The sequence below is a fragment of the Phaseolus vulgaris genome, chromosome 9, assembly GCF_051622355.1.
Source record: "Phaseolus vulgaris cultivar YP4 chromosome 9, ASM5162235v1, whole genome shotgun sequence".
NCBI classification, from domain to species: domain Eukaryota; kingdom Viridiplantae; phylum Streptophyta; class Magnoliopsida; order Fabales; family Fabaceae; genus Phaseolus; species Phaseolus vulgaris.
The window spans coordinates 18,361,717-18,505,895 of record NC_143506.1 but is presented as its reverse complement, the minus strand read 5'-3'; the positions used below and the strand labels follow the sequence as shown (position 1 = coordinate 18,505,895).

At 29.1% G+C, this 144,179-nt stretch overlaps 9 protein-coding genes and 1 non-coding gene across 14 annotated transcripts in view; 6 read left to right on the top strand and 4 right to left on the bottom strand.

Moving 5' to 3' along the window:
• Positions 1 to 727, top strand: part of LOC137822266 (uncharacterized) — a 1,061-nt gene extending 334 nt beyond the window's left edge. The window contains exons 1-2 of the mRNA XM_068627154.1: positions 1 to 282; positions 699 to 727. The exon at positions 1 to 282 is cut by the window's left edge and continues 334 nt beyond it. Coding sequence (XP_068483255.1) covers positions 1 to 282; positions 699 to 727 — 311 coding nt within the window. The remainder of the gene's footprint in view (positions 283 to 698) is intronic.
• Positions 728 to 9,508: 8,781 nt separating this feature from the next.
• Positions 9,509 to 14,308, bottom strand: LOC137821576 (proline-rich receptor-like protein kinase PERK15). Its single transcript, XM_068626233.2, has 8 exons — positions 13,035 to 14,308; positions 12,260 to 12,691; positions 11,987 to 12,073; positions 11,778 to 11,848; positions 11,249 to 11,334; positions 10,757 to 10,901; positions 10,439 to 10,597; positions 9,509 to 9,866 (listed from the first exon to the last, which is right to left on the bottom strand). Exons 1-8 carry the CDS (start codon positions 13,786 to 13,788, stop codon positions 9,606 to 9,608), a joined length of 1,995 nt encoding a protein of 664 aa, XP_068482334.1. The 5' UTR covers positions 13,789 to 14,308; the 3' UTR covers positions 9,509 to 9,605.
• A 12,246-nt stretch (positions 14,309 to 26,554) lies between these two features.
• LOC137820714 (uncharacterized) lies at positions 26,555 to 32,414 on the top strand. The gene is made up of 13 exons (XM_068624929.1): positions 26,555 to 26,857; positions 26,957 to 27,030; positions 27,138 to 27,224; positions 27,342 to 27,473; positions 27,598 to 27,684; positions 28,318 to 28,371; positions 30,120 to 30,210; positions 30,291 to 30,361; positions 30,447 to 30,516; positions 30,964 to 31,016; positions 31,143 to 31,236; positions 31,490 to 31,587; positions 32,142 to 32,414. Exons 1-13 carry the CDS (start codon positions 26,578 to 26,580, stop codon positions 32,229 to 32,231), a joined length of 1,281 nt encoding a protein of 426 aa, XP_068481030.1. The 5' UTR covers positions 26,555 to 26,577; the 3' UTR covers positions 32,232 to 32,414.
• A 10,893-nt stretch (positions 32,415 to 43,307) lies between these two features.
• LOC137821536 (glutathione S-transferase F9) lies at positions 43,308 to 46,398 on the bottom strand. The gene is made up of 3 exons (XM_068626175.2): positions 46,204 to 46,398; positions 44,601 to 44,649; positions 43,308 to 43,874 (listed from the first exon to the last, which is right to left on the bottom strand). Exons 1-3 carry the CDS (start codon positions 46,345 to 46,347, stop codon positions 43,417 to 43,419), a joined length of 651 nt encoding a protein of 216 aa, XP_068482276.1. The 5' UTR covers positions 46,348 to 46,398; the 3' UTR covers positions 43,308 to 43,416.
• Positions 46,399 to 58,694: 12,296 nt separating this feature from the next.
• On the top strand, positions 58,695 to 65,594 carry LOC137820138 (uncharacterized). Of its 3 annotated transcripts, XM_068623988.2 has the most exons (14): positions 58,695 to 58,990; positions 59,083 to 59,180; positions 59,261 to 59,359; positions 59,469 to 59,498; positions 59,591 to 59,740; positions 59,830 to 59,916; positions 61,997 to 62,050; positions 63,362 to 63,455; positions 63,531 to 63,601; positions 63,693 to 63,762; positions 63,955 to 64,007; positions 64,135 to 64,228; positions 64,383 to 64,480; positions 65,304 to 65,594. In XM_068623988.2, the coding sequence occupies exons 1-14, from the start codon at positions 58,900 to 58,902 to the stop codon at positions 65,391 to 65,393; spliced, it is 1,179 nt and encodes a 392-aa protein (XP_068480089.1). In that variant the 5' UTR covers positions 58,695 to 58,899; the 3' UTR covers positions 65,394 to 65,594. The 3 variants fall into 3 exon arrangements, 1 of the variants encoding a protein (XP_068480089.1); XR_016515438.1 differs by lacking the exon at positions 63,362 to 63,455; XR_016515437.1 differs by lacking the exons at positions 63,362 to 63,455; positions 65,304 to 65,594 and having other exon boundaries at positions 64,383 to 64,709.
• A 2,684-nt stretch (positions 65,595 to 68,278) lies between these two features.
• On the bottom strand, positions 68,279 to 77,898 carry LOC137820137 (adaptin family protein). 2 transcript variants are annotated; one of them, XM_068623983.1, is made up of 12 exons: positions 77,707 to 77,898; positions 77,378 to 77,507; positions 76,109 to 76,625; positions 75,126 to 75,250; positions 73,548 to 73,746; positions 72,139 to 72,367; positions 71,829 to 71,995; positions 71,458 to 71,667; positions 70,640 to 70,750; positions 70,366 to 70,542; positions 69,336 to 69,800; positions 68,279 to 69,007 (listed from the first exon to the last, which is right to left on the bottom strand). In XM_068623983.1, the coding sequence occupies exons 1-12, from the start codon at positions 77,777 to 77,779 to the stop codon at positions 68,717 to 68,719; spliced, it is 2,694 nt and encodes an 897-aa protein (XP_068480084.1). In that variant the 5' UTR covers positions 77,780 to 77,898; the 3' UTR covers positions 68,279 to 68,716. The 2 variants fall into 2 exon arrangements, with proteins under 2 accessions (XP_068480084.1, XP_068480085.1); XM_068623984.1 differs by having other exon boundaries at positions 77,378 to 77,557; positions 77,707 to 77,832.
• Positions 77,899 to 79,076: 1,178 nt separating this feature from the next.
• LOC137821241 (P-loop containing nucleoside triphosphate hydrolases superfamily protein) lies at positions 79,077 to 82,909 on the top strand. The gene is made up of 5 exons (XM_068625740.1): positions 79,077 to 79,638; positions 80,452 to 80,521; positions 80,823 to 80,985; positions 81,780 to 82,027; positions 82,189 to 82,909. The coding sequence occupies exons 1-4, from the start codon at positions 79,194 to 79,196 to the stop codon at positions 81,996 to 81,998; spliced, it is 897 nt and encodes a 298-aa protein (XP_068481841.1). The 5' UTR covers positions 79,077 to 79,193; the 3' UTR covers positions 81,999 to 82,027; positions 82,189 to 82,909.
• A 3,135-nt stretch (positions 82,910 to 86,044) lies between these two features.
• LOC137820418 (Ribosomal protein S5 family protein) lies at positions 86,045 to 91,149 on the top strand. Of its 2 annotated transcripts, none has more exons than XM_068624501.1 (8): positions 86,045 to 86,213; positions 86,335 to 87,363; positions 88,648 to 88,698; positions 88,784 to 88,891; positions 90,105 to 90,200; positions 90,388 to 90,486; positions 90,560 to 90,619; positions 90,717 to 91,149. In XM_068624501.1, exons 2-8 carry the CDS (start codon positions 86,359 to 86,361, stop codon positions 90,780 to 90,782), a joined length of 1,485 nt encoding a protein of 494 aa, XP_068480602.1. In that variant the 5' UTR covers positions 86,045 to 86,213; positions 86,335 to 86,358; the 3' UTR covers positions 90,783 to 91,149. The 2 variants fall into 2 exon arrangements, with proteins under 2 accessions (XP_068480602.1, XP_068480603.1); XM_068624502.1 differs by having other exon boundaries at positions 86,083 to 86,213; positions 86,312 to 87,363.
• Positions 91,150 to 93,536: 2,387 nt separating this feature from the next.
• Positions 93,537 to 93,609, top strand: TRNAF-GAA (transfer RNA phenylalanine (anticodon GAA)). Its single transcript has one exon. It is a non-coding gene; the product is annotated as a tRNA-Phe (tRNA).
• Positions 93,610 to 106,657: 13,048 nt separating this feature from the next.
• LOC137821997 (indole-3-pyruvate monooxygenase YUCCA6) lies at positions 106,658 to 110,421 on the bottom strand. Its single transcript, XM_068626836.2, has 4 exons — positions 109,192 to 110,421; positions 108,115 to 108,363; positions 107,706 to 107,828; positions 106,658 to 107,597 (listed from the first exon to the last, which is right to left on the bottom strand). Exons 1-4 carry the CDS (start codon positions 109,882 to 109,884, stop codon positions 107,373 to 107,375), a joined length of 1,290 nt encoding a protein of 429 aa, XP_068482937.1. The 5' UTR covers positions 109,885 to 110,421; the 3' UTR covers positions 106,658 to 107,372.
• Between the last annotated feature and the right edge of the window lie 33,758 nt (positions 110,422 to 144,179).

Here is a 144,179-nt window from a genome sequence, read left to right as displayed (position 1 = left end):
TTGCTATACCTTCTCAATTAGCAAACCTGCATAATGTCTTTCATGTTTCACAACTAAGAAAGTATATCCCAAACCCTAGTCACGTGTTGGAAGTGGATAATGTGCAAATCAAGGATAACTTATCTTTTGAAGCAAAACCAGTTAGGATTGAAGATCATCAGAGTAAACAACTCAAAGGAAAGACTATCAATACGGTGAAGGTGGTGTGGGATGATAAATTTGGTGATTCAACTTGGGAATTAGAAGAAACCATTAGAGAAACCTATCCCTATCTCTTTTTTGGTAAGTCAATTTTCGGAGACGGAAATTTTTCTTGTTGGGGAGAATGTAAAGATCTAGAAAATTACCTTAGAGTAGAAGTGGTATATTTTAAATGACACCTGATATTTTATTATTAAAAATGAAAAGAACATATAAATAGAAAATCCAGTTATTCAGGTTTCATTTCAAAAGAACCATCATCTCTCTAGAAGTTCCTTTTTTCCTTTCCTATCCCTTCTCTCTAAGATTTTAACCTCTTCACTCATCAATTTGATGACCAAAGTCCGTCATTAGACTCCTGGTAGCGAGATCTACAAGAATGCTCGATCAGAATCTCTGATAGAGTAAGTTCAATTTTTCTCTTCTCTTTGAGTCAAATTTTGAACTTATAGATCTGTTTCAATCTAAGTTTACGCATGTGACCCTTTTTGCTTTAGGATTAGTCTTTGTTAGCTCAGAGTCATAGTGAGATAGTTAGATTTTTTATCAGGACTTTGTGGTGCAGGTTAATCTACTCTTAAAGTTTTTGGTAGGTTTGGAGCTTAGTGAGCATCTGCTCAAGTAAAGGTAATGGAAGCTAGCCTTAATTTCCAATAAAACACTAGGCTAGAAGATTTGGATGTGAGGGTGACTTGATCACCAGTCTCAAACTTTCTTGCAGAATTGTTTGTTTTAAGTATATTAGAAATTGATTGAGATTTGAATGTGAAATTTGATACATGGTAGATGTTATAAAATTATATTGCTGATTTGAATAAGTAAATGAATGTATTTAAATAGTTTGATGAATCACTTAAAGGATAATGTTGTTGAGTATTGGTTGTTTGAGGTTGATTTAGAGTAATTATTCAATTATAGTAGGGACTTTGTTATTTTGGTGCACTCTGGTGTATTTTAACTCACACTAAAATATTTTCGTTCAAGTCAAAAAGTCCTGAGTGCACTCTGGTGTATTTTAGCTCACACTAAAATCTTTAGCTCAAACCAATAATATATATATATATATATATATATATATATATATAATTTACTATTATTATTTTAGCACGATTTATTTTGGATTATTATTGTTAAATAAATTTTTGAGATATTTGGATTGTTTAGAAAAGTTTAAAATATGATGTTATTGAATGGTGCATTGATGTGTTACATGAGATGTGGAATGGTGTAATAGTGTGATCAAGACATAGTATTTTCAGGAAAGGAAATATTGTGTTGAGATCGGTGTTAGGTTGTATTGATTTGTGAGTATCTTGTGAATGAGACGATCATGACTCTACTGATATAATGTAATTACATAGATGAAGTTATTCAATAAGTGAGAGTCGAAGGAGATTCATTTGGCTGAGTCTGATGTTTGAAAGAACTTATCAGAGCAAATCAAATGGATTTACCCTGTCATATGAAATGATGAGATGACGAGATATTGAGATGTTTATGCGCATAATTGTGTGGATTTCATAGCGAGTAGTATGACATGTGCAGGTCTCTGAATGCTAATTTCAATACACGAGTCAGTAGAAATCTGACATGTGAAAGATGAATTATAATTTTTTTTAGACATTGGATGATTTGAGAAATTGTATGAGACTTAATGAAATATGTTCATTAATTTGAAATTGAAATTTTATAGAATTTTTTATATAGCTAGCTTACCCTGTTTTTTTTGTGTGTTTGTTTCCTTTAATCTATGATGATTGTATAATTACACGGGAGCAAATGAGGTAGCAGGTAATAGAGCTCATTAGTGAGCATCTAGAGGAGGAGATGTTTTTAATTTGAGTGCTTTGTTTTGTTTTAAAGTTTTTGTATATATATTAAAATTCCTACGAAGAAGGATATCTTTTTAAGATACAATTATGAGATAGTTGTACATATTTTTATATGCTAATTAGATATCACTTATTTTACTTTTATTATATATATATATATATATATATAAATATATAAATTTAGGAATGTTACACACTTCAAACATTTTTTTTAAATTTCTCACTTTTAATTCTTATATTTTTAAAATCACATTCTACCTGGTGTAAGTGACAAGTACAACATCATTTCTATTTGGACATCTTTGATTTTAGAGTAAGTGTTTTTTTTTTCTCTAAAAATCTCTTAATCCCTTTTTTTTTGTTAGTAATTAAGTTTAATATTAGTTAGGTTAGTTGTGAAAAGTAATCATATTAGACAATATAGTTTTTTACTAAAAGTTGGATTTGTTATTATATTATTTTGGTGCATTTTTCATCTTTCTTAACCATTATTTGGAGTACACGTAATTTTTAGGTGAGAAAAGTTATCCTTAATACATTATGACACTTTGAGTCCATCTAAAAATTGATATGAATGTTGATTTATGATGTGCTATGTGTAGGCTTAAATTGAAATTGAAAAAAACTTTATACGAGTTATGGATATTCAATTGATAAATGACTTATTATTTGTGCATGTTAAAATAGAAAATCTTTGTTGATGGTTTAAAATTGGGTAGATGAATTAGATTTAGTTGCAATTGACGTATATAAAGTTTATGTGTTTAAGAATTTATAATGATTTTGAAATGGATAATGACTTGCAATGGTCAAAATGAGTGCTGTTAGTTTTCTCGAGTAAAGTGTGTTTTTGATAAGTATAAAACCATGTTTTAAATTTGTTACAATAATTGTTTTTGCTAAAATAGATTTTCAATTGAGTTTGGTTAGTCCTGGAGTTAAGTAGATTTTTTTTCGCATATTGTAACATCTAATATTTTTCATACACCATGTATTAAAATTATATTATTTATAAATATTTTATTTTAAGATTTGAATTGAAGAATAATAATAAGTGTTAATTTTAAAATAGTAATAATAAAAATAATAAATAAGTGTTAATTTTAAAGAAAAATAATAATAATATTACTTTTAAATGATAATAACAATAATAAGTATTAATTTAAAAAAAGTAATAATAATAATAAGTATTATTTTTAAAAATAATAATGATAAAAATAATAAAAGTATTAACTTTAAAGGAAAAATAATAATATCAATAATAAGTATTAATTTTCAAATACTAGTAATAATAACAAGTATTAATTTTAAAATAAAAATAATAATAATAATAATAAAAGGTGTTAATTTAATAAATAAATAAAATAAATTTAATGAAAACAAAGTAAGATAAGACGCTTACCTTTTAGAAGAGGATAAGCTTTGTTGAGAAGATAAGACTGCATTGAATGCAGTAAAAGACGCTTATTTGAGTAACATTGATCTATTTTTATTTATTTTATGGTTTCATTTTATTAATTTATATTATTTATATTCCATTAGGTACTGATTTATTTTAATTAATTATATTTATATTAATCATGTTATCTTAATAACATGTATTTTTTGAATTGTAATTTTTATTATTTCTTTTATTCAATAAATTAATATGATAGAAAAAAATTAGAAAGAAAAAATTTATTGTACAAATATAATAAATTTAATAATAAATAAAATTTTGAAGACATTGTAAATGAAGGTTTGATCTTGAGAATTTAAATGAGTAAATATTATTCAAAATGAGATAATTTTTTTTAGGATAATCATAATAAAATTCATTTATTCCAACTTACCACTACAAAAATAATTTAATATTTTTTATAAAAAAATATATTATCGGGTAAAAAAAGATTTTACATTTTTTTTATTAAGATATTATTTTACATTATATTTATTCTTACTTTCCTATTTGAATTTTGATGCATGAAAATAAAATACATACATTTGAAAATATTAAATAAATAGATGAAGACTACAAATTATCCCAGCTTCATTCTCGTTGTCATTATCGTCGTTTTTTTAAGAACAAGTTGGAACATGAATATGATAGACAATTAAGTTACCTTTTGTGGGACGAAATTCTCCACCTTGACATTTGTAACATAGATGGATGCTTCGACCATACTAGAGGGACCATCATAATCACTTTTTACATCGTCTACTCTTTACATTAACCCTCTGATGAATATGTTTTCCCCACCACTATAAAAAAAAATAAAGTAGTACAAAAGGAAGAATTTATTGATAAATAAAACTCATTCTTTCTCTTTAAGGATCAAGAAATTAAACATGTAAAATAGAAAAAAAAATATAAAATGTAAAAATTGTAACACACAAATAGGACATAAATCTTTATATCATATATTTCTCTTACTATGATTTAATCTTTAGAAAAATAAATTACCTATATATATATATAGAGAGAGAGAGAGAGATAGATAGATAGATAGATATATACACACACTTATTAATATGTTAACAAAAGAGAGAGCCAAAAAATATAATGTTACACATATCTTATTTGAGCACTAAATTGTTGCTAGAGAGACATTTAAACGTGTGAGAAGACAATGACTACCCCTCTTTTATGAAGAATCCTCACTCAGGTGATTTCTAATCGCTCAAGCAACCTATTGTAGTTTGAGCAAAGAGGTACCCAAAAACACACTTGAGAAAAATCACTAGGTTTAAGTAAGGGTATTATTGCTTAAGTGTTAGCCAACTCTTGTTTAAGTGAAATATTTTTCTCAAGTGATACAAGCTTTCTCTCAAGTGATACAAGTTATCGCTCAAGCAACATCACATAACATGAGCGAGAAAATTCTAGTAACATTGACTTTAAAGTATCTATATGTAAGTCGCTTAAGTGTCTTGTTCTTGCTCAAATAATATTTTTAGAATTTAGTTTACTATTCAATTCAAATGTTTAATGTAAATAAAGAAATTCTAAGATTTATTTGTGATATTCTACTAATTAAAACTCTTATATGGATGATAATATTTTTTCAATTGAGCTCACAAACCCGAGATAAAAACGTGAACCCTTGTTTAAATATATGTAAAGTACAAACACATGTTTAACAGAGATATTTTAATTTTACTAAATATTTAAATTATGTGAATTAAGACCTCAAGTGGTGAGAAACTAATAAAGAGTTTATTATACATATAAAACCCATACATGTGTCTAGATGATGGATGTCTTTTTCCTCAACCTTTGAAACCTAGGATTATAGACCTAATGAGTTTAAAATATGTCATGTATTAATCTCTAGTAAAAGATACTTTATACGAGTTTTCATTTGAAAGATGCTAATAAATATTCATTATGAAATATTAATTATGTGTTGATATATGATGAATGATTGAAAGTTTGAATTATTTATATTACATGCATATGATGTGGTTTATGTTTTAAATTATGAATATTATTATCTTTATTTTTTATGATTTACTATTTTTTTATATCCATAAACTTTTCTAACTGTACCTGATACATAAGTAGATGTGATGATGATGTGTGTGTGGAAAAGTAGGTAATTTCATGTTATGGGAGGTGTGTTACATACTTGGATTATTTCCATGACTATGAGATGTCTAAGGGAAATTCTTTACTTTTAAAAAATGATTAAAAATATATTCCTAATCCTCTTTAATATTGGATATGAACGAAAAGTAAAAGCTTCTCCTCTTTTGAGGGCTATGACAACTTCTTTCATTTCTCCTTTCCACCATTCCTTCTCATCTTTTGTCGTCCCTCCTTTCATCATTTCTATCGTCTCTTCTTTCAAACCATTCTTCCCTCCTTTCAACATACCCTTTACCTCTCGGCTCTTGCTCTAGACTTTGTCTGATCCTTAACAAAGCGTTTGCCCAACTTGAATCAGTTTTTCAATTAGATCTTTCAAAGCTACGCACTCTTCTATATGATGACCATGATTCTTATGGTATTAAAATGTTTGCTTTGATCAAGTTGATCTGGTGTTCTTGCTTTCCTTGGTGGCAGAATTACTTTGGTTGCCATCGTCTCTTGTAATATTCGTGCTCTGGTGGCGCTTAGTGATGTATAATGCTGAAATATTAGACCATGAGGTTCCTTTCTTACTCTTCTATTTTGATATCCTCCTTCTATTTCATTTGTCTTCTTCTCAATTCCTACATCCACCCTCACTTGATTTCGAAACTCCTTCAACTCCTCCATCTTCATAAACTTCGTTGCACGCTGCCTTAACTCATCAAGATTTGTTGTCGGTTGTTTACAAAGGCTATTGGCTAATGGTCCCAACCTCAATGTTGTAATCATGTGATGTATAGTGACCTCCGGACTAAGATTTCGGATACTCAATGCTACTTTTCCAAAGTGCTCCATGAATATTTTTAATGATTTTCCCTTTTCATGTCTTATATTCACCAAGGCAATTGACGTCAGATGATGTGATCGGCTCGTAACAAATTGAGCTCTAAACTTCTCTACTAAAGTGTCAAAATAATCGATAGATAACGGTGGCAACTGAGTAAACCAACTCATAGTCGCTCCCTTCAAATTTTTGGGAATACTCGACACAGAATGGCGTCATTCCATTATACAAACTTATATGTGTTGTATGTACTGCAATGTGTTCATCAAGATTTTTACTTCCATCATACTTCTCCATGGTTGAATTCTTCCAATTTTTGAGTAGTGGGGTTTCTATAATGACTTCAGAGAATGGATGTATCCTAACAGACATTCCGACAAACGTACCAGAAGTCTCTGGTAATCTCTTCCTTGTAACTTCAAAGCTCTCCTCATTATGTACCCTATGGTGGATATGTGTTCTTGGCTGAATAGTTTCAAATGATGTGTTTAAAACCGTCTCTTCATTCAACTTCCTCTTCATGTACGCATGTTTATCCCTTAACATACTTAACTTTTCTTCATTGCTCTTCTTTAGTGTTTCAAACTCTATTTGTAGCTGGATGAACATAGCCATTGACATGACATTTTGATTATCTCCCTACTCCCCATACTGCTCTCCTCTTATACTCATCTTTGCTTACTTCCTCATCCAAATTCTCGGTCCCACGGTGGATGCCAAAATGTTCATGCAAGGGCTTAGAAACAATCTTCTTTCTTATGATGTTGTTGACGTGTCATTCTTTTATCTCGGTTTGGGCTTTCGGTTTGTTACTTTTCTATCTTGAGCTTGTGTTTAGGCTTGTGCTTGGGCTTAGATATGACTTGTAGACTCTCACTTCTCTAGGCTAGGTCAACTGGATCTCTCAGTCTTTGATCTCAGTATCCTCTCACAGATGGGTGTGTGTACTTGAAAGAAGCTTTGATGATAAAGTCATAATCAGTTTAATTAATGATCAGATAAAATTCACCCCCCTTACCTCTTGGGTTGATCACCTATTTATAACACTTTCTTATTGAACTTAACCTAGTTGGACTTTTAATCTTTGCACTTGATCTTCTTTAACACACCATTTATGTTTTGGGCTTTTTAAATGAGCCATGTCAGTATAACTATTTATTTATTCGTTTCTTATTTTTTTATTTGATTTCTATTTTTCAGCTAACCTTTCAATTTACCTTTGGGTCAACCTTTCCGTTAACTTCTCGACCTAGATTGTACAAAAATGAAATTAATTACGATACTTGTTTGAATAATAATTAATTAAATTACTAAAAAAGTAGTTTGTGTCATTATTAATTCAATTTTTAATTAAAAAGGTAGTTTATATCACAAAATTATATCCCACTTAGCTCATTACTATTAGAAAAGTATTTTTAACAGGATTTGTATCACAATTAATTTAATTTTCATTGAAAAGTGTAGCTTATATTGTAATCAATTAAATTTGAATTAAGAAATTTGGTTTTTAAAAAATAATTTGTGTAGATAGTCAATCACGGAAACATATTTGTATAGTATATTTTCAAAGTATTTTGTTTCAAATATACAATGAAATACATTCATATTACTTTTTAAAAATTAAAGAGTAGTCTTGACATCCACTAAATAAAAAACATTCACAATAAAAAAATAATAATATTTTAATTAGATTTATTTTATCTTTTAATTAAAAAATTTAATTTATATTATTATATTATTAAAATGAGTTGTAATTAAGATGAATGTATTTTTTTAAGAATATTAAAGGATTAATTTTCAAAATTAAAGTAGCAAAAACAAGTTTTCATCAAGTTTTGTTTTGTCAAAAATGCATTTTTGAAAAAGTTGGAGCTAAATAACAAGAGAAGATGAGAATGGCATTTTTTTAAAGTGAGTCTTCACACTTTTTCAAGCAAAAGAAATGCTAAACCTAATAAGTACATCTATCAAAAAAATACATTCGCTTGACAACTAATTTAATAATATAATAATCTATATATAAAATTAAAAATTAAAACAAATTTAATTAAAGTATTAATATTTTAAATTGTATAATAAATATATTTTATTTTATGAGTGTGAAAGTATCATCGTTTCTATTTTAAAAACGATATACACTAGTTTGATAAAGAATAGTGATGAATACTGATAGGTTCGCACCTTATTTTCCTGTATAGAACAATTTAACAATTTTCTTTATTAATATAATAATAATAACAGTAAACATGAATAAACATAAAATTTTATAGATTTTATTAATATTTATTATTATGTTAATAAAATAAAATGTTAAATGATGATATTTTGAAAAGAAGTTGATATATTTTTTCTTTGATAAACTAACATATTCTGTTTAGAAACTAATTAAAGAAAATAGGTTGTAGAAACGGATTGAAATTCACGAGGTTGGAAAACAGTTACTGATTCTTTTATTTTAATTTACTTCAATAATATATATAATAAAATTAGAATTAGAAATACTAATAACAATAAATAAATAATTTAAGAGTAATAAAATCAAAATTAATAACCAACATTTAAGACTAATAAAATCTGAATTAATAAACAACATTATTTTGATCTATCTAATATTTTGCCACATTTTTATTTTTAAGTTATTCAACTATAGAAGTTTTTAAAATAAGGATTATAATAAAGAGGTGAAATGAATTACATGGTTTCAACCTCTATATTAAATGTCCATAGATGCCTCTATCTAGCCATTACGATTTTATATATATATAGATTAATATAGAGGTTGAACAAAAAAAAGGCTCTAAGTTTAGGAATTCTCCAACTTATCAAAATGTATTGGTGCTGCTGTCATGTGGTGTTTTCTTTATCAGGACTGTCATATAGTGTTGACTCAGAAAAAAAGAACTTAAATTTCTTGCAAGTGCTTTTGTGTGCCTGTTAGTGTGTTTATGGACCACACTTAGAAGTGTCAATCAACATCATTCTGCGTAGACCATCTCTAATTACGTTTTGAAATCTTTAGTCCAGTGAGTTGAGGTACCTTTTTTTGAATAAAAAGTGGTTAAAAAATTTGAAAACCAATTAAGAATTTGAACGAGCTTTACCATCTTGAGTAGAACATAATTACCATAGTTCTGAATTCCAAGTTCACAATACAATTCACCATCTTAAACCTCTTTTATATTATGTCTCGAAATGATTGGTGAGCCTCACTACCTGAGCCTGATGAGTAAAGGCCACAAGCACTAGTTGTTTCAATGTACCCACTGGAGCTGTATTTCTGAGATGATAATGCCAAATCGAAACTTCTGAAGTCCTTCTGGTCTTGGTTGGCACCATAATCTAAATAATCTGACCAATTGTGTACTGTGGTATGTCCCGGTGTAACATCTCCAACAAGATCAGAAAGAGAAACCACTCCTTCTAAGACTCCAACAATCTGTTACAAATTGTGAACTTATTGGTCAGAGGCTCATATGTACTTATACTACAACAACATACCATGTTTATCACAGCTGGATAAAATTTTAACTAAGGAAATCTAGATACTAAGAATAAATTGTCTAGTTGTATGTCCTAAATGAAAGTTGAAATATCAATACTGTTTTTAATTATGTAACTGTGCCTATCTATTTAGGAAGGTTGAAGCAATCTAAAGGATTTGCCCAAGATTTTTATATATTGACAAAACATCAGTCACTTGAGTGTTTTTCATTGTTATTTTCCATCATAATTAGAGTTTATTTTGATTATATGTTAACCAGTAATACAAGCTTTTATTAGCCATTACTAAAGTAAAACTTTAAATGCCCCTAAAAACGTCCTAAGATTTTTTCTAAAAAGAATTTTTCTTTAGTTTATTTCCATATTTTTCTATAATCATCATACTTTCAGAATCACTGTCCTGATCTAGTGACGGATTGACGGAAAAAGTGCTAATTAGCTTAATTTTCCATCTTTCTGTCCTTATGAGATGCTGATGAAAATGAAACACAATGAACAGATGATTACTTGGCTCATACGAGGTCGAAGGGTGGATGACTGGCGCACACAAGCAGCTGCACATGTAATCATTCTAACCATCCCATCAGCATCGTAATTTTTCTGCAACCTTGGATCAACAAGGTCGAAGTTATCATCTTGTAGTGCTCGAGAAAGCAATGGCCTAGCCTGTAGAGCCAATACACAAACATATTCGCAAGGTCATTTTAATACTCTGAGGGTCAGGATCAAAAGAAATTTGTCCCTCAAATTTACTATTACTTTGAGTTGAAAAAACATCTAGTATCATCCTTAGATATGTTATTGGAAAGAAATCAGTCAACTCACCCAGTCAACCAAGCTCTCATTCCCTGATCCTGCTGCAGTGATTGGTGGACGTCCGGTTATAAGTTCTAAAAGCATGATGCCGTAGGAATATACGTCTGATTTATCTGTCAATTTACCACTTGATGCATACTCCGGAGCCAGATATCTGCAACGAAACTTTTGGCTTTGAAATTCTATACTTGGCTAAAGCTGATCTTGACATATGTTATAGACAGCTTTGACAACACATGATCGATGTACAAAAACATAAGAAGTGTGTTTTTTCAACCGTTTTTTTCTGTTACTTGGAAGGAGGGCGCTGCTTATTTACTGAAGAGCTAAAATGACCAATGTTTACTTTGTGATGCTTCCTTAATGGGAGAACAAAAATTCAATGTTTACTTAAAATGCGTTTTAAGGAATTAACATCACTTTCTATTTCAAGAAAACGACGAGGCTAATGTCAAGTAGTGCACATACAATACGTGCAGTAAGATGGAAAAGTGTCCTTACCCAAAGGTTCCCATCACTCGGGTGGTGAGGTGACTAATGCGACTATCGGTGTTTGGTAAGATTTTTGCCAGGCCAAAGTCAGAAACCTGATACAAACAGAAGCTCAGCATCAATATGTCTCGAGAGAAAGGTCTCAGATCATCAGTTATTAACATAGGAACACTTCATGTGCTGTATGATGCACTGGGAACAAAATCAGGAAGTGATTTGAAAAAAACAGAGTAAATATAGGAGACAGTTTTGTTTAAAAGAGTAATAAGCAATATGAATAAGAAACATAGGTGAATCAATAGAGGGGAGAAAGGCATCTTCAATTAACTTAGCATTCTGATTTTCTGAAGGACGCATTTGATATTAACTATATTAAAAAATGCTCCTATTATTATCATCATCAATATTTCCTTTTAAGACTTGCATTTCATGAGAAAAAGGACACAGAAGATTATAACAAAAGGAAAGAATAAAAGACTGTATAAAAATTAATAATAACATCATCATATAATAATCAAGGGAACAAGATTAGACTTACCTTGGGTTCAAACTTAAAATCAAGAAGAATATTAGATGCTTTAATATCACGGTGAATAATTGCTGGATTACCTGTAAGCATGATAATCACGATTAAAAACCAATTACCATTTCCTATCCTTATATAAGATTTATGTAAAATGAAGGAATGATATATGTTAACAGCAAAATCCTGAATCAGATTCTAACTCGAAAGTGAAGAATTCTCACAATCTTCATGAAGATATGCCAGCCCTTTTGCAGATCCGAGGGCAATTTTAATTCTCGTTGTCCATCCTAAGAAGATATTCCCCTCCCCTGCAATACAAATTTATGTCATCTTCAGAACCATGCAACTGTTGTAGATAACCATTGAAAAACATGTCCATCTAGACAGGGCAAGACAAGGATACTTAAAAAATAACTTTTTCACGAGAAACCACCAGAACCATCAACAACAGTGAAGAAAAAGTTTCGGTGGATTACCATAAATGACAGACTTACCATGCAAGTGAAATTCCAATGTGTTATTTGGAACAAATTCATAAACAAGCATTCTCTCTGCCCCAATAACACAGTAGCCAACCAATTCAACAAGATGCTTATGATGCACTCGGCTAATTGTCTCAACCTCAGCTTGAAATTCTCTCTCTCCTTGTTGGCTTCCTGATTTTAGCTGCTTAACCGCAATTTGCTTTCCACACGGGAGAACTCCTTTGTACACATAGCCAAAACCACCTTCTCCAAGAAGGTTGGACTCAGAGAAACAACTAGTGGCCACCAATATTTCATCATACGTGAAAGTATCATTCCCGGGACCAAAGGCTGCCCTTGGAGCATGGTTTGGAATTGCTTTAACAGACACTGAATTAAAAGAACCTGAAGTGGGATGTGGTGGCAGCGTTGGATTTGATAGCACTCGAATGACATGAGATCCTAATGATGAGATCATGCAGTGTACAAGCAGATTAATAATTATCCAACAAATCAAATGAAACATGAAATGCATTGAATTGAACTCTATTATCCATCAATAGAAGAGATCATGTAAACTATTAAACTACGCCTTTACATTTAGAGGAAAAATTAGCTACTCCTTTGTTATTATTGAAGTTTCATTTCACTAAATATGCAATCAAGATTTGCATTGAGTTAGTATGAGTTATTAAAATGAAATTTTGATTTGATTAAGTGGCAAAAAGTACATAACTGATGTTAACTTTTGTCCCGAGAGATTTATCCCAAATTTAAAAAACAAAAAGAGGTAAGATTTTCTAACCCTTGGATTCAACGGACGGTGGTGATTCCTTAGAGCGACGCGTGCATAGATTCTTCTGTTTGTTTTTCTTCCTAATCCTGCATAGAACTAATCCAATACTAAAAACAAACACCAAAAGGATTGCTCCAATTACAAGCCCAAAAATGAGCCCACTTGACACGTGGAATGTTGACGCCTTCCGAAAATCCACAGCCACCGGCAAATTTACTTCCGGCGCAGATAACGGCAACACGGGGCTCCACGGCGTTGCCAAGGTTGGTTCCGTCGTGAACGAAGGAGGTAAAGGCGGTGGAGGAACAGTCGACGTCGTCACCGCTTCCGGTGCCAGAGGCATATCTGGCAATGCAGGTTGAAAATTGGCGGTCGGAGACGGAGGCGATGGCGCAACTGCAAACGGCGGAAACGACGTCGTTGAAGGCGCTGTGGCATATGGAAACGGCGGTGGCTGGGCTGCGGCGGTCGGAACCGGAGGCGATTGTGAAACTCCGAACGGCGGAAATGGCGGTGTGAGAGATTCCGGTGACGGAGACGGCAACAACGGCACCGTCAGAGGAATAGGCGTAACTGAAGATGGCGGTGGCGGCAAACCTTGGAAGAATAAAGTTTCCGGCGACGGCGAGGACGGGGCTGGAGGCGTCAGAAACATCGATGGTGACGGCGGGGAATGGAATGGGGGCGGTACTGGTTGCGGAAACGGCGGAGGGATGACGTCAACCGGCGTGGTCGCCGGAGAATATGGTGTAACTGCAAACATGATAGTATTCGTTTTCCTTTTCTTCGTGTAAAACAGTGGCTACGAGTTGCAAGGTGAAGACGAAACTCATGCACGTGAAGAAGCGAAGCAGCGCATATACGAATATTTTAGTGGTCGATTTGCAATGAAAATTGAAAAAGGAAACTATGACATAGCAACTCTATAAGCTCTAGCATGTAGCCACAAATGGCTAGTGCAAGTTAACACCTTTTTTTTATCAACCACATGTGTTCTTGTATTTCGATTTCGATAAGACAAAACTACCAAAAGGAAAGAAAAAAAAAATGGTTTCACCAACTATTAGGATAAATTTCATAATGAAACATTTGTAATTTTATGTTTGGTATAGTTGTAGAGAGAGTGAGGTGCATGTGGTGGTTGACCTTTTCGAAAAATTTAATGGTAATGGTCCCATAGAGTGACCTTTTTTCAGAATGTAAGATAGAAAAGAAGAGGCATACAGAAGAGTGGATGAGACTGAAAATAAATAAATGAAGGAATCATGGTTCTTTAGTGATGGAAAAAAGATCAATGGCAGAGTGGCAATGAAGCACTACCAACTTCAACATTAGCTGCTAAACACTCACTTCACTCGAGGACAACTGTGTTGCATATTTACTATTGAATAAAGCTGCATTTTGCATCATTAAGAATTAATATTCAATTTATTACATTAATTTTTTAAAAAATCAATTTAATTTCTATATTTTTTAAATATATCTAAATTAACTGTTAAATCTCATTTTACTTCGTCAAGTATTATTTATATAATAAAAAAAAAATTATATTACGATGATATGATATTGAAAATTATTATTATTAATAATAATAATAATAATTTTTAATCTTAGTTCTTCACACAAACATCTCTTTCTGCCACCACATAAACATTATATTTGATGCTGTAAGTGGAACACTTAACGAAAAAATTAATTTACATACATTTTAAAAAATATATAAAATAATTTTATTTTATTTTAAATTATTGTACGAATTTTGATTCAAATGTGAGAACAAATAAAATAATTAAAATATAAAAAAAAGCATATGTTCACAACTCATATTTTTTATATAATTATATTATAATTTTTAATATTATAATTTTAATTATTTTTCATATCATTTAATTTTAAATTTATCTTATATTATATATTTATTTATTTTTAAATTTATTATATTAAAAGTTATGTAAAACTCTAAGAATATCAAAGTATCATTTTCCTTACAAAAAAAACATAGAACAAACTCAGATGCAGACACTTAACAGCAGAGTCTATGTTTTCTTTTTTTCAGTTTGCCGATATGTCACATGTACCTCGTAACAGCCGCTAAAAGTAAAAATTCTAGCATCTAAAAAAATTCTTAGAAAATCCTACCCTATAATTTTATTTTACTTTTAAGTTTTCATATTTATTATATATTTTTAAGATTTTTTAAATTTTTTATTGTGGTGTACATATATAAAATCTATACTTATATTTTTTTTTGTAATTTTAAAAAAATAGTTTCATTAAATATTAATTTAACGCCATTGTAATCATATAAAAATATAATATTGTAAACAAATTAATTGTTATAATTAAATTTTAATTCAGTATTATTAAGCACAAATATAATATTTTTACTTGCATAAAAAATATATTTTATTTGGTATTGCTTATAGTTTTTATTGAATAGTATTTTATTTTCAAGACCTTGAGTTTTTACTTTCTTGAAATATTACATTGAAATGTTAAGTTTTTTATGAGCTATAGTCTTTAACTTAATGCCATTCTCAGAGGCAATTTAAAATATGTCATATTAACACAAGTGACTTTCTGACTTAGACATTTTTTTCAAAATTAAAGAAAATTCCTACTTACAAAAACAAACACACTTTTCACAATTTTGTTCAAAGCACATAACATCTGTAAGAAATTAATAAATCTTACTAATCAAACAATGTTCCCTCTAGAATACATGTTACACTTTTTACTTTTACAAATTTGTTCTATCGTCTTACAAATTTGTTCTATCGTCTAAATAACTGTATCAGGGTAAATTCCCTATCTAACACCATTTACATTTTTATTTCCCTAACTAGCATCTTTTCTATTTTATTTCCCTATCTAGCACCCTTTTATTTTTATTTCTCTATCTAACACCCTTTTATTTTTTATTTCCCTATTTAGCACCATTTCAAAAATAAATAAATAAATAATAAATTATTATTTTTTTAATAATTTTAATTTTGAATGCATTAAAAAATAAATATTTTTAATGTTTAAAATAGTTAGAAATATAATTAATGAATAAAGAAATGAGTTTTTATAAAATAAAAATAAAAATATAATAAATTTAAAATGTTTAGTTTAAAATTATTTTTTTAAGAATAAAGAAAATAAAAAATTAAACCCTATAACAACATAAAAGTTGAATCTATAAACATAAATTAGTATTTATTTTTATTATTATTGATGATGTAGTCATGTTAATTTCAAGTAAAAAATACATGACATAATTACAAAAAAAATCAAAGTTAATTAGTATTAATTAATAGTGGACATACAAATAATATTGAAGTGTCTACCCTAAATGCAAAATCCTAAAAAAACTAATGCAAATGTTACAATTAATGCTTAAAAATGAGAAGAAAAAAATGAAAAAAAAGTCTAGAAAATAAAAACAACAACAATAAAAAAATATGGCAGAAAAAAAATAATAACTAAAAACATAAAAGATATAAAATAAAGACTAAACAAATTAAGATAAAGATAAAAGATATAAAAAAAATCCAAAATAAGATAAATATAAGAGATATAAGACGATACTAAATAAGTATATGTTGATCATAAAAATGAAAATAAATGAAAGATGATCATTTATTTAATATTTTCTTCAATGGTACATTAAATAGTTTGTGCGAAATGAAACATAATTAATGACGAGAAGTGCACAATCCAGTAATGTTGGGACATATTCTTTATGTTTGTCCTGGTGTTTGACAATATGAACAATTTTTTTGTTCGATCATATTGTTCTCTTACGTCCATATTAGTCCTTATTCAACTTGATTTTTTTTTTTATATTTATGTCCTGTATTTTTTTATATTTTTTACTTGAAATTAACATGATTACATCATCAATAATAATAAAAATAAATACTAATTTATGTTTATAAATTCAACTTTTATGTTGTTGTAGAGTTTAATTTTTTATTTTCTTCATTCTTAAAAAAATAATTTTTAAACTAAACATTTTAAATTTATTACTTTTTTATTTTTATTTTGTAAAAACTTATTTCTTTATTCATTAATTATATTTCTAACTATTTTAAACATTAAAAATATTTATTTTTTAATACATTCAAAATTAAAATTATCAAAAAAAAATTAATTTATTATTTTTAATTTATTTTTGAAATGGTGCTAGATAGGAAAATAAAAAATAAAAGGATGTTAGATAGGAAAATAAAAATAAAAGGGTGTTAGATAGAGAAATAAAGACAAAAAAATGCTATATGAAAAAATAAAAGTATAAATGGTGCTAGATAAGAAATTTACCCAATTGCATTCACTTCTATTCTACACTTTACTTGCATAGGTGAATTTACTAGTCAATGAAAGAAAAGTGAAACATCTTCAAACTAGTTTTGCTTTTTCTTCCCTTCTTTCTTACTTCCTTTTCACTATCTTACTTTCTTACTTTCTTCCTTTGACATGGTTCACTGTGCTGATTTGTTTGAGTGAACAACGTGGCATTGACTGACGATATTGGTTATTTACGTTATTGTGTTATATTACATAATAAAATAACAACAATAATATTAATAATAAATAATAATACAATGTTAAAAAAATAATGAAATAAAAAGTAGCTAAAAAAGTAATATACTAATAAAAACAATATAAATGTTAAAAATAAAAATAATAAATAATAAGATTATTATTTAATAATTAATTAAAATTAATTTATAATAACATAATAATTTGCTCATTCTATATTTCTCTTTTAAAAAATTATTATACCTATCAAGTTCAAACAATAACATTTTATGCTCTCCACTCCCTTTTTTTGTCTTTCCTTTCTTTTTCCACTCCTTTATTTATTCATTTACCATCTCAATCCAAACACACATGTAATACTAACATTATTCTTAGTAGATAATGATTACAATTTTGAGAAATGTAGGGGAAAGAAAATAATTTTTAATGCATTATAAATTTGCAAATCATACTTTATACTTTATCTAAAGAACTAGAAAATAACGTTATAATAGAAGTGTTATATTTTAAATGACATAAATATTTTGTTATTAAAGTAAAAAAAAATATTATATAGTAAATTCAGATATCATTTTAAAATAATCACTATCTCTCTAAACTTTTTTTTTTATTTTTTCTGTCTTCTTTTTAACCTTTTGAACCTCTATGTCATCAAAATGATGATTGAAGTCCATAATTGAATTCCTGACATCAAATACTACAATTGTCCTATCAGAATTTTAAACATAGTCAAGCTAACATTGAGCATTTGTAGGATTGAAACTCTTATTGAACACCTGCTCAAACCTAGGTAAGGGAAACTTGTTTAAAATTTTCAATAGACACTACAAAAAAATCATCAAATTGTAACTAATTTTAGAGACCAAAATAATTAGTTACTATTGCACTAAATTAGAGACTATTTTAAAGACTAAAAAAATTATTGGTATCCAAAGCAGTTTCTATTATTAATAAAAAATTATAAAGTAGTTTTTAAATTGGTATCTAACTATTGGCTACCAAGACTTTATGTACTAATATTTTAGATTCTAAATTAGTCTCTAAAAGACTAATTGAGACCAATTTAGAATCCAAAATTTTAGTAGCTAAAATCCTAATAGCAAATTTAGAAACCAATTTATAAATTTTATTAATAACAGAAATCACTTTAGATACAAATAATTTTTTAGTCTCTAAAATAGTATCTAATTTAGTTAATACAGTGACTAATTATTTTTTGTCTCTAATTTTGGTTACTATTTAATGAATTTTTTGTAGTGAGAACCCTAGGTTAGAAGATCTGGATGTGGGGGTGACATGATCATCAATTCCAAAAATTTTTTTGTAGGATTGTTTGATTTCGAGTAAAGTAGTGTCTTGATTGAACTTAAATTGTGAAATAGTTGATTTTGTATAGTGAAAGTTGTTTTTTTTTTTTTATGAGAATAAGTATTGAATGTGTTTTGGTTTAGGAAGAAAAGTGTTGAATTGTTAGTATGAATGAGTGAATTGTATAATGATATAATTGATGTATAAGATATTCTAATTATTAATTGGTGTTGATTTTGAATGATTTTGATTTAGAGATGTTGGATATATATGGAATTATACATTTAAAGAGTGACTATATTAGAGTAATTATCCAACTCTAGTAGAAAATTGTTACTTTGGTTTGATATGTTTGATAACATAACAACATAAATGGATTTTTTCTTGTGTAAAATTGTAAAATATATAAGATTTTAGAAACTTTTCTTTTTGCATATCTCGGTTTAGCAAATATTTCTCTCTCAAGCGAGGGTAGAGTGAGAAATAGGATGTTTTCGGGGTCGTTTTCGCTTAATCCAAAAGGAATATCGCTCATACAAGACCCATTTTTGCTCAAGCGAGAGAAAATCTCGCTCAAGCGAAATGAGGTGCATTTTGGGTGCTCTCAAGTTGATTTTTGCTCAAGTGAGGAGACTTTCACTCAAGTGACCCCATTCTCGCTTAAGCTATATGAATTTTGCTCAAGCTAGCCTAAAAAATAACTTAAATTGTAAGATTTGCTTATGTATTTATGTTTTATTATTGTTCATTGTTTTTAATTAATTTCTATGTGAATTTTAATTATATGTTAATTGAGAGTCCTTTAGTTTTTATGTGTTTTATGTAAATTTTTGGGTTGTTTGTTTCCCAAGCTTTGGTGTGATTAAATGGTGTGAATTTTGGATAATGTGAGATGTGAAATATGAATTTTAATCAACACATAATATTTTTAGGAAAGGAAATATTGTGTTGTTGATATTGTTTAGGATGTACATTGACTAGGGATTTGTTTAGAATGAGGTATTCTGACTCTCCTGATATATCGGAATCACATAAATGAAGATTATCAGGGGTTGAGAGTCGAAGAAGGTTCATATGATTTTGTCTACGATTTGAAATATAATGTGGTCTTTTAGATCATATAAATTAACCTTGTCATACTGGATGATATGATATTGATATTATTTATGTAGACAGTTGTGTGAATTCACAAAGGGATAGTATGACATGTACAAATCTACGAGTCTAAGTTAATGCACAAGTCTTTCGGAAGTAGATGCACATTAGAAGTTTGACAAGAACAATATGAACGTTGAAGCATGATAGATACTTGGTTGTTGTGCAAAAAATTTATTAGTCGAAGAATTTATAATTGTTATCTAAAATTTAAATTTATATTTGAAATTTAAAAAATAGATAGCTTACCAGGTTGTTTGTATTGTATTTTATTTTCTTTATATGTGATGATCGTGTAATTACACGTGAGGAACAAATGATTTTGTAGGTGATAGGGTTTCACTCTGTCTTGATGGATGAATGTGTTTTGTTGAAATTTTTTATAGCCATGCAATTATTAAAAATCCTTGATAAAAAATATATTTTAAAATATTACATAACTTAAATGTAAATATTTAATTAATATTGTATGTGTATTATAGTATTCATAGGTAAAAAAATAAAAATATTACACTTTTAAGTTTTTTTTTCTCATTTATTTAAGAGAATATAGTCCTCTTTAGTGTCCTACCTTTTTCTTAAAGAAGTTGCAACATTCGAGTAGACGCTAGACAACACATTTGACTATTCTCATACATGGGTTTTGGGTTTCTTATGGTGTAGATCAACCAATTTTGATGATAGTTTGAACTAGAAAAATGTGAGATTTTCAACATTCATCAACCAAACATAAGGGTGGTAATACCACTAGATATATTATATTTTATTATGTTGCCCTTTTGCCTTACCAAAAATGGGTTGAGATAGATTCACCAATATAAAACCCGTGAATTGTTAAATCCTGTCTGTGAAGTATAATTGTGGATTTACCGATTAAACCCGGATAAATTTCAAAAGAAAATTTAAAAACTAATAGAAATTTTTTGTATTTATTTTAATTCCAAATTTAAGGATTTAATACAAGCATAAAAATAATTTATTATTTATTGAAAAATATATAAAAAATATATTAAAATAAACCATAAAATATATAATGTAATGAAATAACGAATAAAAATATTGAATTACATTTAACACATTAATAATAATATATTAAAAAGAAAAAAATGTGAGTTGTGAGATATACTTTAACTTCAATAAATTGCAGATTTTTGCTGAATTTTTCTTCTTTCACTTTTATTTTTTTCCATGTTTGTATGCTCCTTTTTTTTCTCAAATAACACTATTTTCACTTTTAAATATTTATAAAATTATAGAAATTTAAATATTTATAAAATTAAAATAAAAGCAAATCTAAAAATATAAAAATAAGTAATAGTATAAATAAAATTGTTTGGATATTTTATAAAAAAATATTAACTGAATGGTTTAAAAAATTATAAATAAAAATTAAGTTATTATGGATGTAATAATAAAAAAAATTAAGCGAATCAATTTATTATTAGATTTAATAAAAAAATAAATGTATAAATTATAATTTTAAAATAAAAATTTAAAATAAAGTTATATTTAAATTAAAAGATTACGTAAATAATGAGTTATATATAAATATATGTCATAAATTATAATAACAAATATGATTATATAATATTTCTTAATTTATAATTTATAATTTAGAATTTAGCGTTTAGAATTTAGGAGTTAGGATTTATGGTTTAGGATTTAGAATTTGTTATTTATGATTTAGGATTTAAGATTTATGTTGTAAGATTTAGAGTTTAAGATTTATGATTTAGGATTTATAATTATTTTACTCATAATAATTACTTACATCAAAATACCTATAAAATATTTTATTTCATTTTTTTATTAATATTTTTTCATAAATTTTTATATATTTAATTTTTGAATTTTTTTGTTTCAATTTTATAAATATTTAAATTTACTATAATTTTATAAATATTTAAAAATAAAAATAATGTTTTTTGAGAAAAAAAACGATGTTCGATAGAAAAATAGAAATAAAAAGATAAGATGTGATGTGAATAAAGAAATAAAAATAAAAATAATGATATTTGAGAAAAAATAAGTCGATTTTACATAACAGACGTGTGCAATGAGAGTATCAAATATCCAACTCATCATACACTTTTTTTTTATTTATAATAAACGCATTACCATCCTCACCGCTACCCTCTTCTCCAAGGACGACATTCCACCCAAAAATGCAATAAAGTAAAATTACTTGTTTGTGTTTCTAAGATAAAATGTTTTTTATACTCTTCTCAGGAAGACTTTTTGCTCTTTATGCATGACACAAATTTTCTAAAACCACAACTAATTAATAAGGCTTATAGTCACCAGTTTGTCAAAACAAATACTATAATTTTTTATTAATAATTAAATTTAAAAATAAAAAATAATTAATCATTATATTAATTAAATTAAAATTTCAAAAACTAAAATTTTATTTATACATTATTAATAAAAATTTATAAACTAGTTTTCAAATTACTATATAAAAAGTTAACTACTAAAATTTTAAGCTATTGATATTTTAATTTTTTTCTATAAATTTTTTTATGTTAAATATTACTACGCAACTTGATATTTTAAATTCTAAATTAATATTTAAAAAATTAATAAAAATTAAATTTAATGTTTAAATATTAATTTATACATTTTTATTAATAATACAAACTTTTTTATATACTAATAATTTTTTTAGTTTATAATTTTTTTTTAATAAAAACTCTTATGTTAGGCATCACTATGAAATTTGGCATTTTAGTTGGGCTAACACATCAAGTAACAACAATCATCTGCTGCCACATGAAAAAAATATTATTAAAAAAAAATAAAGGAAATACAAAAAATATATGGGGAGATTAGACCAAAACTTAAATAATTCTAAGAAAAGACTAGATGGAAGTCTATTATACTTTAGGGTGATGGGTCCTGGCCCGATTATGTCATAAGTGAATCAGTTTTCGAGTTGTTATACAAGATGACGTTAATTTGGCAGACGTTAGAGAATTTCGAGTTGAATAGTCCTAATGACTCAATCAAGACATAATCAGGAAGGATAAGGTGATTTTTATCAATATATACTAGAAGAGACATCATCAAGGAGGATCATCTATTACACATCAGCTAAGGGTGCACTCACTCTTGACTATCATTGGATGTTCTGGGCTTAAGGTCACCTTACCCTTTTGTCTAAAACATATACCAATGAAAATATTCTCTATAAATAAAGCCTAAGTTAGCAAGCTTATCAGCACATGCATTCCTTTTACGAAAAATGTGAGAAACCTTAAACCTAACAAACTAAGGCAAAATCACATTCAAGCCATAAACTAGTAAGACCCGTCAATAGCATGTATAACTCCATAAAACCCAGCAACCAAAATAGTATGAACATTAAGGAAATAATAGAAACCACTAATAAATTCTCTCATACTCCCACGAAAAATATCACCACAAGTAGCAAGACCGGGAGAGCCCCCAACAACACCATCACTGTTTATTTTAACCCAACCTGAAGAAGAAAACTCCATCGAACGAGAAGAGAAGATAGAACTTTACCACTACGAATATTAATATCAAACCAAAAAACTTAAGCACGTTGAAATCAAATATTATTAATATTGTTAATATTATTATTAAAAATAATAATAATAATAATAATAATAATTAATATTATTATTATTATTATTATTAATATTAATATTAATATTGTCATTAATATTAATAAAAAATTTATTATCAATATTATCATTAATATCAATATTATTATTATTACATTTATTAAAAATATTCGTATGTAATACTTTATTTACGGATACAATCCGTATGTAATTATTCCTGTTTTGTGGCGTCAAAATTACATAATGATTAAATCTATATGTAATCACTTTTGGTTTATATATGGAAAAATTCGTATGTAACGTCTAGACATACTGAATTAAATTCATATGTAAATATATGTATGCAATCACTTTTGACTTACATACGGAAAGAGGACATACTGAATTAAATTCATATGTAAATATATGTATGCAATCACTTTTGACTTACATACGGAAAGATTCGTATGTAATCACTTTTATTTTGATATACGGAAAAATTCGTATGTAATCTATTTTATTATTACATATAGAAAAATCCGTATGTAATGGCTATTTACGAATTAAATCCACATATAAATATCTATATATAATGCTTACTTTATATACGAATTTGAATCTGTATGTAATAATCGGTATGTAAATACTTACTTTTTGTAGTATTAAAAATAGTTTTAAATTCATTCCAATTATGATTAAAAATAAATAAAAACTCATTAATCAATTTCAGTTACAACTCATTTGATATTTTTACTCATATTTACCATTCCTATTATTCTAAGATGTAATGACAATTATATATTCATTAACTAGAGGTATAGAAAGACAGATATAATTTATTTATTTTTGATAAAAGAGAGTCACTGAGTGGTTTAGAGTTGAGAATTGAAGAGTTATCGTAAAATTTGGTAAGATGATTGTGAAGAATTAAAGAGTCAACATGACATGGGAAAAAATAATAATAACATGTAAGGTGTATTGTTTTGTAGTTTAAAATTTACTACATATTTAAATACATTTCACTCACTCTTATTGATTTTTTTCACTGTCATTTATTGTTTCAATATCTCATATGACATATGACAACATCAACTGCACCCAATCAATTCCTTCCTGCACCGACAAACCTTTTAAAATCCCATTATTATCTTTTTTATTTTGAAAAATGATGTAGGTGCAGAGAAATGCATTACATATATCATTATCTGGAATTGGGTTTTATATTCCGGATGTGGACATGTAGAAATATATTTTTTGACTTATGGATTTCTATATCCAGAAGTTAAGTGATACTTTCTTTCCAGCATTCTCAATGGATACAGCTGACTCAGAGGAGAAATGCGAACGAAAGAATGATAAGACGACGCTGCCTGCTGCGTTCAGTGCGAAAACAAAGGCGGCGGTGACGGCTGTTGCGCGAAAACGAAGGCGGCGATGGTGACTACTGCGCAAACGAAAGGGTGCTGTGATCGGGTGCAGATTTCTCCCTTAACCTAATTTCAATTTCATTAAAGATATTTTCGTATTTTCACAAATTTCATTAAAAATATTTTGATATTTTTACAAACATGATTGGGTGCTCGTTTAAATTGATTAGCAATAAACAAACTTGTTGATAAACCTTAGTTAATTAAAGATACACTAAGTTTGATTTAGATAAACTTTTTTATATTCTTTCTCGATGGATGTGTTTAATTTTATTTTATTTTTTTTAACTGAAGTGTTTATTCTTTTTAAATTTCACACTTTCATTTGATTTCTTAAGAAACATTATTTATGTGTGTTTCTATACACAAAATAAACAAAACATTATTTTTTCAGACACTTTCTTTGAATCACAGTTGTTCATTATCGTAAACTTCAACAATAGTTGAGTTAGGTTGGATTTCAATCCAAATTCACAAATTGGGCTTCACCTGAGTTTCATATCTTAAAAGTTATATTTGACAACTTGACTCATCAAGTTAGTCAGTTATGAATTAATTATTCAGATTTAATTCATATTGGACCAAACTTTATTTAAAAAATAATTTAGTTTTATTTTAGTTTTGAATAAATAAAATAAATATACTGAACCTTTAGTAGATTTTTTTTATGTACTTTTAATAATTTTCTAATATGGGCTATACCTTTGTTTATTATTAAATTTCAACCAAAATTGTTCATATTAAAAATAAAATTAAAAGTTTCGACATACCTTTCAACTCAATTCCAACAAATATTTGGTAAGAAAAAACCATTTCGATAGGATCCGGTATGGACGAGTTTCAAAATTTAATCAAAACCCAACCATTAAATATGTTTAGATGATTTTTTATTCATTTATTTTAAAAAAAAACTTGCGGATTCAGACATGATCGATAATGAAAAACATGTTAATGCACAACTTAAAGTGTAAAGAACATGCCATTTTTTTATCAGCATTAATCTCCTTCTTTTTGACATCATTGTTAAACAATGTAAAGAATGAGGAAGTAATCTTTTGACACCCAAAATAATCACTTAAGAACATTTATAATTATAAAGAAAAAAGAACAAGAAACATAAAATAGTAATACTTCTTGAACAAATATGTTCTGAGTTCATTCTGACTATATATAACATTACTATATGAGAATAAGTATAAAAAATATAGGTACACTATAATAAGTCATGAGCTGAAACTTCGTCGTAGCTGCATGTTAATTTCACAAAAGATATTCGACAAAAAAGTGGTTGTTTCCTCACACGCCAACTTGTAGTAAACTGATAAACAATGTATTTTTCAGGATCAAAATGAATTTTATTCTTAACTACACGCATTCAAAAGAATTAACGTGACTTCAATCAAATCTAGAAACTATTCAATTAAATGAATATTTTAATTTATAACATTACCTTTTAATAAGCGTCATTTTAAATTATCTTTTAAAAAAAATGAAAAAAATGCCAATGGATAAGAAGAAACTAGAAGACTGTACGTACCACCGTAGCAGCTGGGTCAAGAAAGGAAAATGATGAAAGTAGCACCCGCGAGATCGCTCCCCACGCGGCACGTGCGAATTCTGTTGAGTCACACGTGTCTACAACATTTAATCATTTCAATCCAACTACCAAAGTCAGGTATTTATAAACGCGAAACGCATTTCACAAAGGGAAGTAGAACCATCGCTCAGACTCACTCTCACACTAAATCCCAAACAAAAATGGCGGAAAAAGAAGCCATTGTTGAAGCTCAGAGCAAGCTTCGATGCAAGTTCCTTCAAGTCCTTCGTAGTAGACGAGAGGATGAAGGTATAACAATCAAATCTCACTCATTAACTTTCACAGTCTCGCTATGTATTGCGCAACGATTCGTTTAACTGAAACTTGTTCTTATATATGATGCTTCAGTTCCGTTAACGGTCGAACCTGCGAAGCCAGTGGCGAATCCTTTGCATCAAAACTCTCCTCCAACGAAGGAAGAGGTATTGTCATTATTGACATTTGTAGCGTCTTTTAGTTGCTTTTATTATTTATTTATTTATTTTCGATGTCTACTTCATTGACTGGTTCAATCGTCTGAAAATAATAGATTGAGATAATGGAATCGTGTCCGAAGGCTGATACTGAGAACCTTGAAGAGTTGCTTCAGGAGGAAAACTTCTACTTGAATATAGAGGTAGGTGACTGATTAATTCGATTCCTCCGGAGTTGAATTTTGAATCGGTGGTATTTTTTTTTATTCTGATTTGATTTTGTACTTGGAAGATAAACTCATTGATTTTTTTTATCGCAGGAAGGAAAGCAAGGACGGTTGCCGGTGTTGATGTTGAAGTTGAAGGAAAGTGATAAGCAGAGAAAAAGGCCCGCGGTTGTTATTCTTCACAGTACGAACAAATACAAAGAGTTTGTGCGTCCATTGCTTAAGGTTACTACTGCGTCTTCTCTGTTTCTTCCATTTCGTCGGTTATTTTCATTTGCATTTGCACTGTGCTCATGTTTTATAAATTTATTATAATCGGGATTTGCTGATGTTATTCTTTCTGTTTTAGGCGTATGCTTCGCGGGGATATATAGCAATTTCAGTAGATTCTCGTTACCATGGAGAACGTGCCACGTGCACTACCACCTATCGAGATGTACGTGTTTATTTGTTTATTGCTTGCTTTACTCTGCCTTATTTTTAGGTTCAGACCTCAGAATGAATAACGCTAGGGAAAAAGTTTTAGCATCCGTACTTTAAAATTAAAATGTTTTGTTTGAAACAACAAATTTTAGGAATTGGTTTCCTTTTGAAATGACTTAATTTTAGGTTTTGTGTAACTCTTACTTTTGTTGGATGTGATTGCAATTCAGTTTGAAGTATTTAACTATGTTGCTCTTATGACTTTTACATTCAAAGTGATGGTAATAAATTGAAATTTAAAGTTACAACATAGAATTTGATATGTAAATAAATTCAAATAACATTTTAAATGTATTTCAAACATAGTTGGATTACTATATCAAATGAAATTCGTATTTCAGTGATTCTGGAAAGATAATTTGCCTTGAAGAATAATGATTAAACTTTAGAAGAACTAATTTTTCTAAAAGAATATTGTTTGTGTTTGTTGTGTTGTCATTATAGAGAGAAATGGACTCTATTTTTCAGACATATTTACCCAGGATCGCTCAGAAAGTTAAAAACAAGTCATCTGTATAAAATTCAAAACTGACCACGTTTTCTTTTACTTGTTTTGGCTGCAACCTACCGCAAAAAAAACACACAGGCACTTGTTGATGCGTGGAAAACCGGTCAAAAGATGCCATTCATTTATGACACGGTAATTTATTACTGACTTTAATGATCATACACAGTAGAATAACGTTATTAAAATTGCTGTACTGTATTGGTTAGTTTGAAATTGGATAATTATTCTATTACACTTGTTAGTTTATGATTAGATTAAATACAAACTATTTCCTTCTTATTATTTATCATGGAACATTACCATTTAGTTAAGAACTTCATTGAGGTTTTTGAGTCTAGAATATAGTTAAAGTTGAAGTCACTTTATTGAATTTTTTTGTGTCACACTAAATAATACTCCAGAATGAAAAAAGTAATCAAAATATTAAAGTTTATTAGAGCCTGTCGTCAACCATATTTGCTCTACAAATAGAATATTCACTAATCTGAATAGATGTGTAACTAGTTTATTTCTTGAATTGTTTTCTCCCTTTATGTTTATTGTTCCTTTTACTTTCCTTTCTCTACAAAAGAGTTATATAAAATTAGTATGGTATTAATGCTTTTAGGAGCTTTGGGCCATTTCATTTGCTCATCTAATCTACTCCTTATTCTTTCATTTTGGCAAGCCATACCCTAGACCATTTCACTAATTCCTCTAATCCATACTATCTTAGAACCAATGGAAATCTGACCATGGTTTCGTTCTCTCAATTACCAATGGAAATCCGACCATGGTTCTTGATCTCTCTTAATTACCTACGATCAAAGAGCAAGCTTTGACGAAAGTTTTTTGCCACCGTCCCTCACCGATCCTCTACACGAAACTTTTCCACCGTCCCTCACCGATCCTCTACACAAAACTTCAATTGTTATCTTTTTCTGATTTTAATTGGGGAACTTCAATTGTTATCTTTTTCTGATTTTAATTGGGGAACTTGCATTAATTCTAGATCTAGAACGTCTATTGTTTAATTCTACAACGTCTATTGTGTGTTTATAGAAAACTCTTTAATTTCATGGAAATCTAAAAAGCAGTTTACATTGTCTAGATCTTTTCTAAAGGTAGAATAGAGAGCACATACATGATTTGCATATTAATATTTTCGAATCTTTTATCATCATTTTGTGACAAGAGAGCACATACATGATTTGCATATTAATATTTTCGAATCTTTTATCATATTTTGTGACAACTTATCCAAACTCATCATCAAAGAAATACATGCTTATGTTTGTGGGGGCGGTATCAGAAATCTGATCTCATGAACTACAACTGCATATTTTTGCTCTATGCATCTTTTTTCTTTATATTTTCTTTATTTGGTCTATAAATAGAGTACTCAGGAATCTGGATAGATGTGTAACAAATTAATAAAGCTTTCTTGAATTCTTTTCTTTCTTTTCTTTTGTTTATTGTTCCTTTCTTTACAAATGAGATATATAAAACTAATAAAACTAATAAGCATCTCAAAAGTCACATATATATGTTTTTCTCTATATAAATTTATTCTTTTGGTCTGGGCCCGTGTTAGTGTTTTTTGGAGTTTTTTTTTTCCAGTTTAATCAATTCAAGTTGTATTTGACTGTGACTGTGATACCATCATGCTGTGACGGGTTATTGGCCTATCTACAAGTGGGACTTGAAAATATGTCTTTAAATCTTTAGATATAATCAACCTAGTTATAAAGTCTTTTAATTTGTTTTCATAAAACTAAAGTGGGACTTGCATTTTACCATGCACTTTATGCTACAAATTATTTGTTTCAAGTGTGATTGTGGCAGTTTAAGCTTATTATTTGTTCGATTCAGAAATGGTGTATTATTCAATGTTTTGGCAGGTCTGGGACTTGATTAAATTGGCAGATTATCTAACACAAAGAGAGGATATAGACCCTTCTAGAATAGGAATCACTGGAATATCACTTGGAGGTTGGTTGAGAGATGTAGAAAGGAATATGTTAGACTGGATGTTCAATATGATTCATCACTTGTATAATTCTTTGATGCAGGCATGCATGCATGGTTTGCTGCAGTTGCTGATACTCGCTATGCTGTGGTTGTTCCTCTGATTGGCGTTCAGGTATTGATTGAATGAAGTTCTTTTTTGTTTAGACAAATGTATTTCTGAAACAACGATTCGAAAACTTGTGTACTATATGTTTCAGGGATTTCGATGGGCCATAGACAACGATAAATGGAAGGGTCGAGTTGATAGTATAAAACCTCTTTTTGAGAGTAAGATAGTGTTAAATGATTTTTTGAAAATTCTTTCTTGTTTTACCTGTTTTCTTATCTTTGATTTAGTTACTGCTTCCTGTATTTAACTGTATAACATTTGAAATTATTATGAATGTTGTACTTGCCAGTTTATGTATGGAGCACATGCTGTATGATTTTTATAAGGAACATCTAATAAATTCTTAAATTTGATAAGGTATTTTACAGTTTTTTATTTAAAATAGATTGCCAATGGATTAAATTACACGGTGGTCCCTTCCGGAGATCACATAAAATTACATGTTGAAGTGAGAACGGTGTTTGAGTAAGACCTAGAAGGGAAAATATGACAGTACCCAATTGGGGTACTAATTCATTCAAGAAAGTGAACAGTGTACAACTGAAATATATTTTGAAGGTACTTTGGTATTTACATCCTCTAATGTCTTGGGTTCTTGGATGCAGCGGCTCGTGATGATTTGGGTAAGGACGTTATTGACAAAGAAGTAGTGGAGAAGGTCTGCAAAGTTTTTATTCACCCACCGGAAACAATTTCCATCTATAGCTTTAGTTATTATTTTGTTAAACTGTTGGCAGAGGATACTATACACTGATCACATAATTTTTTATTTATTTCTGATCAGGTATGGGACCGAATTGCTCCAGGTTTAGCTTCCGAATTTGATTCACCCTATTCAACTCTAGCTATAGCACCACGTCCGTTGCTTATTCTTAATGGTAAGACATTTATCATGTTCATTTCAATCTGGCTACCTTGTTCATATACAACTTCATGTATTGGCAATTCATAGTAACCACACTGCTGCAACATAAGGTTTTTGCTTCTTTAGTGTGTATGGAAATAGCATCGTAGACTTTTGCATCAATCCCTATTGTTTAGTCAATTTAGTTATTTCATTTATTTAGATTTTGTGAGTATTTCTATACTAAATTGTAATCGAAGCATTTGCTTGGGTTTTCGGAACTGTAGGTGCCGAAGATCCTCGGTGTCCCGTTGCAGGCTTGGAAGTTCCAATCTCAAAGGCAAGCCAGGCGTACGAGGAGTTTCAGTGTTTAGATAATTTAAAGGTATGAACTGGTGTTGGTTGGTCACTTCGGTGAGGAAATGATGTCTTCCCTTGTCAGTTTATCGATTTAGTTCCAACTTAATTTCCAAAAACTTACTGGCAGCGTAAAATTTGCATCCTTTTATATATTCTGTTTTAGTCATATTCTATTTTAGTCATTACGTAGGATTAAATAGTTGAGTGACCTCCTGGGAAAATACATGATATACCTAACACACCTTGTCAGAATAAATTGTAGGCACTCATTTCCTGCAAACCACAAATTTCTTATATCATCTCCAATTCATTTTGAAATAGTCTTTTCAAAATATAAAATTCCATTTTGGAGAGCTTATTCTAAAATATGAGAGATGGTGAAGAAATTTGTAGAAGTATAAGAAAAAAGAGCATTGTTTCTTAACTTCAGAATGTGGTTATGAGAACTCAGTGGGGCTGGGCATTCTGTTTGGAAATATGCATGGGAGGGAAAGAGAGAGAAATGTATTAACTCTATATTGAGGGGTGTTAATAATTGTTTTTTTTTTTGTCTTAGTAATTGGATGCTTTTACCTGCAGTTTATTACAGAAGCTGGAGTTGGACACCAATTAACGAGATTTCAAGTGAAAGAATCATCTGACTGGTTTGATAGATTTTTAAACCCTTAGCGGGTGCCCTAAGACGTGTTCATAAATTATAAATCAACTTGCTCTGCCTCACTGTTTCATTCTATTCTCTTTCTGCGGTTGTATCTGTCTTGACATGAACAAACCAAAATGCTATTTCCCTATGGAACTTATCTTTCAGTTCATGATAATTTTAATGCTATAAATGTTATGTTGCATACCTAAGTCCGATCCTTTTCTCGTGCCAAAGAGAAATCATTCTTGTGAACCATAGATATTCCATTTTGTTAGAAAAATATAGCTGACCTTGTGATTCAGGATATATAATTAAAATTTTTTTAGAGACTTAAATTAATTAAGTGATTTTTCATTTAATACTAATAAGGTAAATGTATATATTGCTTTTACTTTTACATTCAAGAATATTCTTTATTGAGAAAATTATATTTTACAAAGCCTATCAAAATATTAAATCGTTATAAAATGATTTTTTATGGATACTGAATAAAGGTTGTGTATCTAAAGATAAAAACGATAAAAATATATTAATTTTAAAAAATTATAATTTTAATAAATTAAAATTATATGTTGTATAAAATCACCATTATTCTTTTTTGTCCATTCCTATAAAATTTAAAATTTATAACCTAACTAACTTAATTCTTTTAAACCGTTATAATATTCACCTATTTTATTTTAGTATAGAAGATACTTTTAAATCTTTGATTTTTTTGTCATATCTAGTTTATATCATTAAATTTATAATTAAATGTATAAAATATAAATTAAAATAGTTTAATTAATTTTTATGCCCTATCTTAATTTATAATATTACTGTTATCTTAATTATATTAGTTAATATATTTTTAAAACTATTTATAGTTAAAAACCATGATTAAAAATGTCAGCTGTTATAAAAGATAATACTTTTGTAGGAAATAAAAGTAGATAATTTTTTTTTTTAATTAAAAGCATATTTGAAATTTTAAATATTATATTTTTTTTATGATAGTTGTTATCTCAACATGGTAAATCGGTTAAACTTTTAACTTAAAAAATTCAAATATGTTGTTTCCTAATTATAATTTTAAATTTTAATCTTAACAGTCTTTTAGTAAAATAAATGTCTGTAATTTTAATAATTATTTTTATAACAGACTATTGTTATATATAATTTATTACTATATTTCAATAAAAAATGATCATAAAAATATAATTAAAAATTTAAATATATTTTTTAGTTATATTTTAATAAAAGATAACATTGTTTCGGCCCGGTTGAATAGAAAAAATAATATTTTCATAGCGGTCATATTCTTTATTTTTCATGATTGTTAAACAAAGCAGAGAATAAATATGGAAGAACCATACTAAGATAAATCAGGACCGAATCTTAGTGCACAGTTGCCATTTTTTTTATTTCTCCAATTCAGACTTAATTTCCACAATTGCCACCATATCTCTTTAAACCAGACAAATAGAGCAGGTATATGGACACTAGACACATCAGAATGACACCACGGACTGTGGATGAGTTGAGGATTGCAGCTGAGATAGTGAAGTATCACTTTCTTCGTTCTCTTCAAAAGGAATTGATTTTCCACATGCATCCTTCCTGTGAATCAAAACAAGAAATTGGTAGGAAGGATGTTATAAATTATAATTGTTTAAAAGAAAATAACAAGCCGACTATAAATTACTCATACAAGTGAATATAGTTCAAGCACAACCCAAAGCTTAAATAGGAATGCATACCTTTGAGAGATGACACTCGCCTCAGATAATGTCTTTTCCAACCTCTCTTCAATTGGCCGTGCATGCCAATTCACTTTCTGATCCTGAAAAACAATCAGCAAACATTAGATGCAGAGACAATATAGAGAATAAATTTTTTTGCTCGGAAATAATGATCGCAAGTCATACTTCTTTATAACTATTGGTTGAATTTGGTAATGCCGTTACCATCCCACCACTTGGGAGGAGGAACTTGAGAATCCTCATTCTTGTTCCAGTGAGCTGCAACCATCCCAATGATAGGCCTATGGACAGGTGATTTTCGGCCATGAGTATAAGCAATCTGCATTCTCCTGTTTCTCTCTTCCAGAGACCGCCGCAAGCTTCAACCAGGAAGATTACATATGTTCTTTAACTCTTTAAACACCAGTTTTGGAATGGGAAATTTTAATCTTTAGAAAGTATTTTAGGTCACTTTTTCCCTCTCTTTCCAAGATCTTTAATGCGAGATCGTAATAGGCTGCATTTTTGTTAAATAATTTTCTGTAAATGATGAGTTATTATATCTTGTTTGTGAATAAAGTAATCCGCCTTGGACTATCAAAATAATGTAGATTTAGTCATGAGAAAATATATAAAATCATGTATTGATGACTGTTTGAGACCATTTATTGAGTTGACATACAATGTTATTCCCTTGTCGATGTACTGGGTGACAAATTTATGTAAATAATTTCGTGCAATAAGTAAATGGTCTATAAAATGATCTTTAATTTAATCACTATAGCAATTAATTATTTTTTGTCTATAAAATTAGTTTCTATTTCATATTTTTCTTGTAGTAATATATATAAATATGTCATAAACACACAAAGATAATAAATAAAGAGGTATCGAATACGTATTTAAAAATCTTATAAACGTGCCAATTATCTTGAAAGTGAGATTGAGTGGGATACCTAAATAAACATAAGAAGAAATTTAAGTCACTCGCATATCTTTTGTACTTAATTGTCAAGACTATTGTTATAAATTATTCTTCAACAATATTTTTGGTTAGCTATTTCTTTAAGTGTTAATTTATAACTATTGGATTGTAATTATCAAATAGTTGATATTATAATAAGTGAGCTTCAACATGAATTTGAATTGCTTATTTAGTGGTTAAATTTTAATTATAATTATTGGGACAAATTTATTAGGATGTTTCTGTTTGAATATATCCACAATATCCACAATTTACAATGTAAGGATATTTCATCAAATTAAATAGAGAAAGAAGAAATTACATATCATTTGGTCATTTTGTTGTAGTCGCAAAAGATGTTTAGAAATTTGAAAATTTGAATCAACACAGTTTCATATCTATAAATAGGATTTATTGTCCTAATTTGATTGAATTAATGTTACTAAATCATTATCATTATCTATTTTAATTATAATTTTTAAATACACCATTCAAATTTATATCGATAGATAATATTTAATTGAGTGTCTAATTAATGTAAAAGAAGACTTTAGGCAAAAAAGTGTGAAGTCTTACTATTTGTGAGATTGTAAACTATTATTTGTAATGATTCAAAATTAGTGGAATTAAAATATGGAGAAGGCATTGAGAAAATTCATGGAAGGCGCCAAAGTCATATGGTAAGAATTCAATAGGCAGTTGTGGGTAAGATTTTAGCATTTTCAAAGTTACATTTGTCAGTTCAAACCATCCCACCATTTCAAAATTAACTTCTTTTAACAGTCTACAAAACTATTCACATAGGTTAAAGAGAGCATTGAGGTGCAGAAGGAGGGAGATGGAAGGTATATACGGAGAAGAGATGACCAAATATATGAGCTTTTATGCATCTTTCCAGCAACAAAACTCTATTTCACGAACACGGTTAGTTGAGGACATTAGAAGGAGTTTTAGAGAAAAGGAAGCAAAATTTATAAAATTAACTTAATAATTAAAAATTATTAAAAAATTAATTTAATTTATTTATCTATAAATTATAATTATTTTTAATTAAAATATTATTTTTAGTGATTGAAATATTATTTTGGGTAATATATTAGAACTATTTGATAAAAAAATATAAAAAAATATTTAAATATTTATAATTATAAATATTTGATAATTTTTTTATATTAAATAATAATCTTATTTTTATTTTTTTATAATTAATATAATTATTACATAATTTTATTTTATTATACAAAAATGATTTGTTATTATAATTTTTAAAAAACGTACAGACTTTTTTCTTTTTTCTCTTAGTGTAAAAACGTACACACTTGTTTTTCTTAGTGTAAAAACTTACATAATTGTTCCTCTTAGTGTATGTGGTTGATGACCAAGATATAATAATTTGTATATATTATTTTTAGTTTTACATTCAAGAACTTATTTTAATATTGTATGATTATTAAGAAAATAATATTTTACTTAAAGCTTGTAACTTATTTTCATATCTTTATTTTCATTTTAAAATATTAAATTTTTATAAATTGATTTTTTTTTGTATAATAAATAAAAAAATTATATCTAAAGATAAAAACGATAAAATATATTTAGTTTTATAAATAATAGTTTTAATAAATTAAAATTATATGGAGTATAAAATAATTTTTTTGTCTATTCCTATACACTTTAAAGATTGAATGATTTATTTAAAAAAATAAAAATAATTGATTGTCTATTTTATGTAAGAGAAGACATTAGCTAAAAAATAGTGAAGTCTTACATTTTGTGAGATTGTAAACTATGCCCATGTAAGAATAATGAAACTCTCATGTTGGTACATGAGTTGATTCTTCAAAGTCAAGTTTTAACCATTACACCAATCAAGTTTTATTGTCATGTTGTAATTATTGTTGTACTTATTAGTATGATTATCAATATTAATATAATTAATAATATAAAAATTATTAATAATATTCATATATTTAATATTATTTATATTATTAATTTCATTAATATTATTATTATTCAGATTAAACATCTCACGAAAACAACTGCTTCAGTTTTAGATATTCACAAACATACAAACATGAGTCTTTGAGTAATGTTGAAGAGAGGTGTAATCTTAAAGTTACATATGTGATGAATCCATCTAAGAAGTACAAAATAACATTAGTTTCTAAAAATAGCTATACTACAAAAGATTACAAGTAAAATATGAATAAAAAATGTTAACTAGTTACCTCTGTTGAATGACTGCTAAGGGATGTTTTGGTTGCAAAATTTTGTTCCAATTTTGAACTTGCAAAGCCAGGGAGTACAAGAGGTCTAGCTGCTCTGTGAAAGGGAAGAAGACTTCTCATCATTGCTTAAAGATCCTAGAGTCTCACATACTCATTGCTCCTACTAACTAGCCTTTTATCATCGTCTTCAACAAGTGAACTTATGTCAAAATCATCGTTATTCTTTTCCGGGTTCAACTTATGCTTATCTTGGAAAGCTTTATGTTGTTCCTTTCTCATCAATTCAAAAGAAGTTGGCAAAAATGTAGTCATCCATTTAGTAAATAATTCACTAAACATAAACTTAACAATGATCTTAATAAATAATTCACTAAACATAACCTTGAAAGACATAAATAATAAGAAAAAATACTGAAAACCGTAATATCTTCTAGAAAATAATAGTTTTTTCTTTCCTCTTCGGTCCTGTCCTCACTTGTATACTCCAAAGAACCAAATGCTTCATCATTATATGAGTCATTAGTCTCTCTCTGTGAGTGAGGTGCATGGAAAGCACCCAAAGCAAAAGCAACACCAGGCGTTGAAGTTAATAAAATTAAATGAGTATGGTCACATAATCGGTCAAATAGAATTAGATCACAAACTGATTATTGTTTTGGCAAGTGAAGGATCACAAACTACATATTAAATTTATTACACCGACAAAGCCATACATAATATTTGTTTCACAAATTAAAAACCACAATACATCAAAACGAAGTTAATATTGCTTGAAGAAGGTTGGTTGAGGACTTTGAAAGAAGTTTTAGAGAAAAAAACAAGCGAAGTTTACAAAATTAACCTTATATTTTAAAATTATTAACAAATTAATTAATTTATTTATCTATACATTATGATTATTGTTAATTAAAATATTATTTTTAGTGATTGAAATGTTATTTTGGGTAATACATTAGAACTATTTGATAAAAAATACAAAATATTATAAAAAAATATTTAAATATTTATAACTATAAATATTTGATAAAAAAATATTTTTATATTAACTAACTATTTTTTTATAAGTAATATAATTATAATTATAATTTTCTTTTATTTTTTATTATAAATAAATTATTTATTATTATTAATAATTATAATTTGTGTAAAAACTTACATATTTGTGCTTAAAAACGTTCACAATTATTCCTCTTAGTGTATATGATTGATTAGTGTATATGATTGATGACCAAGATGAAATAATTTGTATATATTATTTTTAGTTTTACATTCAAAAACTTATTTTAATATTATATTTTTATTAAGAAAATTATATTTTATTTAAAGTCTGTAACTTATTTTCATATCTGAATTTTCATTTCAAAATATTAAATTGTTATAAATTGAATTTGTTTTATTAGAACTATTTGATAAAAAATACAAAATATAATAAAATATAATAAAAAATATATTTAAATATTATAATTAAATATTTGATAAAAATTATTTTTATATTAAATAAAATTATTATTATTTTCAGTTTATAATAAATAAAATTATTATATAATTTTATTTTTTATTGTAAAAACTTATTTATTATTATTAATAATTATAATTTGTGTAAAAACGTACGAACTTGTTCCTCTTAGTGTAAAAATGTACATACTTCTTCCTCTTAGTTTAAAAACATACACAACCATACATTCAGATGAGCCAATGAGAAGATTTCATAATGATCAATCACTCCTTCCTTGAAAATATGTTTATTTCTATGGCGTCAAATTTACTAATCAAAGCAATCCAAAATTTCCAAAAGCTAAGTTTACAGTAGTAGGAGCGTCAATCAAGTTAAAACGCAAGAAATGTGAAGCAGGTTCAAGAAGATCAACCGACTTCACCCCTATCCAATCATAGCACAAATTTCATACTAGTCAAACAACTCCACATTCAAAGAACAAATGACTTGTAGTCTCCTCTTTCTCCCTACAAAAGCAACAAACCGTATTATCAACCGAAACTCCACATCTTGCCAGATTGACCTTAGTAGCGATCTTATTCTCCAGGACCCTAGAAACAGTAATGTGAGTTGAAGGCAAAACCTTAATTTTCCAAAAAAAGTTATACAAACTTGAAAACTCCTCGTCAAACGCACCCTTTAAAAACCATAAGTTGAGTTAACATAATATTCAACACAATCTCCATCCTTCCAGACCTATTTATCCTCGGAATCCAAAGAGGGCTCGAAAGGTGAACAATCCCAAGGAGTTGAGTAACTTGTTCTGATTCCCCAAAAAAAAATACTCCTTCTCCAGGACAGATCTCACACTCAAACATTATTAACCCAAGCCCCACACATAGAGATCTTAGCATCTTTTGATACTGACAATGAAAACAACCTTAAAAACAAGTCTTTCAAACAACCAGAACCCAACCAATTATCTTCCAAGAATTATATTATATCTAAAGATAAAAACGATAAAATATATTTATTGTTAGAAATAATAATTGTAATAAATTAAAATTATATTATAAAATAATTTTTTTGTCTATTCCTATACAATTTAAAATTTACTAAAGAACTAACTTAAAAAAAGTGCTAAACCCTTGTAATATTCACCTATTTTATTTTTGTATAACAGATCTCATTACCTTTAAATATTTTAATTTTTTTATTGTCATATCTGATTTATATTATTAAATTTAATATTAAATATAAAAATGTTAATTAAAATAGTTTAATTATTTTTCAGTGCACAATCTTAATTTATAATATTACCTGTTATCTTAATTATATTAGTTCTTTTTTATTTATTTTAGATGTTAAACTAATTATAGTTAAAAATAATAATTAAAAATGTGAGATATTAAAAATAATATTTTTGTAGGAAATAAAAGTAGATAAATTAATACTTTTTGAAACTAAAAATATATTTGAAATTTTAAATATTATACTTTGTGATGATATTTTTTTTTATCTTAAACTCGTGAATCGATTAAGCTTTAGATTTAGGATGTTTTTGCTTTTTGGAGTGACACTGTAGTTGCAGATAGATTAGAGGGTGCACTCCTGTTTACTTCTGTGAGAGGGGAGGTTGAAGGTGAATGGAAAGATATGGGGTATTGAGGGTGCTCTCATAATTGAAGAGAAAGGAGAGTGAAATGAGATGAAAATTACGTAGCATGTATGCAAATACCAATGTGCCCTTACTTTCTCACGGTTTTGAACTTACACACTGCCATTACAGCTTTGCATGGGAGCGACAGTGCACAATAGTGGCCAATCTGCACATTAGATTCCTGACTTTAGTTTAGGAATCTCTTTGACCAAGTTCAATGCCAATTGAATGCATCATTGAGTTGGTAAGAGAGTAACTGCATCATAATTGTGATGCACGAGTATAAAAGTAGGTTGTGCGAAGCTAAGCAAGCGCACAACATTTTCAAATCTTCCTACACAGTTTTGGATTGGTTTAGGGTGTTTGGAGAGAGTAATCAATAAGCATAGAGGTAGGAGAGTGAGTTTGGTTGTTCATCTTTGACCTCAAATTACGTTTCTTTGATTTTAGTTTCATGCATAACCAATTATCATTGAAAAACAACGCACTACATAATCGATTATGTAGTTAAAAATAGTGGATACTCGATTATGGTTGTGACAATTGATTATCTGATATTTTTTGCTTAGCATAATCGATTATGGGGGCTGTGTAATTATGATCTTAATTGATTATCTTGAAGTATAATCGATTATGTTGGATTTTTAACTGCAAGAAAAGTCGATTATGCCTCTTAAATATTTGGATAATCGATTATGTGGTTTTTTAAATGCAACTGATAATCGGTTATGTTCATGGTTTTTCATGATTTTTTTTTTCAGACATAGTTTGATATTGCTGACAGTTGCATTGTCTTGTGATTTTGAAGTATGTGTGGTTTTTATAAAAATGTTTGTTTTATTTATGTTTAAATTGTGTTGGGATGTTTATTGTTTTTTGAATTAAAATTGTTTAAATTATTTTAAAGAAGTTATTTATGTTAATTAGTTTGTAATTTTAGATTTTAATATTTAAGAGAAATTTATTAATTATATTATTAAATTAATTATTGTGTTAAATTTTTATGTAATTGTATATTCGAAGGAATTTTTTTTTATGAAATATCAATATTTATTTTATGTGACACGAATTGAAATTATAAATATGAATATGTATTTTAAAAATATTATATTAAAAAATTATAAAACATTGTAGTAATTAAAAAAAGGTAAAAAAGTTTAGAGAAGAAATTTGAATTTTTAATAATATGTACAGATACTTATTATTTTTTAAACATTTAACTGTTTATAATAAATAAATTTAATCATTTAAAATGAATATTTTTATAGAATGGAAATAGAAATTTGTAATGTTTAGGGTTTTATTTTTAGTTTTTACATAAATTTTTAATGTTATAAAAAAGGTTGTAGTAATTAAACAAAAAGCAGAAAAAGTTTAGAGAAAAAATTTGAATTTTTAATAATATGTGTAGATACTTATTATTTTTTGAACATTTAACTGTTTATAAGAAATAGGTTATTTTATTTAAATTTAATATTTTTACAGAATGAAAAACGGAATTTTTAATGTTTAGGGTTATTTTTTTAGATTTTACATAAATTATTAATGTTATAATTAAAAAGATTATAAAAAATTTGTAGTAATTAGAAAAAAAGTGAAAAAGTTTAGATAAGAAATTTGATTTTTTAATAATATGTGTAGATACTTATTATTTTTTGAACATTTAAATTTTTATAAGAAATAAATTATTTTATTTAACATTAATATATTTACAAAATGGAAAACAAAATTTTAAATGTTTAAGTTTTTTTTAGATTTTACATAAATTATTAATGTTATAATTAAAAAATTATAAAAAAGGTTGTAGTAATTAAAAAAGGCAGAAAATTTTAGAGAAGAAATTTGAACTTTTAGTAATATGTGTAGATACTTATTATTTTTTGAACATTTAACTGTTTATAATAAATAAATTTAATTATTTAAAATGAATATTTTTATAGAATGGAAATAGAAATTTTTAATGTTTAGGGTTTTATTTTTAGAATTTACATAAATTATTAATGTTATAATTAAAAAGATTATAAAAAAGGTTGTAGTAATTAAAAAAAAAAAGCAGAAAAAGTTTAGAGAAAAAATTTGAATTTTTAATAATATGTGTAGATATTTATTATTTTTTGAACATTTAACTGTTTATAAGGAATAAATTATTTTATTTAATATTAAAATTTCTACAGAATGGAAAACTAAATTTGTAATGTTTAGGGTTTTTTCTTTTACATGAATTGTTAATGTCACAATAAAAAAATTATAAAAAATGTTGTAGTAATTAAAAAAATAGAAAAAGTTTAGAGAAGAAATTTGAATTTTTAATAATATGTGTACATAGTTATTATTTTTTTTGAACATTTAACTGTTTATAAAAAATAGATTTATTTATTTAAAATTAATATTTTTACAGAATTGAAATAGAAATTTTGATTGTTTAAATTTTTTTCTTTTACATTTTACATTAATATTTGATATTTGAATATTTGTAATTGTTAATTTAATTTTAATTTTAATTTAATTTGATACATGAATATTATAGTTATTTAATTTTATGTAATTGTTAATTTTGTTTGTTTATATTTATTTTTTCTTTGATTAAATTATAATATTGAAAAATTGAATTTATGTAATTTTTGTTATATTACATAAATAAGTGGCATTAAAATATGCAGAAGGCATTGGAGCCAATTTATGTAACACGCCAAAGCCATAGGATATGAATTCAATGGACAGTTGAAGGTATGATTTCACCATTTCCAAAGTCACATCGGTTAGCTCAAACCATCAAACCATTTCACAATTAACTTTTTTTTAACAATTTACCAAAGAGATTAAGATGCTTATTTTCCTTATTAAATATATGAGCTTTTATGCATCTTTCCAGTAGCAAAACTCTATTGCATAAATACTGGTAATCGAGAACATCGAAAAGAGTTTTAGAGAAAAGCATGGAAAATTTACAAAATTAACCTTATATTTAAAAATTATTAAAAAGTTAATTTAACTTATTTATCTATAAATTATAATTATTTTCAATTAAAATATCATTTGTAGTGATTGAAATATTTCTTTGGGTAATATATTAGAACTATTTGATAAAAAATACAAAATAGTTTAATACCAAAGTTCCATCATGTAGTGAAAAGTTCAAATATGAGGAAAATGTAACATTATTCTGAAGGTGATAGAAAACCCTAGTTCATCTAGTTAAGCAACTAAAAAGGGTATTTGTATAGTTGAAGAACCTTCTTCCAAGATGGCCTGTTGCTAATATCATCCCACCAAGCACTCACATGCTTCCTTTCTCTAACCATGTACTCTTTTTTCATAGAAGTCATCAAATAATGAGTAAATGGAAGATGACTAAGGTCAGCAAGGCTAAAGAAATCCCCTGCAAGGTACTTTGTCTTTGAAAGCCTCTCCTCATAAATGTCAAGCACCTTACATAACTTTTCTTCATTTTCTTCACTAACCTTTGGATCTGATGCTTCACCTTTTACTATTGGCAAAATCAAAATATTCATCACCAAGTTGTAGATTGGTGGGTAATAGTTGTGAGCTTCAACTTCTAGCCATTGCTCCACAAGACCCCTCTCTTCTATTGTGTTTCCCAACAAAGCACTCCCTTGATTTTTGTACTTTTCTGAATAGTATCTAAGTATTGCCCTAGATTCTACATAATCAAAAAATTACTCATGAAGTGAACAAAATTTAATATGTTTTCATTCCTGAATATTTTATTAATTAGGCTTTAAGTTTATTTTATAGAAAAAAATATTTCATTTTATATTTCAAAAAATTAAAATTTCATTTTTATCTCTACTATATGATATGTATTAATTAATAAATTATGTCATTGATCAGCCAACACACTTCCTAAAATTCATTGATATATATGTAAGTGCATTGATATCTTAAAAAATTATAATAAATAAATAATTATTTGATAACTAGTTATATTAATATGTAAATAGTATTTTTTTTCTATTTTTTAAATTGAATTATTAATTCATATTGTTTTACTATTAAAATAAAGTTGTCTACTGAGTGCCTATTTAATAGAAGTGTCAAAAGATACTCTTAAAAAAAATGTATCGGTAATATTAATTTTAATTATGTAACTTAAAACAAATTTGAGGGGCCAAAAGTTTTGATTTTAGATTTTAGAAAAATTATAATTAATTTTTCTACAAATATAATTAAAATTAATTCATTTATATGAACTGAAACTAATAGCTTTAAACATTCAATAGATGAAATAGATAATTCTTTTTATATGAGTAAAATGAAACCACATTAACATTCTTAGGATGAAAAAATAATTAAAAATAAATCAATGTCATTTATTTTAAACTTAGACCTATATAAACAATATGTGAAAATAAGTAAAGGGGCTAACCATAAAGGATGTAGTCACCATCTTTAACAACAGGAAGTAATCCAAAGGGCTGCAAATTATAAGCAACAAGTATATTATATTTGACAAAATATTAAAACACCGTTTTTGTTTTAGGTTTAATTAATAGTGAAGTTATCCCAGAACTATTTTTTATTCACAAAATAATTTTTTCTCATGAAAGATTTTCTAGAAAAAGGCACATGAACATAATGAAAAAACAATATTTTGGTTTTTTTCTTCTATTTTTTTCAATTAAATATATGTCTAAGAGAATTTCTGTTTTTATTATGCTGACCTATTTGTTCTTCAATTCATAAATAAAGATTGTAATACATACTGTTATTCTTTATTTTCATTTTACAATCATTATTGTTTTAGTCCTTCTTTAAATCTTTTAAACTTAATAAAATTCATTTTAATGCTTTTCAGTTAGAACTTAGGAATGCTAATGAAACTTACACAATAGTTAATAAATAATTAGTTGGTTATTAAAGTTTTCTGATGGTTTTTAAATTAGTTTTTGAAGGTTAATAAATTAAAAAAGTTCTAAAAATAATTTCTGTCCATTTATATTAAAGAGTTCAAAATATCACTACAAAAATCATTAAATAGAAATTAATACTAAAATTAAAAAATAATTAGTCATTATATTAATTAAATCAAATACAATTTTAGATGCTAAAAAAATATTGGTATCTAAAATAGTTTCTATTATTAATAAATAGTTTTTAAATTAGTATCTAATTGTAGCTACACTTTTGATAATTAATTAGATATCAATTTACAAATTATTTATTAATAACAAAAATTATTTTATATATCAATAATTTTTTATTTTTTAAAATAATATCTATTTTAATCAATATAATTAATTAATTTCTTTCTTTAAAATGAGTTTTAATTAATTATTTGGTAGTAGTGTACGATTTTAGTTTTACAAAAATATTCAAAATTTAATTTTTATGAAATATAAAAAATGTTCCTTTTTATCTCTCTTGCATCATCTTTTATTAGTCAATGAAAAATTATTTTTGTTTTTACTTTTAATTACAAAATAATAATTTTGTTTCAAAAAATTGTAAAATAAAGAGATCAAACAAAAGTATAAAATGAAAATTTAGTTTCACTAAAATATTTAAAACGAACACAACTAAAACATATCTTACTAAAAAGATCACTATTTCCTATAAGTTGGTATGCCCTTTTTTTAAGGTAATACATAAAGAAGTGAAGTGTGTGTAAAGCTGAATTTGTTTGGATGGGTCTGGGATGATCTCTTTTTTATTGTTTGTCTTATAAGCCTAAGTCCATTGTTGATAAGGTTTTTTTGATTTTTTTTTATACGGGTTGAGATATTTTTTATTTTTTTTATTCATTACATTCTTTAATGATTAAAAAATTATTTCCTATACAAATCCTTAGAAACAAAAGTAAATTGAAAATGAAAACTAAAAACACTTTCCCCTACTAAATCGGTCCTAAAATCACACATAAATTCAGAAATGCTCAATTATTGTTGAGTTCAACTATATAAGATGTGACATATATGTTACTGTTGAGATTGGAAACCTAAAAATACAGGAAGAAAGAAAGAAAAAAGAACCTGCAACTTGAGGTACTCAGGCTGTTTATGCTCTCCATTAATGCCATCAACATGCACTGTTTCAAATTCAACTTGCTTCTCAATCAGACACACTATCACCTTCTTAGGGTTAGCATAATCTGGACCATAAACCTTCACCACCATTGCAACAGAGAATGAAGTAAGATTATTGGGAGATTTTGATTGAGGAATGGAGGCTAACCTTGCTGCTTCTTATAGTGCTAACCTGATACAAAAAAACAATGAAATTTCAAAACTGGTAATGAATTCAAATCAACTCAATTAATGAATAATCCTTAAAGTAATCAGAATATTAATTAATATATTAAATGTATTGGTATGGGTCGAAAGGTCAATTCCATGTCTTAGCTCCCACAATCGGGTTGACCGAACGTCTCACGTCCGTGTGGGTCGACCGACACCTTCGGTCCAATTACGTTCAATCAAGGTCAGTGAAGCTAAGCCATCATTAAGAATTTGGTAATACACCTCTAAACACGATCCATCTCATTAATCCAACCCAACAAGGTATGACCATTAAAATAATATAAATAGCGCACATTCCAAGAAGCAGTACGTCATTTATTACTATGTTCTGACAACCAAATATCGAACCCTCTTTGCTGACTTGGGTGTTAGAGTGTCTTCTGCAGCCGAAATCAACAAAAGGAGTAGCAAGAAGTTTGGATCGATCGCAAGGAAAAAAATAAAGTTTCTCAATAGTTCTTTAGGTCTTATCTCCTTAGCAGGAACATTAAATAAGTTAAGTATTATATTTAATAAATATGACAATTAATACTAATTAATATTGGTAGAATACTACATTAATATCATTAAATAAATACATTGATTAATACAAAACATTAAATAAATAGATTAATATCATTAAATATATATATATATATATATTAAAAATAGTATAATTAATTACCTCTCCCCCTTAATTTAATGTAAAATGTTGTTCACATAAATTAAAACACACAATAAATATATTAATTTTATTGAAATTAATCCATTGAAAATTAACAAAAAAACTATATAATTTTGGATCGAATGAGATAATATAATTAAGTTTAATAGCATATCATTTACAACATTAACAGCGATTATATTTATAATTTTGAGTTTAAGCATCTTTTACAATTTTACTTTATATGTTTTGTAACTATTTTTTATAATTTTTATAAAAATAATTAACTTTGTAGATTTTATGACCGATAAAAGAATTATCTACAATGCTAAAATTTATTTTTCATGAATTTGATATAAATTTTAGTTATATTTCATTAATAGAAAATCATTAAATGAAAATTAATTTAAAGATAAAAAATAATTAGTTACTAAATTGACTATATTAGATACTATTTTATATACTAGCAAAATTCTTAGTATATAAAGTAATTTTTATTATTGATAAATAATTTCTAAATTGGTATCTAATTAGAAACCAATTTAGAAACTATTTATCAATAATAGGAACTACTTTATATACTAAAAATATTTTAGTCTATAAGATAGTATCAAATTTTGTTAATATATCAACTGAGCATTTTTTATGTATAAAATTAATTTCTATTTAATGATTTTTTTAATAGTAATATTTTTGTACATGATAAATATATAGTAAAATTATTTTCTCACGACAGACATTTAATTATTAATTTCATTTACACCATAAGAAAAATTAACTTTAGTATCAATCAAAATCAAACATAACACAAAAAATCGTATTTAGCGTTAATTGTGTCAATTAAGAAACACACTCTCCACTAGTGAGATATTTTTTGTATCGACAATAGAAAATATAATAAATGGAAGTATTTGAGGGATACTCCAACCCTATTACATATATATCATAAGTGATCTAAAAAAATAGTTTTAGAACCATCCAAAAATAACATCCCACGTGACCCTCCTCAACTTGAAGGTTCCTTACAAACATATAAGAAGGAGGGTCTAAACAAAGATATAAAGAGTTGGACCTAACGCGAGTATTTGCATATATGAATTTTTACAATTTGTATAACCATACAAACCCTTGCCAAAGCTCTACGAGCTCTGAACAAAATCCTTCCGTAGACTTGCGCATCATACATCGACAACTGCCATAAGGTGTTCTACATTAAACACTTGTGCCTTATACTTTGAACCTTTACAATTCTTTTACTAATCAGAATGTCACATCATGCCTATGTTTCATGTGGTCGCCTTTTCCAACGAGACTTGCATTAGGCTTTGATCCCTAACGAGCTGCAAAAAAAGCTTTTATCTGAGCTTATAAATTATGATGTTTAGTTTAACAGTTGAATACAAATGATAGGATTTAGACACCAGTCAGAATAAGAAGAAAAAAAAAAAGTCAAAGGGAACTTAGTTGTAATCCAAACCCAAGATTTTAATTGCACCATCATGTTGTTCATATGGGATTTTATTATTAAAAATTGTATTGTTTTTCATATTCCAAATATTTCAAACTACAACTATCCAAATAATCTCCAAGATATATATCTTTTTTTTTTCATTAAAACTCATGAAATCAAGTCCAAAAAAGTGTACCTTTGTAGTTATATGATATGTGTTTACAAGTCCTAACCAGAGAAATCCACTTATATATGAGATGTTACTAGCGTCGATTAAATCCATATTAAGTTAAACTTATATTAATTAATTATTAGATGTTAATGGCAGTTTAATCAACACATAAGAAAAGAAATTAAATATTATTAAAAGTTAGCATCAGTCTGTGTTAAATTTTAAAAATATTTCATATTAAAACATAGACACTTATGAGTATTAATTACTAAAATAAGTATAAAATAACCCCTAATTTATAAATTTATATTTTTTTACATATTTTTTTATTTATAATTGAATAGAAACGATTTATTCTCAAATTTGGTATTAATTTCAAGATTCTATGGGAGAATGGAGGTGGTTAGATAAAAGGAAAATATATAAAACTAAAAAGAGAGAGTTGGAATGCATCAACACTCACCAAAGCTGTCCAAATTCAGTTTTGAAATTTTTTTAATTCCAAAATCTTTCTAGGTGCAAACAATAATTTTCAGTGGTGTGAATAGCAATTAAGATTTCTTTTTCAAATTTTATGAAATTTTTGTTGCGCCCTACACTGTGTTCATTTCTTGCTTGAATTCTAGTGCATTTTTGATACAAAACTTCATGAACAAGTTTCTACGTTGATGAATTGAAGAATTGGACTGCAATTCATTGTGAAACAATGCAAATGGAGTGAAACAGTACCTTTGCGTTTATGGGTTTGGCAAATTTTCAATGTGAACTGAATTTAAAGCAATTTATTTTGCGTGAACAAGAAATTATTCGAGTAATTGAAGTCGAAAGCGGTGAATTCAGTGAATCTGTTGTGTTTCCATTTTTTATTAAATTCACCTGAACCACAACCAGCACAATTGAAAAAAAAAACTTAGGTCAATATGTTTCTCATTTTTATGAATGATCTTGAAATCACTCAAAGAAAGTTCCAACCTTTTCTAACTTAGTAATAACTCTCAATATTTTAGCGTTTCTGTTTTGTACTGGATTGGGCCGAACCCTTTTGGGCTGAGCCTCTATCCTCCTTAGCTCACGTGTATATATATATATTAGTTAGCTCAGATTGTACATAAAAAAAAGTGCCACTAGCATGCACGTGCAACATGGCCATGCAGAATAAAACAATTAGAGCAATATACTCTGATTCTCTCTTCTTCTATCTTTTACACTGTTCATCGTCTTCTTCCTCCACTCACACATTTCAGACAGCCATGAAACATATGCAGAACGTCAAAATGGTATCAGAGCGGGTCTGACCCGCTCTGCTCTCCGCTGCGACTGGTTCTCTTCTATCCCTACGCTCTTATCTTTCATTCCTTTTTTCCCGCTTTATCTCCCTTTGCTTTGTTCTCTTGAAAATGGCTGTCAATGAACAAGACCCATCCAAGAATGACCAACAAAACCCCACCAGTGCATATTACCTTCATCCTGGAGAAAACCCAGGTATGGTATTGGTTACGCCACATCTTGATGGAACAAACTACCACTCGTGGAGCAGAGCAATGAAGCGTGCGCTGTTGTCAAAGAACAAATACAAGTTCGTCAACGGTGAAATCCTTGAACCCCCGCGAAGTGATGCCAAGTACGAGGCTTGGGAAAGATGCAATGTTACAGTAGTTTCTTGGATTACACGAAGCCTTACTCCACAGATCGCTCAAAGCACGGTGTACATTGATGATGCAAGGGACTTATGGAAAGATCTTGAAGAAAGATTCTCAAAGGGGAGTCATTTTCGTGTTTCAGACCTTCTGCAAGAAATCAACTCCATCAAACAAGGTGAAAGGAGCATCAACGAATACTATACTGATTCTAAAACTCTGTGGGAAGAGCTGGATTCACTGCATCCGCTGCCCACCTGCACTTGCAAATCAAAGTGTACGTGCAATGTGATAAAGATCATAGCGGGATACAGGGAGTCAGAAAGGGTCATGTGTTTTCTAAAAGGACTGGGAGAAAATTACAATACTGTAAAGACGCAAGTTCTGCTAATGGATCCTTTGCCAGGGGTTAATCGTGTTTTTTCCTTGGTTCAACAACAAGAAAGACACTTAACTGAAAGTGCAGTAGTGGATACAAAGATTCTCATTAACAATGCTAATCAATATGGTCAAAAGGTGAATGTGAAGAACAATGGGAGCAACCCTTCCTGGCGCAACTACGGAAGGGGAAGAGGAAAGAACTATGGTAAGCAATGTTCTTTTTGCAATAAGATGAATCACACGGCTGATGAGTGTTATTCAAAGCACGGGTATCCTCCTTGGATCAAGCAAAGAACGAGTTATGCTGCGAACACTATGAAAAGTGAGGAAACCAGTGAAACAGAGGGAGAAAAGGGCGCACACAATGATGCTCATAATGACCAAATTTTGAGAAATCTTGACGCTGAACAATTTCAACAGCTTATGAACATGATTCAGGGGTGCAAAGAAAAACAGAGAGTGGTAAATAACAGCATAGGAAACTCTTTGAAATCAAATAACACAGGTAAAGAAGGTAAAAATCTCTGGATCCTTGACACTGGGGCCACAGATCATGTAACGTGCTCCATTACCTCCTTCACTAGCTTTTACGAGATAAAACCAGTAAAAGTCAAATTGCCAAATAATCATAATGTCATTGCTACCCATGCTGGCACTGTTACTTTAACTCACAAAATTACCCTTCATAACGTGCTATATATACCTGCTTTCACCCTGAACATTCTATCTGTACAAAGGTTGATAAGTTCTTTAAAATGTAAGCTTGTTTTCACTGATAATGTTTGTCAGATACAGGAGAAATATACTTCGAAGATGATTGGTCAAGCTGATATTGTGAATGGTCTATACCATCTCCACATTGATGAAAAAGAAAGCCAGATCTGCTCCCTGCGTGAACAAGAAAGTTTTGAAGCTGTCAAGGGGTTAAATATATGGCACTGTAGAATGGGTCATCCATCAAAAAGGGTGTTAGAAAAACTTGCCAAACAATACACGGATATACACTCTACTGACATTGATGTATGTACTCCTTGTCACCTTGCTAAACAACATAAGCTTCCCTTTCCTTTAAACAAAACTAGTAGCGATCATGTTTTTGATTTGGTTCACATGGATATATGGGGACCTTTAAATGTACACTCTTTGCATGGGCACAAATGTTTTCTCACTGTTGTTGACGATCACAGTAGATATACTTGGATTCATTTAATGAAAAGTAAGAATGAAACTAGAGATTACATGCAACGTTTTGTCACTCACGTTAAAAACCAATTCAACAAAAGTGTAAAAGCTATTAGAACCGATAATGGAAAAGAGTTTTGCTGGAAAAATTTCTACGATGAACATGGTATAATTCATCAAACTTCCTGTAATGAAACTCCCGAACAAAACTCCACTGTGGAAAGAAAGCACCAGCACATTCTTAACATCGCTCGCTGCATTCTGTATCAGTCAAACTTGCCAAAAATTTTCTAGTCTTATGCTGTTCTTCATTCTGTGCATCTCATAAACCGGCTTCCTTCCCCTGTTATTCAAAACGAATGTCCATATAAACTAATGCATGGTATGGCTCCTGATATTTACAATATCAAAGTATTTGGATGTCTCTGTTTTGCTTCTACCCTTGAGCAAAACAGACACAAGCTTGACCCCAGGGCACGCAAATGTATCTTCCTTGGCTTCAAGCATGGTACTAAAGGCTATGTGGTTATGGATGTCCATACCAGAGAGATACTTGTGTCAAGAAATGTGATATTCTATGAAACCCACTTTTGTAACTCAAAAAGGGAAAACAGTGACGAGACCACTTTTGAAGACACTGAGTTTGCGATGGGTGAGGCTGCCATTCCCATACCTACTGTGACAGAGGAAAACGCTGAACAAGAAGAACTCAGGCGATCTTCAAGAGCTAAGAGACCACCAGCTTACTTGGAAGATTACCATCACAGCATGATGACCTCACCATGCAACAATGCAACACAGAAAACCAAGGTGTTGTATCCTCTTAGCTCTGTTATATCTTACAAGAATTTGGCAGAACATCACTTAAAATATGCTTTGTCAATTTCATGCCAAAATGAACCTCAAAACTATGAGGAAGCCAAGCAACATCCAGAATGAAGGGAAGCCATGAAAACTGAAATAAAGGCCCTCGAAGAAAATGAAACTTGGAAGATTACGGAACTTCCACCAAACAAGACAGCCATTGGGTGCAAGTGGGTATTCAGAATCAAACGAAAAGCTAACGGAGACATAGAAAGATACAAAGCAAGGCTTGTGGCAAAGGGATACACACAGCGTGAAGGCATTGATTACATGGAAACCTATTCACCGGTGGCCAGACTCACGACGATTCGCACCATCCTTGCAGTGGCCTCCGCCATGGACTGGCATCTTGAACAGCTCGACGTGAACAACGCTTTCTTGCACGGTGACCTAGAAGAAGAAGTCTACATGGAAATCCCACCAGGTATTGCTTCCAACAAAACACATCAGGTATGCCGATTAATGAAATCTCTCTACGGTCTAAAACAGGCAAGCAAACGATGGTATGACAAGCTCACTTCCTTTCTCTATTCCATCAACTTTACTCGCTCTAAAGCTGACAATTCCCTTTTTATAAGAAACACTGAAGGCTCTTTCATTGCTTTACTTGTATACGTTGATGACATCCTTATTGCTGGAAATAACGCCAATGAAATTAATACAGTAAAGAGTTCCTTAGATGCAGCCTTCAAAATAAAAGACTTAGGTCATTTAAAGTTCTTCCTAGGACTCAAGATAGCTAGAACTAGGGAGGGAATCCACATTTGTCAACGTAAATATGCTCTTGAGATTTTGGCTGATGCAGGAATGCTAGGTGCAAAACCAGCGGCCACACCCATGGCGCAAAAGAATGAAAAACTGTTTGACAGAAATACAAAAGTTCATGATATATCTTTGTATAGAAGAATCATTGGAAGGCTGCTCTACTTAGTAAACACTCAACCAGACATTAGCTTTGCTGTGCAATTCCTTAGCCAGTTTGTTGAATCCCCTGCGAAGGCACATCACCAAGCTGCACAGAGGATCCTTCGTTATATAAAGACTTCTCCAGCACAAGGCCTTTTTTATCCCAAGGATACCAGTTTGCAAATCAAGGCATTCAGCGACTCAGACTGGGCATCATGCATTACAACGCGGCGCTCCACCACAGGATTCTGTATCTTCCTTGGAGAATCCTTAGTATCATGGAGAACCAAGAAACAGAGCACCATATCCCGCTCCTCATCTGAAGCTGAATACCGAGCTCTTGCAGCCACAAGTTGCGAGATACAATGGTTGACTTTCTTGCTTGAAGATCTTCACGTAACCACCAATGGAGTTGCTAGCTTATTCTGTGATAACCAGTCAGCGAGACACATAGCGCAAAATAACAGCTTCCATGAACGGACCAAGCACATAGAGATAGATTGCCATGTGGTAAGGGAGAAGCTTCATGGAGGTCTCTTTCACTTACTACCAATCAGCACTGAGGATCAACCTGCAGACCTTTTTACCAAGTCTCTTAACAGAGAGATGTTTTACAGATTTCTCTCCAAGCTAGGTGTGTTAAACATTCACCCACCAGCTTGAGGGGGCGTTTTAGCGTTTCTGTTTTGTACTGGATTGGGCCGAACCCTTTTGGGCTGAGCCTCTATCCTCCTTAGCTCACGTGTATATATATATATTAGTTAGCTCAGATTGTACATAAAAAAAAGTGCCACTAGCATGCACGTGCAACATGGCCATGCAGAATAAAACAATTAGAGCAATATACTCTGATTCTCTCTTCTTCTATCTTTTACACTGTTCATCGTCTTCTTCCTCCACTCACACATTTCAGACAGCCATGAAACATATGCAGAACGTCAAAACAATATTAAAAATATTTTTGAAATGATAACGTAATCGATTAAAATGTCTTTGCAAGCATTTTAGACTATAAATCAAAATATTTTAATGCATTAATCTATATTTAATCCATATTCAATTAAATGAATTGGATTTAAAATCCAAAAATATAAATTTTAAATCCATTTAAATGGATTAAAATTAATATGAATTTGGATAATCATATAATACCATGCTAATATTGAAAATGCTTTGCTAATATTGAAAATACAAAGCATTGCAATTATTCAAATTACCTTACCGATTGGTATTGTTGTTCCTAAAATAAAATTAAAATCCTAAAATAAAATTAAAAATCCAATTCCATCAAAGTGTCAAATTCAATTAACAGAGTAGCACAACAGAAGCAAATTTCTAATACTATAGGTAAAAAATCTTTTTCTATTTACACAGAAAACAATAACAATAGGTAACAATTCGTTTTCTAATTCTCACTGTAATTTGTTTCGACAATGGAGCTAGTACCTCATGAATTGACCATTAAAATAATAATATTTGAAAAATATTATCAATACGAAGCAAAACACTTTACACATCTAATTTCTATCAACAACTCAATGATTGTGTTTACCAGTGTTCTCTTCTAATTTATCAAATCATTTGTTCTAATTTACTGTAAAGCTAATACAACACTATTTCACAGAGGGAAAAAGAGACCAACATAGTACTATCCGAAGAATATGTACAAGTTGCATCCATCCTTCTCGATAATCTATCCTTAAAACAAGACCAAAGAATAAAGAAGAATGTATTTGGAAGCATTTATATCCCCTCTCTCAACTAAAATTAAGGGTGGGCAAAAAATCTAAATTACAAAATCTAATCCATAATGATCCAAATCCATATTAGTTTTAATCCATTTAAATGAATTTATCTTAAATCCAAATCCATATTTTTGGATTTTAAAGCCAATCCATTTAATTGGATATAGATTAGATATGGATTGGATACATTTTTGGATTATCCAAATTGCATTTTTGGTTGGGTTTTGACTTGGCACGATCCAAGTTGAGCCAAGACAATTCGGGCTGATGTTGAGCAGAGCAGGCCGGAATCGATGTCGAGTAGTTCGGACCCGGGTCGTTGTCGAGTGTCTGGGCCCGGACCGATGTCAAGTCGTCCGGGCCGAGGCCGATTTCGAGCTGAGCGGGCCAAGGCCGATATTGAGATGAGTGAGCCCAGACTGATGTCAAGTCTAGCGGGGTTGGGCCGTTGTCGAGTCCAGCGAGCTCAGGTCGTTGTCACAGACCCAGACTGATGTTGAGTCGAGCGGGCCCGGGCCGATGTCGAGTCGTACGGGCCCAGGCCAATGTCGAGTCGCACGGACCCGGGCCGATGTCGAGTCGTACGAGCTCGGACCGATGTCGAGCCGTACGGGCCCGAGACTATGTCGATTCGTACGGGCCTGAGCCGATGTCGAGTCGTCCGGGCTCGGGCCGATGTCCAGTCGTACGGACCCAGACTGATGTTGAGTCGAGCGGGCCCGGGCCGATGTCAAGTCGTACGGGCCGGGCCGAGGTCGAGTTGTACAGGCCCGGGCCGATGTCGAGTCGTACGGGCCCAGGCCGATGTCGAGTCGTACAGGTCCGGGACGATGTCGATTCGTTCCGGCCCGGGTCGATTTCGAGTCGTACGGGCCCGGGCCGATGTCGAGTCGTACGGGCCCGGGCAGATGTCGAGTCGTACGTGCCCGGGCAGATGTGGAGTCGTACGGGCCCGGGCCGATGTGGAGTCGTACGGGCCCGGGCCAATGTGGAGTCGTACGGGCCCGAACCGATGTGGAGTCGTACGGGCCCGGGCCAATGTGGAGTCGTACGGGCCCGGGCCGATGTCGAGTCGTACGGGCCCGAGCCGATGTCGAGTCGTACGGGCCCGGGCAGATGTCGAGTCGTACGTGCCCGGGCAGATGTGGAGTCGTACGGGCCCGGGCCGATGTGGAGTCGTACGGGCCCGGGCCGATGTCGAGTCGTACGGGCCCGGGCTGATGTCGAGTCGTACGGGCCCGAGCCGATGTCGAGTCGTACGGGCCCGGGCCGATGTCTAGTCGTACAGGTCCGGGCCGATGTCGAGTCGTACGGGCCCAGACCGATGTCGAGTCGTACGGGCCCGGGTCGAAGTCGAGTCATACGGGCCCGGGCCGATGTTGTTATAGTGACTAAATTAGATATCATTTTAGAAACTAAAAAAAAAAATTTCTAAATTAGTTTATATTATTGTTAAATAGTTTATAAATTGGTATCTAATTAGCTACCAAAGTTTTAACTACCAATTATTTCGATTCTAAATTTAGTAGCAAAAACTTTAGTGACTAATTAGATACCAATTTAAAAACAATATAATAATAATAGAAATTAATTTAAAAACCAAAAATATTTTTAATCTTTAAAATAATCTATAATTTAATTATTATAACAATTAATTATTATTTTTATAAAATTAATTTTTATTTCATGATTTTTTTTTAGTGAATATTTTTTCCGTCCGACACTTAATTGGTTAACAAAAATGCATATCTCTTTCAATAATTAGTGTATAAATGTACAAATGTTTCTAGAAATCATTTGGTTTAGAATCTTGGAATATTCGACAGAATTCTTACTTTTGGGTGCATTTACTACTGGTGAGAAATTTATAACAGAGATTTTTTTTTATTAAGTCGACGCATGATTTAAACTTATTTTTTTGAGATCAATATAATAGGGTAAATTTAAAATCTACCATAGAAAAAAAAAAGTTTCCAATCAACTGACATCATATACTATTCTTTTAAGCAGAAACATGTTCATACAAAAATATCATGATCACTGACACTAACAAAAACTAGTAATATCTGTTTAAAATCGTATGAAGGGATATTGCAAAAGACAAATAATTTGTGCGTATAAAATCTTGTGGAAGTGAACAATTTTTTCAGTATCATTGGAGGATTTCCGAACGTGTAAAGGAGATTGGATCTGTTTTGAGGTTGACACGTTGTCCTTTTCTATCCAGGATCATGGTCGCCACAATCAAGAATGTTAACTTCTTTTCTTTCACTGTGTTTCTTCTTTTCTAGTAGGTCTTCTCCACATTTTCTGTGGTCTTTTCCGTTTCCTGTAGTCAGAATTTGGGACAGTTCTGTTTTCTTGGTCATTAGATATGGAGTAATTTCATATATATATTTATATTTTTTAGTGGTGTTGCTCTTTCTCCATCTATAAATGTGGTTTTCTTTTGTTCCTAAATCATATCGCCCACAACTTCCTCTATTTCCCACATTTCCGGTGGTGTCTTCGCTTTCGGTGATCGGCACTTGGGGCAGTTTTGTTTTCTTGGTCGTTGAATATGAAGCAGTTTCATATCTTTGCTGTGGGTTGTTTCACTTTCTCCATTTATAAATATGTGTCTTCTCTTTGTTTCAAAATTATCTCACCTACGGCTTTCTCTATTCCTTTTCACTTATTTATTCTTTTCTCTTAATTTCAAATTTTTCAGTATTTTTGAATTCTTAGTCCAGAGGAGTTTACTTGTTAGTTATGATTCCCAAAAAATTCCTATTATATTCTGAAAAATTTTCTTACAGACAATGATCATTCACATATCAGGAAACCAATATTTTCATGTTTTTTACAGTTCACAACAGTAAATTATAAAATCACCGTGCAGACTAGCAAGCAACAACATTAGAGGCATTTACAGGTATCAACTGTTTCAACATTGTTTCGGTTCGGTTGAATAGAAAAAAAATTATTTTCATAGCAGTCAAATTCTTTTTTTTTCGTGATTGTTAAGCAAAGCAGAGAATAAATATGCAATAACAATACTACCGTGAATCTTATATTGATATTTTTTTGACACAAAAGAAAATGACTGTTCATATTCTCAGGACAACTTATACGTGTATTTTTTCTTGTCAAAGTGATTCTGGAAAGCAAGGAATAATAAAAGTCTCTGTAGTATTATTTATTACTCTTCTATACGTTACAAAGAAGAAAAAGCTTGAGTATTATTTATTACATACAACTCTGATAATTTTCACACCTCTCTCCATAAAAAAAAAATGTAGAAATGGTAATGATAATTTTGAGGGTTTGAATAATTATTTTTGGTTGAATCCATATTATTTGGATCAGGTGACAGATGGTACTCGTGAATTTAAACATTGTAACTATAAAGGCACAGGCCAGGTAGAAGCATCTCTGAAACTCACTCTCACCCTGAATCCCAAACAAAAATGGCGCAAAAAGAAGCCCTTCAAGAAGCTCACGCCAAGCTTCGATCCAAGTTCTATAAAGTCCTTAGGAGTCATCGAGAAGAAGAACGTGGTATGAGAATCAAATTTCGCTCGTTAACTTTCACAATCTCGCTATGTATTGCTTAACGATTTGTTAATTGGATCCCGTTCTTATGTATCAAGACTCACTTCCGATCAGGATCCTACACGCGGAGCGCGTGGTGAATCCTTTTGCAACCTGTCCTCCAACGAAGGAAGAGGCGTTGTCAAAATTGAAATTTGTAACGTCTTCTGCTTGTTTTTTATTTGTTAATTTTGAATGTCTACTCAATTGACTGGTTCAATCACCTGAAAATTATAGACGGAGGTAATGGAATCGTGTCCGAAGGCTGATATAGAGAACCTTGAAGAGTTGCTTGAGGAGGAGGAGGAACTCTGCTTGTATATATCTCAGTATTGGGTAGGTGACTAATTGATTCGACTTCTGCGGTGCTGAATTTGAATAGGTATTTTCTTATTTTAATTTGATTTTGTGATTGAGAAATAAACTCATTGATTTTGTGCTTCAGGATATCCCTGAGGAGGAGGAGGAGGAGGATGTAGGTTAATTCGAAGTTGAATTTGAATCGATATTTTGTTTTTCTGATTGATTTTTTTCTTGAGAGATGAACTCGTTGATTTGGGATGCCAGCAAGAAACACTTCCTGAGTGGAAAACGAATAGACGGATACCGTTGTTGATTTGGAAGTTGAAAGAAAGCGACAAGCAAAGAAAAAGGCCTGCGGTTATTTTTCTTCATGGCTTGGACCAAAACAAAGAGGACTTGCGTCCATGGCTTAAGGTGTTTCTTCCATTCCATTAATATTATTGTAAATTTATTATGATAGCTGATTTTCTTTCCCACTTCAGCTGTTCTTCTTCTTGTTTTAGGCCTATGCTTCTCGGGGATACATAGCAATTTCCATGGATACTATTCACCATGGAGAACGTGCCAAGAGCGTAAGTGCCTTCCGAAATGTAAGTGATTTTGCAAATCAAAAAACATATTCTTACACTTTCTTTTTAAAACAGACACCTAATTAACCAGCTTCTTCATTTTTTTTATATAAATATTCTATTGCTAATCACGACAGAGTGTAAACAAATAACTCCCTGCTTAGGCGCCTAACAAGATTTATCTAACTCAAAACAATAGCATAACAATTACAGCAAAACTTTATCAACGCTGGACTACCAACCAATGTCACTAAATACCTCCATCTAGCTAAACCATTAGCACTAAACATCGCAGCTTTTGAATTCCTAAACAAAACAAACAGCACTAAATCTGACAGAGTAAGAGTTATCCTACCAAACACATTTGATTGCTACCTCGATCATCATCTCCTCCACCAATCTTAATAAATCTACACCATACTGCCAAAAAGCAGAGCCTCTATGCTATAAACACCCCTTGACAGCACTAAAGCACCACGTAGAGAGAAAGAATGATGTTGTCCAAGCCTTCTCCCTTAAGGGGCATGAGGTGCAACCTTATTGCTAAGAGCAACTAACACTGCAGAGTAGCACTCCTCATAAAATCCTCTCTTCCTTTCTTCATAATTTCCTCAATCCTTCCTCAAATAAGCCAATCAGGGTGCGCCTTCTTTTGTCTCTGCTTCCCACTTAACCAACAAACATTCCCAAGACTTAGTCTATGCAGCTTCCTTTGCCATAGCTTATGCATTGCACCCTAAACCCTAAACCAGCTTCTTCATTAATAAGGGTGAATACGCACGAGATTTGTCTATATTTTTTTATGATAATAACAAATGAAATAAATAAAGATTAACTATTATTATAATAATTAATCAAAGGTATTATCATAACTTATATTCAAATTGTAAAAAATATGTTAATTTAAAAAGATAAATCAATTTTATTCTTTTTTATAATTTTATTATGAGTAATTTTTATAAATAATAAATTAATTGAGTTTAAAAGAGTAAAAAAGCGTATATATAGAATCATTATAAGACATAAAAAGGTGAAATAGTAAAGGATTATGTAAAAAAATAGCTAGAAAGCAAATTCCTTAATAGTAAATAGTAAAGTATTATGTAAAAAAATATTTAGAAAGCAAATTCCTTTTATTAATAGTATAGAGAATAATAATAAAAATTTTAAAGTTATTATATATAATCTATAACATTAATAAAAAAGAATTCTCCCTTTTAACTATGTTTTAAGCACATAATTTTTTTATTATTTTAATAAAAAATCACTTACACTGAAATTGTAAAATTATTTATTTTTATAATTCAATAATATTTTATATTTTTATAAATATTATAATAATAATATTTTTACTTTTTGTTATCATTGAACACATGCCTCTACCCATATGTGTTTCCACTTATATTGATAAAAGACTTGTTAAGGGAAAATGTTATTTTGAAAGACAGTTGTCGGTAACATTACGGGTTTGATTGCTTTGGTGCACTCTGTCTTACTTGTTGGTTCATAACCCTTGATGAATAACCTAACTTTATTTAGGGAAAAGTTTTAGCATAAACTCAGTATTTTAAAATTTAGATTCTTTGTTTGAAAAAATATAAATTTTATAAATTGGTATGCTTTTGAAATAGCAACTCTAATTTTGTTGAATGTGGTTGCAATCCAGTTTAAAATATTTAACTATACTGTTCTGATCACGTTTACATTTAAAGTAATGGTAATAAAGTGTAATTTCACAAAATAGGAAGCTGAAGTTACAACACAGAATTTGGTTTGTAAATTAATTTTTAATAACTTTTTAAAAGAATTCCAAACATAATAGTTGGACTACTATATCAAATGGAATTAGTATTTGAGTGATTCTAAATGGATAATTTGCCTTGAAGAATAAGAATGGTTTAAACCTAGGAGACCTAATTTGATACTGTTTTTTTCTGTTATTGTTATGTGGTTATAGAGATAAATGAACTCTCTTTTGCTTACATGTTTACCCAAGATCGCTAGGAAAGTTTAAAACCAGTCATCTATATAAAATTCAAAACTGACCATGTTTTCTTTTACTTGTTTTGGCTGCAACCTACCCTACAAAATAAATACTCAGGGACTTGTTGTGGCGTGGGCATTAGGTGAAACGATGCCATTCATATATGATACGGTAATTTCTTAATGACTTAACTGATTTCTTATTGACTTTAATGATTATACACACTCAGATAACATAATTAAAAGGTATAATTACGCTTCTTATATTCAACATTTTTAAAAAGTATTCGATTCCTTTTGTTAAGGGCAAGAAAAGTAAGATTCATGTTGTGTGAAGTGTGTGAAATGGATTGATTGGTTAGTGAAAAATCAATTGAAGATTAGGATTTTTTAATTACAATGAGCAGACTAGCCAGCAGACTATTCTAGCAGCAGACTATCCAATTGGAAAAAGATTTTTTTAACACCCAAAAATTAAAATACATACACTTTACAAACCATTATAATAATATAATAATATGTTAAATTAAAAAATAAATAAATATAATTAAAATATTAATTTATTGGTATGTGAAGTGTATGTATTTTATTGTTAATGGTGTTAACATATCACCCACTTAAGAAACTTTCTTGCTATGTTTTCATTTAGGGTAAATATTTAACTGTGGTTTTTAAAATTATTGAACTGTTAGTTTGAGTTTAAATAATAATTATCATATTACAGTTATTAGTTTGTGATTATATTACTAGATAAATCTGTTTTATATTATAATTATAATCTATTTTCTTTATCAATAAAAAAATACATCATGTGTGATAATTTAACACCTTTCAAAATTTATGTTATCATTACAGAGCATTTATTTTTTATTTAATAATTTAATATATGTTTTAATTAAATAATTTAATTTAATATTTTATTATTATTTATAGTTGTTAAACGGTCGTCTAAATCCTTTTTTTTTTTCTTACCATTTAGTTAAGAAATTCACTAAAAGTTTTTGGGTCATTCTTTTTCCGAAATATAGTTAAAGATAGAGTCACTTTATTGGAATTTTCTGAGCCACTCTTTTTCTAGAATGTAAAAATGATACTATGGAATGAAAAAAGTAGTCAAAATTGAACCCCGACAACCATCTAACTTATGAGCTTGTAGTTAAGAGTATCTCAAAAGCCACATATTTGTCTGTTTTTCTCTCTATGTTTTTCTTTTGGTCTCTGTTTGGTGTTTAGTGTTTTCTGGATACCTTTTTTTTTCCTCAGTTGGATTAATTCAAGATTTATTGGACTGTGATTGTGATACCATCATTCTGTGACGGGTTATTGGCCTGTCTTTAATTTGTTTTTCATAAAACTGAAGTAGACTTGTATTTACCAACACACTTTATGCTCCAAAGATTTTGTTTCACGTGTGATTGTAGCAGTTTAAGCATATGATATGTTCGGTTCCGAAATAATGGTGTATTAATCCATGTTCTGGCAGGCCTATGACTTGATTAAATTGGCAGATTATCTAACAGCAAAAAGAGAGGATATAGACCCTTCTAGAATAGGAATCACAGGAATAGGACTCGGAGGTTGGTTGAGAGATATGTTGAAAAGAATATGTTAGGTTCAATTTGATTCATCACTTGTATAATTCTTTCACGCAGGAATGCATGCATGGTTTGCTGCATTTGCTGATACTCGTTATGCTGTGGCTGTTCCTCTGGTTGGCGTTCAGGTGACACTGAATGAATGATTGAATGAAGCTTTTGTTAGTGAAATGTGTTTATGAAACAACGACTCAAAAACTCAAGTGCTTTATGTTGCAGGAATTTCGATGGATCATTGACAACGAGAAATGGATGGATCAGTATGATAGTGTGAAGCATTTTTTTGATGGTATGATAAATTCAAAGGAGTTTTTGAAAATTCTTCCATGTTTTACCTGTTTTTTTTATCTTTGATTTAGTTGTCGCTTCCTGTATTTCATTTTGGATTAATATCATATGAAACACGTAGAAAGGGCATTTAAAGATGTTTTTTGGAAGTGGCACGGAAGGAATGACCAATTTCTTGGGTTCTTGGATGCAGTGGCTCGTCATAATTTGAGTAAAGATGTTATTGACAAAGAAGCAGTGGAGAAGGTCAATTCCGATTCTGTCTCCATATGAATTGCTTTATGCTTTGATTTATTGCTTTAACAAAACGTGATTGAGAATGGTTGGCAACATGATACTACATACTGATCACATAATTTTTCATTCTGATCAGGCATGGGAGCGAATTGCTCCAGGTTTAACATCCGAATTTGATTCACCCAATTCAATTCCAGCTATAGCACCACGCCCATTGCTTATTATAAATGGTAAGGCATTTATCATTATACATATGTATGTGTGAGTAAATAACACCTTAGACCTATTGTTTAGTCAATTTAATTATTTGGTTCATTTAGATTTTGTGAAAATTTCTAAACTGACAAGTAATTGAAGCATTTGCTTGGGCTTTCGGAACTCTAGGTGCGGAAGATCGTCGTTGTCCCGTTGCAAGCTTGGAAGTTCCAAGGTCAAAGGCTATTGAGGCATACGAAGCGTTTCAGTGTTCAGATCATTTTAAGGTATGATCTGGAGTTTGTTGGTCACTTCGGTGAGGAAATTATACATTGTCTTCCCTTATCAGTTTATTAAGAATGGGTTTCACAGTTGGTATCACCCTGCGATTTTCATTGTACATAAGTGGGTGCAAACTTCACCTATGAGTTGATTTTATGGGATTGAGTTAGGCTTAAAGTTCACTTTGTAATATGATATCAGAGTCATTTAAAATCTATCCGAGTGTTTCTTAGACCTATCGTGTCACTCGTTATCGGATCGTTATCGAACTACCCATAATATGTTGTCTCACTCACGGACCTCTTCCCCATGAACCGATTATGTTTAAGTCCAGTTTTTTTTTATCAGCAATAAAAAAATAAATAAATACGAATCACTTTTCAACCCTTATACATACACAATAAATACCAATTTCATACGATTACCAACAACTAACTAAAAACCAACCTTGCCCAAACCAAACCCTGAAAAAACAAACTTCAAGACATCATCCTCATACATGTTATAGGTTCCAAACACCAATTAGAAAAGGAATACAAAGCAGAGCGAATTTTAACTGAAATCCAAGACCACACATTTACTTGCACCATAGCAAACACCTCAGACACATCAACCACACCCCTTTTAAAAATAATAAATATGCTCATCATTTACCAACCCAACCCAAATTGTATTTCACACGTCATTTTACCAAATCTGACGATATGCTCATCCTCAAAGTTTGACTTGCGTCAACTTCTTAATACTAAGAATGTGGGTGTGGGGTATGACAATATTAATTCTATACTGAGGGATTGTTAATAATTGGCTTTTTTTTTTTACGTGCAGTGTATTATAGAACCTGGAGTTGGACACGAAGTAACAAAATTTCAACTGAAAGAATCAGCTGAGTGGTTTGATAGATTTTTAAAGCCTTAGCCGGTGCCCTCATACGTGTTCATAAATGATAGTGTTTCATTCTATTCTCTTTCTGTGGTTGTATCAGTCATGACATGAACAAACCAAAATCCTTTTTTTTTCCTATCCAACATATATTCTAGTTCATCACAATGTTAATCGCTATAAATGTTATGTTGCACCTATGTCCGATCTTTCTTCGTCTCCAATAAATCATTCTTATCAATCCATTTTGTTACAAAAATTTACCTCACCTTGTGATTCAGGATAAATAATTAATATAATTAGGAAAAACAATATTTAAATTAAGGTAATTAGTTGTTTTAGATACTTAATTTTTTATTTAATATAAATAAGGTAATTTGTATATATTATTTTACTTTTACATTCAAGAATTTATTTTAATATTGTATTTTTATTAATAAAATTATATTTTACTTAAAGCTTGTAACTTATTTTCATATCTTAATTTTCATACCAAAATATTAAATCGTTATAAATTGAATTTTTTTTTATGTATAATGAATAAAGGTTTTATATCTAAAGATAAAAACGATCAAATATATTATTTTTTAGAAATAATAATTGTAATAAATTAAAATTATATGTAATATAAAATAATTTTTGTTGTCTATTCCTATACAATTTAAAATTTACAAAATAACTAACTTAAAAATGTGTTAAACCCTTATAATATTCACCTATTTTATTTTTTATAACAGATCTCATTATCTTTAAATCTTTGAATTTTTTTTTCATATCTGGTTTATATTATTAAATTTAATATTAAATATAAAATTTTAATTAAAATAGTTTAATTATTTTTCAGTGCACTATCTTAATTTATAATATTACTTGTTATCTTAACTATATATTATTTATTTTTTATTTATTTTGGAAGTTAAATTAATTATGGTTAAAAATAATAATTAAAAATGTCATATATTAAAAAATAATATTTTTGTAGGAAATAAAAGTAGATAAATTAGTACTTTTCAGAATTAAAAACAAATTTGAAATTCTAAATATTATATTTTGTGATGATATTTTCTTATCTTAAACTCGTAAATGAGTTAAGCTTTTGATTTGAGAAAAATCAAATATATTTCCTAATTTTTATTTGTCGTCTCTTCCATCATATATTCAATAAACGAACTGATTTCATCCCTTCTTTGTATGACTATAAAAGCTTATAATCATGCAATTCACAAGCAAAGCCCCTTCTATTAAAAGAGTATTTCAAAGCCCCTCCACAGACTAATTAAAATGCTTGATACTCAAATTAAATAGTGTACAATAATTTATAAAAAAAATCATATATAACTCTAATAAAAAAACTTATAGATATGAAATAAAAAATTATATATAGTTTAGTTAAAGAAAAAAATGGAATTTTTTAACTTAAGAATTTTTCAATCATACATTAAATGGGTTAATAAATGGAAACAGATGAACGTTTGATTTATAGGTCAGGAGTTAATCCTATATTTCTATATATCAGTGAAATCTGATTTATTTCTATATGGAGTCAGTTGGGTTTTTCTAAAGTTTAATATACACTTACAATAAAAAGTTTATTAGAGTTCCATAATTCTATTATCTTTACAGAAAAGGTGTAAACTGTCACCCTTAATGAAAAAATCATATTTTTCCAAATTATGTTGACTTATGTTAAAATAAACAAATATATGTTTGAGATTATAATTTTTTTTAATAATAACAAGAATAAAATGTGTTATATTCTTTATTTGATTTTAAAATATAGACTAGCATCAGTATGACTCGTGAGGAGAGGATGCATGTACTAGTTACTTACACAAATGTGTTTTAGGTTTGGTTTAGTTTTAATACCAAAATAATCATAAAAAGCACTTGCCCATTAGTTTGAATAAGTTTAAGAATAATAATAAAGTAGTATTTTAAATTATTTATTGTGGATAATAAATATTCATTTATATAATTAAATTAATAGTTACCTTTGTTTTCTAACTATAAGACATTCTTTTAAATATTTTTTGTTCCTTTTAAATTATATTTTGCATTCGAATATACTTAAAACTTATAAACTAAGTAAATATATTTGAATTTATCAATTATTCTTTATATTTATAATAAATAATTTAAATGGAGATATAATGTTTTCTAACTATTAAAGTTTTTTTGCTATAAAAATCCCGTCGATAACTTATTCTAAAAAATATTCTAGGAAATTCAAATGAGACAGAGATAAAAGAAAAGGATGAATTAAAATAGATAGGTGACTAAGAAAATCAAATACAAGTAAACATAAATATGTTAGTTTGAGAGAATTCAAAGAATTTTCTTATTATTAGAAAAATATTATGTGAAAATCAATTCTAAAAGACAATAAAATATTAGATAATGATAAAAATGAGAAACTCACTTTATAAATTAAGCATTATGATTTATAATATAAGAAGAAAAAATTGAACAGACTAATTATCTTTTTGCACTTTGAAGTAGTTGGATATTTCGTCCTACACTTAATTTGTTAACAAAAATGCATCTCTCTTTCAATAATTAGTGTACAAAATATACCAAATGTTACTAGAAATCATTTGGTTGAGAATCTTAAAATATTCAACAGAATTCTTACTTTTGGGTGCATCTGCTACTACTGAGAAATTTATAGCAGAGAAATTTTTTTTATTAAGTCGATGCATAATTTAAACTTCATTTTTTGAGATCAATATAATAGGGGGTAAATTTAAAATCTACCATAGAAAAAAACAACGTTTCCATTCAACCGACATCATATACTATTCTTTTAAGCAGAAACATGTTCATACAAAAATGATCATGTTCACGATCACTAACACTAACAAAAACCAGTACTTCACAGCAGTAAATTAAAAAATCACCATGCAGACTAGCAAGCAACAACATTACAGGCATCAAGTATCAACTGTGTATTAAGCAATCAACCGATAAAGGATCCAGATTCACATTTCAGTAGCAACCTGGCACTGAAATTAACCATTAGTCAACCAATGTCAATAATGACCTAGAACACAATGAACACTTGAATAGACGTCAGAAAAGCAACATAAAACAAAACCTCTACAAACTTACAACCCAGACTATGTTTTCTACAACTGAATATATGTTGTGTTGACTCGAATACAAACAACTACAAAATCTTTTAGCCAATGGAATCCCCCGGGCATTTTTGCCTGTTATACACCGATCTGATTACTTTCTAAGAAACTTTTTGCGCGTGGTTATGGAGTCGATATCCTCTCTTATCTTATATATTCAATCTAAGACTCCAAAATTCGTCACTGCCCATCGCATACTCTGTCTGAAGGGTGCAACATAAAGTTTCAGGGTAAACCAAATTTTGATAAGGCTGATTGAAATAATGTTGAGAATGCCTGGGATGAACTTTGGTCATCAGCTTTTACTTTAATCTGTGACTTGGCTGAGGATGTGTTGATTATACACTCTACAAGATATATTGATGCTGCTTCTGCTTTCTGAGCAAAGAAAAAGAACTTAAAGTTGGGAGACTGACCGCCGGATGCAATGCAGTGTATTGAATGACTTTGCATGTGCCGCAGGAGTGCATTGGGAGTTGTCAAGGATGCGATTCCCTGAGGACTTAGAGAATATTCCTGTACCAGTATATACACAACATAAGAATGTTTGACATTTTTTGTTTGTTTGGGGAGGCAAAAAATAGAGAAAAGATAGAGCACACACTAGAACATTTCCATAATTTGATTTTGAAGTTTTGATGAATTATCAATGAAAAAATGTAAGAGTTTCACAACCATCCAATTATTAGGTGCTATATATCCTGTAATAAGCTTAACAATTTATAAGATGTCATATTCATTAAATGATGCGGCAACAATTCATTGGCTGACATTGCAAAACTTTCTTATTGTAATAGTTCGTTCAAACCTCTGATATAGATACTGATATAATTTAAAAACAAACCTCTGATATAGATATTGGCAGTTGACGCCATTTCTGCTGAAATGTGCCAGGATCCAGTACAGCCTTGGGGTTTAGGTTCAACGGAGGAGGTGGAGGAGGTGAAGGTGTGGCTGCAGTTCCAACTGCAAAATCTAAACCAAGTAGATCATCAATAGCTAAGCTAGAAGCTGATGCTTGACCTGATATGCCAGTACTTGGAAATGCCAAATCTGCAAGTGGTTGTGAAGTTGTAGAAGGCGCAGATGAACCATTGTAGGAAGGAGCATTGTAGGCTGAACCATTGCTACCAGGTTCTCTTCCTTCATCCTTTTCTGAAGTACTTAGAAGCAGATCCTTATCATTTGCTTCCACTCTTTGAGCTGGAACAACAGACTCTCCAGATTCTGCAGTAATAGATAGATTTCCAAGTTCATCTGCAAACTCAAATGTCCCTCGATGTTCCTTATCAGTGAACATATAAGAAGGCTGCATGAATTTGCAATTGTTAGTTTGACAAATTTAAAAATACAAAAGGATCACACTAATATAAACATGATTCGACTATCAAGTAATGTTAATATTAGATAGGTGTTTAATTAACCTATCTCAGAAGAAGCTAAACATGTTGACACTTTCAAGAAATGTTAATATTTAGATAGGTGTTTAATTAACCTATGTTTAATTAATCTATCATAGAAGAAGCTGCAACCTTCAACGTGTTCAGGAACAAAGTTTGGCCATACAATATTTATATTTTTAAAATGTAAAAATGAATTCTAATTGAAATAACTATTGCAGCATATTATTTAGAATATCTCAGGTGAAACATTAAAAAGTCAGACACATTTTACAGGGAATAATTCAAGCAACAAAAAACACACTTTAAATGGTAACGTGAATTATTTATTATTTTTTCTCCATTTTATCTTTAAATTTGCTTAAAATAGCAACATAATTTATCAAACTTAGAAATGGCGCCAAGTACCTAAAATTGGTCCAAACTCAACAAACTGTTTCAATAAAGCCTCTGGGAGGAGAATAGTTTGGCTACCTTTTGATATACAACAGACAGACTGTTAAATTCATCAAATATGCGATCTTTGATTTCACTGCTCTGGGTATCAGCAAAGACGGAAACAGCTTGCTTTGGAGGGTTAACCACACTCTCTGCCACAGATACATTGTATTGCAGAAGCCTGTAATAAAATAAGGCCCTGTCATGAACATCCTGCAATCAACAAAAGGCTCATTTAATATACCACTGCAATCCAATCAATTCATTGTTTTGACAATTAAAAATAGAAACCAATAACAAAATTTCAAACCTGGTGAAGATCAGCAAGTCCAGCAGCCAATGCAGCACCTAATGCCTTTTTAGTTTCAGGTGGGCGCTTAAAGAAACACTTCATAACTGCAGTAAGAAGATGCAAGCGAACCTGCATCATGAGATGAGAAAGCAGTTGTTTAAAATATAATTAAGTAAACATAAATACAAGCTAATACTCTATTCATGGCAATACTGCTAAATGACTTCTTACCTTTCTCTGGTAAACAATGGTTGTGATTACATGCAATTGCCAGGGGAGGGATATCATGTTTTTATCATTATTATATGACAATCAAATTAAAAACTCCCTCAATCCAAACCCAACAATAGTTAGTGTTTTGTACTATATTGTTTCTGCTCAGGCATGGAGGAATTATTGAAGTAGGGGAGATTCTCAAGTTTCAGAAGAACAATACCCAATGCTTGTGGTGAGCCATTTGCATAAAATTAGCAGGCACAAGAATTGTAGCTTAGGCACAAAGTGAGACAGGTTGAACTACAAGGTTCTTGCCAAACCCACTCAACCAATATTGTTTAATCAAACCTAAAAGCTAAATTTAGGCTAAATTGCAATTTTGGTTCCCTTCAATTCTTGATCCACAATTTTGGTCTAATTTGCATACATAATTTTCTTTTATATTTTGGTCCAGATTGCTAAAATGTCAAAGCTTGATATGCGAATGAACAAGGTTGAATCCTATCCATAACTAAGATTAAACTGCCCCATGTGTTGGGCCGGGCAAAACATGGCATTCACTAGGAAATCTAAATCTCAGATGCAGAAATTGCAAGATTGTAAAGCATAAAAAGTACTACCTCAGCGGAATGCTCCTCATCCCAATTTTCAACTAAACTCTCCAAGACATATGGAGCATCGTGCATGTCCTGAGAATATTCTCCCAACATCCATATAAGAGCTGCCTTAGCCTTGGGTTCTTGCACATTTTTGCTACTTATGTTTCCAACAACAGCAATACAATCCTGACTCCATTGTGGATATTTTCTTAACAGATCTTTCACAAGCACCTGTATAAATGAACTTTCAAAATTTGCATTAGTCTACCCTACAATAACTTAGGCAAATCAAAATGCCATACTTTACACACATGTTTGCTTAATAATATGAAACGATGTGATACTACTAGGCACAAGTTACAGGGTATCTAGCAGGCACTTGTAATGTTTACCAAAGCTTCAGAAGTAACATAGTCCTTTTCCATCTCAAGAAACTGGAGAAGTCGATCAACAATAGCATTGACATCATACTGCTGCAATGCTATCTTCCCAACAGCTCGAATTGATTCCCTTGCAATGGGAATGTCAACATTTGCAGCATATTCACATAGTTCTGTCACTGAAACGAGATCCAAGAAATTCATGAATAAGTCATTAGAACGAGGGCCTCAGACCAAGGAATAGACATCACATTCAATCATCTTACATCAATTACTCCCTCTTCCTAACCCTTGCTCTCGATAGCAGTTTGGTGTAACTTACCTATCTCATAGGTGTTGCTTTCATTTGCAACTGCAGTCAGCATTTCAAGCTTCAACTTTTTAACATATGATGGCTCATTGTACTGGCAATAGAAGTGTTTATAGTCCGAGGAAAATATATAAGGTGCACGCAAGACCAAAAGATGCAGGTGACTTAAAACTGCATAAGATTGTTCTGGACTTCCTGAGCTCACTTGAGTCAACAGAGGGGCTTTGATACGCTCATATACCTAAAAAACAATAATTGGCAACAAAAATCATAGATAAGCAATCAAAGCTGACAAAGCCAAAATAACTTTAAAATAAAAACAAAGTATAAGTAATAACAATGACAGCTTAAATAAGTATGTAATCAAGCCAAGCTGAGTGGCCATGACATACACAAACACAGATAAAACCTAAGATTGAGGCTGAGCTTCAATTTAGGATTTACAAGAACTATATCAGTCACCTAAAATTGAGGACACGGAATAATGACATGAAATCAAAACCTGAAACTGACACAATGCTTCAAAAATACGGGCACAATATAATGGATAGACATAAAAGGAGATTGCTATGACTGAAGGTGATGTAACATGTTGATATAAAGGGAAAAAGTGGGATCATATAGGCTATAACAAATTTGCATAAGTGACAACAAGTGTGGGAAGCATTGGGATAATTTTGGGTGCTGTACCACAGGGAATACAAGAATACCTTCTCTAATATTTTTCTTTTTCATAGATTTCCTTTTTTTCTCTACTGTAATCAGAGCAGTTCTCTGAATTTTCTCTATAATTCCTAGTCATAGTGAATTTCAGATCCAATCAGAATAATACAAAATATAAAAATAGCAAGGACTAAAAATCAAAACACATTCAACTACGTGTACCTTGGAGGCACATGTACATATCTTTAGTATATAGCTATGTTAGAAAGTTTGTTAACAAAACAATGCAAATCATTTACAGAAACAAGATAGCAAAACACAACAAAACAAAGCCCATGAAAATATTAGAAATTGAGCTGTTCATGAGAAGCCTAGCATCAAAGTTAGATGAATTAATATCCTGCTCAAGATTATTCATAAATTAAAGAAGTCACGATGTACACAACCAAGTTCGGTCAAACCCAAAAGTCAAAATAACTTAGTCGTAACACTTAACCCATTGCATCCCCAAGTTTACAGTAATAACACACAATTATATTTGTTGGTACATGAATTACAAAAGCCTAATCTTGCAGTTAAAAAAACTAAATATCAAATATATATGTATTATGTGAGTCATTCAGTCAGATAGTAGTTAAAAGTCATTACTAAATATAAAGCAGGTAAAAGAATAACACGTACAAAGAAATGTCACAATGAAAAACAAGGAGATCAAATGTGATGTTTTCACACACAGACAGACAAAAATCAATGCATACCTGCTGATGAACATCAGCCATAGACAAAGTCAACTGTAGAAATAATTTAACAGTTGCCAAGACAACAGCACCATTTGCATGCTGGAGTCTATCTTCAAGGAGATTCATCATATCAAATATTTCACTGCTATCTGCCGGAATGTACTTGCTCACAAATTCTAGTACAAGACATTGTGCCCATTCACTGAACTCCTTAATGCTGCAGGTGAAACAATAAGGAACTGATAAGTTTTATCACAATTGGTATTTTTGCAAGATATTATAGATGCTTTCTCTTTATCTCTAATATGGCTGCTATAAGTATCAACACATTTTATAGTCTAATGGGGCCACAGTAGCACATATTATAAGGTAATAAACATTCTTGTTCACATTTGTGAAAATACCATTCGGTCAACCATTTACTCCCACAATCAAACCACATATTATTAATTTATATAATGCACACAAGGACAGAGAAACTAAGATACTGGCAGATTATACAATAACTCTATGAGCCTTTTTCCCAACAAGAAATGGGAAGACACAAAACACCATTGAAAGGAAATCCCACAGGAGGGTTGTACAGAAGATTCAGTTTATCGGGTGTGTTATCGTAAAAGCTGGTTTCACCTTAAAAAAAGGGTTAATGAAAGTCTTGAAGAAAAGTGATTTAGGCTTTGTTAGATATTATTAGATATAATTATATATTATTTGATATTATGAGATATTATAGATATTGTTAGATATCTCATATTTATGTAATGAGCTTAGTCCATATGTTTCTTTTCCTATATAAACATAACCCTATGTGTTCAATATACACAAGGGATTTATCCTATTCTTTCTTTTCCTTCAATATGGTATCAGAGCCATTTCGATCCTATCCTAACGAGTATTTGTTGGGTTTATCAGGCCACCACCCATAATATGATATCAGAGTCATTTCGATCTTATCCTAGCGAGTATTTGTTGGGTTTATCAAGCCACCACCCATAATATGTTATCCCACGCACGAGCTTCTATCTATCACTCTCGGCGTGAGGGGGTGTTGGAGATCCCACATCGACTAGAGATTAGAGTCTTTCATGGGGTTGAGTTAGGCTTAAAGTCCACTTCGTAACATGGTATCAGAGCCATTTCGATCCTATCCTAGCGAGTATTTGTTGGGTTTATCAGGCCACCACCCATAACAAATTCAATTCCACGAAACCAACTTGTATGGTATTATCCTTATATATTATATTTTGACACTATCTCTAGTCAATGTGGAACTTCAGTTTTTCCTAATACACCCTCTCACATCCAGCACTATTTGGCATGGTATGTGTATAACATAGTGAGTGGCCTTTCTAATGGATTTAGAAAGTAATTTAGGCTTAACTCAATCTTGTAAAAATGGCTTGTAAGGTGAAGATTACCTACCCTAATATATTGTATTTTAGCACTGTTTCTAGTCAATGTGAGACTAAGATTTTTCTCAATGGAAAGAATGCAACAGTCCTGTCCATTCAGATAAGATAACTTGAGCACCACAACTTTCCCAAACAGAGTTCATCAAACTATCAACAAACAAGGAATTACTAGAGAAAAGGTTACCGATTCAGAAGGTGATATACGACTGGCTTGCTAAGTAGAGTTTCTCTCTCCCTGGCTGCTTCCTCTGATGTGGATGACTCTAAGGTCCAAATTTCTTGTAAAGCAGACAAACAATTTGCGACTACCTGATCAAGAAAAAATGACGATATATAAATATATATACATAATGTACAATTTATTTGATGACTGCTGATGTCTTAATTTTTGAAACAGGAAGACTTGTCATTCTGATATATAGGTGAACAACAATTGAAAAAAAACAAGAACAAAAAATTAATACATACACTCACACACATACACAGATATAGTTGCAGGGTTTGATGATAATAATAATAATGCTCAAAACAGCAGGCATTTACTTCATAACAAAGCCTTTTAACTAGAAAATTTAAACAAAATTAATTGATTTTTTAATAGGGTACAACCACAAGTATTATACCAAAAATCACACAATTAACTTCTTGAGCAAACAAAAAATCATTAAAATGAGACCTCTAAATTTACTGTTTTCAAACAGAAAACAATCAAAACACTGGTTTGAAAAAAATTGACACAATAAAAAAGTCATAATTCAACAGAACTTATTATTGGGGTATTTATTATTGCACAGGTTTCCTAATCAAATTATGATGAGTGCCATACAAGCTCTTATTATTTAGTTACAAGTTTCATGTATGTTTCTCTTACCAGCATGACATACTCACTTGTAAACGCAAAAATAGATCATCCGGGTACACTTAAATAAGTCAAGCTAATAATTATTTGGAAAACAGAAAAGGAATGAAAGAAACTAAATCAAGATCAAGCACAATAATTTTTTTGTTTTTAAACAGCCTATTCGCTTGCAATTCATTTATAATTGGGCAATTTAGATTAGCTTGATTCTCTAAGTGAAACTCTTGATTCTTTACAAAATTTAAACAGCACTGATATGATTTATCATAGGTTGAGAATGAAATTTCCATAAAAAATGGAATCCTCACCTGAGTATCAGGGTCATTAAGCATCAAATGCTTCAGTGTTGCTAGAAAATCTGCATCAATACAGGTGGAAGCCGATATATGGTACAGTTTCAAAACCCCAATAACTGCCACCATCCTGACATAACTATTATTGTCCTTCAACCCAGACCCTAATGGCCCAACCAAATATTCCACCAGATTTGCCACCCGGAGAGAACACAAACTCCTCAATGCTAGTCCCCGTATCATTGGATCCTCATCTTTGCAATCTCTTTGCAGAAAATTAATCGTCAAAAGTGCAAGATCAGGATTGACCTTTGCATAGTTCCCAACATATAAATAGCACATTTTTTTAAGAACAATGTCTGATGTTGCAGAGCACATTACCATCTCGCCAAAGAGAGACGACACATCAATACCAATAGTCATATTGGAAATCACCTTCTTAAAGAGATCCCTCTTAGAATCATCAGCACCCGGAGCTCGGCTCCCAGCAAGCTGCCGGAGCTGTGATTTTAGATCGGAGACTTCACTCTTCCTGATTAAATTAAACATTAGGTCAGTACTTGAAGTGAAATATATCACACCACAGCCAAAAAATAATCAAACTGACAGAAAATAATTGGGATATTAACAAGGACAATACTTAAATACAATTTCTTACGTTTTTTGCAGTTAATATTAGAATTTCAACTCCATAATATACACAATAAAGGTTTGCATTAAATATCAACATAGATTACTGATTCGAAACTTCAATTTTGAATGGAAAACAACACAAAAAACTCGCTTGAGGTTAAAAATAAAAAATAAAAAAGGGCATGAAAAGACAATGCACCAACTCAATGTAGTTAACGTAGCCCCTTTAGCCATTCCAGAAACAACTTTCTGAAATGAAAAGATAACGAAAGTGGATGAATCCACCTGAAACTATGCCATGCGTGCTATCGAGCTCGGTATACTTAACTTAACTCAACTACTTAAGTAATATCGTATGGACACATTATATTTCACAAATATACGCCAAATAGGACAAAACTACACGGCATTGGATCTCTAATGTTAATGACAATCAAGCAAAGTGCGCATTCAAACATTTGAAGGCGTGTTGCGAGATAAAAACCAAAACATACGAAATTTCGTATTAATCTGAAACCAAACCGCGGCAATTGCGATGCAGTTGCTTCCGTAGATGAGTCCAAATCGAGTTTTGTGCAACATTCGAATAAAGAAAGAGAAAGTTAGAAAGAAAGAAAATAAGACGCAGGGAAGGTGGATCAGGGAACTGACCCTGACGGTTGTGACGGAGACGGCGATCGATGAGACTGCGGCGGCGGAGGAGCCATGGCCACTGAAAGTTGAGTAGAACGACGACGGAGACGGTTAGATCGCCCCTTTGTTTCTTCTGAGAAAGTGAGATCTAAACGAAGAAGATACAAGAGTGATTGGTAATTGTAGCTGCTGATTGAGCTTGTGAAAAAAAAAATTAATCAAAAATTGGAATTGGGATTTGGTGACATGAAAATTAGAAAGTATTACTAGTACAACAGACGGTACCCAGAAAAAAATAAAAAATAAAAAATAATAATATTAATAATAGATGAATAAATAAATTGCACCTGAGGGATAAACTTTCGACGTATGAGAAGCTGAAGTGGCGAGACCTGATTGCCTTGGTCTTCTCTCTTTCATTTCTATGGCATGCTTTCTGAGTAAGAAAAATAAAATAAAATTGCAATTATGCTAAAAAATATTAGTAATTATAATGAATAAATAAAATTGATTTTTTAATATGTTGTATATGTTGATGTGACGCTTCAGGCAGGCACTCTTGTCTTAATATTTTTTTATTAAATATCAGGTTAATAAAAAGACCAAACGTGTTAAATATGAAAATTAAATTCGCAAGAGAAACAATAATTATACTTTTATCCATTCTTATTTTAAACTTAGATAAAAGATGGCGTTAGTTTTTTTTGTAAAATTCAATCTAAGTTTTCCTATATCAAATTTTTTACTAAATATCCCTAGTTAAAAAAAAATATTATATCGGTAATTATCGTATGATTGATATCATATCTCGATCATTGTTAGTGGGCCGACCGAGATCGTGGTCCACATTAATGGTCGATAAAAGCACAAATCCAGTTACGCTTAAACAGATTTAGTAAAGTTAATCCGTGATTAGAAATTAGGTAATGCATCCCTAAACGCAGCCCAATTCTCTAATCTGACTCAATAAGAAAAGTCTATCAAAGATAATATAAATAACACACATTTTAAGGTTCAAGTACACCATCATCTACATTATTCTCACAATTGAGTGACAAACACTTTTATTGACAATCGAGTGTCAAACACTTTCTGCAGGTACCTTCCGAGAAGACTAAAAAGTGAGACGAGTAAGAAAGACTGAAGAGCTTATGAGAAAGGAAATGGAAATACAGTCCGATCAACCAAAAGTAAAAGAAGAATCCTCTCAATAATTTTCTCGACCCAACTCTATTTGAGAACTGTTGGAGATCCCACATCAACTAGAGATTAGAGTTTTTCATTGTATATAAGTGGGTACAAACCTCAACCTCATGAGCTGATTTTATAGGGTTGAGTTAGGCTTAAAGTCCACTTCGTAATAAGAAAAGTGTATTATGATAAATAATTAGAAAAAAATAGAGTAACACTAACTACAAGATTAGTTTTAAAGGAAACATAAGTTTAAGATAAAATTTTATTTTAAATTAGAAAAAACACCTTCTCTTGATCTTAACAATTGCATAATTGAGTCTTGTAAAAAAGTGAATTGTCCTTCATTAAGCTAAAAAAATATTACTTTTAGTTATAAAAAAAACTAGTCTTAATTAATTAAGACATAAGAAATTTAATATATCCCTCTTTTTTTGTGTGTTATCTATGTGTGATGCTGATTAATAATATTTGTGTTTTTTTTTTCAAATAAACGTGTTTGTTTGAAAACAAAACGACGTTTTTTGAGTAACCATAGTGTCGTTTATTCGTGTGGCAAGATATTTTGATTATTTTTCCTTTTTCCGTTGAGTCCATAACTCGCACACTCTCTGCGCCAACGCGATAACGAAAAAACAGTGAAATGGTCCTTCTTCTGCACCTCCCAAGGTTCCCTCTCTACTTCATAACCTCATCTCACTCCCTTCCTCTCCGAGCCCTCTCCACTTCCCCTAAAACCACCCTCTTACGCCCACCCAAATCCACTATCACCACCTCAGAACCCGTGACCGTAACAAACCCTTCCGCAACAGAACTATCCCTCGAGAAGCTCTTCGTTCCGCCGGAGACCACCGTGTCTCTCGACACTGCCAGAGTGTTGAACGGTTCCAACATTCTGCTCAGCAAATACGCCAACGACGCTCTGATAACGCAGGCCGAATTCGTGAAAAGCAGTGTGAAAACCGAGGACTGCCCCTCCGATGGCCTCCCTGAGTTTGCTCTCGTTGGCCGCTCCAATGTCGGAAAATCCTCGCTCCTCAACTCTCTCGTGCGCCGCAAGAAGCTCGCCTTAACTTCCAAGAAGCCTGGTCCGCTGTTCTTCTATTAAATCACTGTTTTCTATATTTAATAAATAGAAAAACTGTGTTCTCTATGTTAGACATGTGTTTATAACGTGTTAGATTTGATATTTACATGTGTTTATAATGTGTTAGATTTGAGATTTACATGTGTTTAGGCATTTGAACCTTTGGTGAGAGAGGGCATTTGTTGTGATGCAGTTCAGCAGAGTGTTTGAGATATCCTAGATTAGGGTTAGGGTATTTTGAGGGATGAAGTTATACGGTATGTTTGGATTTCAGTTTAAAAAATGTTGTATTTTTTATGTATTATTCTATAAGTCAAAAGTCTCAAACTGTTTATATATCAACATGATACTTATAAACTTAACAAGAGTTGTATTGTAGGGTTTGCGGGCCTCGTTTGGGTTTTTTTAAGGTTCAAAATACTGTAGATTTTCACCTGCTTGTCCAATGCCTTTTTTTCATAAGCTTCATTTTTTTTCCTTCTTATCTTTTATTCCCATATATTTCATTTCATTATCCGATTTTTGCTATATGACCGATGGACTATCTGGTTTTCTTGTTTTTTTGGGATACTTGACCTTGCACGTGTATGTCTGGGGTATGCAAACATTGCTTTTAGCTTATATTCGAATAGGTCCAATACAAAGGATCAAGTAATGGATGTTAAGGTGCTGTATATAGTATATAACAGTTGTGCATTCCCAGTGAGAGTTGAGACGTGATAGCAGGATTTTTCACTTATTGCTAATTGACCTTTTCTTTCTCAGTGCATTTATTTACAATACAGTATTGAATTGTATGCTTTCTATTTTGCAGGCAAAACGCAATGCATTAACCATTTTCGGATTAATGATAGCTGGTACCTGGTTGATTTGCCTGGATATGGGTATGACTTTAGATGATGTGTACTCACTTCTGCTCTACACTCAAAGTTTTGTTTTATTTTGAAGATGCTGGACTTTATTGAATGTCATCGATTGGAAATGGATTTTGATAATATGCTTGATATCAACAGGACTAGCATGCTATGCGAATTTTATTGAAATGCTCAAGTTGTATTATAACATTTCTTTTGTGTTTAGGCCAGATTTGTTTAAATTGTAGTTTATAATGTTGATTAATAATTTGATCCTGTTCACAATTCTCAAGTCAATGACAATTATTTGCCATCATGTTCTTTTAATTAGGTATGCATCTGCTCCGCATGAACTTAGAATGGACTGGGAAAAATTCACCAAGGACTATTTCCTTAACCGCTCAACATTAGTTTCAGTATTCCTTCTAATAGATGCTAGCATTCCTGCTAAAAAAATTGATCTTGACTATGCCAGTTGGTTGGGTCAGAATCAGGTAACGTGTCAAATTTTCTTCATTACCAAGTAATTTAATGAAGCTATATGCTTTAGGTTTACATACCTTCAATCCTGCATATACTACCTGATTTGATGGTTATGGTACCTTGTGTGAAAGTTTGGCTCATTTTTGTCTTCCTGGATTTTTTCTGTATAGTTGCCGCTACAAACTACATATTTACTGGTAGAATTTCTTGTAAATGATAATTGGCTAGCGTATCGGAGTTACCGTCATTTAGGTAATGTGCTTGTGAGTATATAACTGAAACGTATTAGTTAGATAATTAATAATATCTGCAAGGGGTCTGTCTTTAGTCAGCTAACACTTGGTCATCTATATGGAGGACACAAAAAAATCAGTAACAACTTATATTAAGAACTCATCTATATAAAATGAGGACAAATAAGAATACGGTTACAAATTAAATTAGTTATTACAATTTAGCTATTGTCAAGATAGAAAATATTCTACTGAAGATAGAAAATGCCAAGCTGTCAAGAGCCGGGTTTTTATTGAAGAGGAAGGGTAATAATACACCCTCTAAGATGAACATCCAAGCTCTAGTATCACTTGATGTGCTAGAGAGAGATAGAGTCATATATTAAAGGTCGGGTAATTAAACAGGGAGAGCCTCTAGCCCTCTCTACCTCTATCGGGAGCATCATAACGTAGTTCTAGTTTCATGTCTGACATCTGGCCATATGGGACTTGTGCTGCTAGATTAAGATAACTGAGTTAATAATTTTTTTTCAGTAGCAAGAGTGGGTTTTTATATATAGTTCTTCTTTCAGATACCAATGACAATAATCTTTACTAAATGTGACAAGCGGAAGAAGAAAAAAAATGGCGGCCAAAGACCAGAGGAAAATGTTGATGATTTTCAGGACCTGATTCGAGGTTTCTTCCAATCAGTGCCTCCATGGATCATGACCAGTAGTGTCACCAATCAGGGTCGTGATGAAATACTCCTCCATATGGCCCAGCTACGGAACTATTGGCTTAAGCACTAATTCTGAGAAATATGGCTTCGTCAGAGCTAGTACGTCAATTTTGAATATACATAATTCCTTTATGTTATAGCTGGTATTTAAATTCTAAATTCATCCCATATCCCAAGTTTATAGTAATGGCGAAACAGCTTTAAATTTATTAACATTTTATATTGTGCCAAAAATAAAACGAAAATATTTATCATTGCAGATACTTGTTTCCAGATAGACTTGCTTGATCGTTTACCCCATAATTTCATTTATCTATATTTTCCATGGTGTGCCTTCTCTGTATTGCCCAAGTACCTACAGCTCTACAAGGCCTAAAGCTAGTGACATGAAAGCTGGATAAAGAATCTAGAACAAAGCTCGTTATTGTACAACACCATGCCCGCGTGAGGTTCTAACGAAGTTTGGTTTGTATTTTTACAAATGGTTATTGTTTATCACCCTAAAAATACAAATGATATTTTCATTCAAATACCTGGATGCTTCCAAAATTCTCGTCATTGTCTGTCTCCCGATATAACATTTCATGGAAAACGATAACTTTCCATGAATGCCCAGCATGCCCACTGCATATTCTTTTTCTTGTGGCCGGAGACGAGCTGAAGAATAACAATGTATGCAAGGATGCACCGGTAAACAGAATCCTTGTAGAAACATGTAAATTGTTTCTCTTTATGACAGTGAGACGAATGAGATCTCATTTTCAATTTCTGGTGTTTCTCAAATGTATTCTTGTTGTCTATATTTCCGTGACACAAAACTGCATATAGCCATTAATCATGCTGAACAGCAGTGACACTAAAGTGTGTGCTGGGGTCGTAAAAGAGTGTCTTTGGTTAAGTAACGTTCGATGTGATGACTTTATCAACTCTTGTTTTATACCTTCTCTAATGTGATAACTTTCATATATTCTTGTTTCATAATCTGTTTTGAAAGCAAACCTTCTTATATCTAATTCTTAAAGATCAAATTTGTCGTGTTTTGTGACAAGTTTTCTAACACATTTATTCTGTCTTTTCCATTGTGTTATTGTTTTTTATCATGTGTTTATGTTCTTGTTCTACTCTTAGATGCAAATTTACACACTTCTATATTTCACGAATTAAATTTGTGTATAGAGGTTAATATAGTCGTCTTTCTTAATTCCTTAAAAATAGAAACTAGTTAAAGTTCTTACACTAATGAAGTTAACTAAAATTAGACATTCGTCGTGATGGAATTATATATTTGAGTTAACTTTCTTTCGATTAGGAAGGGGAGATTGAGTGAATAGAAAAGGAATAAGCCAAAGAGAAATAAAGTGAAAAGTAATATTATTTGAATTAAAAAAGAAGAAGGAAGAAAGAGAAAATTTGAGTTATTTGATTGATGTGATAAAATGAAAATTGTAATAATTAAATAATTTATAAAATTATCAAAATATCAATGTTTAATGTAATTAGTAAATATACTTACCAAAGCATTTTGAGAAATACTTCAATTTTCTTCTCTTATGTTTTGTTTTTGTTTGGATTATGGAGTGAATTGAGATTATTTGAAGGAAAAGTGTGAAGAAAGTTAGGTGTTTGGATTAAAGTAAATAGAGTGAAAAATGTATGAAGAGTTCCTGTATTTAAAAAATTAGTTTGATTGATTATTTGTGAATTATAATTGTTTTAATTTAAAATATTATTTTCAATCATTTAAACATTATTTTTGGTAATATGTTAAAGTTAACTTTGAAAAAATATAAATTATGTAAAAATTTTGGACCATATTTATGATTGTCCAAAAAAAATTATTTAAAAAAAGGTTGTAATTATGGATTATTTAATTATGAATTATAGTTGTATGCAATTAAAAGATTATTTTTAGTATTGGGTTAGAACAAATTTTTTCAATATTGTGTTAGAACTATAATTTGATAAAGGAACAAAAGAAATAAATATTAATGCAGTGAATTGTAATTTATTAAGAAAATATTATGAATAAAGTTTGTGCATAACAAATATTAAACGTACATATATAAAAGAAACATGAAATAAATAATAATAATAATAATAATAATGTTCTGAAAAATGATATGAATTATACATTAAAATATGTATCACTCAAAAGAGTTATAGAGGTTTTTAATTTGTTTTTTCATCTCATTAATGAAGTCATGAATCCTGTCGAAACATCTATTCATGTTGAGGTTCATAGTCCGATTGAATTTTTGCAATGCTTCGAATCCACTCAAATTTTGTGGTGACATTGTAGAGTGATCCTGCATTGGAACCTGAGGCACGCTACCATCAACATGTTCCTTTGTAATGGTTGGGTCAGCTTCATCTTCATCATCTTCGTCATCCTCTTGTTCATTCTTTCCATGTTGTTACATATCATGTGCCTTATGGATATTTAACTCATTCATTGATTTTTTTTTTCCAAAGTGACACCATTCGAGATTCATACATGATTTCAACGATTAATCGATATCACATGTTGTCATAAACCATGAGATCAACATGACAAATGGAAAAAACATGTTGTTGTCCTTGCATTTGACTATGTGTTGAGTTATGTAATGTGGCCAATTAATCGGGATATTATTCTTTATTGTCCGTAGCATGAAAATATTTTCATGTTGCAACTGAAAACAATTACTACATCAAGGACACAAAATGTGAACAAACGTGTAGTGAAGTAGTCTGTTATTCACTGAGAGAACACCAACATGCCTAAGATTATGAGCCTCCATCCTAGCCTCAACATGCATGTTAATGTCGTGTCACAATCGTAGTTTAGGTGTTCAGGAGGGATTGCATAATTCATTTGAAGTCTTTGATAATTCAATTTAACCAAAGACAACCAATCTGGAGGTTGTATAATAATCATCTTACGATTGACCTCTGAACCTCCAAGGACCTCTTCACCAAGCTCAAACTCTTCACAACATACCAAACTCCTCCCTCAACTCAATGCATTCAAAACATACACCTCCCTTCACTCCCCTCCCACTGTTTATTACTCCATTCACTCATCAATCACCACAGTCAAACATGTTTATGATACTTAAAGCACGATAAGGGAATCTCTACTACATGAAAATCTTTATGTGCATGGAATATTATATTTGCATGACACGATTTATTTAAAAAAGCAAAGAATAAGATGGTAATATAACCTTTTTGTTATACTCTTTCTCTGCAAATCACCTCACCTCGCTGGAAAATCCAAAATTGTATTTATGCGTCTTTCTTCGTCATCCATTCTTCATGAATTATGGGATACAAACAAAAAAAAACATTTATTTTTCTTTTCGAGTGAACAATAACCATTAGAATACAAACAATGCATTAATCAACATAAATAAACTACTTTTAACATGATATCTTCCTGCTTAAAACAATACTTAAAACAAACGAAGACTTAATTTTCAGAATATCTCAACTACAAGTTATTTATTAAAAAAATATTACTTTAATTTAAATATTAAAAACATAAATAATTATATTGATATTACAAACATAAAATAGTAAAAAACTATCTTAAATCATGTTTAATATAGTTATATTGATTTTGTTTGTTTTAAATTATGTTTATTGTATCTTATCGTACTACTGTTAACCAATTAGTTAATTTACCAATATTAGGAAATTCTCCAAATAAAATATTAAAATATGTAAAACTTTATAATTATAATGTAAAATTAATCATAAAAGTGGTGTAAAATTTATTTTTAACTCCTATACTCTTATAATTAAAGTAAGAATAGATTGAATAACCAATTTAAAATTTAATTACTTGAAAGCAAGATACTGCAAAAATACATACTAATTCCCTCGAAAAGCAAACATTAAATAATTTGCATACATATATCCAATAAGAAACATATTTTTACTCATCAGCATAATAAGACTTTAAGATACATTTTTATTGAATATACACTATCAATCTAAAAATATTTTATACCAACAATACACACATAAATTAAATAGGGTAAATAAATTTCCTTACACCAATTATTTATTTATTTATTTATTTATTTATTTTCTTCAGGAGTTATTGTTAGCGTTAGTGTCACCGAAATATACACGAAATTACTTAAATATCCAAATACAAAAAAAAAAGTAAAAACCCTGAAGGCACTTCCTTAACCCTCTTCCTCTGTTGGCAGCGTGCTACAGAGCGGAGAATCCACAGAAGAGTAGTTCAGTGGCGCCATTGAAGCCACCACAAATTGCATTCCTTCTTACTTCTGAGGTATGTCAAACAAATGATATCGTAATTTCTCATTCTGCACTTTCGTTTTTTATTTTTCCGACGATTTAATGTATATTGCATTTCTCTCCTCAACCAAGCAACTGCAATTCATTTGTCTCAGAGAAAGAGTGATACGTCACTCTGAATGGGTTACATCCACTATGGAAGAAACGGTCTCCGGAACATATTCAGATTCAAATCCGCCACCGGCGCCGTCACAAACTTCGTCAGATCGCAACCGAGGTCACACGCTCCTGTGCTCGGAAACGTTCCGTTCTCCACCACTTCCGACTCCAGAATCGTGCAGGACCTTCTAGCGGAGGTGGAGCGCGACAGACTCAGGGAGCGAAATGAGCGATTGAGACTCGGTTTGGACACAGCCGACATTGACGCGGAGTCCGAGCAGGACTACATGGGCGTGGGGCCGCTAATAGCGAAGCTCGAGAAGGAGAAGCAGAAGGAATCGGCGGAATTGCACCGCTACGAGGAGCCCACGGACTCCGATGACGATTCCGACGAGGAAACCAAGGACGAGGTGGACAAACGCTGCAGCGACTTCGAGCGCAAGTACAAACGCCACCAGGACCTCCTCCATAGCTTCACCGAAGCTGAAACCCTCGACGACGCCTTCAAGTGGATGACTAAAATTGACAAGTTCGAGCACAAGCATTTCCGCCTACGTCCAGAATATAGGGTTATCGGCGAGCTCGTGAACCGGCTCAAGGTGGCGACGGAGCAGAAGGATAGGTTTGTTCTGCAGAATAAGCTTAATAGGGCGTTGAGGTTGGTGCAGTGGAAGGAGGCTTATGATCCTGATAACCCTGCCAATTATGGCGTGATTCAGCGTGAGCAGCCGGATGCTGCGGCCGCCGCGGATGCGCGGGAAGAAGCTGAGTTGGAGATGGAGAAGCTGATTGGGGAAGGGGATAATGCTGGTGATGATGATGAGGAGGAGTTTGATGACATGAAGGAGAAGGATAATATATTGCTGGCTAAACTTGAGGCTATTGATAGGAAGCTTGAGGAGAAGTTGGCGGAGCTTGAATATACGTTTGGGAGGAAGGGTAAGGCACTGGAGGAAGAGATCAAGGATCTTGCTGAAGAGAGAAATGAATTGACTGAGCAGAAGAGAAAGCCGCTTTACCGGAAGGTAGCTTTTTTGTACTTGCATACTTCTCTGATTTTTTAGTGTGTGTGGTAACAAGTTGAGATGTAAGAAATCATGTTTGGAGGTTGTTTTGTGCATAATTCTCTGGTTTTTAGTGTGTTTGGTGACCTGTTGAGAAGTAAGAAACCATGTTTAGGATGTGGAAGCTATAATTATTATTATAAAAGTAATTATGAAAAACCATATCTTGGATGTGGAGCAAAACACAATATTTGGCTTGGCATTTTGACCCACACCATGTTTACCTTATTATGTATCGTGTTCAATTACTGGACTTTTTCACTCTCTTAGTGCCATCAATCTGTGCATCGATTGTTGAATTCTAGTGGGTTAAGATAGCAATGCACCAAGGTTGAATACACCCTTACCGGCTCATTTTAGAGACGAATTCACTGAATACGAGCTTACTCTTTTAGATACATTTAACCACTGCAAAACTTTTATCACTGCCTTTTGTTTTACGTATTAGCTCAATAACTTTTTTATTGCACTCCGCATAGAAAGAAAAAAATCTTTTATCTGTTTGCTTTGTAAGTGAGAGTATGAAACAAAGTTTTTGAGGCGCTTCCTACCTTCACTTGATCAAGTAAGAACAATTTCTTGGTATAGTGAATAATTTAGTTGTCTTCATGTTATATTCGGTTTTGGAATCATTTTGTGGAAGGAATTGGATGGGATGAATTGATAGTAAAATAAATTGATATTCTTGACAATCCAACTTTGTAAGGATCTTCTGAGTTTGAATGAGTGACGAAAAAGCCCAGTAAGGATCTTCAAGTCATTAAAATCTCCTAAAAAGTAAAAACAAAAAACGTATATAATTTTGACTGGCTTAGTTCTATTTATTTTATTCACTTTTCTGCCTCCTTAATAATTTATCAGAGTGTCCAGTTTACGAAGTAAGAGGTCTGTCTGTATGTGAGGCACGTTATGCATTCATGTTGAGACAACTGCCTGTTCAAATTTACTGTCTTGTTTTTCCTCCAAATCTTATTAGTTTTGATTTCAATTTGTATTGTATGTATTTGGATGCCTTCTTTGATTGTTCATGGAATTTGCTTCACTTTTATTAAGCGCAAATTAATATTTTGATCTTTTTACCGAAGATATTGCATCCTTGTAGTTTGATATTTTTTGAAGTTCGGATTCATTCTTATGTTGTGCATTTCAATTGCCCTGCTTGTTTACATAAACTTTGTTATTTCTCCCATGTTCTTATTATGCTTATAATAAAACTGAATTATGTTTTTTTTTTCTATATACCAGGGTTTTGATACAAGATTGATAGACATGAACCGAACTTGTAAAGTCACCAAGGTAATTTATAAATTTGTGCTTCCTGCTGTGCTTTTCCCCCTTTGTTTTCTGTCTGTTCTTAGTTGGTTTGAATTTTTTGATCTAGGGAGGACAAGTTGTGAAGTATACTGCTATGGTAGCTTGTGGAAACTATAATGGTGTTATTGGTTTTGCAAAAGCCAAAGGCCCTGCAGTCCCCGTTGCCCTTCAGAAGGTATTCACAGTGTCTTATTAGGTCTTTCAGGCTCTCCTTAAAATGGTTTAGCACTGGATTTTTGTTTCCAATTAGCCTGTGTTCAGTGTAGAAAAGATTTGCAATTTGATACCCGACATAGATGATATAGATTTGCTTTTGTTTTAATTAATAGTGGTAGTTTCAAGAATATTGAAGATTTGATTTATGCACTGTTAAGATTCCAAGTGTGAGTTTGCCCCACATTTTGTAGGAATGTGCCTGAAGAGCAGTATATATGAAAGAAGATCCACATACCTAATGCCTTAAGGTTTTGGGTTGGAAGTGGTGTCTTGACTTTCTTATATGAAATGCTCATAGTTCATTGGTGCTGAATCACCCCGGTGTTTTATCACAGAAAGAAAACCCAACATGTCCCAAATCTTTCGTGATTCTTTTTGTTGACATTTATCCTGAGATATTTGGGTCAAAATTAGTGGGAGGAGCTGGGATTGGTGGTTGTGACTTCTGTTTTGTCATAAGAGATCTTCAAATAGAAAACATTTGTAATGATTCCACAAACCTTGCATCTCTTATTCATCATCCATCATATAGAATTTTTTAAAGTTTTCTGTGTTTTAACCGGCTTGATACTAATTTCATAACATATCTGTTTTGATTATTCTCAAGAGTATAAAAATAATTCCAATTTTTTCATTTGACATTGTTCCTAGGAGTTGGAGTTGCTAGAAGGTGCATTAACTGGTTTTGTATTCAGATTATTGATTTAGTAATCCTTTAGATCAAAATGGGATTATAATTGAGGAACTGGATTAGATTTGATACTAATTTGAGTTATATTTGATTTGATTGTTCTAAAGATTGTCCAAATGTCTTTTTTTAATTCCAATTAAAAAGAGAACTGGTTTTCACATCCTTCCATTCTAACTGAAAACCAGATATTGGCCCGTTGTTATTGTACATTTTCTATTTACTATGTAATAATTGTTTTTTATTGGTTTCTTAAGTGTATTTACTTTACCAAGCTATAATCTGAAATCTAATTTTGAATACTTTAAATTTTGCATTGACACTGTTCTTGAGTATAGCTTTAAAACATTGCTAAAACAAATCAGCATAAAATTACATTTATTTATCTAGAAATAAAAAACTTGTGTGCATTATCTTTAACGCAGTTTAGTATTTTAGACTACTGATAGCATTCCGAATTGATGTTTAATTTGACTACAACCAGGCCTACGAGAAATGCTTTCAGAATTTGCATTATGTAGAGCGACATGAGGAGCATACAATTGCCCATGCAATTCAAACGTCGTTTAAAAAGACCAAGGTAGTGAATTTCTTATCCTTCTTCTAGTAGTACTTCCCCCATTTATGAGCATGAAAGTTCGTCTTCTATTAGAAAAGTTGAAATGTTTTGTTTTAATTGTCTTAGATGAGTACTGGCTGAGTTTATCTTGCCTGTATAATTATATAGATATAGATGCAGATTTCATGTCTTCTGCATTATTTCACAGGTGTATCTCTGGCCTGCTCCAACTACAACTGGTATGAAAGCTGGCAGAACAGTCGAATCAATACTTCACTTGGCTGGTTTAAAGAATGTCAAGTCCAAGGTAATGTCTAGAAAAATGGAGCTTGGTTATTTATTTTAGTGTTTGCTTGCTCTAATTTCGATTGTCTTAATAGGTCATTGGTTCCAGAAATCCTCATAATACAGTTAAGGCTGTCTTCAAAGCACTTAATGCGGTTAGTGATTCATCTTACTAATGTAGCAATTCATATATTCCAAACAACTTTTCCCTGTGATTCATCTTACTAATGTGGCATTTCTTGTCTGTTCCAGATTGAAACACCAAGGGATGTTCAAGAGAAGTTTGGCAGGACTGTGGTTGAGAAGTATCTGTTGTGATGGATATGGCGATGTGGTGAGTTCAGTCTTGGTTTGTCTTCCATTGAATCTCTTAGTTCTACTTTTTAATCACGTGCATTTACCAAGAATGGAAGGGAGTTTCCGAACGAATTACTTGTGAACATTAGCTATGGAATTTTGGCTGTGTAACTTTTCTTTCGCTAACGCAAAGGAACAATGGTTTAGGAAATGTTCCTTTTGATTTATGTGTGTTTGTCCTCGCATTTTGAGGCATTCTACCCACACTTCTTTTAGCCACATTCAATTTACAATCTCATACACAACTCAATGAATGATGTTTGACAAAATACAAATGCTCTTTCATCTACCAAGATATATGGAAACTTGGTTTAACTTTTTATTAGAAGATCTGCTTATTCACGTTGTTGCTTTGGCTTTCTAGCTTTAAAATACACATTTCCTACAATATCTTTATACCTTGAACTTTATCAATTTTCTTCTAGTTTAACCTTTTTATTAGAAATATTTTTTCACTTCAAAAACCTAATTAAATTCTTAGATTTAACACAGACGCATAATTGAATCTTATCTCGGTTTCAATATTTAGTGTAAACATACACAGAATTTGGCTTCAGAAATTATTTTTGCTTTCACGTTATTTCTTATTTTTGAATATTTTATGGTGAAAATAAAAATGAAAGAGTTTACTTTCTTTGTATAGACTTAGTAGTGAACCGGGAAACCAGAAAAAGAAAAAACGATTTCTAAAATCAATAGGTTTCTAATATATAGTAGTTATAATAGAATAAATACCAGGACAAGGACTTTCGAAAAGATGTTTCTGAAAAGCAGCATAAAATCAAGGCAATTTATTCCTGCTTTCTTATATTTTCCTGGCTCAAAAAAATGCAATATTGAATACATTGAAAAGTTTAAGTTACACGTTCTAGAAACATCTTGAAACATATAACAACTGTTATGGAATGTATAATCAATTCCAGATTGATAATTTGGAATACTTCATAACAATTTGTTTTTATTACGGAATCATGTGTTTTGAAGTAATGTATTTATATTTCAGACTGTTTGTTCTGAAAACTTAAAATCTAAAATCTTCAGAAAGATTTTAAAACATTCCAAAAAAAACTTGTTCCTGAAAGTGCATTTGTGGGATCACTGCAACACATCTTAGAGTCAATTTCGCAGCCTCCAAATCAAAGTATTATTGAGGTTTGCATGTCATTCCAATAACGACTGACTGCAGACATCTTGTAAGTTTTCAGTGTACAACAAAAAGGCAAGGATTTATTTCATATAGCTGAAACCAAGAGAGAATAGAAAAAGAATAACACAGTGAACTGCACCTCTGCAAAGTTAAGTTGTGTTGGTCTAATTACAGACTTTCGTGTACAACTCCTTTAAGGTCCTAAATAGAACTAAAAAGTTTTGGTGGGAAGCTAAAACATCTGATAATTGAAGTTATGTCTAGCCAGAGGAGTCATTAAATTGGCATGTCAAAAAATAGGATTTGCCTTAATAAGAATGTTAAAATCTTGAAATTGCATAGATGCCAAACATTAAGATAGCTTATAGCATGTGCAGCAAAAAGCAATGCATGTTGATAATGCCTCTCAAAGAAAACTACAATTCCATAACATTTTTTTTATAAATGTTAAACTGCGTTAAAAGATAACTTAGACAAATCATTTTGAAGATATGACTTGCTTAGGAAATTAAAAGTCATTAGACAAAACATATTGCTATACATGGGAGTTTATTAAGATAATCAAAATGAGCAATGAAAAAGATAAATAACAGGACATGAAATTTCAAGTGAACTATTGTAGGGTGGTTCACAACAACTTTTTTTTAATTACTTTAATCTAAAATAAATAAAAAATATATAAAATTGTTCTGGATAAGCTATTCAAAAATTTATGATTGGAATGTACTTTTTTAAAATAGTTGAGAATTGTCAACTTTATAATTATGGTTTATACTTCTTGGAATCTAGTTTTTACATTATGAATCGTATCCTCTAGAAGCTTTGCTAAACACTTCTGAAGAGCTTAGTCCAGAAAATAACACTAAAAAATAGAAATAACAAAAAAATGTAAAATGTAAGAAAAAAAATCAACATAAAAGGAATTAAAAAAAAAGAGAAGTGAAAATAATTAAATAAAGGGTACTGATATATTAACAACCTTAACAGTATAAACATATACATCATACCTTAATAAATAATATTTTATTATTTTTAATTTTTTTTTAATCTAAAATTATTATTATTATATTATTATAATCCGTGTCAAATATATATTATTCACGGTTTACCGTGTTAACAAAACTTTTCTCTTAAATAAAATCGGATTAGTCTTTCACAACTATTCATTGAAGGACATAACCTTGAAAATAGTTTTCACGAATTAAAAAAAAAAGCATTTTCTTCATATATTATCAACGCTAAATTCACCAAATATTCCACATCAAGTTATTTTGACAAATTTTAAAAGAAGGAAACATTCTATACTATTTTGTTTTCTATAAATTTTAGGGTAAAAACTTTGCATTTTCATGCTCATATATTATCCATTGATTTAATCAAATTTATAGCAATTTCCCCATATAATCTACTTCGTATTTTACTTTAGCAGAGTTAAACGTGATTTTGTTAGAAAACAAAAATGTTTGTCAGATTTTCTTTCTTTTGTTCCAAACTTTTTCTGTATTATTAATATAATTTTGCAAGAATTAGCATGTATATATAAACTAAAGTGCACAATAAAATCATCAGCGGGGATAGCTCAGTTGGGAGAGCGTCAGACTGAAGATCTGAAGGTCACGTGTTCGATCCACGTTCACCGCATAAATATCATTTTAATTTTTTTCGAGTTTTTGACTTATTTTTTGTTCCTGGTTCATTCCTTTCTGAAGCGAAAGAGCAATGATTGAAAAAGAGAAAAAATTGATGCAATGGAAGTGCATGTCAATGGTTGTTGCATCTTGCAATAGCGTCAGAGATGGTACGAAAAGCATTAATACTTTTTCTTTAACGTTTCTTGAGATCTTGTTAGATTCATATGCAACAGGGTCACAAATTGTACTAAAAGGAAATTAAAAAACTGCAAAGAAAATTGTGTATAGATTCAGTGTGTTAGTGGAGGCAGCAATAGAAAGGTTATCATAATTATTAACCACAACACAACTAGTGTTTTTTTCTTTTCTTTTTCATGTCTTTTTTTGTCCTCAACAACCCCAAAGCTTTCACTGTTTGTTCCATGTTTCACTGGATTTCACATTATCTCACTCCTATTACCATAACTTTGCTTTCTCTGCTGTCCTTCAAAATCTCATCCAAGCACAATTCTGACCACAAAAACATAACTCCATAGAACAACCTCATACATCAAAAAAACAATAAAGAATATAAGAACTAGTGTTTTTTTTTTAATGGAAATGTGCTTTCAACAAACAATTATTTGAATATTGATTACAATTATATGAGTTGACACTCGTATACTTTAGATTAATAATATAACTCATGTCATCTATTCAACTTAATAATTCTTCTAATATGTTTTATTATCATCATCTTGAAGTCCAAGTTTGGATTTTAACTAAATCACATAAAACGAATTAATACTTTTTTATACACTTTTTTTTTATTTCGTTGTATTATTAGTTTATATAATATCTCTATCAATTATTATACTCCAATCTTATAGGGTTGTTGTGTATTTTTTTCCGAACTTTTTATAAAAAAAATAAAATAAGTAATAATTATTTTTCTTTTTTAAAAATATTACATCAATTAAAAGTAAAATCAAATTATAATATAAGAGTGAGATGTAATATTTACCTATTTTATGAAGTTAAATTAAATATAAATTCAACTATTAATATAATAATATACCGATTTGAATGTTTGGTTTCATAATTCCATCCAAAATTGTGTATTTTATAAATATTATAAATTATGTACTTTAAAATATAATTTCATTAAAGACTGATTTTGTTTTTCCTCAGAGTGAAAGAAAAAAATTATAAGACGCAGAAAGAAAAAAAAAAACCCTAAAATAAAGTCTTTGATCGTTATCCATTATATTACATTTTGGACTTCGATTAGTCCACAATTTTAAATCACATATAAAACAAAACATATAAACCATGTTGATGAGAATATCTATATCGTGTGTTCAAGATTTTATTAGCATTAATTGTTGTTTTCCACAATAGACAATCAACCTGAAATTATAGTTACTGAAAGGGAGTGAAATTATATTAAGTTATGGATATTTGTTGTTCATTTTGTAAACTTTTTTTCTGAAAAATTCTATTTATATTAAAAAAAGCTACCTAATTCACTTTTAAAATATAATCTAAAATAATTTCTGAACAAAAATAAATTAAAAGTTATTATCAGGATTTTTTTTTTAAAGAAAACTATTGAATATTAAAAGCAAAAATTAATAACTTATTAGGGAAAAAATATATATATATATATATATATATATATATATATATATATATATATATATACTCAGTTAATGAATTATTACGAGGTGAACTTTAAGCCTAACTCAACTTTATAAAACCGGTGTGCGTGGGATAACATATTATGAGTGATACGATAACGGTTCGATAGCGAATGGCCGGATAAGTCCAACAAACATTCACTAGGATAAGCTTTAAATGACTCTGATACCATATTAAGAAGTGAATTTAAAGTGTAACTCAACTTCATAAAACCGGCTCATGGAGTAAGGCTTGCACCCACTTATATACAATGAAATAATATAATCTCTAGTCGACGTGAGATCTCCAACATCAATGTTTCAATTACTTTATAATTATTTAAATTTAATTTTAATAAAAAAATATTTATTGCATATTGTAACTTCATTTGACCTAATAATTTGAGGTAGTCAAGTTAGCGGGTTAAGTTGTCCCTGTTCTGTAGGCAAGTGACATGGGTTGGCCTGCGAAAGCCACCCTTATGCCATCTCTAATTTCATTTCAATTTGTATTAAATACATAAACTCATACAAATCAACCATTTTCACTACATTTTAATCATTAATACCCTCTTTAATATCTTTCATACAACAAACTTAATTAATCTTTGCTTTAATAAGAGTTTCTATTGAATACTTCCTTGACTCATAAATATTTCCTTTCTCTTTTTGGCATTTCTTATTCTTTCACCTTCATTTATTAGTTAATACAGATGTTAAACAACTCATAAGATTTTTCCACAAATAAGTTGCATATCCCATAGCATAATATCTTCTCCTTCACATTTATTATCTTCTCTTCCATGTTTAATGATCAATGCAAATGTTGATCAATGTATAAGAAATAAATATGTGCTTCTTTTGTTCAAATATAAATAACTTCAAAATCATGTTTGGCCAAAAAAGTTATAAACAATCCACATAATATACTAAGTAATTTCGATTTGTGCTCTAAATTACTAACATGTAACATGCCATGTTGAGAGATATTGTTCATTGTTTTTATCAAATTAATTTAATAAGTTTAATATGCATTTGGGTAAAGAAAGTTAAGAATATTTTATTTGATTTTTAAGGTGTAAATAATATATAATTTGGGTGAAAAGTAATTAAGAAAAAGATTTTGATATATTGACATCTAACTCTTTTTCTACATTAATTTTATAATCAACAATATTGTTATTTAATCTTTTTTATCATTTAATTATAAATTTATTTTTTATTATATATTTTTTTCTAAAATCATCAAAATTATACAATAACTAACAATATTGTTATTTTAATAACTTTTCATATCAATTAATTATAAATTTATTATCACTAAAAAAATCATGAAATAAAAATCAATTTTAAAAAAAATAAATTAGTTTATATAATGACTAAATTAGAGATCATTTTAGAAACTGAATAATTTTTTTTTTAGTTTCTATTATTGTTAAATGGTTTCTAAATTAATATATAATTAGCAACCAAAGTTTTTGCTACCAAATTTAGAATCTAAATAATTGGTAGTTAAAACCTTGGTTGCTAATTAGATACCAATTTAAAAACTATTTAACAATAATAAAAACTAATTTAGATTTTTTTTTTTAATTTTTAAAATAGTCTCTAATTTAGTTTCTATTGCAACTAATTATTTTGGTTTCTAAAAAATGATTTCTATTTGATGATTTTTTTTATAATATATTTATTATATTTTTTTTTAAATCATCACATTAAAAATGGTATATGTGAGTTGCATAGAACTCCCAATGCTTTAATATGGATGTGAAAACATAATTTTCCTTAAGAAAATTGATTTTTTATTTACTTGATCTGCATACAATTAATTCTTTCCAATACAATCATTAAAATATTTAGTTTAAAAAATTGTTTATGCCACAAGTGGAATTTGGCCAAACAAAATATAAGGGAAAAGTTAGTGAGTTTTGTAAGAAGTAAACATTGGGAGTTTGAAAAGAAAGTGATGGACCTAATTTTTGAAATAAAAAAAGAAAAGTATCTAAGATTATATATTGGGAACTTGAATAATAGGTGATTTTCCTTGACAAACATTCCAAGAAAAACCAATCATTTGATCGAACCCTAATGATAGATTTGGACTATTGATAGATGACCTTTTGGTTGACCAATAATTATATTGCTTACCCTCTCTCACTTGATGCTGACTGTTTCCAATCACCATTCTTTCTCTCTTCCATCTTCTCTCTCCATTCATATCACACACTTCCAATTAACATGTTCCACCAATTAAATTTTAAAGAACAATAAAGTGCTTCTTTGTTTCACAGTCCATTTAGCTCAACCAGGGAAAGGAAAGAGAATTTCAAATTCCTCCATTTATGTTCATTCAAGAGAAGCAAAGGAAAGAGAACAAAAGCTACCTATTATCCTTTCCCAAGGAAGGAATAAAGCTATACTGCTCTATTACACTATAAATAATAATGAAAGATGACATAGTTTTTCAATTAATTTAGTTTCCACAATTTATAAAAAAGTGTATTAATTATAACCACTCTTATAAAATCAATTTATAATTTGATGTTTGTATCTATTTATATAATATAAAATATTTTTATTTTAAGTTGATGTAGGATTTTCAATATTTTTCCTACCCTCCAATTGTGTGTTTGACTATATATTTATAGATAATTCAAAAGTGACTTGATAGTGGATAACATAATAAGCCCAACACTCTTTCGTTAGGATTTTGATATCATATTAAGATGTGAACTTTAAATTTAACTCAACTTTATAAAACCGAACTTATATAGTAAAATTTGCACCCACTTATATCACTACGAGAAAAATATGAAATAGAACCAATTTTAGAAAAAAAAATAATTAGTTGCTATAGTAACTAAATTAGATACCAATTTAGAAATCATTTAATAATATAAAAATTAATTTAGAAACCAACATTTTTTAAGTCTCTAAAATAGTTTCTAATTTAGTCACTATATAAACTAATTATTTTTTGTCACTAAAAAATAGTTTTTATTTCATGGTTTTATATTATAAATTATTTTTATCTTTAGTTTATATAGGATCTTCAATAACTTTAAAATTATGTTATTTTACTGTACTTTGAAATCTATCCAAATTATGTTATTTTACTGTACTTTGAAATCTCTCCAAATTAAGAGAAACAAATAGAAATAGAAAATAATATGTTTTAATTTATCTATTTTTCACAATTTTCCTTCCAAAACTTTAAACTATTAGAAAGGAAAAAATCTTCTATTCATCTTTTTCCAATCAAGGAAATTGTTTTTAAATATTAAAGAAACTAAGATGGGCAGCTATTAATCCTAAACCTACTTTATTATAATGTGGTTAATGAAGAAGAGAAATTGGTGTTATTAAGAAGGTCCCTATGAAAATAAAAGGAAATTAGTTGCTAAGAATAAAGAAGTTGGAAAAGAATATAATATATGGTCCATATATAGAGCAAAATCCGGTTTAAGACGTATTCGTCACAAACGTTAGAATGATGAATAATTTGAAGTTTTGGACCACACACTATTAAGTCATTTTTAAACCTTGAAAAACCACTATGGTCCTCAATCTTCATTGAACTGATAAAACTTCCATGTGCACCATGTGTCTCTACATTTTTAATTGCCCTATCATGCATTACTCTACACCTTAGTAGGACCATCTTATTTTCAATAAATTATTAGGTTTAGTATAACCCATTTTAAATTCTTTAAACTAGTTTTAAATTTGGATTTTGTCAATAAAAAAGCTTCAAATGTAAGAGTTTTTGTTTACAAAATATAATTAGTCAAATGTTTTATGCTAATAATATAATTATAAAATAGGAATAAAAATTTGAACTAACATTTGTACTATTTTCAACAGAAAAGAAAACGTAAAATGCAAGTATCTGTATTAGCTGATTTGCAGAAGAGATGAATATGTGGGAGGCAATGATTTTCCCATATCCAATAATGAGAAGGAGAAAAAAAATTCAACTTTAACATAAATGTTTTACGTTTTTTACCTTATTATATTATATTATACAACGTAACATGATTTATTTAAAATTTATTATATTAACTAAAACATTTACAATTTTTTAATTTAATTTTATTGTTTTTTTAATTCAAATATTACATTTTTTTATTTTCTTTCCTCAATTTAAACAATAAAAGTGTAATTTCTATTTCAATTCCAATAAAAGAATTACTTCAAGCATGATAGCCCAAATAGGGATGACCCACTCCGCATAGGTCTGTCCTGTGTTTGGTCTGTAAAATGCAGGCTGGGTTGGTCCGACCCACATAGTCCACATAGGTTTCTCTGTCCCATCCTGTATAAGGATCAGCGCGGGTCAACCGTGTACATTTTTTTTAAATAAATTCAATAAAAATATTTGCTACTGAAAAGTTGAATATAGAATAATTTAATCAAAATATTTGTTACTTTTTGCATTGCTACTGAAAAATTGAATAATTATAATTTTTTTGAATATAAATTGATTATAATTGAATAAAAATTGAACTCATGTTTTTTACTGATATAAAATATCATACATCAATATTCTTCTTCCATTTCAAACATAGTCAAACATCACTAATTTAATTAAGTTAAACATCAAACACCGTCCAGTTTAAAACATACACAAATATCAAACACCTATATACCACTACATTAAACATAGTCAATTCTAAAACATCAATATTCTTCTATTTGGATGTAGGTTAGTACATTCCTCATCCATTCTAATCCAATTTAAAAATTAAGATTTTGGTGAAAAATATATAATAAACATATAAATAAAATCAATGGTTCAACCAATGTGGTATCGTACAAAATAAAATATGATTATACTCCCACAATGATGATGAGTTCAACTAGTTCAGTCCAATTTGAAGAAATATTATTGTTCTCTTTTTCTTTCTACTCCACAATTAATTCATTGTCAACCATTCAATATATACTACCAAGACCTTATGCATCACAAGTAAATCCGATTTTGTTTTGATAAGCAATGATAGCACAAGGTTATATTTTCAACTATGTAAATTAAAATTAATGGTTCAACCAATATGATTATCATATAAAATAAAATATGATTATACTCTCACAATACACGGAGAAAAAATATGGTTCAACTAATTCAGTCTAATTTGAAAAAATATTATTGGTCAGTTTCTCTTTCTATATTTTGAATGTATTCAAACATAGGTGTTTGATGTAAGTACACAATTTTACCTTTTTTGTGGCGGGTCAGTGGGTCAACCCGTTCCGCTCAATTGACCCATGTAGATTTTGCGTAATGGACTTAAACGAATCGATTGGTTAAATTACTGAGTCCGCATCGCATAATGTCATCCCTAAACACAAATCTCAATTGCATTTTACTTTATTGAAACTGAAGTAGATTCCAACTTACACATCCAAGACCAATTTTTTTTGAATTAAATTTAATTTAGTAATAAAAAAATTAAAACTATTCAATGTTTTAAAAGTTAAAAAAAAATTTTATAAAACATTTTTAAATAATGGTTTATAAATATATTGTTATTACTGTATAAAAGGGAAATTGTTATATTATTTCTACACTAATATCTTATAAAGTGTTATATAATTTGATTGTATTTCGTTTCTACAAGACCTATATATAATATGTTAAATGCTGAGTTTGTATACAAAAAAAATGTAACATTGTGAGTAATTATTTTTTCTAGCATATCAAATAATTTTATCATTAAACTTTTAAAATATTGAATGTTAAATTTTAATATTTCAAATTATTTTTATTGTGAATGAAATAATTTTATATGACTAAACTAAAATTCTTTTAATAGTTACATTGTTAAAATGAATATTTATTTATCTTAAATATTACATACAATTAAGATTTTAACTTAATTCTAACTATCACTTACCTAACTAACTTCAGTTTGAGTGATGTAATTTACCATTTGAGTAATACTTAAAAATTAATTTAGGATTTATTCGTGAAGGGAATGCGTGTGTTGATAAGTTGGCTAATTTAAGATTTATTAATAGAGAATCCTTTAATTGGTATAATAGACTTTCATGTTCTTAAAATTATTTATTAATAGGTATAATCTACCTATGTATCGTTTTTGTTAACATACAGGTTTTGGTCTAGTTCCCCTATATATTTGTATTTTCTTTCTTTTTCATTTTTTTAATAATATTTTTTTCATGTGATGACAAATGATTGTTGTTACTTGAGGTGTCAACCTAGCTGAGATGTCAAGTAGCATAGTGATGTCTACCATGAAAGTTTTTTATAAAAAAAAAATTGATAATTTTTTTTTTAAACCAACAAACCAATATTTGGGTGTGGAAAGAAAATCAACTCTAAATCTCCAATACTAAAACATTGGACCAACTTTTTATGGACATAACTTAATGCAACAAATGACTAAATCCTAAAATCTTCTCCGTAACACATTGCTTTATCCTAACTTCAGTCACGTGTGTTTATCAACAAAATTTATATGGTGTTTCTCTGACTCAACCTTCGATCCATTATTGGAGTAAAGAGTTTTATTGCTTCAACGATCAATTAAAAATGATGGTACTTTATATATGCAACAAAAATGTTACTTGAGTGTATAGCCTAAAAAAATTAAATTAAAATAGTTAATTTAAAGATACAGTACTTGTATGTTATTTTTTTAATAAAAAAACCCATCTTACTCTTTTATGATTAAGTTAAAATAAAACGAATTCTTAAAAAATAATATATATTATCTTTTGGTATTAAAAACTTTAGAAAGATATTTCAATTAAACTGCGATTTATATTGCCATGATATATACTGTCATACCGTGGATAATTATATTAAATTTGACAAAAGATTCTCTTAAATTTTAATATACATTCAATTTCTATTAAACTATAAAAAAATTAAAGAAAAATATTTAATTAGCATTATCATTGTTATATGAAATAGTTAATATTATTACCCTATATTTATTTATTGGTGTACTAAATCCTAAAACTTGTATGAGATTTTTTTTTTACTTATATGAGTTGGTTATGTAGAAGTTAAAAGGATATAATACTGAACTTGGATAAGTTTCTCTTATTAAATTTTTATGATTTGACTGCGTCTATTACTAATTTTAAGTTTGTCTGCTTTCTATTATACACAAAACAAGGTACACCTTGTATCATATTTTATCATATATATATATATATAATGTATAATTGTAGGAAAAAATATAAAATTATTTATAACCAATTAATAAAACTACCGGTACATATACATATCATAATAATTTAATTTAGAGATAAATATGCTTTTCATTATTATACACAACTTTTCGTTTTTAGTACAAACTTTAGATATTATAAATATCTTAAGAAAATTATGAAATAAAAACTAATTTTTAGAGAAAAAAAATAATTAATTAATATAGTGACTAAATTAGAGATCATTATAAAGACCAAGAAAATTTTGATTTTTAAATTAGTTTCTATTATTGTTAGATGATTTTTTGGTGTCTATTTAGCAACCAAGGTTTTTGCTACCAAATTTAGAATCTAAATAATTGGTAGCAAAAATCTTGGTTACTAATTAGATATCAATTTAGAAACCATTTAACAATAATAAAAACTAATTTATAAATCAAATTTGTTTTAGTATCTAAAATGGTATTTAATTTAGTCACTACAATAACTAATTATTTTTTTTATCTCTAAAAATTGATTTCTATTTCATGATTTTCTTGTTGTAGTGTAATATAAAGATTGACGAAAAATATATTTAATATTTTGATTTAATAAATAAGTTTAGCATATAAAAAGGATGGAAGCATTGAGATATGTTACTAATTAATTAGGAGCTTAGTTGAGAGATGAAAGTGTTTGGGAGAGAGAGTTGTGTTGTTGAATTGGTGGCATTGGCATGTACAGTAGTGGAAGACAAGGACTAGGAGAAATGGGTAAGGTACGTATAAATTCTGCAACTCCTCTGTACCAATTGTTGATTTTGTTTTTGGTCATTAATTAATGCGTAGAAATAAAAGTATAAGTTTGAGTCCTTTATAATTAATTTTGTCTGTTAGTGAAATAGAAGTTTGAAATACGAAGGTGATTAAAATAGTTTATAGTATGAAGAATAATAAATTAAAAATAGAAGATGGTGTAAAGAATGATAAGGGGGAGTGTAAGAAATGATAAGAGAGTGAGGAATGGGAAAGGACAAGGAATGGGCCCAATAGAAGATGGCTCCATGATTTTTTAGGCAACATGTCAATTGGTATTTGGTAACCTCTCTTTTTCTCTTTTTTATTTTCTTTTTTTGGCTGAATCACTTCTTCTGTTTGTTTTGATTAAACATAAATATGCACATATGTCTTCCATGTCTGCATCTGTCACACAATTATACCTTTCCCATTTTTTCAAACATTAAAAAACCTCAACTCAACTCAACACACAATACCCATATCAAACACCTCTATGCATTGTCAAATTCTCGGACATTCTTCTTCTTCATTATTAGTACACATCATTCTTCTCTCTCTCTCTCTCTCTCTATATATATATATACACATATACATATATGTATGCGTGTACCATTGCCCACTTCACAGTTGTTGCATGCATGCATCACTTCATGAATCACCCATCATCAAAATTTATCAGCATTTTCATGTGGGCAACTAGGTAACATTCAATCCCAGAAATTTCTAAAGATTCTTTTCACAATTTTAATATAATTTTAACACAAGACATTTTTTATTATAAAAACTGTAGTCTTTGGATTTTTTTTAGTTTTTATCTATCAAAGTGACACGGAAATAAAAGACGGATTTCACAAAAGAATTATTTTATGTTTTAAGAGAATGTTTCACTTATTAAATCCCTGATATAATAAAGAAATGTTTGGGGAATTATTACGCTATAAGAAAATTATAAAATAGTAAATAATATTAGAAACAAAAAGTAATTAGTTAGTATAGTGGTTAAATTAAAAAAAATTTAGGACTAAATTTTTTAAAAAAAATTAATTTATATTATTATTAAATGATTTATAAATTGGTATCCAATTATCTACTAATGGTTTAACTATAAATTATTTAGATTCTAATTAGATACTAATTTAGAAATAATCTAATAATAATAAAAAAACTAATTTAGAAACCATTTTTTTTCAATCTTTAAAATTTTTGTCTCTAGAATTAATTTCTATTTCATGATTTACTTGTAGTATAGTCACAAAAGAGAATATTTATTACAAAATTAATTGTATAATAAACAATTTTTTTTCACAAATATTGCCAGAATACTGGTACTATACTAAATCAGTAGACTTATATGTCACGATTTGTGAATAAGTTATTTTATTACTTTCCTGAATTTTAAAAGATTATATTTTGAAAGGGGATAAATATTAGCTTTTATTTATCCCTATAATTACTGGAACATTAATCCTGTTTTTACCCAGTCGTAATTAAATGCTCCCACATGAATTATTGACTTATGTTTAAGAAATTCCATGCATGAATCTTTCCCTTTATTTTGGTTATCTTTTTCCTGTTTGTTAAGGATGTTATAACTCTATGAAAGATATTTTTTATCCAAAACTCCAGCATTGACTTTTGACTGATTTCAAGGTTGTTAAATCAGATCACCCGTACTCTAAAAGGAGAAAATTATGTTGAAAACCCAATTTTGTTTATATCAATCCGACTCAACACATATTTCTCTTAAATAACGTGTTGGTTGGAGATACTCATATTGGATACCGACACTCGTATAACACTTGTAAGACACATATCCGTGAAATATTCAATTAAAAGGTATTTGTCAAATTTTTAACAATTTTAATACGGTTCTAACACAATTTTAAAAATAAAAAATACATTAATTTTCTAAAAACTCAAACTTATTGTATAAATTTTTATTATGATTATGAAAATAAGAAACAAATTCTTTTGAACCAGTCATGAAAAATATATTTCTGCTAAAAAAATAATCTGGAACATACTTATGGACATAAATCTTTATTGTCAATTTATATAATTCATAATTATATAATATATAAATTCGTGTCTCCGTATATTTTAGATATTATATGTATCTTCACGTCCGTGTATCAGTGTCCGTTTACGTGTATGTGCTACATATTATATATCTAAAAAATTAAACTAGAGAATACTAAATATAAAAAATTAAAGTTTTTAAATGATTTAATATTTTTCTTTTTGCATATTCAACTTTCTAAGTAATATCAGACCTACACTCCTACATAACTCCTAATATTATTTAAGAATAGTAGCCAAAGTTAAAAAAAAAGATAATTTCTATGAAAAATGTTTAAAAAAATTCTGTGGTGGTTTATTTATATTTTTTAAAAATGGTTTGATTCCTTTTGAGCATTATGAGGCAGGTGTGATGAATTATGGGAGTGATGTGGGTTCCTCATAATGGTGAAATAACAGTAAGATTACTGGAGAAGAAAAGGGAAAGCAAGGATATGAAATGACTCTTCCTTTTTGTGATGAGGGGGTCATGTTGAGATCACAAGTGTTGTGCTAAATTTGGACTAAAATCACACATCTCTTGTATAATTAACGGTAGCTTCTTTAGAAGAATCAATTTGGGCATTATCTATCTATCTATCAATCACCCATTCCTCAAAGGAATCACAAACAAACACAATCATCCATTTCCACTCTAACCTCCCACAATTGACACTTTGACACTACAATGACGTTGACCCTCCATACCCTGTTACACTTTTTTCTTTTTCAGGATCCATTTTTCCCTTTTTCTTATTATCATTACAACAATCACTCAGATCATATCAAATCAATGTGACTACCTATAGTTTTATCTACTCAACTTGCATATAAACAGGTAGGGTTGTGTCACCCTCTAGTACACTGCACAATTTCTGACAAACCAACCTATTCCCATATGAAAATCAAACACCTTTTACAAAAACAAAAACAAAATGTTACTGTATTGTCAATTTCAGTTACACAGTAACAATTTAATGAGTATTTATTTGCTGGAACTCGCATTTTAAATGTATGTGGAGTATGGAGTATGATTGTGGTGGAGTTGATGAATTCAAAATCAAACATATTCATATATTGTAAAAGGGTGGTTGCTTGTGATTGATGGAAAAAGCCAGCACCACATATGGCTTGTTGCATTCACTTCTCGATGCTTGAATTGTTTATGGGAGTGTGAATTTAATGAAGTTGGTGAGTTGGTAATAAATGTGATAACAAATTCTACAGCAATTCTCTGAAATTAATTGTTTCTGGCTGTTTCCAAACGCACATTCTCAAGCTTCTGCTCAAAAGCGAGAGTGGTCCTGATTCCTACTTGGAATGAAATCATTTCGACAATGAAATTGCATGGAAGTGGTAATCAAAATGGTACACAATCTAGCACTTCATCCCAAGCTAAAACTTTTTTCCCCCTCTCATTTCATTAACTTTTGCTCTTTTTCTCCAAACTTTACTTACAAAATACAGAAAGATAACCCCAAGCCAAACTTTTAAGCGTCCAGAGAGAAAAACAACACAAAATCTCATACTCTATTTTCCTAAGAAAAAGGGAAAGAAAAAAAAGAAGGAAATATTGGTTAAACTGAAATTTCAGCCTTTTCAACCATGTCCTTTTACTCTGTTTCTCTCACTCTCTCTCTCTCTCTCTTGTAAGTCAAACCTACTTAAGAAAAAAAAAATTGCAATGTACAAAACGTACATAGAACCGAGGACCTAATCTAGGTCCCCCCCCCAAAGAAAAATCCACCCTCTTTCTTTCCTTCAAATTCAATTCAATATCTTCTTCTCTCAACTCCAAACGATTCCATCAAAATTAGGTTGAAGGGCATCAAAGTAAAATCCAAATTTTGCATTTTGCCCTCTTCACCCATGCATGGGCTATTGGAGGAGCATCATTTTGGAATTAGCATTGAACACATATGATAGCGTAATACCACCAAAAACCTCCGTTCCCATTTATCTACCACCTTCAATCTCCTCCTCAAAAAATGTCTTCTCTTTTTGCCTCTTAGCCAAAACCCAAACATCATTTATGATTTTCTTTCTTCGATGGAGCTCTTCTCTCGTAACTTAGCCAAAACCAAACTAAGCAGCAGCCACTATGAATTTGTTTGCGGCAAGTGTGAGCGTGCAAAAGCAGTTCTATGATTTGCCTCAGCTTCCCAACACTTTTCAATTTCTTGAGCTATTCTCTTTGCGTCCATGGATGCACCAAGTAGTCCCTTTTTGGTAAACCCCACAGCATAAAGACCATTTTTACCTTTCCACCCGTTTGGAAATGGCATCATAGGGTACCCATCTTCCTTAGAGAACATATCTTCTTCCTACACAATTTCCAACAATTTAAAATTTTCAGAATTTTCGAGTCACTGAAAAAACAAACATGTTGTATTTAATACAAGAAGAAGAACGGGTAAGTGTCATGTGTCAACCTTAAGCCAATAGGGCACATTGCTTTTGTAACCAGTCGCCAATATGATTGCATCATAATTCTCTGTCCTTCCATCCACAAATTCCACTGTGTGACGTTTAAGCCGCTTAATGCCTGGACGTACCTACACCAATTTTCAGTTTCACACACACTCAGATTTCATTTCTGTCTTTGATTTCAAACAACCAGGAAAGCAATTAACCCCACCAAACGTGATCAAAACAGTGATTAGAGATTGTTTATGCAGCAGTTGATGAAAAGCAAAGGAAAAAAATTAGGTAGCAGCAGCATTTAGAAAAGAGGTAACTATGTGTGTGGTGTAGGTAAGTAAGTAAATAAGATGTTTGCTGTGGTGTGAGGATTGAGATTAAAAAGGAAAGTTGAAATTGATTTGATAAAAAGGGAAGTACCTTAATGTCTCCACCTTTAATCTTGGCAAGGGTACCCACATCTAGCACAGGGGTCTTTCCTGACATGTTTTTGAGTTCGAGGGGACCCAAACACGGTCGATCCAATCCCAATTCAGAAGTGTCACCAAGCATAAGCCATGACACCATTAGCAAGAATCGATCGACAAGTCGCATGGGTAACCACTTCAGCAACCACATGGACAACCCGAAAGTTGATTTTCCCAGCATCTCTCGTGGTAGGACGTGTACCTTAACCAAACCAAACACACCATTTTTATTAACCAACACTTTTTTTATTCTAGTTACCACCACAGTAAGAAAATCAAAAAATATGTAAAAGGAATCAACTTCACTCTTTAGCTTCAAAAAACAAAAGGTGGGAGTTCATACACCACGCCTTTCAGCTATTGATTTTTTTGGGAAAGCCATTAGAAATTAATATAGAAATAGGAGAAAAAGAATTTGGTGCTCCAAATAATGAAAAAATCACTCATCACACTCACACCTATGGTGCGCGTGCTTAATTAAAAAAATAAAAAAACCAGGAAAGTGCAAGATCAAGTTTTAAAGGCTTGTGTTCATCAAAAGAATAATAGTATTTGTTTTTTAGCAAACCATTGGAACTTGAAGCCGGGTGATGCAGGAACGAAAGTGTTGTAGAAAACCCAAATTTGTGGACTGATTAATTAAGTTTTTATTGTTTCAGAACGACACGGCGCTTGCAAACTCGTTTTTCTGATTGCAGCGAGTGATGTGAGAGTTTATATAGGAACCGTGAGCATTATATTATATGGAATTTTTTGCATGAGAAAAAGAGAAAGAAAAATAAAAAGACCCCATCTAAGGTTTTGCAAGCGAAACATGACAAAAGTCACAACACAACGCGATTAAAAAAGCGGAAATCAGAAAAGTTAGCGTCTTGTTGTGAAATAAATCAGAAAGTTTCTCATATTAAATCAGAAATTATTCTAAGTAAGGAGGGACATGAACTTTGGGAAAGAAAAAAAAAAAAGAGAGAGAAAAGCTGGTACATTTTTATTTTTTATTTTGAGAGGCAAAGAGATTCGGAGTTCTTACTGTGTCTCTGACGACAAGTGAAGGAGTAGCATTATGGTTGCAAAGATCTAAGCAAACTTCCATTCCAGAATTTCCACACCCCACCACCAAAACCCTTTTCCCTCTGAACTCTTCTCCACTCTTATACAAACTCGTGTGTCTTATGGGCGCACCAAACTCTTCCACACCTTCTATATCCGGCACCACCGCCTCGGCATTCTCGCCGGTGGCCACGATCAGCCACCGGCACATGTACTCCGTGGTGTTCTCCGCCTTGTCGACGGTCTTCACCCTCCACAGCGCGAGTTTCGCGTCAAACTCTGCATGCTGCACCGTCTCATTGAAGCTTGGCTTAATTTTGAACCTTTGCGCGTAAGTTTCCAAGTACTCTACGAACTGTTGCTTGGAAGGGTATGTGGGGAAGTGAGAAGGGAAGGGCATGAAGGGAAGCTCGCAGAATTGCTTTGGTAGGTGAAGGCGTAGGCGATCATAGGTCTTGAGCTGCCACAGAGAAGCTATGCAATTGGATCTTTCTAGAATCACACTTTCGATGTTCTTCTCTCTCAGACATGCTGCTGCTGCAAGCCCTGAGGGCCCAGCTCCTACTATCACAGGCCCTTCCACCCACACCGTTGTAGAAGAAGAAGACGATGACTTGTTGAACAAAGGGTCATGTGCTTGCTTTCCCTCTATTTCTCTCATGCAATAGTCCATCAAGAATGCAATGAACAACAACCAAAAACCAACCAACCAACCAAACAAAACCACAATTCTCTTCTATACCAGTATCCCCAAGGACTAAACTTCTCGAGACTCAGAAATGGAAAAAAAAAGTGTATGTAACTGAGTATTTCCAAGAATTAGTCTTTCTGACCCAAGAGTCAGGTGAAGTTTGAGAGACACAAAGAAATGGGTAACAAGAAAGCTCTTTCTTTCTCTCTCTATAACTCTTTCTAGTCTTGGTTTGTAGAAGAATTAGGGTGAGGGAAGTGGTAATTTTTGGAGGCTTATCTAAAGGAGGATTAGGCTTGTGTGAAAACAATTCCCGTGAAAATTGGAGTGGATTAAGAGGGTGTTATCCTGTAGCAAGAATGATAATTTCTTCTCTCACTACGTTATAGAGTGTGTGTGAGTTATATGGTTGAATATGAAGGAGAGTTAAGCGGGAGGATGAGCACCAACTACGGGGCTAAATCAGCATTCATCACAGAGAGAGAGACTGAGAAGGATGTATATATATATATATATATATATATATATATATATATATATATATATATATCTATCTATATATATATATATTGTATTGCATGATAGAAGGAATTTATATGGACGAAATCCAAGTGGTAAAAACAGAAGCAACTATGGTAGGGACATTTTTTATATAATAGTTAAGTGTATGTGTTGTTGTTGATTTTAAGTAAATAAATGCACATAGTTTTGGTGGCAAATTAAAGTTGGAAGAGCAATTTACAGATTTAACCTCGCATCATCATGAAGAGGTACGTCACTGTGTTCGTCAATATTGATTAGGGGAGATTGATTAACAGTAAGTGGATTGAAGAGAATGATTATTCGGTGTGAATTTGTTAGCAAATATATGAGCTTCAGTTGAACGAGTTGGTTTTGTTTTAGCAGAGAAAAATCTAGAAATAATAGCTTGCGGAATGTGGAGTGACTCAGCTTCACCTCGCTCGTTTCTAAATTCTATCCCACATCTAACCACGCACAATACCCTCAAACTTTTAATTTTCATTATTTTTTAATTATAATATTGCTTTTAAAAGAATTATACAATTTTATGATAAACCATTTTAACTTGTAAATATTGTTTATTCTCATTACTTTTAAAGGTCCAAACAAATTTAACGTATTTATAATGTAGCATAGACATTAAAACTACGGACACGAAAATACGTATAATTTCTATTCGGAGACACAAATTTATATATTATATAATTATAAATTATATAAATTGACAATAAATATTTATATACATAAGTATGTTCTAGATTATTTTTTGAAACAGAAAAATGTTTTTCATAACTGATTCAAAATGATTTGTTTCTTATTTTTATAATTATAATAAAAATGTATACAATAAGTTTGAGTTTTTAGAAAATTAATGTATTTTTCCTTTTTAAGATTGTGTTAAAATCGTATTAGAATTATAAAAAATTCAACAAATACTTTTTGAATTGGATACTTCACGGATATGTGTCATGTCCTATAAGTGTCATAGAAGTGTCGGTGTCCGACACAAGTATTGGACACTGACACGCCATTTAAGAAGAGTATCTCAATTTCATAATATTTATGTTAAAAAAAAATGGAAAGACCTTTGCGAAGAAAAGCTATAACAGAAGTAACTTAATATAAATGTTTTTTTACATTTATTATCATGTGATCACTTAAAAATTCTTTTATGAAACTAATGAATACACTACAGTAAATTTTGGGTCTATTGTCAATAAAAAACCCAACTTAAATGATAAATAGTCGACTCTAATTTGTAGTTAACGTTTATTTTTGTGTTGGTTAAAAAAACAACTTTTCACAAAATTATGACTTTTGCATCGATTTCTCAAAGTGGATACTATTAGTATTAACTAAATTTCCGTGAAGATAGACATTATATATTAAAATTAAATAATTATGAAAACACAATGTAAATTTGACCGATTTAAAAGTTATAAAATTATTTATTTATTAACAAATAGTGTTAGTTAAGATAATGCTAAATAAAATATATTTTTAATATTAATATAATTTGTATTAGTTTGAATGACAGTTATTTTTAAAAAAAAAAACTTATATAATGTCTCAATTTTTAACAAAATAAAAATAGAAAAAAGTTATAGTGAATGAATGAAATGATAACAAAATATGTATATGAAAGATACAGGGATGAGTGAGAGATGAGGGTGTATGAAGAAGATGATTGTGGGTGTATGAGATGAGTGTGAATGAATAAAATGATTGTGGACGGAAGAGACGAGATTTATATAAAAAAATGAGAAAAAAACATTATGAGTGAGGAGATTTATTATTTTTAAATATGAATTTTTAGATTAAAAATAATATATATTTTACATACACATTTATAGCATATAAACTATTATTGTTTTAGTTATAAATTATTATTGTTTTAGTTGAGACTAACTTAAATAAATATTAAAAATACATTATATTAACATTAATTAATGAGTATAAATATAATAGTGTCTACTTAACCAACGTTAACACATATTTTTTTTGTTAAAATTAACATATTTAATATTATTCTAGTTTATTAAGTGGAGTCTATTTTTTTAAAAAAATATTTAATATTATTAGAGTTGGTTAAGTCGAATCTAATATTTTTTTCAACATATTTATAATTATTAAAATATATTTTAATATTATTATAGTCGACTGACTCTGAGTATGTGAATTCTAATATTTTTTTAATATTAAAATATATTTAATATTGTTAAATTTGACTTAATAAAGTTTAATATTATTATTTTTTTAATATTTTGACATATCATTAAAATTTGTAATAATTTTATACATTATAAAAAATATAATAATTTTTCATATTATAATCGATTTAACAAAATTCTAATAATGTCTCATATTAGTCAATGTCAAATTTTAGAAGCTATCTTTGTGTTTTTTATATAGGGATATATTCATCATAAAATCAAATAGTTAAATCACAAATAGAAAGATTCAATTCATTAAAAAAAATATGATGAGAATATGGTGATATAATTATGAAAATTTTATTATGTTAATTATTGACATAATATATACTTATTTTAATATATGTAAATCTTTTTTTTCACTCAAAATTATTTTTAATGTTCTTTTTAAATCTCAATTAAAGTAATCAATATTCTCATTGTGTATTTTTCTAATCAATAGCATCTTGCATTCTTCCTTTAAGCTCCATGTGGCATAATATGTGTCGTTTTTGTTTAAATCACCACTCCCCTAATAATTTATTTTATAACTCTTTTATAGGCAACTTCCTCAACAATGATTTTTTCATGATGTTGTTTTGTTATTATAAAATAGAACAGAGATCATTAAAAGAGTGAAAGGAAGACAAAGGATATGACACTGAATATCTCTTCTCTTATTCACTTGAAATCAAAACAAATAGTCTGAATATATACAAGCAGTACACTCATTTTAGATCTAGGTAAAGAGAGAAATAATCAATCAATAAAGTGGATGTATTATGATTTGCAACTCATGTGTTTTGAGTATAATAGGTTAGGGTTGTAATTGTAAGGCATTGGGTGGTGAGAAAGCTAATCTAGAAAAAAAAAAATCTTGTATTGTAGATGGTGGTCCCTTGAGGTAAAGTTTAAACTTTTGTTTATCTCTCATTCATTGTGGTCTATTTTCCATTGGCTTTATTGAATGTTGCATTGTGGTGGAAGCACATGATGACATTATACAAAGAATAATATACATTTATTTTACGAGTTTGACATTACAAGTTTACCAAGGGTTAAATTGATGCACAACTTGGGGAGAAATATATCAGGGAAGAGATAACTCTTGTTGTGAATAATATAGACCCAAACAAGTGGTTTTACTTGAAGTTATTGCATATGATAAAAGAATACTTACAATGTGTTGAATTTTATTTGAAGAAATAGAGGAGGTGTGAGCAGAAAGAAATGATAGTTTGTTGATGTGGAGGTTGATAAGAAAGGAAAAAATGTCTTTCCTAAAATAAAGGTTGAAGATACATGTGACAGTATAGGTGGTGAAAATGGTGAAAATATATTTCCAATATTTAAAACAGAGTATTTGAATCAATATTTTGAATTCAAACTAGAGATAGTTTTGCATCAGTTGTAGAATTTAAAGATGCTATAGTAGAACCTGCATTTTTAAATAATAGAGATGTTAAGTTTAAGCGTGATGATAGAAGAAGTGTTAGGATCCAGTACAAACAAATAGTTCATAGTTTTTTTTTATATATTGTAGAATATAGGAGTTCAACTTATAGTATCAAGATCGAGCATTCATGTGGTTGGGTAAAAATGCACATTTTAAGTGGGTTGTCAAACTTGCAACTAAAAAAACGATAATGATGTTACATGGGAGAGCTAGAAAAAATGATAAAGTAAGGGTAGATGGCAAGCGGATCATTTATGATGAAGAGGATGAGTTTTAAGAGAATATTCAGATGTTGTGTTGGATATCCCACATCGATTAGAGATTAGAGTCTTTTATTGTATATAAGTGAGTGCAAACTTCAATCTTATGAGCTGATTTTATGAGATTGAGTTAGACTTAAAGTCAAAAAAAACACTTCAAGAAAATCATGAAATAAAAATCAATTTTCTATTGTTGTTAAATAGTTTTAAAATTATTTATGATTTTTTTTTAGTGAAATACTCATTATTAATTTCTTATATGTATTAACAATTAAGACACCAACAAGCTTAAGTTAAAAAAGACTAAAAGGATTATTATTAACCCATTTTCGAAGTTCTTACATGAATCTAGAGGGTTGCAAAATTGCATTCAAGACTGCATGTAGACCTATGTAACTCTTAACCGGTATCACTTAAAAAATGATTATGATGGACAATTTTCTATGTTGCTGTAAGAGATCCTAATGACTAGTATCTGCCTTTAACAGTTTTTTGTAGTTTAAATTGAAAGAAAGAAACATGAAAATGGATTTTAGAATCGCTCTTAATTGATATTAGTAATATTATAGAGAATGTTGAATATTTACAAGTAATCAACAACAATACTATAGAAAACTCATTGTTTTTATTTGTTTTAAATTTGATCGTCAATCTCACCGGTGCATACCTTCATATATCATATTACTTTCCTTTATCTTCCTTTATCGATAAAGGAAAATATAAGAAAATAAATTAGCATTATATTAAGAATGTTTGGATCCTTATATATAAACATATTAGTTCATAGCACATGCGGAAGAAATAAATAAATAATAAAAAATAGAATAAATAGAAAAATGAGACAAATAATTTTTTACGTAGGAAAACCTTTCTCAACTTGAAAAATAAAATCCACATACAGAAAATTTCTCCTTCAGGATAACACTTAATTTTATCTAATAAGGATGAAATACAACATCTCTCTAGCATCTCAATAGAATTTCTAATTTTACCATTATGGTGAATATCTACTCTCTCTTTTTCTCTCTGAGTTGCTCTTTTCACTCTTCATTGTTTTTTGCTCCATTGTAGATACAGATCTTGTGCATCATGTACCCATTGTAGATACAAAATGTTGTTTGCCACTGTCTTGTTGCCATTTTTCAAAAAATGAATTAATAAGTCGTTCCAAGTTCCAGATATGCAGTAAAATAAGCCACCCTTTTACATAGCCAAGTCTCTTTTACAGTGGTGAAACTCCTAAAATGCCTAATTGTAGTAGACATTCCTCTATATACCCCTGGTTTTTATAATATCAACTCTATAATCCTCTAAGAAGGAATATACAAAAAAACAGGTTGTATCACACACTCATTGATTGATAAAGGGCCATCATACACCGTACATGATTTAAAAAAACACCAGGCTAGCATAAAACACCATCCCAATAATGTCATACCTGAAACTCCTGCACTTTGTGCTAAAACAAATACTAGCCAAAACATCAGTTAAAGCATAAATAAGAACTGTGACAGCAAGAATAGTGTACCTTATTTCACTTACCCCAAGTTTTTGACACATTCAATTAGGTTTACGTACCAGTTTGATATGTGAACCTATAGATATAGTGTGTTTATTCCTAATCCATGCACAGATTGATGGTTACATCTGAATCCTTCTCCTCTCCTTTTCACCAAAGTTGATTGGAAAGTGTGAGAAGAAGAAGGAAGTTCCATGATCCCTTTGCATCTTGCTCCAACTATTCCCAGCCCCACGTTATTTTGTGTTAGCCACGTGATGCACAGATTGTGTTAGCCCAAGTTAACTAGTCAACTTAACTGGGTACAAATGACATTTATTTATCTACCAAAACTTCATGAAAGTTTGTTGAAGGAACTCACTCACAAATCTTATCGGTTCTCGAACAGGTTTGGAACCTAGAGAATGATTGCTCCTGCTTCCACCTTCGGTTGGTCTACGTTGCTTCAAGATCTCTACTAATCCTTCCTTCTCTCGATCGTCCTGCTCCACAAGCGGGGGTGACACCTGTAGAAGGCACTCCAAAGCTCAAATCAGTGGGGGTGTCAGCACTCAAATGTCAAAGTACTGTAGATAATGATGTACCTTTCTCCTTGAAATGCGTGTTATTTATATTACTTTGATGAACCTTCATTGGTAGGCCTGATTAAGGAATTGACTCGTGTTTAGGATTGTGTTAAACAACTCTTAACCACAGATTAATCCAACTGACTTAGTCGGTCGGTCACACGACCCTCCTACAATGGTCTAGGTGGAAATTCGGTACGAGTTCTGACCGACTCACTGAGTCGTCCACCATACCGGTACATTATCTTATAGTAATAAGAACTTCCAAAACTGACAACTACAAAACACTTTCAAAATATGATATCCATATTAACATATATATTAATGAAACAACTTATGAATAGTTAAAAGTAGTGCTTCTTATAAGTATTTCTTTCTCAAAAACCTAAACGTAATAATGGTTAAAGATGTTTGCATTTTCGATTTCAAATACATCTTGTATATTTTCATGAAAGTTTTATTTATTTATAGTTAATTTTTTGGATGATACCATAATCATCATTTTTAAATTTATTTCTTGTAGACAATGTTTATATTAATAAAGATCGTTATTGTTTTCTATATAGTCCATTATTATTCCAAGAAAGTATGACCAAAACATTGAATTAAAGAGGATTTTACTTGTACACCTACTTAATTATTAAAATCTAGAAGATTTTAAAAGCGATATTCATAAGTTTAAAGTTATTTATTGTAATTGTATAGATAAAGCGAACATAGATAATATATGAGATTGGTTATAATAATTGTTGTGGTTGTTCTTAGTTCGTTTCTTGCTCCTCAGTGTTTCACTCTTTCAGATTTCAAGACTCCTACTCCTTAATTTTTCAACACTCGATTGGGAGTTAACCTGTGTGAAAGGTTCTCCAACTATCAAGTAAGTATTATGTGTTAAGAGTGTATGGTGGAACTGATCAAAAGCGTACTTTACTCCTTGTAAAGAGTTTATTTATAGTGTTTACTCAGGGTCCCTTTGTTGTGATGGACCGAATCTATCAAATATCAGTGTTAACTGATTTTTAGGGAAATTTCCTAATTTATAGGGAGATATATTTGGAGAATATCTCCAATAAATAAGTGTTAACGGATTACTTGAGGGTATCATCTGAATTTGATGGAATATGTAGAGAGTTTCCAAAACTATCGCAATTGTCATTGACTGAGTAACTTACATGTATTTTAATACAGTCGTCGGTCATCGAGATCGAGTGACTAGACTGTAAGTAAGTTTTACAAAAAATTAATTGAGATAAATCTAAACACTAATTTTTTTTTAACCATTAATACACATTTTATATATATATATATATATATATATATATATATATATTCTCATAAAACCATTAAAAAACTAAAAGAGAAAGTTAGAATACCGAGATAATGAAGAGAATTTACTCGCTGATTTTTTTAATTAGCGTATGATAACAAAAAGCTTGACTATATAAACTATATTTATTAATTAAAAAAACGTGACTTGTACAAAAAATAAAACTCTATTATTTTAAAATATATAAATTTAAAAAAAGTGATAAAAATAATAATCCAACCTTATGGAGAGGGTAAACTGATAATATTATTGTTACAATTTAACTCATGCTCATTCAAACTATTATAAAATTTAGGGTAGGCTGTTTAAGTTTTATTACGTTTACTTTTTTTTTAATGTAAAACAATTTCACTTAAAAAAAATTATTAAATAAAAACTAGTTTTAGTGATAAAAATAATTAAGTACTATATTAACTAAATTAAATACTATTTTAAAAACTAATAAAAAATTTTGTTTTTAAATTAATTTTTGTTATTATTAAATAATTTTTAAATTGATATATAATTATCTATCAAAGTTTTAACTATCAATTATTTAAATTTTAAATTTGGTAGAAAAATTTTGGTAGCTAATTAGATATTAATTTATAAACTATTTTAATAATAATATAAAATAATTTAGCAATTAATTTTTTTTTAGTTTATAAAGTGATCTTTAATTTAGTTAATATAATAATTAATTATTTTTTTCTCTAAATTAGTTTTTATGATTTTGTTGTAGTGATTGTTTTTATTTAAAGGTAAGTTTAAATAGCGTCAATTATTATATTTTTAATCATGTCCTTTTGTCACCTAATAAATAATTTTTTACTGCTACTTCCTCTTGTTGCCTTGATTAATAGTGTAATCTTCTTAGATAATTCAAAATATATCTATCCATTTTATCTTCACTAAGTGAGATTCAAAAAAATCCACAAAGATTCTATTTAGTCCAATTTATTAATTATTTTAACTTCATTTTTTATATTTATATATTTAAATTTTATATATTTACATTTTAATTAGAAGGGATTAAGCTTGGTATAAGATAAGTTGGTTCATTAAGACCGTATTTACTTCTCAGGAAAGAAATAAAGATGATGAAAATATACAAGAAATAAGTTGAGAGAAAAAAATAGATAAAAAAACAAAATTAAACATTTAATTGTTTGGTAAAGTACAAATATGTAAGGAACAACTTTGACGTGTAAATTGAATCAAACAGGTCGAAAAAGGTTTAAATTTTCAAAATAATCTAATGATTTTTTTAAAAAAATTCCTTAGAAAATTAAAGTATTATTTGTCATTTTATTTTAAAAATTATTATATATTTGACTTTTTTTTGTATATTTTGAATGTTAAAAACTTATATACATAAATTTTTTAATTTTTTTAGTATTATTCATTATTTCTATTATTTTATTAATATCGACTCGACTAGTGAACCTCTTGAAGTAGAGTGTTTTGACTGGTTCAATAATCATTACAATTTTCAAAACGTAGATAAATAAAAATAAAATATTTTAAATTTTGTGTAGTTTAATTGATTTAATATAAAATAAGAAATAAAATAAATGAATGAATATAAATATAAAAGATTCTAAGTTAACTCTTTTACTTTCTATTTTCTTTTATTCTTCAACTAAACAAATAAAAATAATTTTCTTCCTCTCATCCTCTCTTCTTCATCTAACATCGGGTAAAAACTCAATTGAAAGAAAATGTGAGTCGGTTTAATTTACCTTAATATTTTCCTATCTTTTTATTGAACCGGAAAATCACTCATTTTGTTATGTTTACCAAATATAAAATAAAATATAATCTTAATTAATTTTTTATAGGAAAAATGCACATGAGCAACACACAGTCACGAATCAACGGTAGAAAATAAACAATACAGATTTAACGTGGTTCGGTCGTCAATTGCAACCTACATCCACACGACCAACTCTTAAGTTTTATTTGTCTCCTGCGTACAAAATTATAAGCACAATGATCTCTTTAAATAGAGATAAGAAGTTCACCCACTAAACATGATGTCTAGTCCCAACAATTTTATCTCATTTTAATAAATTATTTATATAGTATATTTTAAGAGATGTTTTCTTTTTAATGTAAATTTTTAGAAAGAAAGTTATTCTTAACAAAATTAGTAATTTGAATAATATTAGTTAAAGTAAATATTCTTTTATTCGTCTTATATTTTAGAGTGGAAAAGGTATACAGAATAAAAATTGACTAGAAGAAGTATATGTTATGAGGACAAATTAATGGTTTTAGCATTTAAGGTATATTTAGTATTCTTTAACTAATATCTTCTTATTAGTTAACATAATTTGCTGTCGATATATATATATATAAATATTACAATTTTGAATGCATGTTATTTATATTCAGCTGACATGAATTACTCACGAGTAAATAGGTTTTACACATAAACTATCTATATATTAAAAGAATGAAGATAAACATGATTTAGTCAAAGAAATTAAATTAAAACACATTAAAAATGGGAGTGTTAGCATTAATGGCATAGTTTTGTTGAGAGTAGAGAGTAGGTGAGAGAGAGAGAGAGAGAGGGTTTCTCCGTAGTCCTTTGAGGTTGACAATTCTGAGCCAAAATATTATCATACTTTACTCTTCAATTCAGCTTTCCAATTAATTAGTTCTGCCATTTTTTTAGGGTAGGCCAATTATTTGTGCTATTAATCAACTCTTCACTTCTTCAGAAATTCTTAGATCATCCATTTTTGGAAAAACTATCATTTCTTCTCCTGTCATTGCCTCAACTTTAATGTCTTGTGGTAAATGTCGTTACACTGCAATTCAATGTGCTTCAAAGCTTTTCTATACCATACAGATTCTCTTCTATTTTTACACCAAGTTTTAAGAGCCTAATTTTATTTTATTTTTTAAAATGAAGCGTTTTATGATAAAATATTTTATTTAGGTAAGAAATTTAAAGAAATTTAAAGGAATTAAAATTTTAAATTTTCATTATATTAGAGTAATTAGATTGTTTAAAATTAGGGTTTAGGATATTTGAGTATTTGTCTTGGTTAAATTAAAGGTTTGGTCGTGGATTACTTCCAAAATCACATACTCAGTGTATTTTTTCTTTTTTGACTGTGTCTTTATCTTTTGATTTGTATGAGGTTGGTTTTTTTTTATGTATTATTTCAGGTGTCTTGATCCTTTTATTTGTATGAGTGTTTTTAAAGGTGTTTGTTGGGTTACTAAAGGTGTCAACCTAACTAAGATATCAAGTTGCATAATAATGTCTAACATAAACGTTTTATATATAAAAAAAGGTGTTTGTTGGAGCGTTTTGGTCTGGTTGGAGAGGCTAAGGGTAATTGTTTTGTATAAGGATTGGATCATCTTGAAGTAGTTTATATTTATTTATTTTTTCTTGTCAAAAGATAAAGATATTATTTAAAATTAGAGAATTTTAAATTTGAAAAAAAAATAAAACATTTAAATTTTTCATATTCTCAAATTCATGTTTTTGTAAGTTTTCATTAACTCAATTTTAATTTGAGTAACACCGAAATATCAGAATAATTTAAGTTAATATTGACTACATTTATTTTATTAATTAATAAGAATTATTTTGTAATTTAAGTTGTTAGAAATTTTTCTTATGAATCACTATTATTTCTTACTTATTAATTAAAATTTTATTGATCAATATCGTGGAAAAAAATTCTACCAACCCTACAAGGAAATCATCAAATAAAAACCAATTTTTAAAAACAAAATAATTAGTTGCAATAGTAACTAAATTAAAGATATTTTAAGGTTTCTATTATTGTTAAATGGTTTCTAGATTGGTTAGCAACCAAAATTTTTCTACCAAATTTATAATCTAAATAATTGGTAGTTAAAACCTTGGTAATTAATTAGATACTAATTTAGAAACTATTTAATAATAATAGAAACTAATGTAGAAATATATTTTTTTTAGTTTCTAAAATGTTTTTTAATTTAGTTACTATTACAACTAATAATTTTAATTTATAAAAATTGGCTTCTATTTAATGATTTAATGATTTTATTGTAGTGATTACAAATATGAATTATATATTTTTTTTAATAAATCTTTGTCATAATTATTTCTTTATTCATACCTGTTCTTTTTATCGTGAAAAAAAAATGTTATTCTTTGTTAATAGTTTACTAAGATTTATTTTTATGTTAATAAAAAACTTTCATCCAATAAATTCGAAAATTTGTTAATCAATATTAAAAAATAAGTTGATAAGAAAAATCTCCAATTATCAACATTGTAAAATTGTAAAAATAACATTCACCAATATTGATCTATATAATTGTAATCAAACTGAAAATAATCTTGATTAATGTCCATTAAGAAAATAAATTATAAATATTAAATAAAAAAAATCATGAACTTTAATCAAAGAATAACATCAATCAGGATGAACTATAAAAATGTTCAATATTCATATTTTTATATTTTTAATAATTACTTTATATTTAAATAATTTTTGGATTTGGTGTTAAAGGAAATATTTTATCCAAATAAAATTTCCTGAAGTTGAATTATCTTATCTAAATAAAGTATTTTAAAAAATAAAAAATCAATTCAAATTTAATGTATTTAAATATATCAAAATTTATAAAATTCTCTGTCCAATCATGATATATAATTAAAATTAAAAAAAATTGTGAAATTCAATATAAATGGATGGGATTCATTCTTGACAAATTAGTGTTTTCTGAATTGGGTTTGGTTTTATCATTTGTCTTTCTCGAATATATTGATTTGATGTTTAACCTTTGAATTAATGAACCTTTTTCAAATAAATGAACAAGTGATGAATATTTCATAAGCAAATTATTGGTACCCACCTAACAGATTTTTTAAAATAATTGAAAGTATTACACTATGTTTTCTGACAAATGACACATCGTTGGAAGTTATGCTAACTTTAATTTTAGCATTTTTTTTTCTTATTAGATATATACCAATACAGGTAGAAGGGTACCAACAAGTACCCATACTATAATTTCAACATTTTCAGATATTCATTTATTCTTATAAGAATTCTTATATACCAATATTCTACTGTGACACTAAAAGTAACTATCAACGCTGAATCACACTTTTAAAAACCAAGAAATTATAAAAAAGTAAAAAACAATTGAAAATTGAATATTAAAAACTTAAACGATCGAAAAAAACACAAACAACTATATAAGGTCATAAATTTCTTTCTTTTGACCAAATTTATAAAACCTTCGTTGCCGTATTATTTTGTTAGGTTTCCTTCCTAATAAATTTAAACGCAGTCTTTCTTTAGAAATTTGATGAAATTTAAGTTTAACTCAACTTCATAAAATCGATTTCTCATCGATTTTTAGTTGGGATCTCTAATATACATTCCTCACGTCGAGAGTGACAGCTCGTGCGTGGGACAACATATTATAGGTGATTAAATAATCGTCTGAGGGTGACATGATAAGTCCAACAAACACTCGTTAAAATAGACTTTAAATGCCTCTGATAACATATTACAAAGTGAACTTTAAGTATAACTCAATTCCATAAAACTGGTTAGGGAGATAAGATTTGCACTCACTTATATACAATGAAATATTTTTAGATCAATACAATAGTTAGGATTTTTCTTAGCAATGTTGAGACGACTAATTTTCTATTGATATCAAATGAGTTATTTTATTGATGTTAATATGAGTATTTTTTATTTATATTATTAATATTTGTTATTATTGTTGTAAATTACAGTTAAGCACATTACACCCTAATTAGGTTGATTTTCTATGTGAAGAGTGCAGTGAATACCATGGAACAGTCTACCATTCTGTTTAGAGATTTTTATCATTTTCCAAAAAAAAAAATATATTAAATTTAAATTACTTTTATTGTAATGTGTTTTTTTTTATATAAGGTAATTTATTTTTTAAAATTTAAATTCCTTTTAAATAAAATATTTCAATTATCACTTAATACAAAATTACCAAATCAACATTTTAGATGAAAAAAAGAAACTTTGACTGAAAAATTTGTTGATATTCACTACTTAGAGAATTTTACCATTTAAAAAAAATATATTAAATTTAAATTAATTTTATTGTAATGTGTTTAATTCTTTATAAGGTAATTTTTTTCTAAATTTTAAAGTATTTCAATTATCACTGACTACAAAAATTACCAAATCAACATTTTAAATATAAGAACACAATTGTTATAAATTTTAACCGATAAATTTGGTTGATATTCACATAGAAATAGTCTCACTCACTGATATTAGTTGGAAAAAATCAAACAGATATCAATCGATAAAAATAGTTGAGTTATGTAGTCAAATAAATAATCTTAAGAATGTTAGTTAGAAAACAATTCATATCAATATTAACTAAAAAATCTAACTTACATTACATTAGTTAAAGAATTGTTTTATTAGTGTTGATACAAAATCCTAAGTAAAATCGCTCAAACAATAGTTTTATCAATGTTAATAAAAAAAATCATGATTAATATTTGTATTAATCCATATTTTAAGGGGTGTTGGTTAAAAATAACCCCGAATTACATAAACTAAATACATGTTTACTATAAAAAAAAAATTGATATCAACTAAAAATATTGTTAATGTGGAAGAAAAATTACAACTGATGTGATTTAAGAAATATAATTAGTTTATATATGCAAAGAGAGAAAAAATGATTCCTAGTTGAAAAATAGTTACAATGTGAAATAAACATCAATCAAAGTATATAAAAATAATAATAATATTACTCATTAACGTTTAATTTAAGTTGAGTTCACAATATCTCAATCAAATCAAATCAATAATATCTTAATTGAAATAAGTTAAATAGAAAACATGAAGATAAGAAAAAGTTTCAATTTAGTCTGTTTTTAGAATTCTTATGAATACCAATATATAGTTTTTGTTAATATATGAGTTTTGGTCTAGTCTCTTCATATTTTTGATTTTTTTTCTTTTTTTAATAATATTTTTTTCATGTGATGGCAAATGATTGTTGTTACTTGAGGTGTCAGTCTAGCTGAGATGTCAAATTGCATACAAAAACATAAATTAGAAAGAAAATAGAGTACAAATTTTTCAAATACTTACTTTTTTTAGATGAATTTTAAAATTTTATAATTTTAAATATTCAAATTAATCTACACTTTCAAATTCTTTTAAATTTTTCTATTTAAAATAATATATTTTTATAACATATTTCAAATATTTTATAAAAAATGTCACCCTATGAAAAATGTTGCTCTAAGCTTAAGATACTCAAAATAAAATGATAAAGCATGTGAATATTACACACATAAGTATACAGAGATGACAAAGTGGGTTGAGTCTCACGGGTCAACTTGTCAACCCGCCATCATTTAAGCAAGATGAGTTAATCTTTTGAATTTGCTAGTCTCTATTGAATTGGTATGCCTAATCCACCAATTTGTTGGGCAAAGACAAGGTGAGACCCTCCTTTATTTTTGGTATTTTTAAATAGGGATGTCATGTTTTTGAATGAAAATTAATTGTTGCCAATATTTTATATAAAACTTTATTTACACTAATTTATTTATTCATCATTTGATTTATTGGAGTATTGTTGATGTTTACTTTGTTTGGTTAGACATTAAACATTTTTTTGTTAGAATATTAAAGTTTGATTCGATTTTATTTTTCTCCCTTAAACTTTTATTGTCCAAAAGTAATAACAAGCACTATAATCAAATAAATAAGTCCAAAACAAAACAAAAATACACAAAAAATTAAAAATTAAAAAATATTATAAAGTAACGGTCCTAATTTGTCAATCCATCCTATCACGAAGCAGTTTACCAATTCCAACTCTTTATAACGTAGATTGGTCTATCCAACCCATCTCGTTTTTAGCAAGCTAAAAGTGGATCGGGTAAAAATGAATCATACTTACTTCGTCATTTTTTGCATAAAAGTTTTTATGTTAGACATCATTATGCAACTTGACATCTCAGCTAGGTCAATCAACAACAATCATCTCTCATCACAAGAAAAAAATATTATTAAAAAAAGAAAAAAGAAAGAAAATACAAAAATATGGGGTCACTATAATAAAACTCATATGCTAACAAAAACGATACATAGATAGACTATATCTATTCATAAAGAATTCTAAGAAGATACTAGATGGAAGTCTATTATACAATTTTCATAATCTTATATACAATATGCTTTTATTTATATAATTTTTTTTTTACCTGGTATCATTGATTAAAAAAGGTACAAAAAGTGTTTTTTAATAGATCTCTTCAATATATGCACATGCCCTTTCATAAAACCAAAACTAGTTGGATAGATAAGGCGATAATGACATGTTTAAAATTATATATATATATATATATATATTTAAATAATAATTATAATTTTAAATGTTAGATTAGCATTAAAAATATCAAAAGGTCGTAATCAATTAAAATTTAAATAATTTATTTTTCTACAATTGATTCTTCTTTCTTATGTTACAGTTGCATACACTCTCTTCGTGATTTTTATTATGATAACAAAACCAAATCACTCATTTCATTTTTTTTTTCTCCACATCCAGTAATAATTATATTTTCTTCTCTTTTTTCTCACATTTAATCATTTTCATATTCATTGTTAAATATCAAATTCCTAACATTACAATTTGTATGAATTCCTTCTTTTTCTCTCCTTCTTATGTACCTTACTCTAAACTATCTCCTTCTTATACTAATAGAATGTTTAGTAACATGGAGACTAATTAAACCTCATAAACGAAACCCCATGCAAGCAAGTTTGAAAAGGAGAAAGTTAATACAGTGTTTAATAACAGGAATTAGTCCATTTCAAATGAGAACTAATGAACCCTAATCTTCTAGAAACATTTTTATTCTCAAATATTCTATTAATGTGGAAGATTTTTCTAATTCTTAGTGAATTGGTTAGGGGAAAAGATGAAGAGGGGGTGTTAGCTTCTACGGTGGGGCCCATGAAAAGTTAGATCCAAAAGCCCAAATCAAGCATTGGGCTTCCTCGACCATGCGGGCTACCAGGTGGGCTCCAACAGAACTCAATCGGTAAAAATTTATTTACGCCAACTCTAGCGCGTGCGAGTCTATACTCTATAAATGATTGCTACATGTAAAAAGATGCTCAATTAAAATATTAAAAAAATAAATAGAATATGTATGATTAACGTAGATGTTACATCATAACTTATTATAGCCTTTGACTAATTTATTTTTATAATAATTACTTTAAAAGTCGTATCTAACGTTATTTTGTTTTTTATTGTTTGTGGAAGATTTTTACCGTTGATGCCACGCACACGTTGAAAATCATAAAAATAAATAAAAAAGAGTTGTAAAAAAATAGAATTGAATTGCATTAAAAATGAGAAGAAAAATATGATTCGATTTTTTGAGTTTTATGAGAAGTGGATGACGCGTATTAGCATTTAAGAAAATAAAAATCTGTCTTACCTGAACTAATGATTGTTTAATTAAATATTTTGCGCCTACTTTACCTAAGAACAATTAATATTGTCGCGTTAAGTTTATTTATTTACAAGAATTTGGTAGGTTTATTACAACATAGTCCACATAAAATAGAGTGCAGAGAGGGGCTTAAAAAAATGATTAATTTTCATACGCAACCTTTTTAGGTGACTGCAGAGAATGCATATCCAGATACATAGTACACACTTAATGGTGTTAATAAGCTATAATGACTTAGAACGTTCATGCGGGTAATTGTTGCACTCATATCCAACAAAAAATATTTAATTAGGTTTAGGTCCAGCACCATTTTTCAATTCAACCCACCTAATTCTAGTTTTTGCCTTTCGTTCCACTGCATTTGACGTCATAATAAATGTAATTATTGCATGTGTTTAAGAGGTTAAAAGTGATTGCGCCCATAATTATATATGCAAATCAAATCAGCGTGCGCATACTTGTACTTTAAGAGGGTTTAAGTAAATTTTATATTGCTGTTGCCTTCAACTTCACTTTGCTTATGCATTAAAAACCGAAAGCACAAGGAGATTATTATCCTAAATACTATTTAATATCTTAATTAGTAGTGAAACATCATACCAAATTGCATCTAATCATCATACAATTTAGTGGGGACGTGAGCAAAGGTGGTGATTATCTAAAGCTTGGTGGCTGCAGAAAGTCGCACATCAAAACGGGTCTGACCACTTTAATATTTAATCACCTAAACTATATCATTTTATTATTATTTTTCTTTTAATTTAGTCATTCTAATAATAGTTGAAAAAAATTATATTTTAAAAAAAATTTACATATCGAATAAAGATAAAGACGTCTCATAATATATAAATGAGTGATAACTTTACTGTATAAATTGATTTTACAAGGTTGAGATGTAGGCAGAGAAACTATTAGGCTATTCACTACAAGAAAATCATAAAATAGAAACTAATTTTAGAGACAAAAAATAATTAGTTGTTATAGTAACTAAATTAGAGACCATTATAGAAACTTAAAAAACTTTTGGTTTCTAAATTTGTATCTAATTAGCTATCAAGTTTTTTGCTACCAAATTTAGAATCTAAATAATTAGTAATTAAAACTTTGATAGCTAATTAGATACTAATTTATAAACTATTTAACAATAATAGAAACTAATTTAGAAACCAACAACTTTTTTAGTTTCTAAAATGGTCTCTAATTTAGTCATTATAACAACTAATTATTTTTTATCTCTAAAATTTGTTTCTATTTCATGATTTTCTTGTAGTAATTAGACTACTTATAAATATATAATTTCACGTACAAGTTGAAAGATCTCCATGTGAGAGAGATATTTGAGTTTCAGAGATAATGACTTAAAGTTCACTTCTTAATAACATCAATCTAATAAATATTTATTTTAATTTTTCTTTGTCTCACTCAAGTTTCATCTAAACTTCACTAACTATCGTATCCAAAGTCTCAACTTCACTAATTATGTTTCTTTCTTTGATTTGACCTTTTTTTCTTAAACCAAGCATGCTATAAGCATAAAGATAAGAAAAAGTTTGAAGCAATGTTATTTAAGAGAGAAGATCTGGCGTCAACTGTAACAAGCATGCATACGCGACGAAAGTAATAACTTCATTCTGAAGTTTCTTAATTAAGGATCACTTTGTAGCACTAATGATATTTTTGTTATTCGTGATTATTATGATTATTAATAATGAGTTGTTTTGTAAAGGTTTTAGAAGATGCTGTTAGAGGGAAAGTAGAAGGAAGGAACATTTGATTTTGATATTTGATTGAGTTAAGAAAGATGAAATGAAAGGTACAATATGTCGTTTTTAAAATTCATGTGTGGTGAGTATTGTTTAAGGCACAAAGAAATCAAATATCTTGTTATTGCTTAGTCTTTTTCCTTTTCCATGCTTTTCCATTTTCACTTTTTAAATTATTTTTGGGAGATGAACGTGTTGGCATCTAAGTGTGGAATTGTGTCTTGTTTCAAAATATGCATTGTTTTTCTCTTTCTCCTTTCTACACCTCAAAAGGCAACAACAATGGACTCCTAAATTCAATTAAGGAAGGTGTTGTTATATTCTTTTTTTTAAACATATTTTAGGATCTTCCAAATGGAAAACCCAATGCATTTAACCATGATGAACAATGAAAGAAATGCAAAAGTAAATTATTCCTTTCATTTTCCGTATCCAAAAGTTATCTTCTATGTTTTGTATAAACCCTCTCTTGAAAATACCATTTACATAAAGATTTTGCTTACATATGATGGTTTTTTTTTCTTTGATCATTATATTTAAATTTATCTCACACAATCTCTCTTGAGTTTAATTTTATTATATTGAATATTTTTTCTTATTTCAACAAAGTTGCACTTTTCTCCTTTCTGATTCAATTATTATCTTCAAGATTAGCAATTGAAATTATAATAATATCCTTAAAGGAGGTGAAGGTAACTTATAAAATAAGATAAGTCTAAGGTGTAATTTTATTAAGTTTTTAACAAATGTGTGTGTTTGGTTGATTAATATATTAAATAAAGGTTATTTTTCTTACATCAAATTTTTTGTCATTGAGTTTATGTACCTATATAGGCTGAGGAGTCCAGATAGTACCTGTGAATTCTTTCAAGCCTCCTTCCTTCAATGTTGATATTCGGTCGGTCGAGGGGTACCTGCGAATTGTACTTCGACGCTCAAGTCAGTGTTCTGATTTAGGTGTATTATAGCATAATGTAAAAACGTACCTCACTTCCTCACAAAATGCTCTTTATAGGGTTTGGTTTATGAGGCCTAACCCTTATAGTTGAATATCAGTTGTTAACTGACATGCGGTTCCTTAATATATGAGGTGAATCTTTCAGTTTAATCAGTTTTGTTTGTTACGTTAGAGATATTTTACATATATTTCATATTGAGTTTACTCATTCAACATCATCATTATTGTTACTTACTACATTTATGTCCTTTGACTCGGACGACTAGTCACAGGAATCGAGACTAGTGCATTCGGTACCATTCGATACAGTTTCTTTGATCAATGTTAATTATAACATCGATCACATTTCACATCAGAAAAGAAAAAAAAGTCTAATGTTAAAAAACCATAAATATAAAAGATAAAAAAATTATGAAAAATTTCAATTTTTTTACTTTTTTTTTAGGTAAAATTTAAACTTATCTTATTTTAAGTAATTTAATTACTTTTATAAATTACTAAAATCTCAAATTTCCTTTAAACAAACAATGTATTTTATTATAAATATTTTAAAATCTCCATAAAAATAAATTATTCTATAAAATTTTCTCTGTCAAACTACACTGTTAAGGAAGTTGATATAATTTTTTCATTGTACATGGAAGCATAAAATGTTTTTTTATTAAGAACATTAGATAATATTTATAATGATAAAATATAAAATATATGCAATATAATATTTATTTTTTTTGAAGATTAGTTAAATCAAAATATGTATTAAAAATTATTTCAATTTGAATCGTTACAAATAAAGTTATGTTTCGATAGCTCAATAGTCTAACATTGCTTAGGAGTCGATGTCAAAAGCAATTTAAATACAATTTTCTCCTTTAATTCTCTGAGACGCATTTTAATGACAAAATCGTGACGAAGCTCCAAACTCTAAAGTTGACAATACCTCGAATGTGGTAATTGACCTAATGATGTTATCTAAATGGACTTGAGGTCGAAACATTGGCATGGTTTGTGAAAATCGAAACGAGTCCAAAGATGAACCATTGTTCCCATAGCCTTCTCTAAGACGCTTTTTAAGAACAAAGTCGTGCAGACAATACCTCAAATGCAGTAATTGACCTTAGTGATATCATCTTAACATACTTAAGGTCGGAACAAGTTACAACCACAGTAAGTCTTGTTGTGTAACAATAAATAATATAGGAAATATTAAAAAGACTTACATGTTTTTAGTTTACCAACTTTAGAATATAAATTAATTGATAGCTAAAATCTTGATAGTTAATTAGATACTAATTGAGAAACTAGTTTATAAATTTTGTTAATAATAAAAAATATTTTAGATACCAATACTTTTTGTAGTCTGTAAAATATTATTTAATTTAGTCAATATATCAACTAATTATTTTTTTGTTTAAATTTAATTTTTATTTAATAATTTTCGTGTAATGAAGTTAAAAAAAAGTTAGTGAAAATTTAGAAAAAATAAAGTTGAAAGAGAAGATGAAATTCATAAATAAATAAATAAACAATCAATATATCATTTGACATTCAAAATATGATATCAGCCAACAAACATAATCTTAGATTAGTGGTATAATCAACATTATGCACCTAATTACCAAATATAAGACTAATAATCTATTAAAATTTAGAATGAGATGGATAGTTAGCCTAACTCTGTTAGTATAAAAGACTCTAAAGAATTATAAATAAGTGAATATGACAAAATATACATGGTTCATATTGTACATTTATTACTTCACTTTAGTTTTTCTTTTCTTTTTTTAATTGGACGTGTGTTTTCATAAGAAGATCAGCCAATGAGAAACTAGAAGAAATATATCTAAGATTCTGAAAAGCATATTGGGTGAAGAGAAGTCACTTTTTGTTGTATTGTCTCCATCCCGTTAAAACAATAAATATCCATTTTTTATACACTAAATTTAGAATTTTAACTTTTTTATTATTTTTCAAAATTATTTTTATTAAACAGAAAAAGCAAATTTTACATTTAAATATTAAGTGTATTATTAGGTGTCGATGGAGTAATCGGTAGGAGCTTCTAGTCATTATTATTACAGTTAATGAACATGAATATTTCTTGTTTGATGTGGTGCATCAAATGGAGCACACGTAATCGCACGAAATCACAATGGAGAAATGAAGGTTCTAATGAATCCTAATTGCAAATGAAAAAGAGACAATGACTTAAGCATAAAAGAAAAAAAAACAGAAAAAAGAAAATACAAAAGAAATTCTTATTTACTTGTGTATTAGAGAGTAAAATACATGGTGTATATATAAGAAAAAGACTAAAACTTAGTTGAAACTGAAAAGGAAAGTTGGGTCAAACAAAGTCCAATAACTTAAAACAGAAAAATCAAATATGTTACCAACTATACTTACTTTTATAGTAAGGCATAACTATATTTACAATTACAAAGTAAAATTTGATTAGTTGTTAAAGAACACAATTAAGTATGTATTAGAACTATCATAATCCTTCTACATGGAAAGGTTTATGGAAAAATCATAAATAGGAGACAACTTAAGATAAAAGGTAATGTAAATCTGAACTCAGCCTGTAAACTAATAACTAGATCTGACTTGGGTGTCAGAGTGTCATTAGAGGTACCTCATCACCATACCAAAATAGAGGAGAGGAGACCTAGAGGAAGAGAGCATGAAGGAACATGATAAGAGATATTTGGTCTTCTAAGAACATTAAGATTTTTATGTAGATATTTTCAAAAAGACAAATTTTAAATTTGAAGGATAAAAAAAAGTTAAAAATGAAAAACATATCTATCTTTGTAAAAAATAACCAATGAAATAACCCTTTAATTTAAGAAAAAAAAATTAAATTGAGTTGAGTTAATTTTATAAATCAATTAAAATTAAAAAAAAATACATATATATTATCATTATGTTATAATGATTTTTAATATGTATATCATTTTATGATAAGATGACGCTATATAATTAAACTCAAAATAAATATATTTAATTGGGATTGAATTTATTTGAAATGTATTTTAAAAATTGACTTCATCATTTTTGTCTAACCCGTTCTGTATTAACGAATCAACCCTATTCACACTTTATTAAAAGAGAAAATTACTTCCATAAAAATGTTAAAAATCACTGGAAACCAAGTTCAACACTCCACATAAAAAAAACAAAATTTATCATCAAGCCAAGTTGCTTAGTTTATATGTAAAAAAAAAAAAAACAAAAAATAATAAATAAATATGGATCACTTCAGATGACATAACCCTTATCAAAAATTAAAAAGAAAAAGAAAATAAAATTTTACACCTCAACCTAAGTTTAGACCCCAAACTAGACCAAACTCTCAAAAAAGATGTCAGCTAATTCAAATTCCAACCTACACACAAATCCACCCTTAACAATAATCGAATATACCAACACAATAACTTCCAAAAAAACATAAATATTATATAATTATTTGTTTTACTTGTTCCGATTTGTGTGATAATTTTTTATTCACTTTTCTCACAAACAATCCTTTCTTCTAATTGATTCAATCAACAAAGCAAGTTTTTAAACTTTGATTTCTCGTGAAATTACACCTACCAAATTCCAGTAAAAGTAAAATTATTTTATTTATAAAGTTTTGTCTTCGCTTGGTAATTATTTTATATATTTTTAAATTTTATATTCAAGGCAAAAAAAAATATAATAAGCAAAACACATAATAAACAATACCAAACTAAACCATTATAAAGCACTTGATATGAATAAAAAACAAAAGTTAACAAGTATAAGAAAAAAAAAAACCCTCTAAACTCTAATTACACATTAATGGTTTATTGTGTCTTTTATGTTAGTTCAAATTGTTAAAAAGATAAACTTAGAGAAACTAAACTTATTCTATTGATTTCGTACGAATTTAAAGTATAAATAAATAAATCACTTTAGTCTATTTGCTTTATGTTGTTAATAAATATTTATACAAGGAAGATTTGTAATTATTTACATGCTATAAAATATTATTATATCTAATTCATGTGAATATTAATTTTTGAAAATAATGATATATATATTGAAAAGGGGATGAAGAAGTGGATGATGGTTAATTATAGGATGCAAAGGACGTGAGTTTACAAGAAAAATGATTGCTTCCACTCTCTTCATATGAAGCAACTAACACAAACATATATATATTAGAAACAAAATCAGCTTGGGTCATATTCTCCACTTATTCTCACATCTTTAAATATCAAAAACAACTTTAATCATTGCTACAATTCTATAAGCTTGATTAGACAGGCATGGGGATGCAACTTTCCCATGATTTAAAGCACATTTTTCCAATTAATAATATGAGAATAAAGGGTTTCAACTATTAATCAAATTAGCATCATTTGCATTGCAACTACATACTTTTGTTCACAATCTTGGTTTCATGCCATTTATTCTTGCTAAGTAAGGCAACCACAAGGAATTGAGTTCCCAACAATCATAGTTTCTAACCAATTATTATATATATTCTTCCATTGATGGCTTAGGGTTCTCCTTAACCCTAAGTTTTCAACTATACAAATATAATAACATATAAGGTACAACCAAAAACTTAGTTGATTCCCATTTTCTTTTCCTTTTAAAAAAATGTAATGGGAATGTATACAGTAATTAGCCTTTACGTGTGAACTTATCTTCTTTGTTGGGCTGTGAAACACTTTTGTAATAGAAGGAAAGAGATCTTAATTTGTTACTAAATTGTTTTATCTAAAAGTTAAAACAAATATAGTATTTTTTTAATATATATTATTGACATGAGAAAAATTATTATAAGTTAAATAAAATCTGGACGCTCAAATTATTTTTATTTCACTATAAGGAAATTATTAAATAGAAATTATTTTAGAGATAAAAAATATTTAATTACTAGGTCAAATTATTTTTGTATTTTCTTTTTTTTTATTTTTTTTAATAATTTTTTTTTCATGTGATGACAGATTGTTGTTACTTGAGTTGTCAGCTGAGATGTCAAGTTGCATAGTGATGCCTAACATGAAAACTTTTATAAAAAAAATATTTAATTACTATATTAAATAAATTAGATATTATTTTAGAGACTAAAAAATTATTGATATTTAAATTAATTTCTATTATTGATAAATAGTTCCTAAATTAATATCTAATTAACTACCCATGATTTAATTGTTTCTAGAATCTATATAAATGATCGGTAATTAAAACATTGTTAACTAATTATATATCTATTTATAAATCATTCATCAATAATATAAACTATTATAGATATTAATATTTTTTTAGTCTATTTAATTTAGTTAATATAATAACTAATTATTTTTTATTTTTAAAATTATTTTTTATTTAATGATTTTCTTTAGTGTTTTGTGGTTAATGTTTTAAATTTCTGATTATAACGAATAATTTTTAGATTATTTATTAAATGCTCTTAAATATAATTCCACATCGTTGAACTATGTTTCAACAAAATATTTATCTTCTAAAATTATAATTGAAGAGTAACATAGATTTTTCTAAACGTTTATCTTTTGGAATTTATCCTTATGTGTATTATACATAATGAATTATGCGTAAATTTATGCTGATTAAATTGATTTATAAATTATTTTTTGTTCTAAAAATATATTTTTATACTAAGACAAATAATATTATTACAAGAAAATTATTGAATAGAAATCAATTTTAGAAAAAATAAATAAATAGTTGTTATAATGACTAAATTATATATTATTTTAAAGATTAAAAAAATTATTGATTTTTAAATTAGTTTTTATTATTGATAAATAATTTTTAAATTGGTATCTAATTAGCTACCAAAATTTTAATTATTTAGATTTAAAATTTGATAGAAAAATTTCTGTAACTTATTAGATACCAATTTAAAACTTTTTATCAATAATAAAAACTAATTTAAAAATTAAATAATTTTTTTAGTCTTTAAAATAATATCTAATTCGTCACAATTAATTTCTATTTAATATTTTGTGTATAATCTACCTGACACTTTTATTAGACCAATTTTAACTTAAAAGTAACTTGAAAAACTAAAAACATATAAATTATTGAATAGGGTTATACTTTGTGTTTTAAAGTTTTTGTTTTGAGCTTTAACTTAAAGTAACTTTTAATCAAACAAAAAGTGGTGCATAGATATAACACTTGTTCCTTTCACATGAAATTTTATATGCCAATTGCTTCTAAATTTATATTCTGTATGGGTCTAAAATATGAGTTTAGAACTTTATGCTCTATCTTTGTTATATAAGCCAAAAATTTATTGATAAAGTACAAAGAATATTTCAACTCATAAATAAAGACTAATCAAGAATCTGTTGAGTGTTGAGAACCTGCTAAGTACATAAAAAAACAAAGCAAAATATCAGTCTAAAATAAAAAAGGTTGGTGCAAAAGCATGCTAAAGAAACTTTACACCAATTTGAAAACGAAAACAAAATTATTCACTAAATTTACAAGGAATCTATGGTCATCTAATTTTAATAAAAAAAATGCTTTGTATGTAAAACTAATTTTTTTTTTTGTATAATTCAAATATTCGAGAAAATCGAATGCTAAATTACTTGCTAAGCTCATTTTACCCATCCTTCACAATTACAAATTACATGCGGGTGTGTCTTTTTTAATTATTGATTAATGAAAAATTGCTAACAAAAATATTAAAGTTATTCAGGAAATAATAAATATTTTTTATTATAAAATACAATACATAACATTCATAAAAATTCATATGAATGTGTTGTTGTGAAACTCATATGTGTTCAATTTAAATAATAAAAAACGCATTTTTTATTTACTAAACAAAAGATAACTTACACTGTGTTTTAAAGTCTAATTAATTAAAAAAAGTTAGATTTACCACATTTAAAAAAGCCTCGAGTCCACTAACTTATATATGGGTTTAGGCCCATTATTTTTGTAAAACTAACTCTGTAAGCTTATTGAAAAGGTGTTATGACAAACTTACTATTTTTTAAAGAAACTTGTGGAAGCACAACCTAACTTTCTACAATTTTTTTCTTTACTTAATTTTTACGGAATGTAATATATATATAAAAAAATAATTTTATGAGTCAAAATTTAAAAACAAAAAATAAAGGGCAGATAATAATTGAAAATAAAGATTATTTTATTTTAAAGGTAAAATTTAGTGTAAAAATGTGTGAGAATATCTCTATCTTTCTTTTTGTTGTTGTCTTAAAATAAGAAAATAAGGAAAGAGTAAGGAGTAATATAAAAACTGTATATTAATATTAATTTAAAAAATTAAAAAATAATTATATTTTTTAAATAATTCATATAAAATGACAAAATACTCCATTATATTAATAAAATAAGATATATTAAATAAGAGTAGAATTGAAATTTTTTTGTGTAAATAAAAAATGGTTATAATGGAAAATCCCATATTATAGAACTGGAAGTGAGTTTAGACAGATTTACACAAAAGATTTGAAAAAAATATATAAATTTATACAAAATAAAACCTAATTCATTTAATAGAAATAATGATGTTTTATCAGGCTGATTTTGTATAAATAAATAAAGAATCAATCATGTTGAAATGCAGGTTTGTTAAAATAGTGTTCAATATATAGAGAAAATAAATAAATGGGCCTATAAAAGTGGCCACCTATAAATATATATATATATATATATATATATATATTAATTTGTTATGGAAACTTAAAAACATATTTTTTCATAAATTTATGGTTGATAACAAAATAACATCCAGTGAGCCAACAGGGATCTAACTTATTTTCATAAAAGAAATAGTAAAGTTTGAAAAAAGGGATAAAGTTATGAATTATTTATTGCAAAAAAGACTAAAACAAAAGGACTGAACCTGTGTCTTTTCTTTATTTATATTCAGTGTTTAGTTGCGAACTTATCTAACAAAATTTTAGCATTTTTTTATTAAATTATTGTGCTTTTTTAGGAAAATAATTGTTTATAAATAATTAAGCACGTGATTAATATTTGTAGTTAGTGTCCCAATAAGAGAACAAATGAAGTGCACGAGAATAAGAGTAAAAATAATAACTTTACTTTTTATTAAATTATATTGCCAAAACTATCCATGAAATAAAAGTTTACTCATTTCTTAAATTAATATATCTAAGTGTTTTTGGTATATATTCTTTTCACTTGGATATTGGTTTTTAATTTTTATTTTAAATTTCACTCGTTTATATTGCATTTCATAATATTTATTCAGTTTTTTTATTTACCCCTAATAAATAGTGAGTATCTGCGTGCTATATGAAAAAAATATAGAAAATAATATTTAAAAAAATATCAATTATAAAAGTTAATTAAATACATTTTAAAATTTAAATGAATTAACTTTTGTAACTATATCATGTCAAAGGAAGAATTTTCATTATTAAAAAACGAAAATTAACGTGGTATAGTCACTAGCTAACTATTCTCTAAGTATAATAATAGTAGTAGTAACACATGAGTCAGAAATAATATATTCCTCTGTAAAAGATTATGTATTAAAAAACTGTGTAAAATATATTTTAGCACTTCAAAGTTCCAAGAATCAATTGTCAACTTTTCGTGAAAGAAATAGACTGAGTTAAAGAAAAGCAGATACTGTTTGTATAAACTCGACTACAACTATTTTTTAATGCATCGTTTTTGTAGCGTAGCATTTGTATTAAATATGTTTTATGTATAGTTACTTTTACTGTGTTTTTTTTAATTTAATTTTAAATTTATTAAATATAACGAATTTTTAACTTAAACTGTATTATAATATTACATTATACCGTTTATGCTGAAATTTTATTTATTAAATAAAAAAATACTGATAAAAGTTAATTATAATAACTTTTTTTATCATAAATGTACTGTTTAGGTCGAAAGGCGAGACCAAAAGGTTAAATATAAAAAATATTAATTAAATTAAATTAGTTATCGTAGCAAAGTTCATAAAACAGACCTAAAGATATAAATGTGTGTTTAAAAAATATTAGGTGCAAAAAGAAAAGACTCAAGCAGTCTCTGAACTCAATAAGAGAGTCTTATAAATAGATGTTTAACCTAAAAGTTAAGTAGAGTGAACCTAAAAGGTGATTAAAGTGAACCCAAAAGGTAAGTAGGTTAATTATCTGATAATGAACTAGTATCAATTTTGACTTTGGTATCGGAACACCTTTCGGGTACATACACATATCCGTGAGAGAAGACCGAGACCAAGAATCGAAAGATCCAGTTGACCTAGCCCAGATAAGTGAGAATGTACAAGTCATATCTAGTCCAAGCCGAAAGCCCAGATCGAGAGGTCCAGACCGAAAGGTCAGATTGAAAAAGAAGACCGAGAAGTTAACAGACTTGGAAGAAAAAAGATTGTTCCTATACTCTTGCAGCAACAATAAATATCTAAAAAATTTAAAATTTAGACTAAAAAGCATATCTAATTAAAAAAAGTTAGGCTATCTTAATTTCTTAAGAAATATATTTAATCCAAAACAATTAGGTTGTCTTACTTGCTTAAATAAAAAAATAAAAAAGTGAATATGGGTTATTTTGAATAATGAAGAAGGTTTGGAAGATGAATAATTGTAGTATTTGCATATAGTGGTGTTTTATAGGGATTTGAAACCTAGTTTAGTGTGACTGCCAACAATGGCCAATGAAAAGAGTAAACCGCCCCACCACTCTTGGTCTGCCAAATGTCATCTAAACAATGCCAATTCACACTTCATTCCATCAATTCCTATTTTAATTAAAAACCAATAAACCAAAATTAGATTCAATTAGTGGATACCACTTTTCACCACCAAAGAGTACCAATTTAAAATATAGGGTTTTACTAAAGCCTAACAAAAGGACACATTAGTGGACTAAAGTGTTATTGTGAGCTACATGCTTAGTTATTAGCTACTCCTTATAACCTTTATCAAAAGAAAACCAAAAAAAATATAATTTGATTTGGGTGAAAGTAGGTTTATTTAAAAATAAATATTTCAAGCTTTATAAATAGAAAATGTGACTAGGGTGAAATATTACACTAAAAGTAATGAGGTTTTGGGATAAAAATGATTCATTGATATTAAAGTTGATAAATATTTTAGGTTGATTATTAAAAAAGTAGTTGTGAATGAGATAGTGGGAGAAAAGATAGTGGCTGGCCATTGTTCATTGGAGTAGGATGAGAAGCAAAACATGTTGAGTAAAGTAAAAGAAAATATAAAAATGGACCAAAATTGCCTAACTCATTGCTTTGAGTTTCATTAGGTTAACCATGAGTTATCTATAACTTGTATGGTCTTATCTAGGGTGGACCTATCAACCACTCAACTCAACACTACCTTTTTCTCTCTTTTTTTATAAAAAATATTACCTTTTTTTTTCTTTTTCTTTTATAAGAAATATTACATTTTTTTTCTTTTATAAAAATATTACATTTTTTTTAAAATAACATTGAATAATTTATTTTTATTTTCTGGCAATTTCTTCTTACACCTCTATATTTTTCTTCTTGCACCCGTAATTTTTTAAAAATACTGAAATTATCCTTTACAGTTTTAGGTGTTTTCACAGTATTGATTCCGTAAGCAAAGGGTATTTTCAGAATAAAAAATCCGGATGACAAAAAAATTATTCCAGAACACTTTTTTTTACTTCCGGATTGATAAATCTGGAATTCATAAAAAGGAAAGAATAATTCGAAAGTCATTTTTCAAAAGGGGCAAAACAGTCTTCTCTGAAAATGATGGGGTGCAGGAAAATATTTGTAGAGGTGCAGGAAGAAGTTGACTCATTTTCTCGTGGAGAGATGTTCTGAGGTACAAACCAAACCAATAAAGGACTCAGAAACGGCCCAAGCCCAAATGTTATATTTTTATAGTATAATATTTGATAATATGTGATTTAATTTTATGCAATATTTTTTAATATGTTGTTATATCATTAGACTGTAGACTGCCTTCTCTTTTCTGTTTACAGTATTTTACCCCACTCGTTTATTTTTCTTCTAATTTTAATAATTTTTAAACCTTAAATTTAACTATTACCAAAATTTTATTTAATTATTTTTAACAATTCTCATTAATAATTAGAATTTATAATTTTTTTGTATAAGTTAATTCGTAAAATTTCTCCCATGCTTAATTAAAGAAATTAACTTTACAAATTAGCTTATGGAATATTTTGCTTTTTTTTTTATATTAGATGTATGTTCCATTAAATTACTAATAACACTTTCATTGCTAATTAATGTACCTCCTGAATGTAGGCCCAAATAAGGAAATTACCCATGGGCTAATGGCCACAATAAGCACTGTTTGACCCATGATATAAGTGGCATTTCAAATGTACCTTCATATATTGTTAAATATATTTTTGAAGGTAAAATATGTTTTCGCCCTTTATAAATTATTAGATCTTTACAAAACTTATTACTTTTTTAATTAATGATTTTTTATTTTATTTTTCGTCCCGTTCCCTCACTATTTCAGCAATCATTGCAATTAATGTCGAGCTAAAATTGACAGTTATAATTAATAGTATAATTAATTAATATAAGAATATAATTGAAAGATGACAGTATAGATATTTTGAAGCATATTCATGATATTATAAATATAAAATTATATATTAAAGATTTTTTCTTTTAAAAAGACAAATTCAAAAGAATTTTCTTTAAAATTAAAACAATGTTAAATAAATAAAGGCCATTATTTCATTACAAAAAAGTCAAGTAGTCACCCTACATTAAATTAGCATTTATCTATAACTATATATATATTGAGATTAAATTAGCATTTATCTATAACTATATATATATATTGAGGGATTCCTCTCCTTTAAATCTTTTTTCTATTTTATCTTTATAAGTCATTTTCTATTTTTTTAAAAATATTTGACATACATAGAAGGGTGGTTTTGAATGGAAAGAGCAGTTTTGAATCTTAAATTTTGAAGATTCATTATTTCTCTTTGTCCTCATTAACCTACCTCCACATATTCTCTTTAACTTCTCAATTTTAATATTCTTTGAGAGAAATTGTTTTTGAAGAATAAAAAGAAGGTTAAAGAAAGAGAAGCATCCTTTTTTTTCTTAGTCGGAATGTTTTCTTTCAAAAGCAAAAACGACTCATCTGTACATGCTCAACAATTACTTGGAGAGGGACAAAAACTCAAGTCACGATGAAGATTAACGTCTCCTTCCATGTCTCACAATTTCACCACCCCATTTGTGCTGCCACTTGTGAGAACCGACCCGTTCGTAGGAAGCACCACCGCGTTCACGTAACCATCGTGTCCGGAGGTTGCAAAAAAACTTCATCAAACGCACTACCGTCTCTAGCATTGGAGATGACAGAGTGATGTGAGTTGATTTTTAAGATTGCACATTTTTATTGGTGGCTTTTGTTTATGAATTTTGATTTTTAACAATTATGGTGAGAATACTAAGAAGATTCCCACTTGTTGCAATTATTGTATGTAATTATTGTATGTTATTATACAATATTGTACGTAATTATATGCAATTAATTTAAAATTTTAATAATGATAGAATCTCATTAGTAGTGAATCCCTACATAATAATTAAAGAGATCTTCATTTTTATTATCACCATCTTCTTATATAATTTTCTTATATGGTATCAGAGTCATTTTATTTTTGACTCTATGCTAGTGAATGTTTGTTGGGTTTATCAGGTCACCCGCTATCAGGCCGTTATCGAATCACCCATAATATTTTATCCCACGCACGAGCTGTCACTCTCGGCGTGAGGGGTGTGTTGGAGATCCCACATCGACTAGAGATGAGGACATTCCATTGTATATAAGTGGGGCGCAAACCTCATCTTATAAGCTGGTTTTTTGAGGTTGGGTTAGATTTAAAGTCCACTTTCAGAGTACAACCTTTCCATTTTTATCCGTTAATAAGATATCGTGTCTGGTACAAAAGGCACCAGTAAACAACATGCATGCTTATACTAAATGTACTTGGTTATTTCTTATGAATCACAAGTCTGAAACCTAACATTTCTTAAAATCATTCATTACTTTTGCACAAAATCATTTTCAGACATCTATTAAAACCATTCACGTTGACAACAGATTGAAATTTATTTCAATGCGTAATTTTGTTCTCAAAACATGTATTGAATGTCAAAAACACTCCTATACAAAATGGAGTAGTAGAACGCAAACAAAAACACATTTTAAACACAACACGAACCCTCCTATTTCAGTCCCATTTACCATTAGAATTTTGGGGGAATGTGTTTTAACAACCACATATATCATTAATCGCTTGCCATCACCTTTACTAAAAAATAAATCACCCTTTGAGATGATATATAATCAACCACCTTCACTTTCTCACCTAAAAACTTTTGGTTGCCTTTTTTTTTTTAATCAGCAATTGTTGTTTCACCTATGCAAAAATTTCATCGGCATGTTCGACAATGCATCTTCATTGGTTATCCTCTCAATAAAAAAAATATACAAATTATTTGATACAGATGCAGAAACTTTCCATGAAAGTGTTTTCCCATTCTGCCAATAGTCCCAACCGCAATCCTTACCTCCTTTACAAGGTATTTTGCTCGCTATTAACATTGACTTACCCACTCTTGTCCAACATTCACTACACCAACCTTTTTCTCCTACTCATAACAATTCACCTGAACCTCCAGGAAACTAACCTTCTCCTACTCGTCACAATGCACCTGAACCTCCAGCAGACCAACCTTCTTCTGCCTCGCCAGGAAGTTTGGCACCCATTACCGAACCTTCTCCAACCGACCTTCCTATTCGACGATCCAGTAGCACATCAATTCCATATTCCTGGCTTCAAGACTACATAACGGGATCCCAAGCCAATCATTCGACCACTTCCCTAGACCGGTCGAATAAAACCAGGTATCCTATGCATCATTTTCTTTCTAAATTCACGATTTTTTCTACACATAGTGCATATCTTGCTAACATCACGACCACCAAAGAACCTCACACTTATGCTCAAGTTATCCTTGATCCAAATTGGCAAAAAAAATGGACGAAGAACTTTCCGCCTTGCAGCTAAATCAAACGTGAATTTTGACACCGTTACCCGCTAACAGAAACCTATCTGATACAAATGAGTCTATAAAATAAAGTACAACCCAGATGGTAGCGTCGATAGATATAAGACACGCCTTGTCGCAAAAGGGTACACT

Excerpts from the sequence above, each read along its gene's own strand:
- LOC137821576 (XM_068626233.2), bottom strand. The coding sequence starts at position 13,788 with ATGTTTGCAGTTACACCATATTCTCCGGCGACCACGCCGGTTGACGTC. Across the intron at positions 12,692-13,034 it reads ACCGTCCGTTGAATCCAAGG|GATCTCATGTCATTCGAGTG; the intron begins GTTAGAAAATCT and ends TCTCATCATTAG. Across the intron at positions 11,335-11,777 it reads ATTTTAAGTTTGAACCCAAG|GTTTCTGACTTTGGCCTGGC; the intron begins GTAAGTCTAATC and ends TGTTTGTATCAG.
- LOC137820714 (XM_068624929.1), top strand. The coding sequence starts at position 26,578 with ATGATGAAAGTAGCACCCGCGAGATCGCTCCCCACGCGGCACGTGCGA. Across the intron at positions 30,211-30,290 it reads CACTGGAATATCACTTGGAG|GCATGCATGCATGGTTTGCT; the intron begins GTTGGTTGAGAG and ends TCTTTGATGCAG. Across the intron at positions 31,588-32,141 it reads AGTGTTTAGATAATTTAAAG|TTTATTACAGAAGCTGGAGT; the intron begins GTATGAACTGGT and ends TTTTACCTGCAG.
- LOC137821536 (XM_068626175.2), bottom strand. The coding sequence starts at position 46,347 with ATGGTGGTGAAGGTTTATGGTCCAGATTATGCTAACCCTAAGAAGGTG. Across the intron at positions 44,650-46,203 it reads CTGAGTACCTCAAGTTGCAG|CCCTTTGGATTACTTCCTGT; the intron begins GTTCTTTTTTCT and ends TATAATTTGCAG. Across the intron at positions 43,875-44,600 it reads TGGTGACTACATCCTTTATG|AATCTAGGGCAATACTTAGA; the intron begins GTTAGCCCCTTT and ends TTGATTATGTAG.
- LOC137820138 (XM_068623988.2), top strand. The coding sequence starts at position 58,900 with ATGGCGCAAAAAGAAGCCCTTCAAGAAGCTCACGCCAAGCTTCGATCC. Across the intron at positions 64,229-64,382 it reads CCCATTGCTTATTATAAATG|GTGCGGAAGATCGTCGTTGT; the intron begins GTAAGGCATTTA and ends TCGGAACTCTAG. Across the intron at positions 64,481-65,303 it reads AGTGTTCAGATCATTTTAAG|TGTATTATAGAACCTGGAGT; the intron begins GTATGATCTGGA and ends TTTTACGTGCAG.
- LOC137820137 (XM_068623983.1), bottom strand. The coding sequence starts at position 77,779 with ATGAAAGAGAGAAGACCAAGGCAATCAGGTCTCGCCACTTCAGCTTCT. Across the intron at positions 76,626-77,377 it reads TCTCCGTCACAACCGTCAGG|GAAGAGTGAAGTCTCCGATC; the intron begins GTCAGTTCCCTG and ends TAATTTAATCAG. Across the intron at positions 72,368-73,547 it reads TGGCTGATGTTCATCAGCAG|GTATATGAGCGTATCAAAGC; the intron begins GTATGCATTGAT and ends ATTGTTTTTTAG.
- LOC137821241 (XM_068625740.1), top strand. The coding sequence starts at position 79,194 with ATGGTCCTTCTTCTGCACCTCCCAAGGTTCCCTCTCTACTTCATAACC. Across the intron at positions 80,522-80,822 it reads GTTGATTTGCCTGGATATGG|GTATGCATCTGCTCCGCATG; the intron begins GTATGACTTTAG and ends TCTTTTAATTAG. Across the intron at positions 80,986-81,779 it reads GTTGGTTGGGTCAGAATCAG|ATACCAATGACAATAATCTT; the intron begins GTAACGTGTCAA and ends TTCTTCTTTCAG.
- LOC137820418 (XM_068624501.1), top strand. The coding sequence starts at position 86,359 with ATGGGTTACATCCACTATGGAAGAAACGGTCTCCGGAACATATTCAGA. Across the intron at positions 87,364-88,647 it reads GAAAGCCGCTTTACCGGAAG|GGTTTTGATACAAGATTGAT; the intron begins GTAGCTTTTTTG and ends TCTATATACCAG. Across the intron at positions 90,620-90,716 it reads TCTTCAAAGCACTTAATGCG|ATTGAAACACCAAGGGATGT; the intron begins GTTAGTGATTCA and ends TGTCTGTTCCAG.
- LOC137821997 (XM_068626836.2), bottom strand. The coding sequence starts at position 109,884 with ATGGACTATTGCATGAGAGAAATAGAGGGAAAGCAAGCACATGACCCT. Across the intron at positions 108,364-109,191 it reads CACTTGTCGTCAGAGACACA|GTACACGTCCTACCACGAGA; the intron begins GTAAGAACTCCG and ends GGTTTGGTTAAG. Across the intron at positions 107,829-108,114 it reads TTAAAGGTGGAGACATTAAG|GTACGTCCAGGCATTAAGCG; the intron begins GTACTTCCCTTT and ends AAATTGGTGTAG.